Source organism: Mytilus edulis, chromosome 4, assembly GCF_963676685.1.
Source record: "Mytilus edulis chromosome 4, xbMytEdul2.2, whole genome shotgun sequence".
NCBI lineage: Eukaryota > Metazoa > Mollusca > Bivalvia > Mytilida > Mytilidae > Mytilus > Mytilus edulis.
The window spans coordinates 95,718,414-95,862,592 of NC_092347.1; the positions used below are offsets into that span (position 1 = coordinate 95,718,414).

The 144,179-nt window shown below is 33.0% G+C and overlaps 6 protein-coding genes and 1 long non-coding RNA gene across 7 annotated transcripts; 5 read left to right on the top strand and 2 right to left on the bottom strand.

The window, feature by feature from the left end:
• Window positions 1-3,718: 3,718 nt before the first annotated feature.
• Window positions 3,719-38,695, top strand: LOC139521167 (uncharacterized). The gene is made up of 4 exons (XR_011664024.1): window positions 3,719-3,789; window positions 33,674-33,755; window positions 35,491-35,538; window positions 38,675-38,695. It is a non-coding gene; the product is annotated as an uncharacterized lncRNA (long non-coding RNA).
• A 3,831-nt stretch (window positions 38,696-42,526) lies between these two features.
• LOC139521618 (uncharacterized) lies at window positions 42,527-71,937 on the top strand. Its single transcript, XM_071315096.1, has 10 exons — window positions 42,527-42,599; window positions 44,692-44,709; window positions 47,603-47,629; window positions 52,081-52,098; window positions 53,765-53,848; window positions 54,382-54,465; window positions 54,933-55,040; window positions 65,466-65,555; window positions 67,064-67,100; window positions 70,602-71,937. The coding sequence occupies exons 1-10, from the start codon at window positions 42,527-42,529 to the stop codon at window positions 70,729-70,731; spliced, it is 669 nt and encodes a 222-aa protein (XP_071171197.1). The 3' UTR covers window positions 70,732-71,937.
• A 2,643-nt stretch (window positions 71,938-74,580) lies between these two features.
• On the bottom strand, window positions 74,581-106,667 carry LOC139521125 (uncharacterized). The gene is made up of 14 exons (XM_071314429.1): window positions 106,342-106,667; window positions 105,820-105,948; window positions 104,316-104,414; window positions 103,165-103,281; window positions 102,336-102,553; window positions 94,933-95,194; window positions 91,469-91,564; window positions 84,923-85,111; window positions 82,595-82,780; window positions 81,976-82,155; window positions 81,541-81,729; window positions 80,054-80,233; window positions 78,746-78,922; window positions 74,581-77,330 (listed from the first exon to the last, which is right to left on the bottom strand). Exons 1-14 carry the CDS (start codon window positions 106,646-106,648, stop codon window positions 77,005-77,007), a joined length of 2,655 nt encoding a protein of 884 aa, XP_071170530.1. The 5' UTR covers window positions 106,649-106,667; the 3' UTR covers window positions 74,581-77,004.
• Window positions 106,668-108,279: 1,612 nt separating this feature from the next.
• Window positions 108,280-110,439, top strand: LOC139521619 (uncharacterized). Its single transcript, XM_071315097.1, has 2 exons — window positions 108,280-108,861; window positions 109,537-110,439. The coding sequence occupies exons 1-2, from the start codon at window positions 108,280-108,282 to the stop codon at window positions 110,437-110,439; spliced, it is 1,485 nt and encodes a 494-aa protein (XP_071171198.1).
• A 166-nt stretch (window positions 110,440-110,605) lies between these two features.
• Window positions 110,606-112,015, top strand: LOC139521620 (uncharacterized). Its single transcript, XM_071315098.1, has one exon. The coding sequence runs from the start codon at window positions 110,606-110,608 to the stop codon at window positions 112,013-112,015; it is 1,410 nt and encodes a 469-aa protein (XP_071171199.1).
• Window positions 112,016-112,150: 135 nt separating this feature from the next.
• On the top strand, window positions 112,151-112,918 carry LOC139521621 (uncharacterized). The gene has a single exon (XM_071315099.1). The coding sequence runs from the start codon at window positions 112,151-112,153 to the stop codon at window positions 112,916-112,918; it is 768 nt and encodes a 255-aa protein (XP_071171200.1).
• A 17,377-nt stretch (window positions 112,919-130,295) lies between these two features.
• LOC139521126 (P-selectin-like) lies at window positions 130,296-136,642 on the bottom strand. Its single transcript, XM_071314430.1, has 7 exons — window positions 136,557-136,642; window positions 135,811-135,996; window positions 135,145-135,324; window positions 134,713-134,901; window positions 133,643-133,822; window positions 132,089-132,265; window positions 130,296-130,710 (listed from the first exon to the last, which is right to left on the bottom strand). The coding sequence occupies exons 2-7, from the start codon at window positions 135,878-135,880 to the stop codon at window positions 130,376-130,378; spliced, it is 1,131 nt and encodes a 376-aa protein (XP_071170531.1). The 5' UTR covers window positions 135,881-135,996; window positions 136,557-136,642; the 3' UTR covers window positions 130,296-130,375.
• Between the last annotated feature and the right edge of the window lie 7,537 nt (window positions 136,643-144,179).

Sequence of the window (144,179 nt, forward strand, 5' to 3'; positions counted from 1 at the left end):
AAAGTTTTGATTTTTCTACCCTGTATACCACATTACCTCACATTCTCATTAACAAAAAATTCACACACCTAATTAAATGGGCATTCAAAAAATCAGAATGTGAATATATATGTTCAAACTCTTTTAGGTCATTTTTTAGTAGCAATAAACAAAAAAACTATGTTAATTGGACATGCTTTGATACTATATATGCCCTTGAATTTTTACTAGATAACATTTTTGTTCGCTTTGGGGATTCCGTATATCGTCAGATTATCGGAATTCCAATGGGGACTAACTGTGCACCACTTATTGCGGACCTGTTTTTGTATTGTTATGAGTTACAATTTATGACAAAAATAAGCAAAGACCCATCGAAACAACATCTGATAAACAAATTTAATAATACTTTTAGATATTTGGATGATATTTTGGCTCTCAATAATGACGACTTCAGTATGTATATTAATGAAATTTATCCTGTTGAACTTACTTTAAATAAAGCTAATACTAACAATGACCACTGCCCTATTCTCGATCTTGATATCTATATCACTAATGGAAAGCTGAATACTAAAATTTATGATAAAAGGGATGATTTTTCATTTCCTATCGTTAATTATCCGTTTTTAGATGGTGACGTTCCCTTGTCACCATCTTACGGTGTTTATATATCTCAACTTGTACGATTCGCTCGTGTATGTAACAATGTTTTAGATTTTAACGAGAGAAATTTATGTATTACTGAAAAATTATTACACCAGGGTTTTCGATATCACAAACTAGTCAAAACATTTACTAAATTTTATCATCGGTATAAAGACATCATTCGTAAATATAGCTCAACATGCAGACTTCTAATACGTTCAGGTATTTCACATCCAATTTTTTATGGTAATATTCTTTATAAAGCACAAAGGTGTCAGTATTCACCTCAGAAACTTACAAAACCTTTGAATAGACTTATTAAGAAGGGATATAGTTACGATACTGTTGTCAAGTCATTAAAGATTGCATATTTTGGCGTTAATATTGAGTCACTGATAAGGTCTTTGCATCGGAACTAAACACATTTATTCTAAAAACAGTTGTTGGCATGACACGGGTTATGTTCTTCTCATATATGTTATGATGGTATGATACTAAACCCCTAACGGGAAGGATTGTGCCTGATGTTCATATGATGAAATCATAATCTTTCAGTCAGTTTAATTGAAGTCTGGAGCTGGCATGTCAGTTAACTGCTAGTAGTCTGTTGTTATTTATGTATTATTGTCATTTTGTTTATTTTCTTTGGTTACATCTTCTGACATCAGACTCGGATTTCTCTTTAACTGAATTGTAATGTGCGTATTGTTATGCGTTTACTTTACTACATTGGTTAGAGGTATAGGGGGAGGGTTGAGATCTCACAAACATGTTTAACCCCGCCGCATTTTTGCGCCTGTCCCAAGTCAGGAGCCTCTGGCCTTTGTTAGTCTTGTATTATTTTAATTTTAGTTTCTTGTGTACAATTTGGAAATTAGTATGGCGTTCATTATCACTGGACTAGTATATATTTGTTTAGGGGCCAGCTGAAGGACGCCTCCGGGTACGGGAATTTCTCGCTACATTGAAGACCTGTTGGTGACCCTCTGCTGTTGTTTTTTATTTGGTCGGGTTGTTGTCTCTTTGACACATTCCCTATTTCCATTCTCAATTTTATTTTGTTACCAGTTTTTATATGATGATGAGCATGTCAATGATAACTCAAGCCAACAAAGCCAACACAGAAGTCCTACTGGGCTGGTGATACTCTCGGGGAATTAAACCTACACAAGCAGTGTTGACACAATGTTGACTGCTGTACACCCATTTTTTATTTTTTTATTTTTACATTATCAGACTGGTGGTTTTGTTCTCGGATCGTTGTCAATATAATGGAGTTTGATGCGACTGTCATATAAGTGAGAGGTTTAGCTAGCTATCAAACCAGGTTCAATATCCTCAATTTTCTAAATAAGTAAATGTCTGTACCAAGTCAGAAATATGACAATTGTTATTGATTTTGTCATTTGATTAGGGACTTTTCGTTTTGAATTTTCCTCGGAAATGAGTATTTTTTATTTTACTATTTTATATATATATATATATATTTTTAATCTGAAAATAGAATATACGATATGATTACCAATGAGATATGTTTTTACACACGAGTCCTAATCTGACAAAATTAAAAAGTATAGGTCACTGTTCGTGAAGATCTTTTTTGGGACAAATCATCTGCACACATGGCCATTATATTGATGAACAGTGCATGTGTAATCTCCAGATGACTTTAAAACGAAATAAAGCAATAAAAGCTCATCAACCTACCAGTTTGTGGGGTTTTTTTTACAGCTGAGGCCTTTTATGGATAAACATAGTTATTGTAAATAAAGGCAACATTAGTATACCGCTGTTCAAAACTCATAAATCGATAGAGAAAAAATAATCTTAATTTGACTATGAGATTGAAAAACAGCTTTAAGAGTGCAGTTCCCTTTATTCCCCATATTTTTTTGGGTTTTTTTCCCATTTTATCCAATAATTTAATAGTTCTTTTTTCAATATATTATACCAATGTAAACAATTACATTTTCTACAAGAGTTTAAACAAAAGTGTAGGGGAATATACCAGAGGCACATTTAAACTCATAGATCGAAAATAACATGACAACGCCTTAGTAAATGAAAAACTCAAAGAGATAAATAGTATATATTTATATATATGTTACATTGTAATTATGAACTTTCGACGAGGTCAATACGTTACATATGGACCTCTTCAGAATATATTGACGGGGACGAAGTCCGAGTGGCACTATAATCTATTTTCTTTTTCTTCCTAAAATAATATCTTTATTGTACTTTTCTTTGCTGTTTTGACAAATTACTCGATCTACGTACAGCAGTTTGCCGAGTATTTCTGGAATTAGTCAAGTGAAAACCAGGGAATTTATTCAGTGAATTCATATCTATAGGTAGTTTGTTAGTTTTACAATTCATAGTTGTTACATACATCTGAGATATACATTTTGTAAAAATATATTGTTTCATGATTACGGAAAGTGTACAGTTTTGTCCGGTTCTGTTTCTAAAGATTAAAACTTTGTGATTATTGACCTTAACCTTTTTGTTGGTTGATCAGTTGTTCTGATTGATTTATGCGTTTTATTGATTCTCACGAACAACTTTTAAAAACTTTAATAAACTCTATAATCTAACATGTACATACATACATAACGTATTGACTGAGTGAAAGTCATAACTTTATATTCTGCATTTGTTAATAATATTAGGAAAAGGGCGTTCAAAATTCTTTCCGTGTATTTAAATTGTATTTTGCCAGAACCATTTCGTGCTGTTTAAAATATCAATATTCTTTGAAAAGCTGTTTGTTGAAAAACAGATTTTTGGCTTGCGTTATCTGTCTTGCATTTTTACAGTCTGATTTTACATTAAAATTTTGATAACTTCAATATACTAAAAATACAAATTAGGTTTCGGATGCATAAAATATCCTTTAAAACACGTGATCGTAATATTTAATGAAAACAGGAGATTGCTACATCATATATAATATAATATATATTAGAGTTTAGATCTGTATATATTTGACCTAGATAATTACATCTGTACTATTTTCATTGTTTATCAAAGCACTTAAACGATCCTAACTGTTAAACCACATTTCCGTATGTTATCTCACTTCAATCTTTAATTTACAATCGATAATTACAACTTCATCCTATGTCAGTAATCGTTCAGCATTGCACGTTTGGAGCAAAAGTGAGTCTTTGTTTTATATAATCTAATTCAATTATATATTACTCATGAATCAATTAAATGTCTTAAACTTATTGAACAATATTTTCCCTTTGCATAGTTTTAATGAATCTTTGAACCAAGAGTTTCAAATGGTAAAGTTAGAATCACTCTTTCGAAAATATTTAGGACACAATCACGAGTTGGTTGACGTTATGTTAAATTTATAAATATACATAATTGATTTAGTAAGATTAACTATTTTCCTTTGTCATGTTAAAATTAATGCACTTAACAGACGTAACTTCTCTTGAACTGAATTCTAATGTGCGTATTGTTATGCGTTTACTTTTCTACATTAGCTAGAGGTAAAGGGTAGGGTTGAGATCTCATAAACATGTTTAACCCCGCGGCATTTTTGTGCCTTTCCCAAGTCAGGAGTCTCTGGACTTTGCTATTCTTGTATTATTTTTAATTTTAGTTTCTTGTATATAATTTGGAGTTTGGTATGGCGTTCATTATCACTGAAGTAGTACATATATTTGTTTAGGGGCCAGCTGAAGGACGCCTCTGGATGCGGGAATTTCTCTCTGCATTGAAGACCTATTGGTGACCTGCTCTATGGTCTGGTTGTTGTCTATTTGACACATTCCCCATTTCAATTCTCAATTTTATGTTAAAGCAAAGTATGTTGTTGGTTTACTCGGAAGAAACTTCCTTCCAGCTTTTACATCTGTCCTCAGGCTTTAGTCTAACACAAATAATAACAACACCATACACTATTTATTCATTATCAAACCATACACATTTGGAACAAACTTTAGATTTTGTTTACCTTCACAGATGACGACAGATATGTTTCAATCATCGTCAACACAATTTAGTTCTTCTTTTCATCGAATGTGACCTACCGAATTAGATTTATCACCACATCTGTATTTACAGGAGCAAGACAGCAGGTGCATAAAAAAGATAAGTTTAACAATCTAAAGCTTCAAAGTTCATCCCCTATTCTGAGTGGGGTTTGTATTTCTCAGTCATTAGTTTATTATGTTGTTGGTAATGAATCATTCTTTGTCTTGAAGTCGTATTTTGTTTTTTTTTACCATGGCCTTGTCAGTGTGTTTCGATTTTTTCGATTAAATATTTGTTTGGTATCTGTGGCTATTTTTTATAATACAATATTTAAACATTGCAATCAATAAGTGTTTATGCATATCATTTAATAGAGTGAAACATTTTGTCGAGAATTTAATTTTACTATAGCTAGCCCTAACGAAACAAAACAAACAAACAAACAAACAAACAATTAAATAAAGTGGAATACAAATTCATTGACTTACATTCATATACGATTAAAATGATATTAAACGATTATAACTATTATTAATGCATCCTAGTTATTCTATTCATGTAATGTTAAACGCTAAGTCGATAGTTGCTTTAATCTTTATTGACGCAAAAACATAACTCTCGGCAGAAGTAAAAAACTGAAATAAACAAAAATGACAATTTTACTACAAGAACAAGAAAAATTGCATGACTAGTTAACAATCAAAATAATGCTGTTACTGACATAATGTAAGAATAGTACAATATACAGTTCATAGTTTTGTATGTTCGTAAAATGTTCTTTCTGTGCTCCTGAATATGCATGTAATGTATTTATAAACATAAAAATACTGATTTGTCGAGTATGTGTAATTCACATATTATGGCTTAAAAGGTGCACCATACATTTCAATAATGACTAAAGAAATTAATGCTCATCTGATTAAGTCTTTCTCATACACAAATGTCACATATATACTTTAAAAAAAATTTGAAAAATAATTAAATCTAAAGCTTAAGGTGGTGCAAATTGCGTTCCATACTTATAAAAATTTGAACGTAGCTCTGAGCTATTTATACTTTCAAATATAATAACACGCCATAATCTTTATAACTGTTCATTTATGACGGATTGTACCTTTTTCAATGTAAAAACTCTAAATCAAAATGTATAATACCTTTGTTACATGTACTCCAACATCGCAGTCTGCTTGTTTACATTTGTAATTTCTCATTTCTACAGATTTATACCACTTAAAATAGATATAAACCTTTCAATATACAAATAATATAACACTACATAGTCAGTTAAAATAAACTTACTATGTGGGGGATCTAAATCTGTCTACAAAATTTATCCATGAAAAATTAGCCACATGCTTTCTGACTTTTCTGTACTGATAAACTTCACCACGAGGAGTTAATCAAGGGAAGTAATTTTACTTCACTTTCAAAATATTGTTCAAGAACTGCTCAAAGAGAGATAACTCTAACCTAAAAAACGGTTTCATTACATTCCCCGTCTGATTTTAACAAGAAAAATCACTTATCTAATTAATAAAAATAGTGATATTAATACTGACTCAAAAATTCTGAATCTGATAATGATAATCTCAAGTAAAGTGTTACAGAAAACCTTCATATTGTTTCTTCACTAAGTCTCTAAACCAAAAATTTTACAATTCTTTGTACCCCTATATATACAAAGTCTCTATAATAGTTCACATTGTCAGTTGGTAAACAATAGTTAAGGCGACAACAAATACACTAGTTCTTTGATTGGACGGGTGTATGTACAAGAGTTATTGTTCTTTGTGATACGGACGGACACTTTTAGGATTCTTTCATCTTCGCTTGGAAATGTTTCTAAAATCTTACCGACAGACCACTGATTTCGTACTAAGTCATTGTTCTTTAGGAGCACAATATGGCCTTGTTTCAAATTATTTCTCTCCTCACACCATTTTGTTCTGGATTGTTGATTTTGTAAATACTGTTGTTTCCATTTTGTCCACTGTGATCGATACATTTCCCGCATATCAATATGATCAAAGCACTCATAATTTGTGTTCGTTTTCTGAGTAATAAGAGATGATGGGAATAAAATGGTTGGAGCCTCCGGATCTGTTGACACCGCAACAATAGGTCTGGCATTGACGATTGCACAGACTTCTGACATTCATGTACATAACACTTCATGTGTTAGTCTATTTACATTGCAAAGCATTGGGTCCAGTATTCTTCTGGTGACTCCTATCATACGCTCCCAACTTCCTGCCATATGTGATGAATGTGGTGCATTAAACTTCCAACTAGTTCCATTATCCAATAAGAATTTTTGCACTAATTTATCTTCTACGTTTATGATGTTCATGTTTAACTCTTTGGTAGCTCCAATAAAAGTTGTTCCTCTGTCTGACCTGAACTCTTTAACTTGTCCTCTTAGCGCTATAAACTTCCTAAGTGCATTAATAAATGATGATGACGTAAGCTCTTCAACTACTTCAATGTGAATTCCACGTGATGCAAGACACGAAAACATGATGGCCCAACGTTTGGAGTTTACCTGTCCTCCTCTAGTACGTCGGGTGGAGATTGACCAGGGGCCAAAGTTGTCCACCCCTACATAAGTGAACGGTGGACATGGGATTATACGGTCCACAGGTAGATCTGACATTATCTGGTGTTCAGTTTTACCTCTCAATTTCTTGCAAACAACACAGTTATGAAGTATCGAAAAAATTAGGCGCTTGCCTCCAGTGATCTAATATCCAGCACTGCGCACAGTTCCCTCTGTTATATGACGTCCTTGGTGGTGCGTTTTCTCATGATAATGCCTTACTAAAAGTGTTGAAATATGATGTTTCTCGGATACAATAATAGGAGTTTGTTCACTGACTGAAAGATTTCCACGATTTAGTCTACCATCAACTCTCAGTAAACCATCATCATCTAACATAGGTGAAAGAGATAGTATGCTGCTATCTTTTGGTAGGGACTGTTTGTTTTTCAGACATATCACTTCCTTCGGATACAGTTCTTTCTGAACTTCTTTAAGAATAAACTTCTCTGTAAACTTATATAACTCAACAGGTGAACGGTCAATAACTGAATTGTTTTCATGATGGTATTTTATATAAAGGAGTAGGTTCAGTAAGACCCCTTTTTGGCCCCAAAATGTAGCAGTTTTACAAAATTGTTAAAATGTAAACCTTTAGTTATTTATTGGACAGTAGAATGCTTCTGCTACATAAATATGGGCTGTTTTTGACAATACAGTCCACATATATCCGGTACTAGCACCATTAAGTCATGCTAAATTACTGAAATCCTCATAATTCTAGCATTTTGGTTAAATTTTAGACGGTTTTCGTGTAAAACGAAAGTGGCCGCATTCGTGTTCATCCTTAATATTGAAATGAAAGTTGTATTTTATGATAATACATAACATATATAAAGGTTGAGGATGAACACGGATGCGGCCACTTTCATTTTTACCAAAAACCTTCTGAAAAGTGACATTTTTCGGCATATTAGGTAGATTTTTCTTATTTGAGCTTGAATCGGATCGTTTTTAATGACTTAATCTGTTAAAATCTTTCACATTAACTTATTAATTCAAATAAAATAGACACTTAAGTGTTTAAAAAGTGGTCAAAATCTTTCGTCAGATGAACCTGAAATTTGAGGCCAAAATCGGTCCTTACCGGACCTACTCCTTTGTCGTAGTTTCGATATTGCACAAACTAATCTTTTCCAGGATGAAAATCTACTGAAGCGTTCAGTTCCAAGTTGCTGACTAACCATAGTTTTACATGCCTTAACAACTGGTCGTACTTCCTTATCTTGTTCCAGTTGAATAAGCACATATTCTGACTGTTCTACTTGTAAGTCAGATTCGTCGCATGATACTGAGGGTGGTCCCTTTAACCATAGGCTTTTTTCCAAATTGTTGGCCGTTGTAGGCCTTGTTGCTTGGTCAGCAGGATTATTATGAGTTCGTACATGACTCCATTGAATTACTTCTGATGATTTCCTGATTTTATCCACTCGGTTACTGACATAAGTGTAAAAGCGACGAGTTTCATTGTTTAAATAGCCAAGAACTACCATGCTGTCTGTGTAAAATCTTGTTTTATCAACGGTTATATCTAAATGTTCTACAAGGAAGTTTGTAACTTCTACAGCTAGGACGGCAGCACATAACTCCAACCTTGGGATAGTATGACCATGAGATGGCGCAATTTTGGACTTTCCCTTGTGAATCATATATTTTGAGATAAGCAACCGTGCCAATGGCTTCCTTGGAGGCATCTGAATACATGTGTAATTCCTTCGTAACAGCATCTTTAAGTGGAAACGTTGAAAACCTCCTAGGTATTTCTAAACTTTCAAGATCTTTCAACAATACCTTCCATTTTTCCAATTCAGAAAGTAGATCTTCTGACATTAATTCGTCCCAGCCAATGTTTTTGGTTAATGCATTGTGAAGAAGAATTTGTCCATATTAAAGTACAGGTGCTACGAATCCTAAGGGATCAAATATGCTGTTAATGGTAGAAAGCATTTCCCTCTTTGTAAAAGGTTTCTGTTCGTTGCTAACTTGAAATGTAAAAGTGTCCCTTTCGGTATTCCAACTTAGGCCTAGACTTCTCTGTAAATTTTGAACCTCTGAATCAAATTCTATGTTGGCAGTATTGTTAGATCCAATGTCATCTTTTGGAAATTGAGCAAGAACACTTTTGCTATTTGAATTTATCTTGTGTAATCGAAGATTTCCATTGAGTTTCAAAGTTTCCTGTGCGTCTTTAATCAATTTCACAGCGGAGTCCTCGTCCGGCATTGATAAAAGCCCATCGTCCACATAAAAATTATCTTGTATAAATTTGCATACGTCACTGCATGATTCATCATGTTCCTCTTTATCACAAGCTGACTTTCTTAAGCCTAAAGTTGCAACCGCAGGTGATGGTGAATTGCCAAATACATGAACCTTTATTCTATATTCAATTAACTCATTGTTTGGGTTGTTATCCTTGTGCCATATAAATCGCAAGTAGTCACAATGACTTTCATGTACGAGAAAGTTAAAGAACATTTGCTCAATGTCAGCTGTGATAGCAACCTTTTCCTTTCTGAATCTGATTAAAACTCCTAACAAGCTATTGGTTAAATCTGGTCCGGTTATTAGCACATTGTTCAATGAGAGTCCCTTGAATTTTGCAGATGAATCAAATACAACTCTTATTTTTTCAGGTTTTTTGGGATGGTAAACTCCAAATATAGGTAGATACCAGCATTCAATTCCTCGCATCAGTTGTTGAGCGACTTCTGCGTGCCCTTTTTGGAATATTGTGTCCATAAACGCAATGAAATGTTCTTGTTTTCTGGGATTGTGACGTAGATTTGCCTCTAACTTCTTAGCCCTATCATAAGCCTGTTGGAAGTTCTTTTGTAGCGGTGGTCGGTTGTTTTTGAATGTAAGTGGAGCACTCCAATTACCGCTGTTTGTCTTGATAAATCCTGATTCCATTATTTTCTGAAATTGTCTATCTTCTATAGATGGACCAACCTTATCATCATCTCTAGTTCTAGCAAATACATCTGTCCCAAAGTTTGTCGTATGTCCTTCACATTCTATAAAGTCTATAGAATTCTGTTCCTTGACTGTTATGTCACTAGTGCACGGTTTGCAAATTGATGTTCTTCCGTTTTGTAAAACAAACGTCTTGTTCACATTTACTTTATCAGGTACATGGACCTTGCCGAGACACGTCTTACCAATCACAACCAAACCTAACGCTAATTTCTGTGCATAAGGTGTACGCTGTGGACCAGTTCTTTGATCATACACATGGTGTGCCTCACCCAAGTCTCTTCCTATAAGTAAAAGTATCTGAGCGTCTGAATCTAATGTCGGAATCATACAACTAATTGATCGAAGATGATCGAAGATGATCATGAAAGAATGCCACAATTGGTATTTCTTCTCTTACATTAGGTATGTCATTGCACTCTATTAACGGTGGAAGGTCCAAACTCATACTCCCATCAAACGATTCTACTGTGAAATCACAAGCCATACGTCCGGAGACTGCCATGCTTCCAGCACATGAAGAAAGTGTGTACTCTATTTTCTGACTGTTAATGTTGAAAAGTTCAAAGAACTGAGATGGAGCCAAAGTTCTATTACTCTGATCGTCCAGAATTGCATATACTCTAATGGCTTTCTCAGGATGACCATTAGGGTATACCTTTAACAGTTTTAGCGCAGGAACGTCCTTTGAAAACTGTCACTGTCACCACAGATCTGCGTACATGCAGTAGTAACCTTATTAGCTTGTTTGCCATCTGACTGATTCTGTTCCCCGCCATGCCCAGTAGTAGGATTTGGTCCTCTCGCAATATGAAGAGCATCTGGATGACCTTTTGATTGACACTGTTTGAATGGTTGATTTTCATTGCAGTTTCTTGCTAAGTGTTTCCCATTGCAACATTTAAAGCATATACCATTTTGCATAATAATTGTTTTTCTTTCATCAATAGGTTTCCGTCTAAACTGCTTACATTCGTTTAATGAATGGTTTGATTGTTCATGAAGTAGACAGCCAAATTTAGTTTCTCTATTCCATGTATTTCCACTTTTCTGAGCCACTTCAGTCTTCTTTGTAGACACACTGTTATAGTTCCTTGGCCTGTTGTATTGACCTTGTTTTTTGTCATTATTTCCTGTTGGGTTCTTGTCATAGTTGAAACTTGGATCATTAAGTCTTGTACTCATTTCTTGTATAAAGTTAACAAATACTTTGAATTGTGGATATACAACATGTTTCTCCAACTTGTACCAGCACGGTCTGTCCATTTTGTCTGTAGAAAATGTGGTAGGTTGCTTACAATTGGGTTCACCCCAGAAGAGGAATCAAAGTAACCTAGCAATGCGCTGTATTTTGGGTCATCTTTTACGGAGTCTATTTCTGCTAAAAGATCGCCAAGTTCATACAAGCGTTTATTGTCAGTGTTGTTCATTTTTCCAAACTTGAGAATCTTATCCTTTAAAGTTGACTCGATTAGTTCAGGAGAACCATATCTTTCGTTTAATCTATTCCAGATTCTTTCTAAGCCTTTCTTAGGATCATGTGTGTTAGATTCTCTCAATCTAATAGCTTGTTTGCTAGATTCTTGTCCTAACCAACGAATTAGGAGATCCATTTCTTCAGACGGAGTTACTTGAAGGTCATGCATAATGCTACGGAAACTGGCTTTCCATATAAGATAATTCCCTGGTTTATCGGTGAATAATGTTAATCGAGAAAGTAAAAGCTCCTTCTTCATAAAAAGTCTAGCAAATTCTGTAGCTGCATTCAGATTAACATTGTTGTTATAGTCTATTGCGGCATCACGCCTAGTTTCAGTATTACTTACAGGACAAGAGAATGATTGAGGACTAATTTCTTGTTGTAAGACTGGATTAGTAGTTACTTGCAAAGCACTAGAAATGTTTGAACTATCTATTAATGTTTCTTGAGCTATACCAGTTTCTCCTGTTTCAAGTACTTCTTGCTTTTCACTTGATTTACTAACTGTAACCATGGTGTTACGGCCAGAAATCGCCTTTTAATTGAAGCCAACAAAAGACACAAATCAATAAGAAAATTTAACAATATTTATTATACAAAAGTTTGCAAGAAGTATTACACACATATTACTGTCAACTTAACTGTCAAAATATGAGTCCAATCTTTTATCTTTATCTGTATCCGGATATCTTTCGGAATCTAATCTGAATATTATGGTCACAATCCAGTATGATGTTGTTTGTAGAATAAAAGTGTCAATCCAAAGACTATGAATATTGTGGTCTATCGATGTATAAGTCCAAATCCAAGAGTAAGTCCTAGAGTGAGTTTAACTTTAGTGTCTGTATATATATATATATTTGTCATGGAAGATTCTAGAACAGTCTATGATGGAACAACCTGGAAAGTTACAACAGAAGTTTCTAGTAAAATGTAGAAGTTTATATAATGCATCTTTTATTAGGATCATTCTGGAAAGTTCCAATCATTCTGTAGTTGTTCCAGAGATTTCTAAAGTGCACAATTCTAAAATTATTCTGTAAACAACTAGCAGGCCACACAATACAAATCAGGCCAACATAAATAAATACAATAATTACAATATCATAACACCTCCCACATTTAAAGAAGTTTTAGTGTAACAAAAACTTATCATGAATAAAATGAACAAAAATACATATTATATACAAAGTGTTTTAATAAGCTCTAGATAAAGCATCTGCAATTACATTATCTTTACCCTTAATATGTTTTACAATTACATCATATTCCTGTAACAATAAACTCCACATAGTCAACCTCTGATTCTTGTTTCTCATTTTATGTATGAAGGTGAGAGGATTATGATCAGTACAAACAAGAATAGGATATACAGTGGGATTCAAATATACATCAAAATGTCGAAGTGCTGACAACATTGCAAAACACTCTTTTTCAATAGTTGAATAATTTTTCTGATGTTTATCTAATTTCTTTGAAAAATATGATATAGGTTTCTCAACATTATCATCTGTCTCTTGATATAAAACAGCTCCAATTCCTACATCGCTTGCATCAACGGCAAGTTTAAATTGTTTTTCAAAGTCTGGAGTAATCAGAACTGGACTATTAATTAAAAGTGATTTGCTATTTTCAAAAGCGTTTTGACAATTTTCACTCCAGATAAATTTAGAATCTTTTCGTAAAAGATGAGTCAATGGTTGAACCACAGTAGCAAAAGACAGATGTGCAAGTTTTGAGTCTAAATTTGACAAAATTTCTGAATTTTTCAATCTTACCGTCTCTTCCATAGTTTTAGAACTAAAAGGTGATTCAATTACATCTGGTTTGTCATGATTGTTCTCAAATTTAACCATGCCTAAAGTGGCAACTGGTTTACTCTCACATTCATTAGCACGGTCAAAGTATGGTTTTAACATATTAATATGACACACTCTATTTTGTTTGCGCCGACCTGGAGTTTTTACAATATAATTCAAATAATTGATTTTACTCTCTATTGTACGAGCTCTCTGTGTCAATGGAACTTGCCAATAACCTTTCAAAAAATCAAATTTGCTCACAAATTTTGCTTGACCAATGTTGTCAATACAATCGTCTATCCTTGGAATCGGATAGGAATCAGATTTTGAGACTGAATTTACTTTTCTGAAATCAGTCACGAAACGAAAGGTTTTATCTGGTTTTGGCACAAGGAGACAAGGAGAGCTCCATTCACTGCTACTCGGCTCAATAATATCATTGTCAAGCATATATTTAATTTCTTTTCTCATAGCTTCAAGTTTGAGTGGATTAAGTAGGTAAGGATGTTGCTTAATTGGAGAAGAATCTCCTACATCAACATCATGACAAACAGCAGTGGTTTTGTTTGGCACATCTGGAAAAAGATTTTTAAAAGAAAATACCAAAGTTTTTATTTTTTCTCTACGATCAAAAGACAGATGTGCAAGTTTTGAGTCTAAATTTGACAAAATTTCTGAATTTTTCAATCTTACCGTCTCTTCCATAGTTTTAGAACTAAAAGGTGGTTCAATTACATCTGGTTTGTCATGATTGTTCTCAAATTTAACCATGCCTAAAGTGGCAACTGGTTTACTCTCACATTCATTAGCACGGTCAAAGTATGGTTTTAACATATTAATATGACACACTCTATTTTGTTTGCGCCGACCTGGAGTTTTTACAATATAATTCAAATAATTGATTTTACTCTCTATTGTATAAGGACCACAATATTTAGCCTGTAAAGGATGTCCAGGGACTGGCAAAAATACAAGTACCCTATCACCAGGCTCAAAAACTCTGTCCCTGGCATCTTTATCATACCATATTTTCATCTTGTTTTGTACATTTTTAAAGTTTTTCTGAGCAATTTGACAAGCAGTATACAATTTTTCTTTAAATCTAGATACATAGTCTAAAAGATTCAAGTCAGTATGTTCAGTAAGCCACTTTTCCTTAATCAATTTTAACGGTCCCCTAACAGTATGGCCAAATACCAACTCAAAGGGACTAAAACCAAGGGATTCTTGAACAGCCTCTCGGACTGCAAAAAGTAGAAAGTGAACTCCATCATCCCAGTCTCTGTCAAATTGAAGACAAAAAGTTCTTATCATGTTCTTGAATGTTTGATGAAAACGTTCTAAGGCACCTTGAGATTCTGGATGGTACTCACTTGATCTATACTGAGCAATCCCTAACTGGTGCACGACTTGCTGAAATAAACCTGACACGAAATTTGATCCCTGGTCGGACTGTATAGACTGAGGAAGTCCTACTAATGTGAAAAATTTGATAAGTGCTTTGACAATAGTAGGTGTCTTGATATTTCTTAGCGGAATAGCCTCAGGAAAGCGAGTGGATGTACACATAATTGTCAATAAATACGCATTTCCAGTTTTGGTCTTTGGTAAAGGTCCAACGCAGTCAATTAGAACTCTGCTGAAAGGTTCGTCAAAGGCTGGAATAGGCAGAAGTGGTGCTGGTGGTATTTTCTGGTTAGGCTTACCAACAACCTGGCATATATGACAGCGTTTGCAGTATTCTGCAACATCATTTCTAAGTCTTGGCCAGTAGAAATGCTGCAAGATCTTAAGGCAAGTCTTTCTTATACCTAAGTGTCCAGCCAAGGGGTGTCATGGGCAAGACCAATAATTTCTTGCCTATAAACTTTAGGCACCACCACTTGGTATACCACTCTCCATTCCTCTTCTGGGGTAGCATCAGGAGGCCTCCACTTCCTCATTAAAATGCCGTCCTGATGGAAATAGCATTCAGCCACTTTGTCTGCTTCCTTCTGTGGTTGAGCCCTCTTGCAGAGCTGAAGAACCTCAGGGTCTTTATTTTGTTCTTCCAAAAGGTTCTTTCTGTTTAGTGAATGGCTGTTTACGTCTGGCCATGGCATAATTACATTCTTGTTAACATTAGGTGGTCTTATTATGGCCTTTTCTGAGCTACCAGGACCTTCAATGTCGGCTAGGAAAGTGTCAGAAAGGTCCATGTAATCAAACTGGTTTTCTTGCAAATCCTCATCTTGTTGTTTTCTAGCCATCGCCCTAGTTACATCACAAGCTGGATACAATTCGGCTTCATCTTCAGGTAATTTAAAATCCACCACTGGTTCACTGGTAACAATTGGTTCCTAGCAATAACGTCACACCCTCAATGGGGAGATTAGGACGAACACCCACAATAACTGGTCCAGTTATCAAATCTGACTTCAGATAAATACGATGGAGAGGAACATCTATACAACCTAACTCTACACCTTGTAACAAAACGGAGGCACCAACAGAAGTCTTCTCGGACAAAGGCAACACACCTTCTAACAATAAAGACTGAGAAGCTCCAGTGTCCCGTAAAATCTTAATAGGCTGAAAAGTGGTATCATCAACAATAGAAATAAACCCATCAGACATAAAAGGTTTATATTCCTCCATGTAATCACAAAAACTGGACTTAAAAGCCTGACTCGCAGGACATTCCAACGTACTGGTAATATAAGGTGTCGTACAAGCACTGGACTTCGGCTTATTATCTCGTTCATTCTTCTTCTGGAGTCTAAAACAATCAGCCATCAGGTGACCATTTTTCTTACAATAAGCACAATTCAGTATCTCAAAAGTATCAAATTTTGGACTAGACATATTATAACTGGAGTGACTCTTATTCTGTGCAACAGGCTTACTATCAGTACGCTCAGTGCTTTGATTTTTGTAATTTCCACTTGAAATATTAACATTTTGACCCTTGAAACTTCTTTTATGTGAAAGGGTATAATTATCTGAAATTACAGCTGCATCATGTATTGTCCCAACAGTTTTGTCGTCTAAATGTGTTTTTAAGTCTAAATGAACACATTGTTTGAACTCTTCTAATAACATCAATTGTCTTAGGTTATCAAAATTGTTATCTGTTTTCTTTGAAGTAAGCCATTTATCAAATAGATCTTCTTTTTCCCGATCAAATTCCACATAGGTTTGTGAATCAAACTTTTTATAAGATCTAAATTTCTGTCTTTATGCTTCTGGTACTAGCTCATAAGCTTTCAAAACTTCCTGTTTCACCGTGTAATAATCGGAACTTTTTTCTGGTGGAAGTGCGGAGTATATTTCAGCGGCCTTACCCTCAAAAACACTTTGTAGCATTGTAGTCCAATATGGCTTTGGCCAATTCAAATTATGAGCAATTTTCTCAAACTGTGGAAAATATTTATCGACTGTTTTTTCACAAAATCTGGGAACCAAACGTATATTTTTTGCTTCATCAAAACATTCTGATTTCGACTGGACTTTAGTGTTGCTTTCTTCTGTGACCATTTCAATTTTCAATTTTTCCATCTCTAGCCTTTCTCTCATTTCAAGTTCTTTTAATTTTAATTCATCTTCTTTTATTTTCTCCCTCTTCTTCATTTCCAGTTCTTTTAATTTAAATTCATCTTCTTTTCTTTCATTTCCAGTTCTGCTTGTTTTAATTTAAATTCATGTTCTAATTCAAGCTGTTTTAATTTAAAGGCATCTACATTTTCGACCTTAAGTTCAAGAGCCTCTTCACCTAAAATTTCTGCGTCAACTAATTTGTCTATAACCAAATTTTCAATAATTTGTTTTCTCATAGATACTGTAAAATTTAATTTCAGATGTTTAGCAAGCAACACTAATTCCTCTTTCTTTAAATTATCAAACCCCTCCAGGTCTGGCGTTTTCAAAAATTTACCGGCATCAAATGTCATTTTGTAGAATTTTGTTGGCTAGTTACAATAAACATACTGAATAAATTTTGAATAAGATATTTTCAGTATCCCGGACGAGCCCCCAATTTCTGTTACGGCCAGAAATCGCCTAAATTGTAGCCAACAAAAGACACAAATCAATTAGAAAATTTAACAATATTTATTATACAAAAGTTTTCAAGAAGTATTACACAAATATTACTGTCAACTTAACTGTCAAAATATGAGTCCAATCTTTTATCTTTATCTGTATCCGGATATCTTTCGGAATCCAATCTGAATATTATGGTCACAATCCAGTATGATGTTGTTTGTAGAATAAAAGTGTCAATCCAAAGGCTATGAATATCAATGGCTATCGATGTATAAGTCCAAATCCAAGAGTAAGTCCTAGAGTGAGTTTAACATTAGTGTCTGTATATATATATATTTGTCATGGAAGATTCTAGAACAGTCTATGATGGAACATCCTGGAAAGTTACAACAGAAGTTTCTAGTAAAATGTATTAGTTTATATAATGCATCTTTTATTAGGATCATTCTGGAAAGTTCCAATCATTCTGTAATTGTTCCAGAGATTTCTAAAGTGCACAATTCTAAAATTATTCTGTAAACAACTATCAGGCCACACAATACAAATCAGGCCAACATAAATAAATACAATAATTACAATATCATAATAATGGCAACATTAATATTGTTTTCGACTGAATACTTGGTTGTATTTTCGACCAGCTCAGGCTCTTGTGGATGATTGTTCTCTAAGAAATTGTTTTTCTCTTTAGTGATCAATTCATTAGTGCTGTTTTCTTTTTCTTTTTCGATAACAGTTTCAATCTTTTGTGCACTTGAAGATAGTGATGATTGTTGAATAATGTATTGTTTCGTTCGATGTAGTTTTTCTGATGCTAGTTTTACACTTGACCTACTACTTGTAGATCCGGTTTCTGAATTGAACTCCTCATCAATTACCTGTTTGTGCCTCCATCGCGTCCCGTTAAGCCGCTAAAAGATTAATGTCGATTTCTAAATTCTTCTGTTGTCTAGCATGCCTCATCGCTGTTATGCACTCTTCTTCCTCAATCTTGGATTTTTCTAATTGTAGTTTTGCTTCCTGTTCTGCAAACTCTAATCGGCATTTAGCTGCTTCAGACTTCATACTTTGTCTGAGATATGAACTTTGTCTGCTACCATGGCTGCTGTTGCTTGCATACGATCTATGCGATCGACTTGAATTGTGTTGAGAGGATGTTATTTTATCCCTCTGTGCAGGTTCCTTCTGACTACCAGTACATTTTGATAGTGTTTCATCAATAATACTATTGCATATTGTACCTTCTCAGATAATATTTTTGAGACTAATTTGTGAGCTGATATTTCCTGAATGCTTTTTCGACACCTTGACCGGTCTACATATTCCAAGAATTCTCTGGATATTGTTTGATAGTTTTTGTTATTCTGTTCCAAATCATTTTTTAGTCTTATTGTACTTTCTGTAGGTACCTTGTTATCTTCTTGATTTACAAATGAGTGAATTTGTTCATCAATCGTTAAACTAACTCTTCGTAACTTTTTCGTGTAGTCATAAACTTTTAATTCGTATTGTTCTTTACCCTGTATTGTTTACTGTCGTACACGAGGGTTTTCTCATTGTTCCTTTTCTGAGACCCATTTGTCGTCCTGATTTTCTTGATCCATGGTCGCAGATTTTGTACTGTAATGTTAAACGCTAAGTCGATAGTTGCTTTAATCTTTATTGACGCAAAACATAACTCTCGGAAGAGGTAAAAAATTGAAATAAACAAAAATGACAATTTTACTACAAGAACAAGAAAAATTGCATGACTAGTAAAACAATCAAAATAATGCTGTTACTGACATAAGGTAAGAATAGTACAATAAACAGTTGTTTATTGTCATAGTTTTGTGTGTTCATAAAATGTTCTTTCTGTGTTCCTGAATATGCATATAATGTATTTATAAACATAAAAATACTGATTTGTCGAGTATGTGTAATTCACATATTATGGCTTAAAAGGTGCACCATACATTTCAATAATGACTAGAAAATTAATGCTCATCTGATTAAGTCTTTCTCATACACAAATGTCACATATATATTTCAAAATAACTTTGAAAAATAATTAAATCTAAAGCTTAAGGTGGTGCAAATTGCGTTCCATACTTATAAAAATTTGAACGTAGCTCTGAGCTATTTATACTTTCAAATATAATAACACGCCATAATCTTTATAACTGTTCATTTATGACGGATTGTACCTTTTTCAATGTAAAAACTCTAAATCATAATGTATAAAATCTTTGTTACATGTACTCCAACATCGCACGTAAAAATACACTGAGTCTGCTTGTTTACATTTGTAATTTCTCATTTCTACAGATTTATACCACTTTAAATAGAAATAAACCTTTCAATATACAAACAATATAACACTACATAGTCAGTTAAAATAAACTTACTCTGTGGGGGATCTAAATCTGCCTACAAAATTTGTCCATGAAAAATTAGCCACATGCTTTCTGACTTTTCTGTACTGATAAACTTTACCACGAGGAGTTAATCAAGGGAAGTAATTTTACTTTCACTTTCAAAATATTGTTCAAGTACTGCTTAAAGAGAAATAACTCTAAACTAAAAAATGGTTCCATTACAATTCATACATGTACTCATAATAAAAAGATATATATATAGTGACATAAATTTGTATTTTTCTGTTATTTTCTCTCCGGACAATATCTGAAAATCATATAAAAAATAGTATTTTAACTCCTATTATCATAAATAAAGGCAACAGTAGTATACCGCTGTTCAAACTCATAAATCCATGGACAAAAAACAAAATCGGGGTAACAAACTAAAACTGAGGAAAACGTATTAAATATAAGAGGAGAACAACGACACAACACTACGATGTAACACACACAGACACGGACCAAGCAACAAATATATCAAAACCAAATACGTGAATTTGGGATAGACAAGTACCGTGACACGTCTTATCGCAATGTGAATTTACACTCAAAAATAAGAGAAGACAAACAACTCAACGTTAAAATGTAACACACACAGAAACGAACTATAATATAACAATGGCCATATTTCTGACTTGGTACAGGACATTTTTAAAAGGAAAAAATGGTGGGTTGAACCTGGTTTTGTGGCATGCCAAACCTCCCTCTTTTCTAGCCATGTGAAATATAACATTAAAATGACAACTCAACACCACAGGACTACAATATAAATAAATTGGAGAACACAATCGACAAAGAAACACACAAACAACAGCCAACAAAAGGCAACAAGTTCAAAATTTTAATACGCCAGAACACAATATCTACAAGTGACGCCCAGATACAAAAGTTTGAAAGCCGAAACAAGCACAAAGTCGAACAGCATTGAGGACCAAAAGATAAAAAAAAAGGTTGTGTCAAAAACGGCCAGGGTTTTCTGTTAGTTACCAGAACATCTCTATTATTTAGAATAATTTATACTTTTGCAAACAGTAAATTTATAAAATTATAAACAAAAGATGTACATGATAAGACTGAAGTTTTAACTAATTACAGGAAACAACTGAAATACATTACATAACCAGACATTTGTAACACAAAATGTAGACAAATCCGAATAGGTTTAAACCTGAACGCCAAGTGACGTCATATTTGAAATTGTTAAAAATGACCAAAAAAAATGACGTCATTTGAATTTGTAAAACAGATCATCAAAATATGAACAATGACGTCACATTTGAATGAATAAGATAGAATTAGGATTGATTTAAGATTATATTTAAACTAAATACTGATATTGCATTTAATAACAATGCACATTTTAATACTTATTAATAGCAAACTAAGGTAGCAATTAACTATATTATAAAGCTATGTCCGGTTTGTTTTGAATCTAATTTCAAACGTAAAATATCGTACTGATTACGTTGAACAAAATAAAATCTAATGAATGAATGCGGTGATAAATTTGTTTTAAACAATAACACATAAATATAATAGAAAAGACGTCAACACATTTGACAAAATCCGATGAGAATAACAAATATAACATTAAACATTTAAACTAAATACATGAATTTAGGATAGACAAGTACCGTAACACGTCTTATAGTAATGCGAATTCACATTCAGCAAAACAGTCACAATCGGGAATAAGTCACGTTCGGTAATTAAAAGATAAGACGACATAATGACAAACCACAATCTACCATGTGGTAAAAATGTCCTTAGCTAGTTTGGTGAAAGACACATCGTATGGATCCACCAATTCGTGATGGTGTCCATAAAATTTACGAAGTGTCAGTTTTAATCTGTCCTCCTCAAAACTTTGTTGGAGCAGTTTCTGCGTAAGGAGCACACTCCTGTTTATGAAGTCCGTATAGTGTGAACAAGCACGAGCATAACGTATCAATTGTGATATGTAAACACCATACGAAGGGGCAGAGGGTATGTTACTGCTGAGAAATGGGAAATTGATAATTGGGAAGTTGAAATCGTCCCGTTTATCATAGATTTTCGTGTGAAGTCGTCCATCTACGTCAATATTGAGGAAAAGATCAAGGTATGAAGCAGTCCTTCTAGTATCAGTAGTATCCTTAATGTCAAGTTCACTGGGATATATGAGATGTAGGTATTGGCTGAAATATGGGTTATTCAATGATAGAACATCATCAATATATCGGAAAGTAAAATTAAAGAATTTTGCAAGGTGCTTTTTCTTTTTGTCTTTTAGAAGGTTCTGAATGAATTCTGCTTCATACGAGTACAAAAACAAATCAGCCAGCAGGGGTGCACAATTAGTACCTATTGGAATACCGACTGTCTGTTGAAATATAAATCATCAAAACTCAACAAATATATTGTCGATCAAAAAGTCCAGCATGTAGATAATATCATCTTCAATATATTTTCTGGAAGATTCAGTCTGATTCTTCACAAAATATGTGAAGAATTAGACTGTGAAAATATGTGTAACACATATTTTCTGAAAGATTCAGTCTGATTCTTCACAAAATATGTGAAGAATCAGACTGTACAAAATATGTGTAACACATATTTAATTCTTACATATATAGATATATACATATATACGTATATATACATATACACATGGAAAAAAGTATTGCAACACCTTGATTTTTTAAAATTTGAAAAATCAGCCTCTTTTGTTTTATGGAATATAATAAAATATGCGTATAATATTATTGAAACATAGTTCACGATAACATTGGCATTGAAACGAACAAAAAATGTTTTAAAAAAAATGATTTATATAACCACAATTTCAATAACAAAATGAAGTGTTTTTTGTACAAAAAAACCGCATTTGACAAGTTTCACTGTAGTCGAACTTTACAATGTCAGACATTTCAAAATTAATCTTCAGATGACTGTTCACATCATGGTTGATCGTTATACGCCAAAGAATTAGTACTTTGTGCGCAGCCTTCATTTAAACGGATAACCGCATCTTAACGTCTTCTGATTCCTGCCATAAATCGACTAATTTGTTGCTAAGGTAGCAGCAACCATTTCTGATGAAGGGAATTGTTTATTTCATGTTGTGTTTGAACTGGGGTGTTCTCTCGCTCACTTTCCGCCCAATAGTGTCCCATATAAGCTCAATATGGTTCAAAGCCGGGCTACGATCGGGCCAAGGAAGATGAACCAAATTCCATTTGAACATTTGATCTTCCTCCACGATGCTAATTTCCAACATTGGCGAGCTGTGCACTACATTGGATACGGAAAACTGTAAGTCTGCTCGTTAGCAAAGGTCTCCGAAATGGTATTATCGCACGGTAACCAGTAGCGATGAGTTGATCTTGAACAGTTCTTGTTAAAAGGCTCTTGTATGGCCACCACTCTCATTTTAGGATTGTCTTGTATGCAATGGGTTTCCTTCTGACCAACCTTCGTTATGCTTGATTTTCTCTAGCATATGGTATAGGGGGTCTTCATTATCTCGGAAGGTCTTTTACAGCGTTTATTCCCTGATTTTTATTCTCAAAACGACTTCAGTGGAATGGTGATGACCAACAATGCGTGCAGTTGTTACAGCGACATCCCTGCTTCTCTTATGCTGATAATCTGCCATCTTGCTGCATTTAAGAGTTGTCAAGGACCAATTATAAGGTGTCAATCATATAATTTCAAAAATTGGGTTATTTAAAGTGCTGAAAACAATGAGGATCAAAACATCTTTTTTGCTGTTTACGGGTACAGTAGCTGCATGTGCAGATAAAAACTTATCGAGTCGATATGTATTGATTAAACTCAGGTGATACTTAAATAATGTTTAACTAGTTCTATTTTACCAAATTATATCACAAAAAAATAATGAGTGTTTTTTTTAATTCAATTTCAATTTGGTGTTGCAAAAAAAAAATCCAAAAAAGTTAAAAAGGCCAAATAAAATACGAAGTTGAAGAGCAATGAGGACCAAAATTCCTAAAAGTTTTGACAAATCCAGCTAAGGTAATATATGTCTGACGTAGAAAAGCCTTAGCATTTCAAAAATTCTAAATGTTGTAAACAGTTGAATGACTGAATGAGAATTGGCAATGCTAAAGACTTTCTGACTGTAATTTGTCCATTTCATTAGAGGATTATGCCAGACAAGTAGCAAGAATATGAAAAAGAAGACGCACATTTTGGAACAATATTTGTTTCTAAAGCTGTTTGTACTATCGAGAAAACAAGCCCACCTCGTTTCGATGCCTTTTATAGCCGACTATGCGGTATGGACTTTGCTCAATGTTGAACGACGTACGATGACCTGTAAATGTTAATTATTGTGCCATTTGGTCTCTTGTGGAGAGTTGTCTCATTGACAATCATACCACATCTTCTATTATAAAACATGTGTAAATATTTTTTTGTTCAAAGTTAAAAAAGTTTATATATATACTGACAGACATTAAAACACAAGACATATTTTTTTTCATCAAATCAGGACTAATAGTAATTTCATTGCTAATCATGCTTCATGTACTCCTTTTTGAATAGAAAAATCAATTCCTAAAGTTCTTCAAACAATCAAACATCGTGAGACCTTGACGTCGCACGAATATCCTGACTCGAATGTAAGGCTCATACATGATTTGTTTTTAAATTCTTCGTAAAAATTGAAATAATTTGACCTTAGCCGTATTTGGCACAACTTTTTGGAATTGTGGATCCTCAATGCTGAATATCAATAATGTGGTCATTTTCATAAATTTCCTGTTTACAATACTTTGAATTTTCCAAAAAACTAAGTATTTTCTTATCCCAGGCATAGATTACCTTAGCCGTATATGGCACAACTTTTATGAATTTTGGATCCTCAATGCTCTTCAACTTTGTACTAGTTTGGCTTTATAAATATTTTGATATGAGCGTCACTGATGAGTCTTATGAAGACGAAACGCGCGTCTGGCGTACTAAATTATAATCCTGGTACCTTTGATAACTATTTACACCACTGGGTCGATGCCACTGCTGGTGGACGTTTCGTCCCCGAGGGTATCACCAGCCCAGTAGTCAACACTTCGGTGTTGACATGAATATCAATAATGTGGTCATTTTCATAAATTTCCTGTTTAAAATACTTTGAATTTTTCAAAAAACTAAGTATTTTCTTATCCCAGGCATAGATTACCTTAGCCGTATTTGGCACAACTTTTTGGAATATTGGATCCTCAATGCTCTTCAACTTTGTACTAGTTTGGCTTTATAAATATTTTGATATGAGCGTCACTGATGAGTCTTACTAGAGAATTCTCGATATCTGACTTTACTAACGTCATACATAAAGTATACTTAGGAAATCACAATTAAGACTATATTTGAGATTGAATTGTCTCCCTTTTTAAAAAAAAAAAAAAAAAAAACATATCAAAAAGCATTCAGCTATTATTTCGCCATTATCTTCATATTTTTCTTAATCTAATTAGGATATTTGAATTAAGACAACATTGTTGTACATAAGGAAAACGTTTATTTTCAGTTAGGGAATCATGAATACATTGGACTGTTACCAAAATTAAAACAATCTTAATTGATACTGTACGTGAAGGTCTTTTTGTTTATAAGAAACAAACCGATCAAAAACCAGATACAGCCCAATGCCATTAATGGATAGTTTTATGCTTTATGGTCTGGTGTGGTCTTTTTGGAATGTTTTCGTCTTTCATTTTTTTCATACTTCTTCATCCCGGGCTTTAATATCTCAGATCGTTAATCTATGTCCTAGCTTAGACTATTTCTTACGAGTTATTTAGTGTGAATTGTTGCAACTGTCTTTTTAAATTGATTTTTACCGACTGCTGTTGCATCACTTTCTAAACTTAGGAGAGCATTTTGAGTCGGTAAACATGTTTGTCCACCGCCATAATTTATGCTCGGTCATATGCTACTCAGTGCTTGACTTTGTTGCTGTTTATAATATTTGTGTTTGGTTCGCACATGTTTGCTTTCTCGTTTTAATTCCCTTGCCTTTCTCTTTCCAAAATAAAGATTTTGTCAGTGCATAATTAATCGATCTTTAAGCGTGCATGCACGTCTTCAACTTGAAAAAGAAGTTTCGATATTTTAGTATTTATAGTGATTCTGGTAACTTAAAATTATTGACCATTTAACCTTAAGAAAAATAATCGTAATTAATGGAAGCAAAGGAAGGTATAAAGAGCTGATATCCAGTTTAGGATTCAATAACTGGAGACACTGCTATACATCTGTTGTACTTTGTTTAAATTTGCCAAGGGTTAATTATTAAGTCAAAGCACATTATCATTAAACTATTATAATTGAAATAAAAAATCTCAAAATACAAATATCATCTCACTTTGTTGACCGTCAATCTACGATTTTCAAACCAAAATAGGTTGTATATCTAATTTAAAGTTGTGTTTAACGTACAGTTATCATAACTAGTATTTTGAAGGTTTTTTTTTCTCCGGAAAAAAACCTTCAGATATACTTTATAGTCAAGTTAGAATCAACATATGTGTGAAATTATAAAAAATCAAAAGATATTAAATGTTTATGGTTGATACAAAACTTCACGCCAACATATAAATGTGTCGTATATCTTGTATCAAGATAGTTCTTGTTTGTTTATTGTCGTCAGTACATAATTAAGGCAATCTGAAATTGAGCCCTGGGTCTGGACTAAAGCTAAAAAACGAAGGCCATACAGTAACCAATAGTTGCTTAAAATCAACATTATTTCCCCTGATAGTTAGCTATCTGATTGTTAATACTGTTAGATATCGACGATTCATCTTTCGTGGTTGAACAAAGGATTTTAAAAAAATTTTATTTTTGTTGGCTTCATATATATACTTCATCAAATTGTCTGTACGAATTAAAATGCCACTCCGCACCAATTATTTAAACACATAAAAAGATTGTTCGTTCCTTCTATGATGTTAGCATTAGAAAGAAAAATAACGGAACATCTCAGTTGCTATCTCCTTGCCATATTCTACCAAACATCTCTTTAAACGAGTATCCACAGTAAGGTTGAACATATAAATAACGAAGGTATTTTTTGGGAAGAATTTCTTGCAAATACGTTTATGAAATATCGAATGAAACAAGTGTGGACACAGACTAGCGTGGACAGTATCCAGCATATAAGAGAATTACTCGGTCAAACCAGACATAAGACCCAAACAAATTCGAACTTGATCTGGATTTTATCATGGACATTTGCCAGCCAGACGATACCACCAGATAGACCACCAGAAAGACAGATAAACAGACAGATCAGACCACCAGAAAGACAGATATACAGACAAATAGGACCACCGACAAGACCATCAGACAGACAGGCTGACAGGCAAGATCCCCAAACAGTCAGACAAACAAGACCACAAGACAGACACACAAAAAAGACCACCAGACAGACACACAAACAAGACTACCAAACAGGCACAGACAGACAAGACAATCAGACAGACAGCAAGCCAGACAAGACAAGACAACCACACAGACAGAAAGCCAGACCAGACCACCAGATAGACAGAAAAGACCATCATAAAGACGGACAGACAGACAGACATACCAGATAAACAGACAGACAGACAAGAACACCAGATAAACAGACAGACAGACAAGAACACCAGACAGACAGACATACAAGACAACTAGACTAGACTACCAAACAGACAGACAGACAAGACCAACACACAGGTATACAGAGAAGACCACCAAACAGACAAGACAAACAAGACCACCAGACAGACAGACAAAAAAGACTACAAGACAGACAAACAAATATAATAAAGTCTCCTACAGTACAGCTCCACTTCACAGGTCAGGGACTTATATATCTAGTTAACACTGATGATTAACGATCTATATCAATCAACAAAATGTTTTATAGCTAATTAGGCACAAGTCCCATACAAATCAATTTAGTTTAATTACCAATTAAACTTAACCAAACTTAAACTAAATCAGCATATCTTTGCGTCTTGGCTTTAAAAGCCATATATGAATATGTAACATAACGTTGCTATGAAATAAAGAGAAGAGCAAATATATTTGCGGGTTTCTACAATGTACATGAAATACTGTTGAGACCGAATATCTACAGATAAGCCTTTTTCAAATGATTTTTACTGTTCGTTCTTATGTTGTACCATAAAACCACTGTTCCAGGTTAGGGGAGGGTTGGGATTCCGCCACATTACGTACATATGTGCCTGCCCCAAGTCTAGAGCCTGTAATTCAGTGGTTGTCGTTTGGTGCCGTGTTACATATTTGTTGGCAATCACACCTCATCTTTTTTTTTTTTTATTATTTTAAACGAGAAAAAATTATCAAACATACCAACAAACGACAAGCACTGTTCCTGACTTAAAGTCCTGACTTAGGACAGGTGCATATAATGTATGCTGCGGGTTTGGACGTTTTAACAGGCGCCAACCTTCATCCTAAAACTGATACAGCAGTATAACATTACAATTGAAAAGACGCACTATAAAATATTAATTGAAAATGGCTTTACTCTTAGACTATAAAAAAATGAATGTAATATGAAATCGTGTACCAGTGTTTGACTGAAATTTCTGCAAATTTACTTTCATATAGTTGTAATGGCTCTTGCTCTTTCTGCATGAAAGAGAATAAACTTTCAGAAAGCAAAAAAAAACTAATAATTTTGAAACCATCAGCTACATTTTCTTTTATTTGTTTTGACTCCTTATAACTATAAAATCTTGATTTATTTCCTTGCAAAAACTTCTAAGCTTGTTCGATTTCATGTAGTATGTGCTGCAACGCATTTAAAAAGATTGGAATTGATGACAGGGGACTCTACAAAGATCCTTTAGTAATCTAAATAAATGTTCATCGGTTGACAAATGACATTGCACATTAACGGAACAACTGTAAAAATACAAATTTCGTCTTCACCGAAAACTTAAATAATCAATTTGGAAAAAAATGTATAACAGATGTCAACTTAAATTAAAAGATACTGATAAATTTCATTTTATCAATAAAAATCGTATTTTTTTAGCTTACTGTCAAAAAAAAATATATATCTGTAAAAACAATCACCGACTTAACATCTTACGTATGCAGTCAGTGATAAAGTTCGTAATACATAAGTTTTCACCTTTTTAACGGTCTAAAAATGATTTTGGGAAAAGAAAGACAATCCAAATTTATAATTTTCACTTTCATACGTACAATGTATGTTACAATGACGCTTGAAAGGTATAAATAACATGAAGTTGACGCTTCATACGTACAAATACCATTGTTAAGTTACATTTAATGTATAAAGTAGATACTTATGTCGCTTGTGTTGTTTTCTCTATGAAGACAAAACGCACGTCTGGCGTACTAAATTATAATCCTGGTACCTTTGATAACTATTTACACCACTGGGTCGATGCCACTGCTGGTGAACGTTTCGTCTCCGAGGTTATCACCAGCCCAGTAGTCAACACTTCGGTGTTGACATGAATATCAATAATGTGGTCATTTTCATAAATTTCCTGTTTACAATACTTTGAATTTTTTTTAAAACTAAGTATTTTCTTATCCCAGGCATAGATTACCTTAGCCGTATTTGGCACAACTTTTTGGAATTTTGGATCCTCAATGCTCTTCAACTTTGTACTAGTTTGGCTTTATAAATATTTTGATATGAGCGTCACTGATGAGTCTAATGAAGACGAAACGTGCGTCTCGCGTACTTAATTATAATCCTGGTACCTTTGATAACTATTGACATAATTTAATATAGCTTTTTATGAAGTACAATATCGGATGAGCGATTTTAATCTGTATTTCCTCAGCAAACAACATCAGCAACAGCGAATTCTAAAATCAAAATCATATGTCCGACTCACCGGAAAATTACCCTGAATGTAGAGACATCCTTATCACAAACAACGGAATAGAAAATTAATTGAGAAACCTTAACCCACACAAAGCCACTGGACCGGATAACATCAGACCAATTATACTCAATGGACTTGTCAGCGAAATCGCTCCCAAACTTACCATCATATTCAATATTTCAATAGAGACAGGCAAATTTCCAGATGACGAGAGGACAGCAACAGTCACTTCAGCATAAAAAAGGGTCAAACGTATATTCCGGCAAATTACAGACCAATATCTCTTTCATGTTTTTGCTGCAAGATCATCGAACATATTGTTACCAGCTACATTATGAAACAGGAAAACAAGTAAAGGAAACAGTGGTATACCGATATTCGAAATTCATAAATCGATTGAGAAAAAAAATCCGGGTTACAAACTTAAACTGAGGGAAATGCATCAAATATGAAAGGAAGACTACGACATAACAGACACACAACATAAAAATGCAACATACACAGAAACGAACTATAATATAACAATGGCCATTTTCCTGACTCGGTACAGGATATTTTTAGAAACAAAAATGGTGGCTTGAACTTGGTTTTATGGCAAACCAAACCTCCCCTTTAATGGCAATGTTAAATATAATATTAAAATGACAACATTATCTGACAGGACTATAAAACAAATAGATTGGAGAAAATATAGGACAATGAAACACATGAATAATAGCTAACAAAAGGTATGGCTTTTAAAATTTCATACGCCAGACGTGCGTTTCGTCCACACAAGACTAACCAGTAACGGTCAGATGAATAAAGTTCGAAAGCCAAATCAAGTTAAAAGTTGAATAGCACTGAAGACGTAAAGTTCCAAAAAGTATAACAACATCCTTTATCCACATCCTTTATCCACTACAAAAAATTGAAAAACAACACATTGAATAATTTCTTGCGTTCGAAGCGCTATTCTAGATTTACCTTCATCAGGAACGCTCAAAGCCTAGCATTTGAAATCAGAAGATTTATACGTACCGAAACCACTGAAGAGATATCTGTCAAAAATACCTAAAATAAATCGCCAAATTGATCTAAACTCAACTTTGGCTTGGGGATTTGAAACCTAGTTTCTTGATAATTTCAATATCTATAAACAGCCACATTTAGTAAAGTTTGTTAAATTATGGCAGTACCAAAGTACTAACTACTGAGCTGATGATACACCGTCTACAACATAGATTTCGAAGTAAAAGATCATGCGAGACGCAACTCTTAGAATGCATTGATGACCTATCAAAGTGCCTTAAACTCGGAAAACAGTCTGATCTACTGTTACTAGACTTTTCAAAGGCATTTGCTAAGATATCCCATAGCCTACGCCTACCAACCTCAATCACTACGGAATCAGGAGAAAGACCAAGAGCTGGATAGAAGCGTTCCTGAAAATAGAATCCAAGTAGTAGTAGTAGTAAATCTGAAATAACATGGTAATACTTATATATTGCCTAAATGTAAAAAAAAAGATTTTTAATAATTCGAATCAGCTCGGATAACACATTTTTCTCAATCTTAGCCAAACAAAAAGAAGTCGTTTAATTCCTGCAAAATATTGCTTAAATATTTTTTGGATTATAAATCTTAAAAATCGCATACTTTTGTCAAATTTGCATTCATTTTATGTGAATAAGTCAAAAGTGTGCTGTTCCAATGATAATTGTACTCGAATTTATAAGGAAAAACAGTAATATTCAGTATTGAACGAGTACCCAAAGGGACGAATTGACATATCATAATTATATATTAATTTCTCTCCCCAGACTACAAAATGCCCTGTCATCAATATTTGACGCAATGAAAATTCAAGTGCAATCTTTGTGCTAAATAAGATTATCTATAAGCATAAGTTGGTACTAGGATTGATGTTCAGATCATATCTTCTTGAAAAGAGGGACGAAAGATACAAAATGGACAGTCAAACTCATGATAATATCTAGAATAGAGCCCTTTATGAAATGAAAAAAGACACAAAGTTAAGTATCAATGGATGAGGATTAAAACCATATAAGTTCATGTTTGAATCCATTTCCTTAGATCGGATTTCTTAAATACTTTTTTTTTTCTAAATGATGCCACAAGACACTTCGGTCAGTATAGTCGTTCCAGAACTCATAATGGTCAGTACATTGATGTTTTTTTTTAAATTTGAAAGCATTTCATGTATGAATAGTAATTCTCTACCTTTTCATCTCTTGCTTATTGCTCCTTAGAAAAAGTAGTTCCTTAATTAAGTGATTGGAGGTGTCTGCAGTTTAAAGTTTATTGGATATGTTTGCCTCATTCTCACAGCCAAACGTAAACAATAAAGGCAACAGTAGTATACCGCTGTTCAAAACTCATAAATACATGGACAAATAATAAAAAAGGGGTAAAAAACTAAAACTGAGGGAAACAACATAAATGCTTGATCACTGTTTAAATTACTACTTTTTTTAAACGCACAAATGACTTTCAATACATGTGTAAGAGTTGTCTCCCATACATATGGTCTGCCCCCTTAAACATTTAAAAGGAGTGTTATCGTGGTAAACATAAGCAACGTTTAGATGTAATTGTGTTTTTAAAAAAATCTTTATTTTCAGTATTGAATGCGTGTTTTATTTGCGATATGCTCAAAGTTTTCTAGATACATTTTTTTCAAAAGGAATGCCGTTTTACAGGATAAAATATAAACTATCATTGCTATTGCAGGAATGTAATATATGTACTCTGTACGTTTGTTCGTACCTTTCGTCGAAATGTAAGAAAGCTATAATGTGATTGTTTACATTACGTGTTCTGAAAGTAGAGATTTTTAATAAATGATATACGTACGTAACTCGACCTAGAGACCTAATCGGACTGGTTATGGCCAACCATGGAATTTGATTAAATATTTTTTTCTAGATAAAACAAAGTATCCCTAGAATTTAACAATCACATACTAGAATTTTTGTCCGTATTAATTTATTCTCTCATGACAAACAAAAATAGCAGTCTAGCATTATATTTATCACGTGGTTTTCTAGCTTCTCGCTTATTTTCACTGACATAAAATAGGCCGATGTATGGTCAGATAAGTTAGTTACGCCAAGTAATGTCATTTTATTTGAAATCTCTAGCTAGGGTAGACTTACTTTTCTGTTATATTTCTATTATAAATTAGAAAATACGTTGAACCACAAACGTCGAAATTATTTAATCGCGTAGTGGAATTAAACATTTGTGGATTCTTATCAATTCTATAAAACTTTTGGACTATTTTAAATCTCAGTCTATTTCTGAAATTAATTATAACATACTTTTATTTTTTTTAACCCTGTAAGCCAACATTGCCCATGTAAAATTTCAAAATTGTTTTGTATAAACATTGAACGACAAAATATCTTTCCTATGTGACGTATAAATTTTCTGACGTCAGAGATGCGAAGCAATAAATGTGTTTTTAATGTTTATAATTTGATAGATGTTTTTGTGTTCTTCTTTTAAATTGTTTCTTTTAAAATTGTAACACGACAATGACTGCTGTGCCCATATTTTGACTTGACTATTGTTATTTATTATATTTATTTAGTTAACGAATCGTTGTAAATATAACGGAATTTGATGAGACTGTCGTACAAAGTGAGAGGTTGAGCGCTATAAAACCAGGTTTAATCCACCATTTTCTACATTTGAAAATGCCTGTAGAGAGCCAGGAATATGACGGTTGTTGTCTATTCCTTTTTTTATGTGTTTTATTATTTGATTTTTCAAAGTGATTAGGGACTTTCCGATTTGATTTTCCTCTGAGTTCAGTATTTTTGTGATTTTAGTTTTTTTCTAATTGCATGGAAATCTATAATGTTAATGAAAAATGTCCACTATTATAGATATTGTACAACATGAGAGTCACTTGGCTGGATCTGTATTGGAAACTACTGCTCATAATTACTTTGACTAAAAGCAGCACATGTGAGTACAACTTATTTTGTTAAATATAACATTAAAATGACAACATAATAATACAGGACTACAATACAAATACATAGCAGAACGTATTACACATGAATAATAGATAACAAAAGGCATCAGGTTTAAAATTCATTACGTCAAAAACGCGCCTCGTCCAAACAAGACTAACCAGTGACGCCCAGATATAAAAGTTCGAAAGTCAAAAAAAAAGGGGGGACAAAGTTGTACAGCTCTGAGGATCAAAAGTTGAAAAAGGTTGTGCCAAATACGGCTAGGGTTAAACTTGTGTAGAAGTTATCCTTCAAAGTCAAGATATAGCAAGGTTCATTGAATCTTTTACACATTTATTAAAATATTGCTTCCATTTGAGAACTAAGGAAAAATTGGCAGGACCAAGTGATTTCGGTGTATTACCTTATGTCCGAATTACTGTAAATATCGTAGTACTTTTTTTCTATATTTTGTCTGTCCCTCACGTTTTTCATACCAAATAACTCTGAACAACAACTTAATTGAACTTTAATTTGCACTTTAAGTTAATGCGGTTAAGATATCGGTATTCATCCAAAGCACATTGCACAAACGACATATGGAAATCGGTCTAAAAATAGAATATTTTTTTTTCCGAAATGGTCACGTGGTTTTACCTCATCAAGGAACGGTATAACCACATCAAAGAATGACAGGACCACATCAAATACTGAAACAAACACATCGTGTAGTGTAAAATCGTCAAATTTTGAAACATCATTTCGTAATGTTGAAGCCATATAAAGAATTGAAAAATCATCATAACGAAATAACAAAACCACGTCATGCAATGAAACAACTACATAATGTTTGGTCACATACACATCAAGTTATATTAAAACCACATTGCCTAATGACACAACCACATCAAATAATGGTGAAACCACATCGAGTAATTTAGGTGTCATACCACCAATTACTCCCTCAAATTTAGAACGTATGTGAAAGTAGGCCTACTCGGACAAAAAAAAGTGCATTTGATGTCATTGTTCACCTAAACTAACTAACAAATTTGCAGAAATGAAAGTTTTGTTGAAAGAGAAATATATTAAGACCATTTTGAGCCAAAATTTACCTGTCTATGAGTTTGCATTAAAAATTGAGGATTAATGCGCTCCATAGTATACTAATTTAAGATTTCCAGAAAACCAGGGGTTATTTTTAGTGGTACCTCCTTTCGGAAGCTCTCTGCTTTCTTATATGATTTTGAATGTATGTTGAAAATTGGCATGCAGAAAGGTGACACCTGTACAATTCAGGATATACCTAGTTTCTATGAAGTTAAACTTAAGGTAAAATATTTAGAAAGCTGTGAAAATTGCAATATTTGGTTGAACAGATAGGGACTTTTAATTGGTGGTATGACACCTGGCAAAACCATATTAAGTTATGACAAAACTATATCAAGTCAATACGAAACCATATCATGTAATATCGAAATATCATTACGTAATGTCGAAACCATATTATGTAAAGACACGCTATCATCAAGTTAGTGTAAAACAACATAACGTAATATAACAGTTCCACATTAGACAGCTGCGGCGTTCCATAGAAGTCCCAAGAACTCTTTTATAATATGGTATTTAAAACATACCAATTTCTAAGCGTTGTGAAAACAAATGTAAGCTCTTTGTAAACAGTGGATCAAGTTAAGAAAATAAAAAATATCATCAATAACAATATCTCTTTTTTTCTATTCTAGTTGGTATTTGTCCAGATCCAATGTGTAAAGGTGAACAAGGATTACGAGGTATAATGGCAAGTGATGTATGATCACGTACTACGTCGTTTAGTTTCGCAAATCGAAGACAAAAAATAACATCAAAGAAAATTACTGTATGATATAATTTTATACAAAAGAAAAATTACAAAAGATGATTCATTGAAACTGAGAGTCAAATTTTTGGAATGACAAACAATCATTGTTTCATCTTTTTTTCTGTCAATGTTAACTGGTTAAGAAGTTTAGTGGAAATCTTTAGAAAAAAATATGGGAAGTTTGTCAACATTGATAAACGAACATAAACCAAAATCAGAAATGAAAATCTTTTTGGGTATAACATATGTAGATATTTATTTCAGCTAGATGCGGTCCTCCTTCACTAGGGGAAAATGTGATCTCCGTAACTGCAGTTACGTATATCCAAAGATTGCTGCAGATATTCTGGTCAATATTTCTTTTGCTAATTCTGTATTACTTCTGTATAATTCTTCGGTATTTCGTGTCTTTTTTTTTTTAAAGTATTACTAAGTTTGAAACTGATATGCAAAGCTTATTTTCATAGTTCAACCGCTAAATGGAGAAATCGTCATTTAAAAAAATCGCGAGGGTATGGGTAACTGTATAGACTGATATCCGTAACTGCAATAAATGATTATAGAAGGATATCCGTAACTGTTGAGTTGCTTTGTTTCTGCTTCATTCATTATCCTCGATTTAATGGTTATGATCATTTTTTTTTGGAAACAAAACTGTCATAAATTCGTCAAAATATATAAAATCATCGGTATAAAAATATATGACCACTATGTTATAACAATATTAGATCAAATCCACTGATTATGACGTCACTATCCAGTATACCCTCAATTTCAAAAGGCAGTCCAAATTCCTTCGACCATCAGCCCGGATGGCCTCCATTACGAGACCAACCTATTGTATTTATTGTTTAGTTGTTCTCGTCCTGAACATACATGAAATATTTGCCACTGGACGTTTAGCAACATGGCAACAATCAATCAATCACATCTTTATTTAGTGTACAAGTATTATCCCACGTTCACTCTGTTTGTGAAAAAAATGTTTTTATTTGTACCCACCTGATGAGTTAAGCCTTTTCAACTGATTTCAAGCCTGCTCTTATGTTGTATTGTTACACCACTGTGCATGTTAGAGAGAGTTGGACGCCAGCTTACATGTTTCACATCGCCACATTATGTATTTGCCTAGGCCTGATACAAATCAAGAGCCTGCAATTCAGTGATTGTCGTTTATTGCTGTGTTTTATATTTGTTTTCCGTTATATTTTTAGCGTACCTAAATGAGGCCATTAGTTAACTTGTTTGAATTGTGTTACACTGGCTCGATGCCACTGCTGGTGGAGATTTATTTCCCCGAGGGTACCACAAGCCCAGTAGTCAGCAACACTTTTTGGAATTTTGGATCTCAATGCTCTTCAACTTCGAACTTTATTTTGGCATTTTTAACTTTTTTGGATTCGAGAGTCACTGATGAGTCTTTTGTAGACGAAACGCTCGTCTGGCTATATATAAAATTTAGTCCTGGTATCTATGATGAGTTTGTTTACATTTGTCTTTTCGGCCCTTTAATAGCAGACTATGTGGTACGGGCATTGATAACTGTTAAAGGCCATACGGTGGCTATTAATGGTAATGTCTGTGTCAGTTGGTCTCTTGTCTTATTAACACTTGTATCTCATCTTTTTATTATGAATATGTTCAGGACAAGAAAAAGTTAAAAAAAAAATAAAAGAGATACAGTAGGTTAGTCTTGCATTAAGGGCCGTCCTGGAGGAATCGAAAAAATTTGGACTCCACGGGAATGGCAGATTGGATCGGGTCAGAAATTTGGCTTTGCCATCTATTGACCCCTCAAAGAATCTTTACACGAGGCATCTGGTTTAACGTCCTCGTTCTGACCAGACGCCCCACTTTTGATATGGTGTAACGGGAGGTAGACCAATGGAGACCATTTTTCCAATCCTCAGTCACTCTAGATTTTTGGAGTCTTGAAATGTAGTGTTTATGTACCTGTTATTTATCATCTGATGTACTTGGTATTTTGCTATTTTGTTTTGTCTTTGTATATTGTTAACCTTTTCTCTATGTTACTGTTTGATTCTTTTTTGGAGGTGGCTCAGTATTCATATATACCGCAAATGTGTTTCTGTGCTATAGTAATTTTGTACTCTTGCCTTCAAATTTGGCTTTGTTCATATGCCATTTTGTGTTTGTTTAAATGGTTTTAAATTTAGTTTAATAGTGGTTAAGTTTTTAAAATAATTTTGACTGTGATACATTGTACCCAAAATTTTGATATCTTGACCTATCATGTCTGTTTGCTTTGTTAAAAAAATGTTGTTATGAAATAAAATTCTATGACTCTCATATAAGTGAGATGCTTAGCTAGCTATATACAACCAAATTTAATCTACCATTTTCTACACAAGGAAATTCTTGTATTAAATCAAGAATATGGCAGTTGTTAGCAATTCGTTAGCGTGTTTGAGATTTAGATTTTTCATTTGCTGAAATGCAAATGACTGTCCGCTCTTAATTTTACTTATATTTCATCCGTATAAAAAATGTTAATGGAATGTTAATGTAATTAGTATTTCAATGGATCGAAATGAACTGATATTAAAATCAGGATTTCTTAATAAACAAAGAACAGATACAATGACGGCTTTTTCAAGTGATTACATAGTGTGTGATGAATACATATTATGTGATGGGTTTATTTACAACCACTGGGTCGATGCCACTGCTGGTGGAGTTTTAATTCCCCGATGGTTTCACCAGTCCAGTATTTAGCATGTGTGTACTCACATGAATTATCATTGATATAGTCATAGTTATAAATGAACTGTTAACATTTTTGAAATTTTGAAAAACTAAGGCTTTTCTACCTCAGGAATAGATTACTTTAGCTGTATTTGGCAAAAGTTTTAGGAATTTTGGTCCTCAATGCTCTTCAACTTCGTACATTATTTGGCCTTTTTATCTTTTTGGATTCGAACGTCATTGATGAGTCTTTTGTAGACGAAACGCTCTTCTGGCGTAAATACAAAATTGAATCCTGGTATCTATGATGAGTTTATATAGTTAATATATGATTACTCATGAGTTTTCTTCTATTTTTCCAGGACCAAAAGGAGACCAAGGTAAGAACGACGATATAATAAATAAATCGTACTTTTGATAACTATTTATGTAATAGTTGCAAGTCACTCTTGATAATTTCATAATCGTATGAGTACATCAAATTAAAGGTTTGGTCAATTTTGTACCTGACCGACCGTAACAAATTTCAGGAAGTTTGTAAACCTGTGAAAAATAACTATGTACTGGTGTGCTATTGATTAAGTGTATCAAATATAATCAATAAATAAGAAGACATCATGCAGGATAAACAATCAATGAACCATAACAATAGACTCTTTTTGTCAATTTTTACCACTTTTTTTATCAAAATCCGCAAATTGCACATATTTCATTTGGATTAAAGAATTAAAAAAAACGCCAATTTTTCTCGTGTTCTTTGGTTCCCCTAAATCGCGAGTTTTACACACGATAAAAGAACCCGCTTATTGGTAAACACCGAAGAAAGATTACAAAAAATAAATCATTTAAACCAAGAGTCGCTTTTGTAATGAAAGATAATCATCTTTTCATGTACATAATAAAAGAGGTTTAGCGGGAATTTTTAGAGAAAATATGACAATTTGTCTACTTTAAGAATCGGACCAAAATAAGAAATGAGAATCCTTTTGTGTATCATTTAGAGAGATATTAAATTCACAGCTACATACGGTCCTCCTTGTTACGAACTGGTTCATTTGGAAAAACCGAAACAATGCAAAATATCAAAAGAAAAAGATAAAAACAAATGACTTTGAGTATGGTAAACTATGAAATAGAAGATTTGTTTAAACGAGTAGTTTCGATAAGACCCTAAAATGGCTCTCTTTTTTACCTCAAACAAATTTTAAATTAGGATTAATTGATCTATATCACAATGAATCATAGCTAATACATTGACTAGATAGGAAATATGCCTAATTGTTGAAAATTTACGTTCATGCGTTCTACTGATGACGTCACAAAAAGTCATCATTTTGATTTTCCACGAAAATCATTAAAAATTTGTAAATTTTGCATTGATTATTGGACAGGAAACATAGAGCGCATACGTGGGCAAAACTTTTTTTTAACACAATGTTTGTAATGACATTTTTCATGTTTAACTTGAATATTTAGTTGGTAAACGTCAGCACTTTATCTTTTCTGGTCCCTAATTTGGTTGAAATCTGGCCAATTTTGTCAATTTTCGTCAAAATCTCTTATTTTGACCTATTTTGGATGTAGTAATCAACGCTTTAGAATAAAAACTTTGATGCATATAGGTCAATTTTAATTTCTAACATGTCTTTAAGCCAAATTAAAACATATTATATCTTTCCATTTTATAATCCGGGCCAAATATGGCCCTTTCCGAACTTACTCCTTTTAAACGAAAAAAAGAACTTCAATATTTTCAAATAATAATTTTAAGACTTCTAAGAACAGTTCTGATTCATACTTTTTACACTTTTAATAACCTAAGACATTTATTTTATTTCAAAGATGATTGAATTTTTGAATGTCAAATCGGTTTACCTCAAGGCGAGGTTTTGTCGCCTATATTCTTCTTCTGTATGTGAATGACTGTGAAATGTCCTTTTTTATCTATGGATGTATTCCGCTTGAGATACGAGATTTAAGTCTTTTTCTTCTAATGTATGCGGAAGATATGGCGCTATTTTATTTGATAAAATATATTCCTATTGTGTACCGAAGAGCTGTTTTAAAAATAAGACTTTCTTCTCATTCATTAGCGGTTGAAACTGGACGCTACCAAAGCATTGAGTTGTCACGTCGTAAATGTACAATTTGCCGTCGGTGTATTGATGACGAAATATAAGGAACTGAGAGTAAAATTCATAAAGAAATATTACTGGTCTAGACCAAGTGTGTTTGAATTTAATGAACGTTTAAGTGTAAAGAACATAACACAGTTAACCAATTAAGGAAAATACATTTTTACTGCAATCAGAGACAATATCACATGAACATTCTGTCTGTTTACTTGTTTACTATGACAACTCAAACGAGAAAACTCACGGCCTTGTTTATATAAAAAATGAACGAAAAAAAATATATAATACATAAACAAACGACAACCGCTGAATTACAGGCTCCTGACTTTAGACAGGCACATACATTCATAATGTGGCGGGTTAATCTGTTTTAATTTCTTGTAATGTTTATGCCAGTAACAAATTTTTTACAATGAAAAGTAAAATGACAAAATTACTGAACTCCAAGTGAAATTCAAAACGAAAAGTCCTTTTTGAAATTGCAAAATCAAAAGTCTAAAAAACATTAAAGTTTCATATTCTTTACTTGGTACAGACATTCAAGAAAGGGTGAAATACAATTAATTAAAACAAACGGCATACAATTGAAGCCCATAGTTGATGATTAAAGATATCCAGAAGCATGTTATTTGTTTTCCAAATCATAATAGCCAGTTTTAGTAGTATTTACGTTTTACAAAGTCTACTATGAGAATAATCCAGGTACGGGCAACTTTGCCATCTAACAGCCGGCTACCAATGCCAATTGGCGAAAGATCACTCGACTGAAATGTTAAAGTAATTAGTATAACAATGGATCGAAATGAACTGATATTAAAATCAGGATTGCTTATTAGCTTTTATGAGAAAAAAATACACATACAATGAAGACTTGATCAAGTGATTGCATATGATGTAATTAATACATATATAGATAAAATATGACTTTTCATAATAAGAGTTTTCTTCTTACTTACATTTCTAAAGGTCGGGATGGTTTTCCAGGATTAAAAGGTAAGTACAGCAATATAATAATCACATTTTCAATAGAACAACATCACAGTTTTTCAGGGTATTGTTCCTACAGTTTATACGGTATGTGATGACGTTGTTTAAAACTATAATAGCCACATTTTTAACTGGAAAATAATTTTTATGTGATGATTTTTTCGTCTAAAGCATACAATTGCGTTGTTGTTTGTATTTGACGATGGAATCGAATAGATAAAATACCATTTCCACAATTGTCTATTCCACAGTTGCCAACAACACCAACATGTATAGAGTTTATATTGTAAGAGATCGTCTCAAGAATAGTACTTATATTTTTTCAATATTATTAGTAGTTTAACGGCTTAAAAATGTTTTGCTATTTTTTGTAATACGAATACAAGGCATGATTGAGAATAAGACAGCGGGTGTAAGCAATTATATGTACCTGTATGCCATTTACAGTAACCACAACGATGGGATATTTATCATTTGTTGATATAAAAAATCACATTTATTTTAGACAGGCACATACATTCATAATGTGGCGGGTTAATCTGTTTTATTTTTGTAATGTTTATGCCAGTAACAAATTTTTTACGATGAAAAGTAAAATGACAAAATTACTGAACTCCAAGTGAAATTCAAAACGAAAAGTCCTTTTTGAAATTGCAAAATCAAAAGTCTAAACACATTAAAGGTTCATATTCTTTAATTGGTACAGACATTCAAGAAAGTGTGAAATATAATCAATTAAAACAAACGGCATACAATTGAAGCCCACAGTTGAGGATTAAAGATATCAAAAAGCATGTTATTTGTTTTCCAAATCATAATAGCCAGTTTTAGTAGTATTTACGTTTTACAAAGTCTACTATGAGGATAATCCAGGTAAGGGCAACTTTGCCATCTAACAGCCGGCTAACAATGCCAATTGGCGAAAGATCAACTCGACTGAAATGTTAAAGTAACTAGTATAACAATGGATCGAAATGAACTGATATTAAAATCAGGATTGCTTATTAGCTTTTATGAGAAAAAAATACACATACAATGAAGACTTGATCAAGTGATTGCATATGATGTAATTAATACATATATAGATAACATATGACTTTTCATAATAAGAGTTTTCTTCTTACTTACAATTTTAAAGGTCGGTATGGTCATGACGGATTACCAGGTAAGTACAGTAATATAATAATCACATTTTCAATAGAACAACATCACAGTTTTTCTAGGGGATTGTTCCTACAGTTTATACGGTATGTGATGACGTTGTTTAAAACTATAATAGCCACATTTTTAACTGGAAAATAATTTTTATGTGATGATTTTTTCGTCTAAAGCATACAATTGAGTTGTTGTTTATATTTGACGATGAAATCGAATAGATAAAATACAATTTCCACAATTGTCTATTCCACAGTTGCCAACAACACCAACATGTATAGAGTTTATAATGTAAGAGATCGTCACAAAAATAGTACTAATTTTTTTCAATATTATTAGTAGTTTAACGGCTTAAAAATGTTTTGCTATTTTTTGTAATACGAATACAAGGCATGATTGAGAATAAGACAGTGGGTGTAAGCAATTATATGTACCTGTATGCCATTTACAGTAACCACAACGATGGGATATTTATCATTTGTTGATATAAAAAATCACATTTATTTTTTAATTGAGTATGAAGAAAAGAAAAGGAGTCTTCATTATTTCGCTCATCTTTATCTTAATAAGAATTTACGTTTAAAGTAATATCTACTAGGGGATATATATTTGACCAATCAAATAAATGTAATGCAAACAGGAAAACAAAACAACTTTATTGGAACTTATTGCATAATATAAAATATACGGACAAAAGATTTTAAAAAGACGAATCATTCAAACGCATAGTGTGTGTCACTTTTGTAATGAAACACAATCATTGTCTCATCTATTTTGTTGCATTGATGAAAGAAGTTTAGCAGGAATTATGTTAGGAAAATATGGAAATGTGTCTAAATTGATAATTGAACATTTACCAAAATCAGAAATGATTATCCTTTTATGTCAAATATTCAGATATAAATTTCAGCTACATAATGTCTTCCTTGTAACAAAATGTGTTTTTTGGAAACACGGAACTATCGCAAATATAAAAAAAAAAACAAAGATGATAATTTTGAGTAGGTTAAAACAGGAAATAAAATCGTTGTTAATATTTTTAAACGAAACACACACAAAGAAGACTTTTGTCTTATATCTTATGATTGATGCATAAAGTAGATAACTATATATTTTTGATTGGTCCGATTATTGAAATGATCATGTCAATATTGTATAATCATATATATCTTAATCAATACTCCCTATGTAATGATCCTGTTCAGGTGTGTATGTATGTATACGAAATTAAGCCAAAAAAGAATGATTTCAACAGGTCCATATTCAAAGACAACATGGACTCATCATATTATGAAATGATTCCTTTTTAACAAAACAATATCAGAAAACAACGTGTTATAAATGTAATGCGCCCGAGGCGTTTTTCTAGATTAACCTTAATAAGGAACGCTCAAACCCGAATATTTAAGAGCTAATGATATATATGAATCGAACCAGTCGAAAAGTATGGGATAAAAGAAGGACAAATAAAATGGCATAATCCAGGTAAGGGCAACTTTGCCCTCTTATAACTGGTTACCAATGCCAATTGGCAAAAGATCACTCGACTGGAATGTTAATGTAATTAGTATTTCAATGGATCGAAATGAACTGATATTAAAATCAGGATTTCTTAATAAACAAAGAACAGATACAATGACGGTTTTTCAAGTGATTACATAGTGTGTGATGAATACATATTATGTGATGGGTTTATTTACAACCACTGGGTCGATGCCACTGCTGGTGGAGTTTTAATTCCCCGATGGTTTCACCAGTCCAGTATTTAGCATGTGTGTACTCACATGAATTATCATTGATATAGTCATATTTATAAATGAACTGTTAACATTTTTGAAATTTTGAAAAACTAAGGCTTTTCTACCTCAGGAATAGATTACTTTAGCTGTATTTGGCAAAAGTTTTAGGAATTTTGGTCCTCAATGCTCTTCAACTTCGTACATTATTTGGCCTTTTTTATCTTTTTGGATTCGAACGTCATTGATGAGTCTTTTGTAGACGAAACGCTCTTTTGGCGTAAATACAAAATTGAATCCTGGTATCTATGATGAGTTTATATAGTTAATATATGATTACTCATGAGTTTTCTTCTATTTTTCCAGGACCAAAAGGAGACCACGGTAAGAACGACGATATAATAAATAAATCGTACTTTTGATAACTATTTATGTAATAGCTGCAAGTCACTCATGATAATTTCATAATCGTATGAGTACATCAAATTAAAGGTTTGGTCAATTTTGTACCTGACCGACCGTAACAAATTTCAGGAAGTTTGTAAACCTGTGAAAAATAACTATGTACTGGTGTGCTATTGATTAAGTGTATCAAATATAATCAATAAATAAGAAGACATCATGCAGGATAAACAATCAATGAACCATAACAATAGACTCTTTTTGTCAATATTTACCACTTTTTTTTCAAAATCCGCAAATTGCACATATTTCATTTGGATTAAAGAATAAAAAAAAACGCCAATTTTTCTCGTGTTCTTTGGTTCCCCTAAATCGCGAGTTTTACACACGCTAAAAGAACCCGCTTAACGGTAAACACTGAAGAAAGATTACAAAAAATAAGTCATTTAAACCAAGTGTCGCTTTTGTAATGAAATATAATCATCTTTTTATGTACATAATAAAAGAGGTTTAGCGGGAATTTTTAGAGAAAATATGACAATTTGTCTACTTTAAGAATCGGACCAAAATGAGAAATGAGAATCCTTTTGTGTATCATTTAGAGAGATATTAAATTCACAGCTACATACGGTCCTCCTTGAAACGAACTGGTTCATTTGGAAAAACCGAAACATTGCAAAATATCAAAAGAAAAAGATAAAAACAAATGACTTTGAGTATGGTAAACTATGAAATAAAAGTTTTGTTTAAAGGAGTAGTTTCGATAAGACCCTAAAATGGCTCTCTTTTTTACCTCAAATTTTAAATTAGGATTTATTGATCTATAGCACAATGAATCATAGCTAATACATTGACTAGATAGGAAATATGCCTAATTGTTGAAAATTTACGTTCCTGCGTTCTACTGATGACGTCACAAACATTTTGATTTTCCACGAAAATCATTGAAAATTGGTAAATTTTGCATTGATTATTGGACATGAAACATAGAGCGCATACGTGGACACAAATTTTGTTTTAACACAATGTTAGTAATGACATTTTTCATGTTTAACTTGAATATTTATTTGGTAAACGCCAGCCCTCTATCTTTTCTGGTCCCTAATTTGGTTCAAATCTGGCCAATTTTGTCAATTTTCGACAAAATCTCTTATTTTGACCTATTTTGGATGTAGTAATCAACGCTTTAGAATAAAAACTGTGATGCATATAGGTCAATTTTACTTTCTAACATATCTTTAAGCCAAATTAAAACATATTATATCTTTCAATTTTATAATCCGGGCCAAATATGGCCCTTTCCGAACTTACTCCTTTTAAACGAAAAAAAGAACTGCAATATTTTCACATAATAATTTTAAGACTTCTAAGAACAGTTCTGATTCATACTTTTTACACTTTTAATAACCTAAGACATTTATTTCATTTCAAAGATGATTGAATTTTTGAATGTCAAATCGGTTTACCTCAAGGCGAGGTTTTGTCGACTATATTCTTCTTCTGTATGTGAATGACTGTGAAATGTCCTTTTTTTTATGGATGTATTCCACTTGAGATGCGAGATTTAAGTCTTTTTCTTCTAATGTATGCGGAAGATATGGCGCTATTTTATTTGATAAATAAAGGCAACAGTAGTATACCGCTGTTCAAAACTCATAAATCCATGGACAAAAAACAAAATCGGGGTAACAAACCAAAACCGAGCGAAACGCATTAAATATAAGAGGAGAACAACGACACAACACCGAAACGCAACACACACAGAAACAGACCAATCATCAGACAAAACACGATAATATGATAAAATATATTCCTATTGTGTACCGAAGAGCTGTTTTAAAAATAAGACTTTCTTCTCATTCATTAGCGGTTGAAACTGGACGCTACCAAAGCATTGAGTTGTCACGTCGTAAATGTACAATTTGCCGTCGGTGTATTGATGACGAAATATAAGGAACTGAGAGTAAAATTCATAAAGAAATATTACTGGTCTAGACCAAGTGTGTTTGAATTTAATGAACGTTTAAGTGTAAAGAACATAACACAGTTAACCAATTAAGGAAAATACATTTTTACTGCAATCAGAGACAATATCACATGAACATTCTGTCTGTTTACTTGTTTACTATGACAACTCAAACGAGAAAACTCACGGCCTTGTTTATATAAAAAATGAACGAAAAAAAATATATAATACATAAACAAACGACAACCGCTGAATTACAGGCTCCTGACTTTAGACAGGCACATACATTCATAATGTGGCGGGTTAATCTGTTTTAATTTCTTGTAATGTTTATGCCAGTAACAAATTTTTTACAATGAAAAGTAAAATGACAAAATTACTGAACTCCAAGTGAAATTCAAAACGAAAAGTCCTTTTTGAAATTGCAAAATCAAAAGTCTAAAAAACATTAAAGTTTCATATTCTTTACTTGGTACAGACATTCAAGAAAGGGTGAAATACAATTAATTAAAACAAACGGCATACAATTGAAGCCCATAGTTGATGATTAAAGATATCAAAAAGCATGTTATTTGTTTTCCAAATCATAATAGCCAGTTTTAGTAGTATTTACGTTTTACAAAGTCTACTATGAGAATAATCCAGGTACGGGCAACTTTGCCATCTAACAGCCGGCTACCAATGCCAATTGGCGAAAGATCACTCGACTGAAATGTTAAAGTAATTAGTATAACAATGGATCGAAATGAACTGATATTAAAATCAGGATTGCTTATTAGCTTTTATGAGAAAAAAATACACATACAATGAAGACTTGATCAAGTGATTGCATATGATGTAATTAATACATATATAGATAAAATATGACTTTTCATAATAAGAGTTTTCTTCTTACTTACATTTCTAAAGGTCGGGATGGTTTTCCAGGATTAAAAGGTAAGTACAGCAATATAATAATCACATTTTCAATAGAACAACATCACAGTTTTTCAGGGTATTGTTCCTACAGTTTATACGGTATGTGATGACGTTGTTTAAAACTATAATAGCCACATTTTTAACTGGAAAATAATTTTTATGTGATGATTTTTTCGTCTAAAGCATACAATTGCGTTGTTGTTTGTATTTGACGATGGAATCGAATTGATAAAATACCATTTCCACAATTGTCTATTCCACAGTTGCCAACAACACCAACATGTATAGAGTTTATATTGTAAGAGATCGTCTCAAGAATAGTACTTATATTTTTTCAATATTATTAGTAGTTTAACGGCTTAAAAATGTTTTGCTATTTTTTGTAATACGAATACAAGGCATGATTGAGAATAAGACAGTGGGTGTAAGCAATTATATGTACCTGTATGCCATTTACAGTAACCACAACGATGGGATATTTATCATTTGTTGATATAAAAAATCACATTTATTTTTTAATTGAGTATGAAGAAAAGAAAAGGAGTCTTCATTATTTCGCTCATCTTTATCTTAATAAGTATTTACGTTTAAAGAAGTATCTACTAGGGGATATATATGTGACCAATCAAAAGTAAGGCAAAACAAAACAACTTTATTGGAACTTATTGCATAATATAAAATATACGGACAAAAGATCTAAAAAGACGAATCATTCAAACTCATAGTGTGTGTCACTTTTGTAATGAAACACAATCATTGTCTCATCTATTTTGTTGCATTGATGAAAGACGTTTAGCAGGAATTATTTTAGGAAAATATGGAAATGTGTCTAAATTGATAATTGAACATTTACCAAAATCAGAAATGATTATCCTTTTATGTCAAATATTCAGATATAAATTTCAGCTACAAAATGTCTTCCTTGTAACAAAATGTGTTTTTTGGAAACACGGAACTATCGCAAATATAAAAAAAACAAAGATGATGATTTTGGGTAGGTTAAAACAGGAAATAAAATCATTGTTAATATTTTTAAACGAAACACACACAAAGAAGACTTTTCTCGTGGGACTTTGTCTGATGCTTTGTCCGTTTCTGTGTGTGTTACATTTTAGTGTTGTGTCGTAGTTCTCCTCTTATATTTAATGTGTTTCCCTTGGTTTTAGTTTGCTACCCCGATTTTGTTTTTTGTCCATGTATTTATGAGTTTTGAACAGCGGTATACTACTGTTGCCTTTATTTGTCTTATGTCTTATGATTGATGCATAAAGTAGATAACTATATTTTTTTGATTGGTTCGGTTATTGAAGTGATCATGTCAATATAGTATAATAATATATATCTTAATCAATACTCCCTATGTAATGATCCTGTTCAGGTGTGTATGTATGTATACGAAATTGAGGCAAAAAAGAATGATTTCAACAGGTCCATATTCAAAGAAAACATTGACTCATCATATTATAATTCCTTTTTAACAAAACAATACCAGAAAACAACGTGTTATAAATGTAATGCGTCCGATGCGTTTTTCTAGATTAACCTTAATAAGGAACGCTCAAACCCGAATATTTAAAAGCTAATGATATATATGAATCGAACCAGTCGAAGAGTATGGGATAAAAGAAGGACATATAAAATGGCATAATCCATATAAGGACACATTTGCCCTCTTATAACTGGTTACCAATGCCAATTGGCAAAAGATCACTCGACTGGAATGTTAATGTCAACCTAGGCAATATCCTTCATCATAAATTAGTGCAATCGAAAATACCTCCTTATTTCAAAGACCAGTCTGTACCAATAATTTCTTATACCTATACCAAACCTATTGCAACTAAAATTTTCAATTACAAACGCGTTTTGCAGGATCTCGATATTGACGACTTCAAGTCTAAACCTCCTGATTGCACTTGTGCTAGTTCCAAATTCACATATAATCCTGCTGGCCACGTTATTACCGGTGACCTTAACATTGTTAATAACACTTCTCTACGAAATGTGTTATCGAAAGGTCCCAAATATCGTGAGCCTAAATCCATCAATTGGAAATATAACTTTAAAATTTTGATGGATTCAGTCGAGGATTATGCCAGGCAATGGGCTAAGCGCGAGAAGGAAGACGTAGACACTCTTTCCGAATGGATTTAGGCAGTGAGGTCGTTGATACAAATCAGAATTAAGAAACTGAATGGGTCCATCATTGCCCATGCTACGTCAATCTTTAAAGACCCAAATGTTGCAAAACACCTATCCGACCTCCACGACAAATATGTTGTTGTCCCCGCAGGTAAAGCCCCAAATAACATCGTTTTTGTGTGTAAAAGTCACTACATCAACTGCTTGATAAACGAATTAGGTATTGACAATTCACTTGGAAACTCAACATATACCCTCACGACACTTACCAAAGAGGAAATCCTGGATAATCATAGGTCTGTTCTATGTTCCTTTGGAATTTCAACCAAAGATGAAGAACTGGATCTTCCATCACTGTATTGGATACCTAAACTACATAAGTGTCCTTACAAACAACGGTATATTGCTGGGTCTTCCAAGTGCTCCACGAAACCTCTTTCTAAATTATTAACATCTATTGTATCAGCAATCAAAGACGGGCTTCAAAGTTATTGTGAAACTGCCTATTCTAGAGGTGGCGTGAATCAGATGTGGATACTTAAAAATTCAAAAGATCTTTTAGAGTACATACAATCTAACTCTCTTTCATCTTGTAACAGTATTAAAACATTTGACTTTTCTACTCTGTACACAAGTATTCCACATTCCAAACTAAAAGACAAATTGAAAGAGTTGGTATTACTTTGCTTCATAAAAAAGAATGGCCAACGTAGATACAAGTATCTTGTCTTAGGGAGGGATAAATCCTACTTTGTAAAGAATCACTCTGATTCAAACAAAAAATTCTCTGAAACTGATATTATCAAGATGCTTGATTTCTTGATTGACAACATATTTGTTAAGTTCGGAGGACGTGTTTTTCAACAGACTGTCGGCATTCCAATGGGAACAAACTGTGCCCCTCTACTCGCCGACTTGTTTCTTTATTATTATGAGGCTGACTTCATGCAGGAACTTCTTAGGAAGAAAGATAAGAAGTCAGCAATATCCTTTAACTCTACTTTCCGCTATATAGATGATGTTCTTTCACTAAACAATTCAAAATTTGGTGACTTTGTGGAACGCATCTATCCAATCGAACTAGAGACAAAGGATACTACAGATACAGTTAAGTCGGCTTCATATCTTGACTTACATCTAGAAATTGACAATGAGGGTCGGTTGAAAACAAAACTTTACGACAAAAGAGATGATTTCAGCTTTCCAATTGTGAACTTTCCATTTCTAAGTAGCAACATTCCAGCAGCACCTGCATACGGGGTATATATCTCCCAATTGATACGATATTCCCGTGCTTGCATTTCTTATCATGATTTTCTTGATAGAGGTTTACTGCTCACAAGGAAGCTATTAAACCAAGAATTCCAAATGGTGAAGTTGAAATCATCCCTTCGTAAATTTTACGGACGCCATCACGAGTTGGTTGACCGTTATGGAGTAACCGTTTCACAAATGATATCAGATATGTTCCTTACGTCGTAACTACAATCCCCTTCCCTTTCATGAATATGACCTACCGAATTAGACTATTTACCGGATTTGTAATCACATAAGCAACACGACGGGTGCCACATGTGGAGCAGGATCTGCTTACCCTTCCGGAGCACCTGAGATCACCCCTAGTTTTTGGTGGGGTTCGTGTTGTTTATTCTTTAGTTTTCTATGTTGTGTCGTGTGTACTATTGTTTTTCTGTTTGTCTTTTTCATTTTTAGCCATGGCGTTGTCAGTTTGTTTTAGATTTATGAGTTTGACTGTCCCTTTGGTATCTTTCGTCCCTCTTTTAATGTAATTAGTATAACAATGGATCGAAATGAACTGATATTAAAATCAGGATTTCTTAATAAACAAAGAACAGATACAATGAAGGCTTTTTCAAGTGATTACATAGTGTGTGATGAATACATATTATGTGATGGGTTTATTTACAACCACTGGGTCGATGCCACTGCTGGTGGAGTTTTAATTCCCCGATGGTTTCACCAGCCCAGAAGTTAGCATTTGTGTGCTCACATGAATTATCATTGGTATTGTCATATTTATAAATGAACTGTTAACATTTTTGAAATTTTGAAAAACACAGGCTTTCTACCTTAGGAATAGATTACTTTAACTGTATTTGGCAAAAGTTTTAGGAATTTTGGTCCTCAATGCTCTTCAACTTCGTACATTATTTGGCCTTTTTAACTTTTTGGATTCGAGCGTCATTGATGAGTCTTTTGTAGACGAATCGCTCCTCTGGCGTAAATACAAAATTGAATCCTGGTATATATGATGAGTTTATATAGTTAATATATGATTAATCATGAGTTTTCTTCTATTTTTCCAGGACGAAAAGGAGACCAAGGTAAGAACGGCGATATAATAAATAAATCGTACTTTTGATAACTATTTATGTAATAGTTGCAAGTCACTCATAATAAATAACTGGTGTGCTATTGATTAAGTTTATCAAATATAATCAATAAATAAGAAGACATCATGCAGGAAAAACAATCAATTAACCATAACAATAGACTCTTTTTTGTCAATTTTTACCACTTTTTTTTCAAAATCCGCAAATTGCACATATTTTATTTGGATTAAAGAATAAAAAAAAACGCCAATTTTTCTCGTGTTCTTTGTTGCCCCTAAATCGCGAGTGTTACACACGCTAAAAGAACCCGCTTAACGGTAAACACCGAAGAAAAATTACAAAAAATGAATCATTTAAACCAAGTGTCACTTTTGTAATGAAATATAATCATCTTTTTATGTACATAATAAAAGAGGTTTAGCGGGAATTTTTAGAGAAAATATGAGAATTTGTCTACTTTAAGAATCGGACCAAAATAAAAAATGAGAATCCTTTTGTGTATCATATAGAGAGATATTAAATTCACAGCTACATACGGTCCTCATTGTTACGAACTGGGTTATTTGGAAAAACCGAAACATTGCAAAATATCAAAAGAAAAAGATAAAAAAAAAAAGGACTTTGAGTATGGTAAACTATGAAATGTAAGTTTTGTTTAAAGAAGTAGGTTCGATAAGACCCTAAAATGGCTCTGTTTTTACCTCAAATTTTAAATTAGGATTTATTGATCTATATCACGATGAATCATAGCTAATACATTGACAAGATAGGAAATAAGCCTATTTGTTGAAAATTTACGTTCCTGCGTTCTACTGATGACGTCACAAACAGTCCTCATTTTGATTTTCTACGAAAATCATTGAAAAGTGGTAAATTTTGCATTGATTATTGGACAGGAAACATAAGGCGCATACGTCGACAAAATTTTTTTTTAACACAATGTTTGTAATGACATTTTTCATGTTTAACTTGAATATTTAGTTGGTAAACGCCAGCGCTCTATCTTTTCTGGTCCTAAATTTGGTTGTGATCTGGCCAATTTTGTCAATTTTCGTCAAAATCTCTTATTTTGACCTATTTTAGATGTAGTAATCAACGCTTTAGAATAAAAAACTTTGATGCATATAGGTCAATATTACTTTCTAACATGTCTTTAAGCCAAATTAAAACATATTGTATCTTTCAATTTTATAATCCGGGCCTTCTCTTTTATCATTGATGCCTTGTGTAGATAACTTCATTTCTTTTATTGGTGGAGTAAGTGAAAAGACTTATTGAATATTGTATAATCATTTATATCGTAATCAATACTTCCTATGTTGTTTGCTTCATCAGTTGTGTATATATAAACTACATCCATTGAGTATGTCTTAAAAGTATTACTGGACCAACCGGTACAAATTATAAGCAAAACGATTCTCACTATACTCTAAATTTTCAAAATTAGTCCAAAAACGACTAGCACGTGCCACAAAAGCATTCGACCGGAATGTAGTAGTAAAAAGAGTTGCAAACGATCGAAATGAACTGATATTAAAAGCTATATTGCAAATTTGAAAGTACTATATATTATTGTTCAATTGATTACATTTAATTTTATGTATGACTTAAAAGATAAAATATGAAGTTTATAATTATTAATTTCTCGTTTGTGAAGGTCTTCCTGGAAGTGATGGCCTACCCGGAGGTCCTTCTGGTCCTAAAGGTGACGCTGGTGAAAAAGGAGGGACAGGAAATCCAGGTAATAATGACTCAGAAATGAGCATCTTAAATTCATAATCACAGTTTTGTGGGATACATTTTACGGTTTTTATATTTGGCTATATGAGTAAATGATGAAAAAATTTAGCGGGAACTTTTGGAGAAAATATAAGAATTTGTCTACATTGAGAATCAGACCAAAATCAGAAATGAGAATTTTTTTGTGTATCATATATAGAGATAATGAATACACAGATAATGTGCTTGATCAGTTGTGTATATATTAACTACATCCATTAAGTATGTCTAAAAAATATAAAGCAAATAGTTACTCACTATACTTCTAAAATTAGTCTTAAAACACTTGCCAAAATAGAATGTAGTAGTAAAAACTGTAGCAAACGATCGAACTGAACTGATATTAAAAGCTACATTGCTAAATATACAAGAACTTTGATGTGAAAAAATACAGATACTATATATCATTGTTCAATTGATTACCTTTGATCTTATGTATGACTATAAAGATGAAATATGATAATTTATAATAAAAGTATTTTCTCGTTTGTGAAGGTCTTCCTGGAAGTAATGGCCTACCCGGAGGTTCTTCTGGTCCTAAGGGTGACGCTGGTGAAAAAGGAGGGACAGGAAATCCAGGTAATAAGGACTCATCATCATTAAAATCGTATTAATAATTGATATTTCAATATTAAATTTACTACACCTTTTGGGATATATATGAAAGTTTTTAACAACCTTGACTGGCTATACAGCCCTTGTACAGTCGGTGATTTTTGGGATACTCATGGTGTCATTGAGTAATGCCGTGAACAGCAACTCGACGCTACTTCGTTTTGATGTTGCCGAATAGCAACAATAAAATCAACGGTACCAATTTTGTTGCACCAGATGCGCATTTCGACAATACATGTCTCTTCAGTGATGCTCGTGGCCAAAATATTTGAAATCCAACTGCGTTTGAATAATGATGTTGTTTTTTAAATTCGATAAAATATCTCAAATTGGTTGAAATTAAATTTATATTGATACTTTATTGAAGACTTGACATTTAATCGATTTTTTTTGTGTGATGCTTATCTATTTTGTATAAATACATTTTACAGGATTACCAGGAATGCCAGGTTTATCTGCTCCAATACCGTCTGGGTGTAAGTGTAATGGGTTAACTACAATTACAACAGAACATGAATCAGTTGTTTTAACAAAGTATGGTAAGCATAGTTTTGTTAGTTAAGAAATAATTCCTTCATGTCATGTTCTATGTTTATTTTAGAATAGTAGGCATTATATTTGTCGATATTTTACAATGAGCGTTCTGAAAAGACAAATACAGTATTTGCATAGGTCGAACCGTACTAACATGCCTTGAAAATGTTTGGCTGTTCTCGTTTCCAAGCGCGGGAAGGTCGTATCAATTGGGAGGTATATACTCCGTATTGCTTAAATATATATACTTCATTATAATAAGAATGAAAATAACGAGAATATAAACAGTAAATTTGTGCGCATGTGTCAAACATATGTTGTGTTATTTAGAACACGACTTTGTTTACAAGTGTAATATGAACGTTTTTTTCAGAATTCAACTTAGATATTTGGTAAAAAGATAATCATGAAACTAAGGTTTCAATTCCTCAGGAAAAGATGAACGATGATGTATTTTGCTATTATTTTTATATTAATGTATTAGGAATGTTGCAGTTTATACTGTCTTTAAAACACAATATGCATATCAAAAACAAGAACTAATGATATCTTTGTTTTCTATAGCTATAATAAGAATTTTTGGTGCGGCATTTGACTCATACGAATAGAAGAATAGGTCAGCAAGATAATGTTCATAATTCGATCATAGATTGTTTTTCTTTTTTATATAAACACGTCCTCCGAACGTAACATATATGTTGTCAATAAAAAAAAATCAAGTATCTTCATATTGTACGTATAAGGGAGAATGGATTTGTTTGAACCCATATTGACGTTTTGAAATGTAAATGTATTCCTTCATAAAAAACATTGCATCTACGTTGGCCATTCTTTTTCGTAAAAACTGAATAAGTCTAATTCTTCCAATTTGTTTTTAAGTTTGGAAGGAGGGATACTTTTGAAAGGTGTAGAAATATTCAATGATTTTATACTATTCGCAAAAGGAAATATGGTATCTTCCTTTGCATATCTTAGAACTGTTTATGATTTACACCATCCCTTTCACTTAAAGTTCGTTTTAGAACAACTCCAGGCATCTATTTCCGATTAAATTGATTTTAATGCACAATTAGTAACAGAGACTTTTTATGTTTATAATAAAATTGAGAATGGAAATGGGGAATGTGCCAAAGAGACAACAACCCGACCATAGAGCAGACAACAGCAGAAGGTCACAAACAGGTCTTCAATGCAACGAGAAATTCTCGCACCCGGAGGCGTCCTTCAGCTGGCCCCTAAACAAATATATACTAGTTCAGTGATAATGAACACCATACTAAACTCCAAATTGTACACAAGAAACTAAAAGTTAAAATAATACAAGACTAACAAAGGCCAGAGGCTCCTGACTTGGGACAGGCGCAAAAATGCGGCGGGGTTAAACATGTTTGTGAGATCTCAACCCTCTCCCTATACCTCTAGCCAATGCAGAAAAGTAAACGCATAACAATACGCACATTACAATTCAGTTCAAGAGAAGTCTGAGTCTGATGTCAGAAGATGTAACCAAAGAAAATAAACAAAATGACAGTAATACATAAATAACATCAGACTACTAGCAGTCAACTGACATGCCAGCTCCGGACTTGAATTAAACTGATTGACAAATTACGTCTTCATCATATAAATATCAGGCACAATCCTCCCCGTGAAGGGTTTAGTATCATACCATCATAACATATATGAGAAGAACATAACCCGTGTCTAAGAATGATGTCCTTATACCGATGATAAAATTTAGTAAATGTTTTGACTAGTTTGTGATATCGGAAACCCTGGTGTAATAATTTTTCAGTAATACATAAATTTCTCTCGTTAAAATCTACAACATTGTTACATACACGAGCGAATCGTACAAGTTGCGATACATAAACACCGTAAGATGGTGACAAGGGAACGTCACCATCCAAAATTGAAAATGGATAATTAACGATAGGAAATGAGAAATCATCTCTTTTATCATAAATTTTAGTATTAAGCTTTCCGTTAATGATATATATATATATCAAGATCGAGGAAAGGACAGTGGTCATTGTTAGTATTAGCTTTATTTAAAGTAAGTTAACAGGATAAATTTCTTTAGTATACATACTGAAGTCGTCATTATGTAATAGTAAAAGTTCAATTATAAGTTAATATTGATATTAAAAGACCTCCGAACAAACAGGGGTGTTCAGATCCCCGAGCCTATCTAAATGAAGCAAAAACACCTGAAATAAAGTTCTCTTCAGAAGCTGCTGTCATAACTACAGACAAGATTTAAATGACAGTTGGAACGTTTTGACGGTTGTATATGTAATTGATACTAAGCTATAGTTGAAAATTTCATTCACCAGAAGATCTCAACATTATTCCAGAATATCTCAACCGATACCAGAAAATCTCAACATGACATACTTTATAGCATATTTCGCTTAATGCAATTATATAAGTAAAGAAAAAGAACAAACTATAATTTTATGTTTATAAGGTTTAAGAAAAATACGTGAGTATATCAATGATATCGCTGTCATTTTGTCAATAGCTGAATGCACTGCCACATTTACCTGCTGGAGAAAAGTCATTCCGATGTCATTTCAAATCATATTGGTCCATGTTATACACGAGAGAAACCCTAATTCAATTATCTATGGCATGACATTCGCCTATTTTATAAAAAACGCATTGATTTTCAGTAAATTGACGAAAAGTCGACCTACCCTATGTTTATTTTGGATAATTTGAACCAGAAAAGCTCAACAGGAAGTGCCAGAATACTTTTTTCCGTCTCAACCATTTGGTTGAGATTAGATGGTTTACCAGGCGTGATTAAGATACATGCGAATGCAAAATAATTAGTTTTGTCTTTTCAGTCCAATTAATTAATAGATCTTGCTTAATTTGTGTGTTTTTTAAATAAGAACTATGCATGCAAACTTTAATGAATAAAACCGTATTAAACTAGGTTTCACTGTCCCGATCAAAACGTGTTGGGTGAGATATACATTATATGAAAACAAACACTTTAATTTAGTCGTCCGTTGTTCCCTTTTCATGTCTAAATGAAGCAAAAACACCTGAAAAAAAACTTTTATCTTTCTTAGTTTTATCCTTGCCTGACAAAAAAAATTCACATGTTATAAATCGTATTTCAACATTAGATAAGAACAATAGTAGAAAAATATTTAAAACTTTTGAATAAGCTGTCAATTATGTGATAAACTGAAGAGAATTCTGTGAAACTGTATTGTATATTGTACTTTAGTTTTTGGTATGATATTCTGTACTACCGATCACTACCGCTCTCCTTGTTGGGCTCGTGTCGGGGTGTTCGCTTCGAGAGCGGGATGTCATTAAATTTGTTCGAATCCCGAACGACCAAACAAAGACGTTAATTAAATTGGTATTCTATTTCAACGCTTAAAACGTGGCATCATAGAGTAAGAGCACAGACTGGCCGGTTCAAAGTCGGAAATGTGTCCGGGTCGGTTCACTTTTCTTCCTGCGAACTAATATCTTGTGAACTTACACGATAAAAAAAACCGACTCAGCTTGTCAGTCTAGTAAAAAACGGGGTTAATACTCTTATTATATTTACACGTAATCGTCCTGAATATTAATTTTATTCGCCGCTGGTCGTCATCCATTATCATTACTTTATTTTACCGTTTTATTATACAGTGAAGTGTTTTTCTTTTACTGGTATATATTACAACTTCTTAAATTTTCACCAATCAAAATTAAAAAATGGCAGGTGAAATTTTTCAAACACTTGTGATTGTTGGGATAATTATCTTTGACGGTAAATAATATTCAATCAAATGTGCATTTTCGGATTTATAATATTTGACGGAAAATGATAATGAATTAACTCCGTATAACTATTTTTTAGTCATAGGTCGGTTTTGAGCTTACTATTCAGTATACAGAATTTTATATAAAAAGAAGACCGAATGTTGACTCTAAATATTTTTATTTATCTGTGTCTTTGGGTTGCTGTCGCACTAATATATACCTTTATCTCCTTTTATTCAAAACAAAGATTCGCTTGGGTATAGAACTATTGACATCTCTAGACCTCTCCCCAGTCAGGATCCTACTTCGTCAGAATTATCTCCCCATTACGCCAGTTCATTTTCACAATCGTAGAAATGGAAGCCATTGTAGGGATGACGCGCTACAAATTTTGCTCTTGGAAACCGATAAATTTATCCACATTGCACCATTATGATCCTTATATGTCAGTTGTATTTTGAAAGACAAATGTATAAACTAGCTAATGAGCATTTAAATGATATTGTCTGCATTGATTCAACTTAAAACTATTGTCTGATCGGTTGTCGGGTGGAATTTTCGAAAATTCATAAACATTTAAAAAAAAATTCGAATTAAAAATTTCGTGGAAGGGCAGACTTAGATTTTTCACACACAAGAAATTAAAATTTTTCAAAGATATGCATTTTCATCATGCAACTTGAAAGACTGTCGTCAAGTACTTTTAGTAAAAACAATAGCTATTCGAACACACCTTCTCTGTTTTTGTGACTCATTAGATAAGTATTTTACTTGACCCATATATTTCATCTTTTAGTACTGTGATTTTTTAGTGTTATAAAGTCAATCTGTAGCTTTGATATATAAAAATGATAGAATCTGAAGCGAGACTATGTATGAAATATTCGTACTTTGTACGATATCAAGACAAAAAAACCATCTCAAACACACCCTAATATAACAAGATGCACTCGATTTTCTCTTTTCGATACAATTGTTACCCATTTTTTGGAATTTTATTTTGAGTCACATAATGAAAGGGCAGACACGAAAATTTCTGAACTAATAGATTGAAATGTTTTCCGTCCGTGGTAAATTTTTCAAAAACATCGGAGGTTATGCATTTTCTTCATCCAACTTGAAAGATACCCATGTCGTCGACTTGAAATCTAATTGTTCTGCTTAACTATGTACTAGATAAATTGAAAACTTATGCAAAGGGTGTTTTTAAAATAAAACACCTCGTAATTGAGAAGAAAATTGTAATTTTGTTTGTTTCTATTAACTTTTAAACATTTTGTCACTATAGTAAACAATACAGTACACATTTATCGCCTTCTCTAACAAAGAGCTTCGATTCTTTTGTTCTATTTCAACCGGGTTTCCGAATGTCCCGTCCCACAGTATACCCTTGCTAAATGTGTGCGTTCGTTTGGCTTATTGGTTATATAAAAACGCAGCTTTGTCCGATCAAAATATAACAGGAATGCATATCAGATGTCTTTACATTAAAAAAAAGATTAGAGGGAAAGACGATCTACGCACGAGTTGATTGATTGAAATATGTAAACAACAAGACAGGTCAGCTTAATCGTTTTAAGTAAGTCGCATGGCTGAACGCTCGAAATAAGTTGAAACATTTTTATATATTGTCAACCTTTTTTTTATCATTTTTTTTTTTTTTTTGGCTTTTATGACAACTATTATATACCAGTCTGAGATATAAATAAACTTAAAACAGCAAATTTTGTCACCTAGACGAGACAGCCGTTATTGTACGCTTCAATATATGAGTTATTGCCACTAAATGAAGATTGTTTTTCTGTTCTAGTCCCTCCCCTATTAGTTTTGCTGGAAATTATAGAATGTAACCCCTAATGCGTACTATGAAAACGTTTTGTTTTTTTTTAATATTGAAAAAAAAAGATTAAATTCAAAGAGAAAAATAATGGAAGAAATGCTAAGATTTACGCATAAAAATTCAAATGTAAATAAAAATGAAATATATAAAAATTGGAAAACTTTTTGAGACTATAATCAAGGACAAATGATTATAAGTCACTAAATGAGGCTTATTAATTCATTGCTCCTTTGTGTCCAGTGGCAAATATGTCATGCATTTTCACGACTAGATTCAAAGTCGATCAATTTGAAGCAAGATACCGCCTGATTATTGATCAGGATATTTAAGCAACCAAAAGCATTTTGAATCAAACAAATTCTTAAAAATTGTAAATTAAGGTGTTTTACTGCGTGTTTTTTCCCCCTTCTCAATCCTATTTCAGACCCCATGATTTTAAGAGGGTGTATCTAATTAGTCATGCTCCATTAAATTTAAGTAAATTGAACCTCAACTTAAAGACCTACCTCGGGTAAATAAGTTCGAGGTACAATAAGTAGACAATAGAAATCCTTTGTGAAATAAGATCGTCCCAGGTATCTTAGAAAATAAATTTGCGTTGAATAACAATGAAAAATGCACGAGCAGGTTTGTAATGAGAGCTAAAATATCATCCAAATATCTTAAAGTATTATTAAATTTGTGTATCAGATGTTGTTTCGATGGGTCTTTGCTGATTTTTGTCATAAATTGTAACTCATAGCAATACAAATTAAAACAGGTTCGCAATAAGTGGTGCATAGTTAGTCCCCATAGGAATTCCGATAACCTGACGATATACGGCATCTCCAAAGCGAACAAAAATGTTATCTAGTAAAAATTCAAGGGCAGATATAGTATCAAATACTTTTGTAAGTTTGGTAGCTTATATATTGAAACCAATCGAAACTATTATAATTATTTAGGATTTCCAATGTGATAAGTTTACTCGGATATATATTGATATTCCTTATGAATTGTCAATACCTTAATTTATTTGTCAAGCAGTTTACGCGATGTAAAACTATGTTCATTGGTTCCTATATCTATCTATCTATAGACACATTTTTACTTCTTCGAAAAAGAGGGACGAAAGATACCAAAGGGAAGTCAAACTCATAAATTTAAAACACACTGACAACGCCATGGTTAAAAATGAAAAAGACAACCAAACAACAGCACACACGACACAACATAGAAAACTAAAGAATAAACAACATGAACCCAACCAAAAAACTAGGGGTGATCTCAGGTGCTCCGGAAGGGTAAGCAGATCCTGCTCCACATGTGGCACCCGTCGTGTTTGCTTATGTGATAACAAATCCGGTAAATAGTCTAATTCGGTAGGTCACATTCATGAAAGGGAAGGGGATTGTAGTTACAACGTAAGGAACAAATCCGAAATCAATTGTGAAACGGTTATTCCATAACGGTCAACCAACTCGTGATGGCGTCCGTAAAATTTACGAAGGGATGATTTCAACTTCACCATTTGGAACTCTTGGTTTAATAGCTTCCTTGTGAGCAGCAACCCTCTATCAAGAAAATCATGATAGGAAATGCAAGCACGGGCATATCGTATCAATTGGGAGATATATACCCCGTATGCAGGTGCTGCTGGAATGTTGCTACTTAGAAATGGAAAGTTCACAATTGGAAAGCTGAAATCATCTCTTTCGTCGTAAAGTTTTGTTTTCAACCGACCCTCATTGTCAATTTCTAGATGTAAGTCAAGATATGAGGCCGACTTAACTGTATCTGTAGTATCCTTTATCTGTAGCTCGATTGGATAGATGCGTTCCACATAATAAAGCTGTTATTTAGCTGCATTTTGGATTCGTCAGTATGATATGTCTAATTCTGTCATGGGTGTATACCAGAATAGATTCTTCAGTATTACAAGTACACACCCGTGATATTGCGGGTCCGTGACTGAATTAAAGTATATAACTATGCCTAAGCCTTATTTTAGTAATTGGTATTGTCATCTGATAAAGTCATGTCGATTATAAGATACACAGTTTTCTCTGCTTTCAAATCTTTCTGTTTGAACCCGTCGACCTGGAACTTATCCATTATTGGAAATATTAATTATTTGGAAAACAAAAGGTCCAGGCTTTCCAGGAATGGGGTATTTGTTAATCAACAGCATTGTCCTAAATAAGTTATCTTAGAAAGTCTTGCTGATTGCTGAATAAAGCTACAATAGGGAACAATTTGACAATGATTGAATTGAGTAGTGTCAGTCCTTTGATTATGACCCGTGTATATAGCAAAATCCTAAATACACCGTTTGTTGGTGCGCCTGTCAAATGCGGAACGTACAGATAAGGTAATAGCTAACAGGTGACTATATACTATTGGTATCGGTATCGGATTATACCCGGAACTTGTTAATTATTGGCAATATTAATTATGTGGAAAACAAAAGGGTCTGAAGTGGTGTAATTTTTAATCTACACCATTGTCCTATATTAGTTATATATAGAGTTGAATTCTTTGATTTGTCGTTTTTACCCGATGACGGCTGACAAATTGGACCTCTTTATTTTAGTATTATAGATAACATGTTCTGTCATGGTTGTAAAATGGAATAGATTTTTCGGCATAATAAAATTATTCCTGTCATGGATGTAAAACAGAATAAATTCTACAGTTATTTCATGTGTGTACAAATGAAAAGATTCTTCAGTTCTTTCATTGGTGTAAAACAGAAAAGATTCTTCTGTATAATGAACATGTTCCTATTCATAGTTTAAGATATAATTGAATATTCAGTATGACAGACGTGTTCCTAGCTCGGGTGTAAACAAGATTAGATTATTCTGTATGGTGTACAATAGATTACATTATTCAGTATGATACAGTCAGATACCCGGTTGAAATAGAACAAAAGAATCGAAGCTCTTTGTTAGAGAAGGCGATAAATGTGTACTGTATTGTTTACTATAGTGACAAAATGTTTAAAAGTTAATAGAAACAAACAAAATTACAATTTTCTTCTCAATTACGAGGTGTTTTATTTTAAAAACACCCTTTGCATAAGTTTTCAATTTATCTAGTACATAGTTAAGCAGAACAATTAGATTTTAAGTCGACGACAAGGGTATCTTTCAAGTTGGATGAAGAAAATGCATAACCTCCGATGTTTTTGAAAAATTTACCACGGACGGAAAACATTTCAATCTATTAGTTAAAATATTTTCGTGTCTGCCCTTCCATTATGTGACTCAAGAAAAAATTCCCAAAAATAGGTAACAATTGTATCGAAAAGAGAAAATCGTGTGCACCTTTTTATGTTAGGGTGTGTTTGAGTTGTTTTTTTTTGTCTTGATATCGTACAAAGTAAGAATATTTCTTACATCGTCTAGCTTCAGATTCTTTCATTTTTATATATCAAAGCTACAGATTGACTTTATAACACAAAAAAATCACAGTACTAAAAGATGAAATATATGGGTCAAGTAAAATACTTATCTAATGAGTCACAAAAACAGAGAAGGTGTGTTCGAATAGCTATTTTTTTTACTAAAAGTACTTGACGACAGTCTTTCAAGTTGGATGATGAAAATGCATATCTTTGAAAAATTTAACTTTTTTGTGTGTGAAAACTACGGTTTATAGTCTTTATACAATAAAAAAATCTAGTCTGCCCTTCCACGAAATTTTTAATTCAAATTTTTTTAAATGTTTATGAATTTTCGAAAATTCCACCTGACAACCGATCAGACAATAGTTTTAAGTTGAATCAATGCAGACAATATCATTTACTGATGCTCATTAGCTAGTTTATACATTTGTCTTTCAAAATACAACTGACATATAAGGATCGTAATGGCGCAATGTGGATAAATTTATCGGTTTCCAAGAGCAAAATTTGTAGCGCGTCATCCCTACAATGGCTTCCATTTCTACGATTGTGAAAATGAACTGGCGTAATGGGGAGATAATTCTGACGAAGTAGGGTCCTGACTGGATAGAAGTATTCCTAGCTTGGGGGTAAACAAGATAAGATTATTCACTATGGTGTACAATAGAATACATTCTTCAGTATGATAAAAGTGTTCCTAGGTTGGGTGTAAACAAAAATACGTTCTTCAGTATAATACACAATAGAATACATTATTCAGTATGATACAAGTGTTACTATTCTGGGTGTAAACAAGAATAGATTATTCAGTAATGTGTATAATAGAATACATTATTTAGTGTGCGTGCTAATAGTGTGTCTATCCCGAGTGTAAATAAACATAGATTATTTACTATGATAAAAGTGTTCCTATCCTGACAGTAAACCAGATTAGATTACTGGCACTGTTAACCAACTTATTTTTGCAGATACTTTATTTCGCGTTTAGCCTTCCCTTTCGCGGCTATTTATTTTCGGAATTATTAATTTGATTGATGTAGATAAAAAGAAAGATCCTAGTTTTATATATTCGGGATGATTTTAATTCGCGTTATAATTGTATTGATAAATCGCGAAAAATAAATCGCTCGCGAACTTTAGAACTGTATGCACGGTCTCATATCTGACTTGGTTCATCCTAGTAGCTACTTTAACAACCAATTTTACTGTTTACTATAGTTTGATTATATTGTTAAACACGTGTAAGTAACAGAGACAGATATATCTTTAGTTAGTAAATGTGATAATGATTGAAATCAGGCAGCCAAAGTTTAGCAAGCATACATCATACTAGTAAATTTATTATATCTCGTTGTGTTTTCAGACGGTCAATGTATAATTCTCGAATAAACTTACTTTTGATATTCATACAAGTAATTGTTGTTTCAGATCAGTCAATTGTGCCGATAATAATAATTGGAATTATACTGTTTGTCACAGACTTGGTGGTGATTGGTTTGTTTATTATTGTAAAAAAAGGTAATCTTTGAATACTCCTATTGAAGTAAACTTTTAACAAAATGTGACTCATAACGACTTTATCCACAGAGCAATGTGACGGGTTTAAATGTCTGTTGGATATTCTTATCTTTGGTAGCTGGTTTGTCCTGCTTGATATTGCTGAATATTTGGTTCGAGTATCGCTATTCGTTTATTTGGTATCATATTATGAGTCACATTTTTTCACGGGCTCAAAGAAAATTAAGTACTTAAGGATAGTTACATGTAGTCACAAATTAACAATCAACCAACGGTAAACTTAAATCGTCAGTGGGGAACAAGAAAGGGGATCTGAACAAAAGAATAGGAAAATATAAAAAAGATATTCTAAATTCATAAGTCGAAGAGAAACCGACAACATGATGTCAAAAAAAGGAAAAACGAAGGAAGAACAAACAAAAGTTTACAAACATGTAAAAAAAGATAACTAAAGGCTTAGCAACATAAATCCAACAAAAACTGGGGTCATTTTATGTGCTCTGGTCAGGTAAGCAGATCTTGCTCAACATATGACAGTCGTGATATTCCTTATGATAAGAATAAATGATGTGATGTCACATTCGAGGGAACCAGGAAGGTTTGGAACATATCCGTGATCATCTATGAAACTGGTTTAAAAAAAAACGTCAACAATATTTAAAATTACTTGATCGTTGTTTATTAAAACATACCCTGTGTAAAAAACTAAATTTTAAGTAAGTCCATCGTTCGTGATCATTACGCCATCAAAAGTATAAGACAAGAAAAAGAGAGTAAAAACATAGTTCAGGCAAATATCGTACAGTTCACAAATGAACTCATCGTAGAAACAAAAAGTAAAATCGTGTATGGCAGAACTGCGTTCCGTCTACAAAAGACTCATTGGTGACGCTAGATTCAAAATACTTTAAAAAGGTCAAAAACAGTACAAAATTGAAAAGCATGGAGTACAAAATTCAGAAAGTTTTGTCAAATATAGCTTATGTAATCTATTTGTTAGGTTGGTAATCCTTTGTATTATGATCATATCAATGATAATGTATGTCAACAGAGAAATGCTGATTACTAGCCTGTTGATATCTTTCGGGATTAAACGTCAACCAGCTGTGGCATCGATCATAACTTTTAGTATCATATAAGGACAAACAATAAAATTATTTAAAACCACATATGTTTTAATAATTGGCCTTTTGTAAGGAATAAAGATTAAATCATTCTTTAAGAATCAAACATTGTCGTAAGAAATCTGTCGATGTAAATAGGGACAGAGGCAATTTACAAAACTCTACTCACTCATTTGGTTTTCGAACAGTATTGCGTTATATACATTTTATTCTTTGTTCCCCATTTATCAGCACACTAAACAAGGAACAGATATTTTATTTCTTAAAAGATTGTACCTTTATGATGAAAGAAATTCATGATCGTCTAGGTATAATCTTTAAGGTGATATCTTAACTTGATAATTGATGGTTTTTTTTGTAAATATGCTTTTGTATATTTTTCAGACGCAAAGTCCATTCAGCCTGCGAGTTTAGAGGCTAGGTTAGTTTTTTTTAAAGATCTCAAGACTTTGTGATTTGTTTACAACTAACTTAAGACATGCAAATCATGCACATGTTTATAATGCTTTAGAGTTAATCGACGTCTCAATTACGCTCTGTTCGAACTGCCATAAATAAGCTATGTTTGTAGTTATTGGCATTTGCATTGTGTTACTATCATGAGTTTATCCGGGAAAAAACAAAACATTTAGAATAACCAGGGTAACGTAAGGAGTATTTGAACTCGTCTTCACATTTTAAGTTTAATTGACATTTGTAAAGCTCATGTTGATTCTCATTTGTCATGCATTGATATATTTCTGGAATATTCATCATTTGATCTATCAAGTAAACTTTTGCATTCATACAACCAATTGTCCAAATTCTCTTATAAATCTGTTGTCTGTTAATGGTAACCAATCATTACACGGGAAATCAAGAGCATTTGTGTTAAACAAGAACAGCTATACTAGTTTTCTTCAGATTTGTAGTTCTATGATAGCATAACACCAGTATGTTTGTGACCAAGTGGTCAAGGGGTCCTTACTTATTCAATTAGCCCCATATTTAACTGAATTATGGTTAGTTTTAGTGTTTTCTTTACATTGATAAGACATTTGTTTAGACAAAGAATGTGATTATGAAGTATTTTAGAAAGATTAGATGTGTTATTCATTTTCTATACAAATGCCATGATTTGTTTTCATTATCTGAACCTGTAAAGCAAAAGAAGAGTAATTAATTAGGTATGGGACTTAATTTAAAAAGTAAAATCACAAAAATACTGAATTTAATGCATACTTTCAGTTAAGTCGGCCTCATATCTTGACTTACATCTAGAAATTGACAATAAGGGTCGGTTAAAACAAAACTTTACGACAAAAGAGATGATTTCAGCTTTCCAATTGTGAACTTTCCATTTCTGAGTAGCAACATTCCAGCACCACCTGCATACGAGGTATTTATCTCCCAAGTTGATACGATATTCCCGTGCTTGCATTTCCTATCATGATTTTCTTGATAGAGGGTTGCTGCTCACAAGGAAGCTGTTAAACCAAGAGTTCCAAATGGTGAAGTTGAAATCATCCCTTCGTTAATTTTACGGACGCCATCACGAGTTGGTTGACCGTTATGGAATAACCGTTTCACAAGTAATATCGGATATGTTCCGGACGTCGTAACTACAATCCCCTTCCCTTTCATGAATGTGACCTATCGAAATAAGACTTTTTTGCCGGATTTGTTATCACATAAGCAACACGACGGGTGCCACATGTGGAGCAGGATCTGCTTACCCTTCCGGAGCTCCTGAGATCACCCCGATTTTTTTTTTGGGGGGGGGGGGGGTCGTGTTGTTTATTCTTTAGTTTTCTACGTTGTGTCATGTGTGCTGTTTTTTGTTTGTCTTTTTCATTTTTAACCATGACGTATCTGTAGTATCCTTTATCTCTAGCTAGATGGGATAGATGCGTTCCACATAGTAACCAAATTTTGAATTATTTAGTGAAAGAACATCATCTATATAGCGGAAAGTAGAGTTTAAGGATATTGCTTACATCTTTCTTCCTAAGAAGTTCCTGCCTAAAGTCAGCCTCATGATAATAAAGAAACAAGTCGGCAAGTAGAGGGGCACAGTTTGTTCCCATTGGAATGCCGACTGTTAACTGTGTATTAAGACTTTTGGGCAGTGTTAGGAAGTGTTGAAAATTCGAAAAAGAATATAACTATCCCTACAGACTTGTACATACTAAAATGTGAACGAACTGTTCAATAATTCATCAAAAGGATAATTAGCTGACCAAAGTCTTATAAATAATTGCTTGAAAACTTTGTCAAGTTCCTGTCTCTTCGGTAAAACAATAAATCTGATCTCATCATGTCGTTAACGTAGTCAATGGTATTATACAACTTTATGGTGGTGGAGGGTTGTACAAATTAACTCAGTTGTGTCACTGATCTAAACTTCTTAATTGCGCTAATGTACACCAAAGAGCAACACACAAAGTGTAATAAAAAATTTCAAGATTGTTTTATAAATCTATCTTTCATTGCTAATGGGCTTGCTCATATGCCTTTTGATGTGTTCTTTGTTACGTATGACGTACTTATACATCCCGTCGTTGTGTTATTGTGACATTGTAAACATTTTGCATTCTTGTCTTTCATTCTTGCTTATGTGCTTTGTGTTTTTGTTTGTCTTTGTTGCACATTTTTTTATTCCTGTAGTGATTAAGATTATAGCACAATGTTGACCTTATTTTTGACATTTGTACCTATTATGTTTGTTTGTTTTGTTCAAACATCAGTATCAATATAACAAAATTTTATGCGACTATCATACAAGTAAAAGGTTAAGTAAGCTATAAAATCAAGTTTAATCTACCATTTCCTATATCAGAAAATTCCCATACAAAGCCAAAAATATGACAGTTATTATCCATTCGTTTGATGTGTTTGAACTTTTGATTTTGCCATTTGATTACTGACTTTCCGTTTTGAATTTTCCTCGTAGTTCTTAATTTTGTTATTTTACTTTTTATTCCGTTATGTTATGATATCAAAGAACATTTTCCAAGCGATGTTGTAGCTAGCAACATACATTGGAACTGCTTACCTTTCCAGAGCATCCGATTTCAAATACGTTTAGGTTGAATTTCTCCGTATAAACGTTTCTTTGTAATGTTTATTTTGTTCCTTACTTATGTTTAGTCATTACTTTTTTATAATTTACTAATGATTTTTAATTGCTCCCTTGCTATGTTCACTCCCTTGCTATGTTCACTTATGTTCACTCCCTTGTTATGTTCACTTATATTCACTCCCTTGTTATGTTCACTCCCTTGCTATGTTCACTCCCTTGTTATGTTCACTCCCTTGCTATGTTCACTCCCTTGTTATGTTCACTCCCTTGCTATGTTCACTCCTTTGCTATGTTCACTCCCTTGTTATGTTCACTCCCTTGTTATGTTCACTCCCTTGTTATGTTCACTCCTTTGCTATGTTCACTCCCTTGTTATGTTCACTCCCTTGTTTTGTTTACTGCCTTGCTATGTTCACTCCCTTGTTATGTTCATTCCCTTGCTATGTTCACTCCCTTGTTATGTTCACTCCCTTGCTATGTTCACTCCCTTGCTATGTTCACTCCCTTGCTATGTTCACTCCCTTGTTATGTTCACTCCCTTGTTATGTTTACTGCCTTGTTATGTTCACTCCCTTGTTATGTTCACTCCTTTGTTATGTTCACCCCCTTGTTATGTTCACTCCCTTGTTATGTTCACTCCCTTGTTATGTTCACTCCCTAGTTATGTTCACTCCCTTGTTATGTTCACTACCTTGTTATGTTCATTCCCTTGCTATGTTTGTTATGTTCACTCCCTTGCTATGTTTGATATGTTCACTCCCTTGCTATGTTCACTCCCTTGTTATGTTCACTCCCTTTCGGCATTTGAATTGAACAATTAATGAAACAATACCAGTATGAATTTTATAATCTCTGTTATAGATACCAATCTGTACCGCCCCGAGATCAAGCAGAAACTGACGAACGCTACAGGCAACTTGATCATGCTGCAGAATCTCAAGATCCGAATCATTATATGGAAGTGATTGATTCAAACGATGTTGCCCATTGATATTATGTCTTTTGGCATGTTTTGTTTTAATGAGTTAATGTAGAAATTTGGTACATGAAATTGCAATATGCTTAGGCTACATTCCATTCTTATACTTAAAAAAGACTGGAGTTTATCTCTGGTATTTGATACGATTGTTATTGGTCGTTTTTTGTTTATATCTGTGTAATGTATAGTATATCAATGTTATTTTCTTTTTGTCGCTTAGCATTTGTCATGCTGTTGTGTTTTTTTTTTATTATCTCCAATCTATCAACCATAGACCAGATGACATATTATCTGAAAGTACCTGTATTTATGGGTACAAATTTGCAGGGTTTTTGCAATTAACATGTTCGTATGCTCGTAGGTATGAAAATTCGAAGTTTTGAATTTTCCGAAAAAAGTCGAATTACGAATTTGAAGACTATGGAAACGACTAGTATCATATGTTGCTTTATGATTAGTTGTCGGACATTGCAAAATAGGTGTTTATTCCACTCACTTGTTCATTCTTCATTTCTAACAAAATTCGTAAAATAGTTTTGATAAAATAAACGAATTTGGAAGTAAGACTCGGACTTCTTTTAAACTGATTTAAACTGTGCGTATTGCTGTGTTTTTGTCTTTTTTCTTCATTGGCTAAAGGTATAGGGAGAGGGTTGAGATGAAAAAAAAATGTTTAAACCCGCCGCATTTTTGCGCTTGTCTCAAGTCGGGATCATCGGCCTATTGTTAGGCTTGTGTGATTTTTAATTTTAGTTTCGTTTATATATTTCGGAGTTGAGTATGACGTCCATTATCACTGAACTAGTACACATTTTTGTTTATGGGTGACCTTGATAACACCTCCGGGTGTGGGATTTTCTCACTGTATTGAAGAACCCTAGGTGGCCCTCGGCTGTTTTCCGCATTTGATCGGGTTATTGTCTCTTTGACCCATTTCCATTTCTATAATTTTATGAGGTATCTATATACATACACATTGTGACATTAGAAGGAAAAATGCAAATTGAACATTTTAATTGTTGCACACATGAAATCATAAGTTTTGATACTTATTAAGTTTTGATCAAATATCAACAGAATTACGATCATGACGATATCAAAGGTATCAATAAGGTATTAAACATATATATATAATAACTTAATGAAAGCTGTAACATATGTGAAAATGCTGCTTATGTAAATTAATTGTTATAAAATTAAACGCAAGCTAAATTGAAATCCTTTTGTTTTTTCGAGTTAAAATTATGAAAACTATGACAATAAATAATTTAGTATCGCATATATTACCCCTGAAGATCAAATGGGTAAACTGCGGTCTGATGTTGCACAATAATGTGTATTAAAGATGTTAGATTATATTACCGTATCCATGTTATCAAATATGCTTGGGGATCACTTGATATCCAGAACTGGAGAACAGTTGTAATATGTTGTTAAACACTTAAAATCGTGGATGGAATCATCCATGAAAACCATAAAAATTGGTACGCCACGAATAAAACTACTTTCATAGTATGTTTGCAAATGTAGATCCACTTATAGTGCTACCTAGGCTTATTCACCCATTTCGTAAATCCACACATTATGGTCCTGTTTACTAACTACTTGCTTTCATGTCAGCATTCGTTCATTGATCCTGTATAAAATTAAAAATAATAAACACCAGGTTTGTTGATGTCTTAGATAAAAGAAAACCAGGATGCGTGCCCGGAAATATATTCAGGGAAGCATTTAATTTGACCTCATGTCACAGTTGATCTACAAATTGTAGTATCAGAATGTAGATAACTTCATTTCACATTCTCATACCGGTGACCTATAGTTGATAATGGTCTCTTGTGTCTCGGGTACGGCTTTGACTATTGTCTAGTTATAAATAACTAATTCTAAAGAGGTTTAATATGGCATTTAATTTAAAACTTATACATCATACGCTGTACCTTATTTCTTTTCGACTAACAAAGAATATAAGGGGAAGTGTAACAGTCGCAGTCATTCGTCTTAAAAAAAAGAGCCACACATATCAAAGGTACATTCAAACTTATGAAAATAACGATGTCTCAGTTAAAACCGTATATGATATCAGGTTCATCCAAAGGATAGGCAGTTCATGCTCCACCAGTATCTTATAAGTGATCGTTTACAACAATTATAATCGTTGATATCTAGAGAAAAGTCTTTGTTACAAGGGTCGAATTTTTACAGAATGATTAAAAGGTGCCAACTGTCTAAAACGACCCGAGTTTTGTGTCTAGCTTTCACTATTATGTAACAAAAATACACAGATACAAAAACAATTAAAAAATTGGACGCAAATATGACCAAAGAAAACAAAATCGACAATTCGTGCAGATAGCCACTGTCGTCAGATAACTTCTTATACGAAAATGGTAGGTATACACCATGGAGGTTATATGAGCCTCCCTGGTATAACCGAAAGAGTAAAACGAACAGCAGGTATTATCAATAAAATTGAAAAAGATATACATCTAGTGGCGATAATCATTTGTCGGCTTTTAGTTGGATTGTTGAGTACAAACTTATATAAAAAAGAAGATGTGGTATGATTGCCAATGAGACAACTATCCATAAAAGACCTAAATGACACAGACATTAACAATTATAGGTCATCGTACAGCCTTTAACAATGAGCAAAGCCCATACCGCATAGTCAGCTATAAAAGGACCAAATAATACAATGTAAAACAATTCAAACGAGAAAACTAACGGCCTTATTTATGTAATAAATAATGTGGCGTGTTACAACGTCTTATATTGTGGTTTACCATCTACGTCGTCAGTTTTTCGAAATGCCGATTGTGACTTATTCCGAATATGATTGTTTTGCTGATATCTAATTCGCATCGATGTTAGACGCTTCTCGGTGTATAAAAATCAATATTTATGCATTTAATTATGATGTTTCATTTGTAATTCTGGTTGGATATTGGTTCATGTCTTATCCTTTGTGGTTTTCATTCTATTTTTTTTTCTATATGTATATATAATAAAGAAAAAGTTAATTAATCATTTGTTCATTAATATAATATATTTAGTTTAGAGCAACTTTATTCACAGGATTTATTTGTTTTACACAGTATGATTTAGAAGAAAAACTGACATGGTTAGAAATACAAATAATTTACCACCTTGATTAACACAATTCCCTATTAATATTCTTGTAATTATAAAAAAAAACATGAAATGATACCATTACAAACTTCGTCTGAATTTTTTATTCTACTTTTAGGAATTTAGCTGTGATGTCACATTTTGTGGTGTTGATACATTCATGATTCTATTGTGATTTAATTGTTTACTGTCGTAAATTAATCGTTGTTATTCTGTGTTTTACTTGTTGAAATTTACAATTATAATATGTATTTATGTATTCTCTGTGCTGAGTGTGCTTGCATATTATTTGTACTGCATTCATGTCACTTAATATTGTCATGTTAGTGGTATTTTTTTAAATTTACATATAGGCGGAAGTTTGGCTAGCCATAATACCAGGTTCAACCCACCAGCTTTTTTCTGCAAATGTTCTGTTCCATGTCAGTTGTTATGAAATATTCTGTGTCTATGTATATTGACCTTTGTGGCGTTTCAGTGTTTCTGATGATCAACTTTTTCCTTTTATAGTTGGTGAGTTTGCATCAGGTTTGGTTTGTGACCTGAGTCCGTTTCAGTTAAATGGATTTATGACTACTGGACAGCGGTATATTACTATTGCTTGTTCTTTACAATTATACAGTAAAACATATAATATTTTACTAATATTTCGATACAAGTTATTTTTTGGTCATCATGCGTAAAAATATATGCTATCGAAAAAGAAACAAAAAAGTTTGTATGTGATAACTATTTTTAATGAATCAAGCAGCTTAAACAAACTCGTTGAGGCATACTACAACATTTCTAGAAGCTCTGACCAGTATTTCCCTTTTTTCTTTCGGAACAAGTTATGAAAGTTTTATGCCGTATATCTGAATATTAGTACAACCTTACGACACAAAAATCACCTCAATAATTGTAGTTTTTGACAGTTGTATAGTTCTATATTTACATCGTAGAAATAAAATAAAAAGTAAAAAGCCATTTGCAAAAAAACATTATACAAGAATGAAAAAAACACAAAACATTACATTGTTAATAGAATATGTTTCAGTTAGCACTAAGTAAATTATATACCCACGGACTTTAGAAAAGCAACACACATTTTGGTGATTTTTTATATCAAATCCTGATTGATTTTTATAGAATAACTACTAGTATTCATGCTTATCATACTTCTTAGTGTTTAGATAAGATCAATGCCTAATTGAATTATATGACAACTATAACTTTAAAACAACCTTACTGTTTTAGTGGCCAGATAATCGCTCTTATAAGCCTGGTACCTTAGATAACTTCATGCCATCTTCTTTATGTATTTATTAACTATCGATAGCACATGGGTTTGTTGTTGTATTGGCAACATGAGTTCACGTTTACAATATAACAAAGTTAAGAGTTTAAAGTTCGTTGTATGATAGCACGGACTAGTCATTCGCGGTAAAAGTTTACTTTGAAAATACATTTTTTCATTGACTGACCATTCGAAGCTCAGTCTTAGTGCAGTGAAGGTGGCTTAATTTTAAGCTATGTCGGATGTTGATACGGACAAAACCGCAACTGATGCACATCCTAGAGGTGAGGCACAGCCCACTGCTCCCAGTTCTGATATACATGTATCAGATGCTTTTCATTTGTTCCCTGATTACCTCGATTATAAACTTGTAGATTTAAAACTGATTTGGCTTCCGAGTAAGACAATTTGTCACGTAAATTTAAAAAAGAAGTCGGAAATTAATTCAAGAAAGAAGGGAACAGTATGCAATATCATTTCAATGATGAAATTCTGACCGGGCTCCATAAAATTCATAAGAAGGGCCCCTCTTTAGATTCTCCCACTAACAGTATTGTGTCTGAGCTTATAACTAAAGTTAAAGCTAGGAATAAGTCGATAAGGATCGCCGACAGCTATGCAGGGGGCTGGACTACAGTGCGCGAATATGAGTCGAATACCATCGCTGATAACTATGACGATTAAAAGAAGATTAGACAAGCCGAAATTCGTGCAGTAAAGTCAATTAAAGATAGGACCTAACCTTGCCCTTCTCCGTACAACATTAGCAACAGAACTACCCAAAGTGCTAGACCAGCTGAAACTGTACCAAACTCTGCTTATTCTCAGTCTTACAGTCGTTATTCTCAACCTCCACAGCCCTTTCGTGCAGGCTACGGTCGGCGTGAGCCGGCCCATTATGACATGTGTTACCAGTATAAACAGTTTGGACATTGAAGCAAGAACTGCCCACTTAACAGGGTCCAGACATTTCAACACAACGCTCAAGGATTATGTCATTAACACTATAAAAGGCGGTTACATAATATCTATTTTTTAAACGCATAACCAGATGCACTGTAAGAACAACAAATCTGCATTTATGAGTGAGAAATTTGTTGATGAAGCTATTTCTGAATTAGTAAATACTAGGTGTGCTAAATGCTAAATTAGTCCCTATTAAGTCTTTCGTCGTGAATCCTTTGGGAGTAGCGCTAAATTCATTTTCAAAGCCTAGGTTAATATAAGATCTCAGTATTGTGAATCAAATTGTCAGGAAAGACAAGTTCAAGTTTGAAGCCTTAAAAATTGCAATACAATATTTTGCGAATGATTACTCACTATATCAGTTTGATTTAAAATCGGGTATCATCATTTTGATATTTGTTCCCAACAGCACACCTTTTTATGGTTTTCATGGAAACAACAGTTTTCCTGCTTCACTGTCTTACCTTTTGCTACATCAACAGCTCCTTTAATTTTTTCAAAATGTCTACGTGAAATAATTAAATACTGGAGAAGAAATTCTGTAACGATAGTTTTATATCTGGACGACGGTTTTGAACTTTGCTGCACTCGTCTAGGCAAGCTGTTTCCCATAGATATGTGTTTGAGGTTTTGTTCAGAAATACTTTATTTGCGTTTGAGGCCACGAATAAGAAAAAAAGTGTTATTTGTGATATCTCAAATGCATTTAAGATTTGTAATTACTTAAGTTTGTTATAACTTTTCATATACAGTACATTTGCCTCCTATATTTAATGATTCAGAGAAATGGTTTAAATTTATTATTTCGAACAAGAAACTGTGTATTATAGCTTAATATCAAATACATATCAAGCGAGGTACGTGTTCCTTATTGTTTATTGACTTGTCGATATTTTAACTCTCTGATCATATTACTTCCGTGTGACGAATACTTTGTGTACTATTTTAGGTCTCTTTGCCATGGCGACCCTCTTAGAAACCTTTTCAGGTAGTGTTAACAGATATTTCAACTTCGAACTCAACTTAATGATATCTAATGAACAAATAAAAGTCACCACTGCAATTATAACAAACAGCCCACATGCTCCAATGGCAATATGAGATCGTTTGTCGTAGTAAACACTTTTCTTTGATCGTTTATATCTAGAAAGCGATGTAACATCGATAGCCAGACTAGCTAAATCGTAGCTATAGTTTTTACTTCCTATGCCTGTGGTTTGGAAAACTTGGTACACATCTACAATTGAAATGAATTTTGTTTAAGTATTCGCTTACATAATACATTTAGGAGATAAAATGCTACTGATTTCAAATATGGATAATCAAAGAATGTTCATAAACATATGAAGTGAAGAATAGTTGAAATCAAAAACGCGCCAAAAAAAAACAATTGGTATTGAGGTATGGAAAACTGATTAAACTTTTAAGACTGTTAAGTATAAATGATTAAAAATAAGATAGGAATACTGCCAAAAGATTTCATGCGCTGAAACATTTCCTTTATTTAAATATTTTAAAACAATGTTCATGAACAAATACAAAAATGGGTTTATTACTGAGATTAAAGATATTCTAGTCTATACCGTCAATATATACACATTTCTATTGTTAATTGATGACTTAAAAAATGTAAAATCAAATACAGAATCTGCATTGCTTCTAGATTGATGGACACAATATAAATGAAAATTACACAAATGAAATTGAAATCTTTAATAATTATGGTATTCAATATTTTATTCAGTCCAGAGTTATCAATTTATAAAACTAGTTAATGACAGGGCGCATTGCATCTGTGCCAATTTTTAATAAATTCAATCTTTCCTTTGCGCCACAAGGTTATATTTCCTTTAAAAAATTATATACTACTTTCGCGCCATTTTATATGTAACCAAGGAAAAATAAAATAATTTCATAGTAAGACGATATAAATCTTCGATCATCCATGTAAGGGTACAGTTTAAATATAATTTCATGTTTGTGTTGAGTGTTAATATTCTTATTGTCGTTTTTTCTGCTATTAATATGTTGCTCTTCAAAAGTGGGACGAATGATACCAGAGGGACAGTCAAACTCATATATCGAAAATAAACTGACAACACCATGGCTTACAATGAAAAAGACAAACAGACAAACAATAGTGCACATGACACAACATAGAAAACTAAAGAATAAGCAAAACGAACCCAACCTAAAAATAAGGGTGATCGCAGGTGCTCCGGACTGGGAAAGCAGATCCTGCTCAACATGTGGCACCCGTCGTGTTGCTCATGTTATAAAAATTGAGTCTTTTCCCTGTTGGAAAATCAACCTCATTTACACTGATTTGGATGTATTCAAAACACTTCATTATGAAGTCCACCACTTAATTAATCTTAAATCTAAATGTGTTTGATGTTCACATAGTTCTAAATATATTTATTTTCAGTGACAATGGCATATGCTTTACAGGTTGCATAGTTTATTAGAACTATCTAAAATAATATAATTCAAATGTATTACTTCTCTTTCCGTTTTTTCTTTCTTCATATTTTTATAACTAGCCAATAACAAAACTAAAATTGGTGTATTTTTTTCAGACTTAAAATTGCATTTAAAATGGGTTTTTTTCAGAATTAAAATTGCATTTAAAATGTATTTTACGTGTAGTACCTTGACATACTGGTTCAGTCCCGACCCAGGTACCAGATAGTCCACACATGCGTACAATGTTCCCTGACATGACAGCAGCACCCACATCGCACACTGCTACAGCTTCTGCACCATACACCTTACCAGTGGTTTTAATTACACCTTTAGTTATGTTATTGGGTGCTGGACATTCTATATCTATAAAACAACTGATATTTGTGATATGATTTCGAAACCAAGGGAAATCTTGTTAAAATTACGACGTTAACTGTTTATAAATATCTCAACACAATAAATTAATTAATTAATTGTCTTCCCTGAAATCGAGGTAAGGTATAATAATGCAACTGTATTTGCATGTGGTGTTAATTTCAAAAGTATATAAAAAAAATCAAATGTATCCAATAGGTATCAAAGGTACCAGGATTATAATTTAGTATGCCTACATAAGACTCGTCAGAGACGCTCAGATCAAAATAGTTATAAAGCCAAACAAGTACAAAGTTGAATAGCATTGAGGAACCAAAATTTCAAAATGATTTGCCAAATACGATTCAGTTAATTTATTTCTGGGATAAGAAAATCCTTAGTTTTTCGAAAAATTCAAGGTTTTGTAACAGGAAATTTATAAAAATTACCATATAATTGATATTCATGTCAACACCGAAGTGCTGACTACTGGGCTGGTGATATCCTCGGGGAAGAAACGTCTACCAGCAGTGGCATCGACCAAGTGGTGTAAATAGTTATCAAAGGTACCAGGATTATAATTTAGTATTTTTTGCTTTTTTTAACAGAATTTTTAACGGCATGAAAAATATCACCGTAATGCAATCTCAAATGCCACAAAATAAGGCTTTTGTAATACCTCCTTCTAAATTTGTTTTAAAGATTTTCATACCTTCTGCGATTGTTTTTACCTTTTGTATCATGATTTTAATTTGACAACTGTATAACTTTAGTTCCCTCGACCTCATATTTTACGTCTTAATTGCTTATAAATTTACAAAATTATTTTGAAGAAAGTACAACTTTTAAAGAAATCTTGACAAAGAAGTAAAATTAAGTTTCTAATAATATCTGTGTAATCTTCTAACCTTGTGAAATGAGTAAGTAGTTATTGATCAATAATTTAATTTTGGATGTTACGTGTCTTCTGTTTGGCTGACGTCGTTTTATTTATCAGCCCATATACATAATTTTGTCATTTGATCGTGACGTCATCAACGTTTTTTTTTTCATAAGTTACTCCGGTTTAAGAATTAAATTATAAGGAAAAATATTACAGTCATTCCTTAATTGGTTAAGAAATAATCGTAGAATAAACACCTTTGCAATGTGGTTGACCACCGGTCCATGTACCGTTAGCCTGGCACTCTCTCATAAGGTCACCACTCTCCAACATGTAGCCCACTTGACACTGGTAAGTAACTACGTCCCTATATTCATATATTATATCAGGTATAGACTGTACATAGGTGCCATGTACTGGATGTGAACATTGAACAGCTGTAAACAAAAACTCATCAATAAATATTCACATCAAAAGTAATTTTTCTTGTTTGTTTTTTTACATTTTCTTGTGTTCACTTCTTTTGTTTTGGTAAAACACATCCTCGTATAATACACGTGTCCCTCAGTTTAAGTTTGTAACCCGGATTTGTTTTTTCTCTACCGATTTGTGTATTTTGAACAGCGGTATAATACTGTTGCCTTTATAGTGTTTGGTTTAATCATTGAAAATACATGCATCTGATCCAAAGTCAATTGTCTTATTTCCAAATAATTAAATTTTGGATATAACTCGTCTTTTGATTGGCTGATAGTGTTTTTATTCTAATTTTGTCATGTGGCCGTGTAATTTTCTTAGTTTTTGAAAGAAGACAGGTATCAATTTAAAATGTATGAAAATCAGATTCATTTCCCGTCAAATTTCAAGTGCTTTATATCTCAAAAACAAGGACACGGATCTTTCATTTCTTTTTACTTCATTTGTATACTATCAATTTATAACTATCAGTTAAGTCGGCCTCATTTCTTCACTTACATCTAGAAATTGACAATGAGGGTCGATTGAAAACAAAACTTTACGACAAAATTGATGATTTCAGCTTTCAGATTGTGAACTTTCCATTTCTAAGTAGCAGCATTCCAGCGGCACCTGCATACGGTGTATATATTTCCCAATTGATACGATATTCCCGTGCTTGCATTTCCTATCATGATTTTCTTGATAGAGGGTTGTTGCTCACAAGGACGCTATTAAATCAAGAGTTCCAAATTGTGAAGTTGAAATCATATCTTCGTAAATTTTACGGACGCCATCAGGAGTTGGGTGACAGTTATGGAATAACCGTTTCACAAATGATATCGGATATGTTCCTTACGTCGTAACTACAATCCCCTTCCCTTTCATAAATGTGACCTGCCGAATTAGACTATTTACCGGATTTGTTATTTCATAAGCAACACGACGGGTACCCCATGTGGAGCAGGATCTGCTTACCCTTCCGGAGCACCTGAGATCCCCACTAGTTTTTGGTGGGGTTCGTTTTGTTTATTCTCTAGTTTTCTATGTTGTGTCATGTGTACGATTGTTTGTCTGTTTGTCCTTTTCATTTTTAGCCATGGCGTTGTCAGTTTATTTTTTATTTATGAGTTTGACTGTCCCTCTGGTATCTTTCGTCCCTCTTTTATAACAGTCCTTTAAAAAGTTTGTTATTTTGAAACATAGTACCGACCAACCTTAAAAAAAAACTGTAAAATATATATTTGTTTTCCTATTCCGTTTACTTCGCCGTAATAGTAAAACTTACGTTGACAGTCTAGAGGAGAATCAGACCAGGTTTTATCATCCATGCATGTAATAGTATTAACGAATGATTGCGGATCGGTATTGCTTACAAATCCTTCCTCGCAAGTGTATGTAGCAACAGAGTTATAAAATGTAGATGTATATGTCAGCGTAGAGTTGGATCCATTTACTGGAATGTCACAAAACTTCACTGCAAAGAAAATTGATTCATTGGAGAAAAGAGATATAATGAACGTTCAGTGTAATTTTATAAAAACATTGAAAATAATCAAACATTTAGATAAACGGAACAGTGTTCTATTGTAGATGTTATCTTCACAAATTTAAATGGTTATTAGAGCAATATGATTCTAAGGATCGAGAAAAGTAATTGTAAAAAAATATATTTCAAGCTTAAGGGCTCCATAATTGTTAAGGTTTTACTTCAACAGTATACCTGCACAAGACACATTAGTACCAGTCCAAACACCATTCATCTGGCAAAACCTACTGGCACTTCCTGTCATATTCTCGTGTCCTAGTGCGCATGTGTAATTAGCCCAGATACCAACAACGTTACCACCAGTTGGATTAATCCTTTCTATACCTCCGTTGCTTGTCGGATGACCACATGAGACTACAATTTAAACAATTCTAGTTTACTTACAGTGATACGTAAAGCTATTGATGATTAATTTATTACAAATAACAACAAAGAAATATACGGCCTTGTGCAACTCCAAACTTTATCTAATAATTAGCTAACAATGATTAATAACAATAGTTACAAAAGAAAGTTGATAAAGCTCTTTTGTGTCGAGGTCAAGGAATTGTTATTTTCAGTTAGGACTAGTCGAAAAATTATTATAGTTGCAAATCGCAGATTGATATAAACATCATATGCCGTCCGTGTTGTATTTTCCTTTTTTTCTTTTTTCTTTTTATTTGGGTTGATGTTTCAAACACGTAAACCCTAAATCATTTTTAATCTATTTTCTTATTTAAAAAAAAAATCATTACGCAGATCAAAAAGTAATGTTAAATATGTTCTTGTGTTTTTAAGTATTTTTACTCACCATTGCAGAATGGTGCTATTCCACTCCAGTTACCGTTAGCCTCACACTCTCTTTTTACATCGCCATTCATAATGTCGTAGCCAGGATCACAACCATAAATGACTTCACCCTCAAACTTCAGAGATGATATTGTCTTAATATAACTTTTGGAACCTGGTTCTACGTCAGGGGTCGAACAGGAAATTCCTGTCACAAAGAAAGGTATTCTTTCTCATTTTTAATGGACGATGATTCTGTATTGATTTTTTTTTCAAAATGTAACCATTATTGCCTACTGTTTCAGTTACGTCATTATTAATACATATAGGACAGGTACAATTTCGAAACGACATAAAATACCTCTATAAACCTCTGCACGTTTTCAAAAGATAAAAAAAATAATAGTTTTCTACAAATGTGTACATGTACTACAAACAAGAAATTTTGATACCACTATATACGGTAAGGTGTGGTGTGTTACTTATTTTGTAAAAAGTGAAACCACAAAAATACTGAACTCCGAGGAAAATTCAAAAAGGAAAGTCCCTAATCAAATGTCAAAATCAAAAGTTCAAACACATCAAACGAATGGATAACAACTGTCACATTCCTGACTTGGTTTAGGCATTTTCTTATATAGAAAATGGTGGACTGAACCTGGTTTTATAGCTAGCTAAAATGTAAAATCACAAAAATACTGAACTCCGAGGAAAATTCAAAAAGGAAAGTCAATAATCACATGGCAAAATTAAATAACAAAATTTATCAAAAATGAATAGACAAGAACTGTCATATTTTGACTTGGTACCGGCATTTTCAATGTAGAAAATAGTGGATTAAACTAGGTTCTATAGCGCTAACCCTCTCACTTTAATGACAGTCTCATCAAATTCCGTTATATTTACATTGATGCGTTAAATAAACAGACACAATAAATACAATAGTCAAAATATGGGTACATCAGTCATCATCGTATAACAATTTTAATAGGAACAATTTAACAGAACACAAAAACATCTACTATCTACGAACACATTCATTGATTTGAGTGTCTGACGTCAGAAAATTGTATACGTCACATAAATTAGTCGTTCAATGTGCATACAAACGATTTTAAAATTTACATAGGCAATGTTAGCATACAGGGTTAAAAAATCAAAAGTATGTAAGAATAAATTTCAGAAATAGACCGAGATTTAAACTAGTCCAAAAGTTATATATAGAATTTATAAGAATCCACAAATAGTTAATTCCACTACGCGATTGAATGATTTTGACGTTTGTGGTTCAACGTATATAGTAATTCATATTAGAAATATATCATATAATAGAACAATATCATACTGACGGGATCAAAGTCACATTATAAGAACAAAAGAAAAAAAAAAGTCGCATATACAAAACAAATCACCAAAAAATGAAAGCGAATACAAACACATTGACGAGATGTATACACCTCTCAATTGTATGACAGTCGCATCAAATTCCATTAAATTGTCAACGATGCGTGAACAAAACAAACAGACACAATAGGTAAAAATGTCTAAAATAGAGGTACAGCAGTCAACATTTTGTTATCATCTTAATCACTATAAAAACAACAAATGTAACGAAGCATAAATCAAATTTAACATCCTCATTTTGCTTTTATTATACGATTTTATTTATCTATAAAGGATGGAGGGTTTTAAGTACTGGTGTAAAATTGCGCGTTTGAAATTCGCACAGGTAGACATAAAATAATGTTGTCGTTCAAAGTATTACGGGATACATAAATACAGAGTGACGTCAAATAGATATAACAAAAAACAGACTTAGCAGTAAAAGTAATAATAAATAAAATAAAATAATTGTGTGGTTCAAAGTATGACGGGATACATAAGTACAGAGTCACGTCAAATGTATATCACAAAACAGACTTAACAGTAAAAGTAGTATTAATAAATAAAATAATTTTGTCATTCAAAGTATGACAAGATACATAAGTAAAAGTAATATTAATAAATAAAATAATTTTGTTGTTCAAAGTCTGATGGAATACATAAGTACAGGGTCACGTAAAATGAATATCTCAAAAATCAGACTTTTTTTTAAAGGATAGTATACAAAAATTAACTCACTTCAAAGAACAGAAACTATTTGCTGACACATCCAAAGAAAAATTTGTAAACTCCACTTGTCCATTTACAAGTAACCCGAATCAGTATTTTTTCAATGGTGACCAAACAATCGTCAAATACTTAAAAAAAATCATTGAAATTTAACAGGTTTCTTTATTGACGCAATTGAAAAAAAGGATTGATAATTTTTACAATCAATTAAAACTGAAAAAAGTGACATCCAACTTACGGTCACACTCCAATGGTTCTTCACTCCATGTTTTGTTAAGTGTGCATGTTCTTACAGTACTACCATTGACAGGTTCGTATCCATCAATACAAGAAAACTGTACAGTAGAGTTGAAGGCAAAGGTCATAGCATCTGAACTAGGTAGAACTAAGTTTGCGTTAAAATCAGTTGATGCATTACATACTATGGCTGTAAAAAAAAACAACAGTTGTGTCTAGTTATTATTTTTGCAAAGTATAAATCAAAATACAGTATCAACTTTGACTATTTGAGAAAAAGACGGCGATGTAAAATGATAATGACCTTAACATTGTTAATAACACTTCTCTACGAAATGTGTTATCGAAAGGACCGAACGATCGTGAGCCTAAATCCATCAATCGGAAATACCACTTTAAAATGTTGATGGATTCAGTCGGGGATTATGCCAGGCAATGGGCTAAGCGCTAAAAGGCAGACGTAGACACTCTTTCCGAATGGATTAAGGCAGTGAGGTCGTTGATACAAATCAGAATTAACAAACTCAATGGGTCCATCAATGCCCATGCTACGTCAATCTTTAAAGACCCAAATGTTGCAAAAGACCTATCCGACCTCCATGACAAATATGTTGTTGTTCCCGCAGATAAAGCCCCTAATAACATCGTTTTTGTGTGTAAAATTCATTACATTAACTGCTTGATAAACGAATTAGGTATTGACAATTCACTTGGAAACTCAACATATACCCTCACGACACTTACCAAAGAGGAAATCCTGGATAATTATAAGTCTGTTCTGTGTTCCTTTGGAATTTCAACCAAAGATGAAGAACTGGATCTTCCATCACTGTATTGGATACCTAAACTACATAAGTGTCCGTACAAACAACGGTATATTGCTGGGTCTTCCAAGTGCTCCACGAAAACTCTTTCTAAATTATTAACATCTATTTTATCAGCAATCAAAGACGGGCTTCAAAATTATTGTGAAACTGCCTATTCTAGAGGTGGCGTGAATCAGATGTGGATACTTAAAAATTCCAAAGATCTTTTAGAGTACATACAATCTAACTCTCTTTCATCTTGTAACAGTATTAAAACATTTGACTTTTCTACTCTTTACACAAGTATTCCACATTCCAAACTAAAAGACAAATTGAAAGAGTTGGTATTACTTTGCTTCATAAAAAAGAATGGCCAACGTAGATACAAGTATCTTGTCTTAGGGAGGGATAAATCCTACTTTGTAAAGAATCACTCGGATTCAAACAAAAAATTCTCTGAAACTGATATTATCAAGATGCTTGATTTCTTGATTGACAACATATTTGTTACGTTCGGAGGACGTGTTTTTCAACAGACTGTCGGCATTCCAATGGGAACAAACTGTGCCTCTCTACTTGCCGACTTGTTTCTTTATTATTATGAGGCTGACTTCATGCAGGAACTTCTTAGGAAGAAAGATAAGAAGTTAGCAATATCCTTTAACTCTACTTTCCGCTATATAGATGATGTTCTTTCACTAAACAATTCAAAATTTGGTGACTTTGTGGAACGCATCTATCCCATCGAACTAGACATAAAGAATACTACAGATACAGTTAAGTCTGCTTCATATCTTGACTTACATCTAGATATTGACAATGAGGGTCGGTTGAAAACAAAACTTTACGACAAAAGAGATGATTTCAGCTTTCCAATTGTGAACTTTCCATTTCTAAGTAGCAACATTCCAGCAGCACCTGCATACGGGGTATATATCTCCCAATTGATACGATATTCCCGTGCTTGCATTTCCTATCATGATTTTCTTGATAGAGGGTTGCTGCTCACAAGGAAACTATTAAACCAAGAGTTCCAAATGGTGAAGTTGAAATCATCCCTTCGTAAATTTTACGGACGCCATCACGAGTTGCACGGTGGGTATGGTTGTCCTGCGAGAGAAAGTTCTGTGCTGGTGATTCGGTCCTGACGGGTGCTGGTGATCAATGAAAAAATGTAAACAAAGACGAAAATGATGATTTTTGACGTTTTCACTCATAAAAAATGGAAGAAAACAGTTGAGATTTTTCAATTTTGTTTCTTATGAGTTCATATATAAACCATTAAAAAGTTGACCCTCTAAACTGTTTCAGTAAGCGTAACACAAAAATGCTCATTTTCAGAAAATCTAGAACTGAAAAAATAAAACAAAAATGCTCATAGAGTCCGCTTTCTATACCGCAATCCAGAAAAAAACTGCAATTTATTAAAATTTATCATTTTCTCAATTTATTCATGTCCTGATACTGTGCTGGTGGGTCCTGTCATTGTGCTGGTGGGTCCTGATACAGTGCTGGTGATTATGGATAAGAAGTTGGTCATATTTGAAACAAATGTTACAAAATCAATAAAATTGGGCAGATAATTGTAATCAATAGGATCTATGACGCTTATTTTAGCTCTTGTGCATCCATTTGGCTGTTTAATATGTGTTTTCAAATGATCGTAACTTGTATTACACAATTACATAAAAGGGCAACATCTTTCGTCCAGTATCAGATAACAATATATAGTATCTAAAATAAGAATAGTTTTATTAAGATATTAAATGCCCCTAACATTGATGCTTCAACAATGATCAAAGCCCATGCCGCATAGACATGTTTGTTAGCGCTCCGCATACCCCTCCCCACTTCCACCCAACCAACCCTCCTCATTTCCTCCTTCATTGTTACAGTGGTGTACCAACACAACAATTTATCAGATAAAATAATAACACAAAGACACACATTATTGAACAACCAATGCTCGCAGGTACTGAAAGCTAGTTCAAAGCCGCATTTTCAACTAATAGATAAACCATGTTCTCATATACCAAAATCCCAATCGTGTCGATTAAAAAAGTCTCAAAACTTAAGTTCACATTTTGATGTTTGATGAAGCAGAACTTTAAAAGTGTGCAGTGAATCTTGTGCTCACAACAGTTATTGTCATAATTATGTTTACATAAGACTTATAAAGGAATTAAGAAGGTACCAAGAAATAATTAACAGTTCAATTTAATGATCATGAATGGAAGGAAATGGTACGGAAGATTACATAGGACAAAAAGAAATTGATAGTATTTTTTGTCGAAAGACTTAAACGCTTATTTGCATTATATAGTACAGCTCTTCTATAAAAGCATGCAAACAAAAACTTTGATTGACTTGTTTGCTTGGATGTTTTCAGACAATAGGTAGGCGGAGTTTCAATAAATACTGGGATTTGATTGGACAAATACTAACTGAATGGAATTGAAGTTAATGTTTATTGTCCAAACAAATTCTAGTATATAGTAAACAGACTACTTACCTGTCGTTTAAAAACATCCAAACAATCATAGCAAGCAATCTGATCAATGGTTTGCTTTGCATATATTTATAGAAGAGCTGTAAATTCTAAAAAAAAAAATTCTTGTTGTCGTAGATGGTTGAATCCTCAACAAAATCTCAATAACTTTGTTGGATCGAATAAAGGTTTTAAATCAAATTTTCGTGGACTTTTTAGCTTCCACCCTGACGAGGCATGTTAGCTGTTCGTATGCTGTTGCACCTGACGCACGGAGACTTCCACATTTCCATCTTCTTTTCTGAAATATTTTACCCAGCTCATACTTGACAGGATTGTTATCCTAGTTAAAAATTCCACAATACTATATAATCCATTTTATGTGTCAATTTGTTCGAAAAAAAGTCGAAAAGAAGAGAGTTTTTTTAATGTCATCATTATCTGTCGCTTTCTAGATCTATGCTTAGCATTTATTTCAGATGACATGGACTCCTCACCCTGGTGACCCTGCTGCCTTTCATAACTTTATCCGTATACATATATTAATAGATAAACAAAAGGCTGCAACTGGTATTTTTGTATTTAAAATGATTCGTTGTAACGAGAATATTTGTGGTGAATGGAAACTGTGGGGTCAAAATCTTAAATTGCTTATAAATGTTGCTGGACCCAGTTTCGTTATTTGATCTGAATTTTCTGAAATGTGCAAGGTAGATAGACATCAGACTTTTGATTTTTTTCACTCGGTAAGTTTTGCCCTAATTGCTTGAACTTTTGCAATATTAAAACCGATTTCAATGAGTGTGTAGACAAAGGGAATATCTTTGGTTATCTTGCTTGCTGAACAGAAAAGTCATTGTTAGGTTATGTAAACTACCCTACTTTAAGAGTAGACTAGTCCGACAAATGACACATCTTTCTGTCTGTAGGACCAGGCTACTTCGAAAGGAGGGTAGTATACCTTACCTTACAATGACTTCACGGTTTAGCTAACAAGCAAGCTAACCAAAGATATTACCTTTGCCTACATACTCAATGGAATCGGCTGTAACTAAAAACTCGAATACATTTTAACAGACAGTGGTCATGTTTGTTGATGAATATTTTCCTAGGTTAATCATTTGGTAACATTTGGTCAAGTAATTTCAGAAAAGATCTTTTGACACCAAGACAATACATGAACCTCACACGACCCCTCGACACAGGTGAGCTTATATGTGATCTTAAATAGCGATTCGGGTTGATAACCAGTTGACATTAAGCCAGTTTTTTGTGTGTGTAGATTTGTATTGTTTTATAAAAAAGAAGATGTGGTATGATTGCAAATGAGACAACTATCCACAAAAGACCATAATGACACATACATTAACAACTATAGGTCACCGTACGGCCTTCAACAATGAGCAAAGCCCATACCGCATAGTCAGCTATAAAAGGCCCCGATAAGACACTGTAAACCAATTCAAACGAGAAAACTAACGGCCTTATTTATGTAAAAAAAAAAAAATCTTTATGTTTGCTCTCCATTTTTATGCAAAACTCTTTACATTTTTATTTTATGGGTTATTGTTGAAGGTCGTACGATGACGTATGGTTGTTAACACATACTTCATTTGGTTTCTTATGGAAATTTGTTCATTGACAACAAACATACACATCATCTACTTTATATAAGTATTGTAAAAATTACAACGTATTTTGGTGCTCTTGCCAAATGATCGTAATCCCGAAAATCGTAAACATATTTTCTTATCTTAAAAGGGGGCAAGAAGGGTTCCATTACCAGGCCAATAAATAAGATTACAGTGAATTTAAAAAAAAAAATAAAAAAATAGGGGTATTTTTTCTCTCATGATAATCACAGTAAACAGATTCACAACAATGTCAATTTCAAGAAAGCAGACAACAGTTAATTAGTCAATAACAGTACAGCATCAATGATCTTGAATATATGCCACGTTTAACTAAAATATAAAGGCACAGAACCAGGACATAGGAGCACAGAACCAGGACCATTTTTCTTATCACTAGCACAGCGTCAGGACAATTCCGTTTAACGAACTTGCACGACTTTTGCAATATAATATTGTTGTAATATACTTTGCATGGTACTTATGACGCATCAGAGAAAAATTAAGCAACAAAACAGTCGTTTTATTGCCGTTCTGATACAATGTAAACAAACCCACCAGCACAGAATCAGGACCCACCAGCACCTGACAGGACCAAATCACCAGCACAGAACGTTCTCTCGCAGGACAACCATACCCACCGTGAGTTGGTTGACCGTTATGGAATAACCGTTTCACAAATGATATCGGATAGGTTCCTTACGTCGTAACTACAATCCTCTTCCCTTTCATGAATGTGACCTACCGAATTAGACTATTTACCGGATTTGTAATCACATAAGCAACACGACGGATGCCACATGTGGAGCAGGATCTGCTTACCCTTCCGGAGCACCTGAGATCACCCCTAGTTTTTGGTGGGGTTCGTGTTGTTTATTCTTTAGTTTTCTATGTTGTGTCATGTTTACTATTGTTTTTCTGTTTGTCATTTTCATTTTTAGCCATGGCGTTGTCAGTTTGTTTTAGGTTTATGAGTTTGACTGTCCCTTTGGTATCTTTCGTCCCTCTCTTTTACAACTATAAGTTGTGCTTCGAAAAGTCAAATTAAATGCGAAGACAAAAATAATTGTCAAATTCAGAAGGAAACGAATTAAAGCATGTACATTTATTTTTATTTTCATTTTAGTTTCACAAAAATAACCTGTATCTTATTGTACATGTAAAACACGTGGTTCCCTGATTTAAAGGTGACAAAACACGACCATTTATTATTTCATAGTTTCACAACAAAACTAACCAAGTAAAATGAAATTATTTGACAATGATACGATAGGGATACGTTAAAACTGATAAAATTGTGCATAGAAGACTCAGTGTTATGTGTTATGCATGTATTGGTTCAAGAATTTAATTTATATTAGTGTTCGCCAGTCACTCGTTTCATATGACCTTTATTTATGATTCAAATTTTCTATCAACCCTATGTAAATGATTCCAATTATAAGATCCATTTCAAAACGGTCGTCTTGTTTTCCACTTAAAACATGAATAACCAACTATAAAACGTATTGTTTATCCTTTTTGTTTTTAATTTAGATGAATTTAAATGATAAAATGCATGCAGCGAAGTCACGGTAAATGATTTCATCGTTAACTAACATTAGAAACACTAGAATACGTACGACTATCACAAAACTGGTCTTCAAAACCGCTGCTACCACAATCACACGTGGGTCCTACTCTTGTTGCTGAGCAACCCTTGCCTTCACATACATCCTCTAAAAAGCAGTTATAATTGTATTTTTTGTAGAAGGAAACTACAGATCTCCAAAAAGTATATTTACTAATTATAGTGGCGCTTTCTTTTAAATAGCAGCTGTGATAACGAAGTACTTGTTATGATCAGTTAGAAGAGCATTGAATGAATGAATGAAGTTTTATTGCAAAAGCATAGCCATGCTATGGAAAAATCAACAACATATATTACATAACATAAAACAATTATAGATAGCAGAGAACATTAGTATAATACAATGACATATAAAGTATGTACGAAACTATATTAGATTGAATATTCCATGCAGCTCTTACGTTGTTTCGCTCTGTCAGGGGTCAAGAAAGTTGTTGTCAGCGCTGAAATGTAACACAGAGCTCCTGCGTTCGAGTCCCGTATAAGCCAAGGTGATATTCTGATAAGAATCATACTTTCCGCTTAAAGATAACGTCTAACTAAAAATACCACTGTGGTTATAGAGTGTTTCTAATAGGTGTTTGTGTTGAGAGAGTCATAATGGTGTCTAGATTCTTTGTGTCGGAAAAAGAAAAAATCACAAAAAAAAAGAACTCCGAGAAAAATTTTAAACAGAAAGTTCCTAATCAAATGGCAAAATCAAAAGCTCAAACACACCAAATGAATGAACGACAAATTTCATATTCCTGACTTCGTACGGGCATTTTCTTATGTACAAAATGATGGTTTAAACCTGGTTTTAAAACAAGCTAAACCTCTCACGTGTATAACAGTATATCAAATTCAACAATATGTGAACAAAAAAACATGCATAATAGGTAAAAATGTCAAAAATAGGGGTCCAGGCTTTTGGGAGAAGAGTGTAAATGTGTGAATGTGATAGTTATAGTATTAGTCAGTCATAAGCGACTAAGCTAAGAAAGTACTTTTTTTTAGCTCATTCGGTTATAGCACTGACAGGTAACACATATTCCCGGGGGAGGGGCATATAATTTTCTAATAAGATTCATGCTCTCTAGTTATTATAAAAAAAAAGAAGATGTGGTATGATTGCCAATTAAACAACTCTGCACGAAAGACCAAATGACACAGAAAATTGACAACTATAGGTAACCGTCTTCAACAATGAGTAAAGCCCATTCCGCATAGTCAGCTATAAAAAGCGCCTTAGGGATAAATGTAAAACAATTCAAACGAGAAAACTAAAGACCTAATTTATGTACAAAAAACGAACGAAAAAAATATATAACACATATAGCATGAAGAAAAAACAGGGCCTCACTATTTAAATTCGGCCTTTTAAGACAATTATCATCTTCCTTCACTAATAAATTTGGAGGGGGGACAATATTATTTTAGTAATAGAAATGTTAATGTTGAAACACGTTTGTTACGTCTACAAAGGTTACTGGATTGTGAATTTATATTTGCTGCACCAATGTAAAATGCTGGGCATTATCAATGATATTTTCCTAATAACTTATAACCCAGGGGTTACCTCAATTATGTGACAACAGTCCAATATTATTGTTTATGATCCATTCTGTAGGCCTGTGTATCAAGAAATGTTCAGGCTGTAAAAACTTAAATAGCAAAAATATCAAACATGGGACGCGTTATTTTGATTATATATCCAAGTGAAACGTAACGTTCCTTGTTTCATTGATTTTCTTTTAAAAGCTAAAACACAAATGTAGAGTTTATGGCGAATCAAGCCAGAACTTTTACAGAAAATCCACATATTTTTTTTAAAACACAGATAACATGTTTGTCCATGTATCATTGATTTTTATTTACATAAAGTCCTTAAAACCTTTACAATCCTAAACAAATACCAGTGCTGAGACACTAAGTCGAGCCTGCACTAAAAGTTGTGTTTGCATAAGACGCTGTTTGTGCTTGTATTATCTAATATCATTGTTTAACAACTTGCTTCAGGAAAATCAGCCCTAGCACTGTATGCAACGAATCAGTATCAAGTATCTAAATGGTATCCAAATGTAAAATATAAGAGAACAAGTTGAAAGGCTGTGCAGTTTTATAAATTACCATATTGTTAGAACAAGAAAAGGCTACATAATACTCTAATCAACTTGAGAGTTTATAGATTTAAACTGCATGCACAGGTGTTGCTGGAATATTGCTACATATGGTCCGAGAACACAATTATTTCGTAGTGCATTTCTTTAAAAAAAAATCCCAACTGCGCTTTCTCAAAGAAACTTTTACAGTGTTGTACTACTTTTGGGACAAATTATAGAAAAATTATAGAAAACTTCATCGGCTCTAACTCAAAATATGGACAATTTTATAATTTTTATTCCGCAATGCCCATCAACTTTGTACTTTATTTGGACTTTCAAACCTTTTTCATTCGCGAGTCAATGACGGGGAAACGCAGGTCAGTCGTACACAACTTTACGTTCCTGGTATCTATAAGCAGTGTAAACAATATATATGAGATATGCAATTTAAAGTTTCTTTAATTCATTCACCTGCTAAGACTACAAAAAGCATAGAAATTAAAACGATAACATAATGAGGTTGAAATAACCGATATTAAAGGGTTAATTGGTGTTGTTTTATATTTGACTAGCTGTTTTCACGAAAAATATATCAGCAACTGATATGTCAGTAACTGCTAGTACATAAACATGATAAAGGTCTTTGTCAATTTCTGTATCATAGTCAATTAGCTTAGTTTTATTTTCTGTTACCTATTGGACCCGGACTTCTTTTAAACTTAAATTTTACTGTGCGTATTCTAAATTGGATAGAGAAATAGGGGGTCGAGATCTCATAAAACATGTATTAACTCCGCCGCATGTATGCGCTTGAACTTTTTGTCTTAGGTAAGTGATAATATGGGGACGAAGTCCCCTATTACAGTAGAAAATTCAATAAAAAAAAAAAAAAATCGGGAAAATTTCCCGAATTTTGGTTTTTTTGATAACTATTTCATTGTACTAATGAACTCAAAATCGTTCAATTTTTTTTTTGTCGCGTTTTTTAAATACCGGATCTGCGCAGAACACATAACTCTACTTCCTTCTTCCGGTCTTGTTGTCGTGAGACTTTGATTAGTCTAGTAAAATATCCGAACTCAAGGAACACATAACCAATATTTCATTTTTAATCATTCTTTGTCTTTGGTATGAATAAACGTTACCTGATGCATTGCGTTTCTTTGTTTACATTGAACATGACGTCATAACTTAAATAACGTCACAAGTAAAATCCCTAACAACAGAACCAAAATCGGAAACGTTACGGTATTTGCGTTTCTTTTTTATCAAATATTTAAGTTACAAAAAAAAAAAATTAAACAAACACAAAAATAATTCATACAGACTTCGTCCCCATTTACAGGTAATGCCTGCCTCATATTAAACTGACCTTCAAAGTTGGAATCTATTCCAAGTGCATATATTTTAGCCTGCGTGCTGCATTCTCTGTGAGCCCCATTTCCCCATGCCCCGCCTACGGCAAACAAACATCCTTTTCCATCATCAGGAGGTCGCCACAAATAGATTGTGTCAGATGAAAAGCCAAACATTAATCCTCCATAGAAAGAGGAATCATTAAAACCATTTATCATTCCTGGTACAAAAAAGGAATACCCGTAATTTCCGTCCACGACTTCTTCTTCTGGTTGAACCTAAAAAAAAAGAACAATGACCATGCACATTACTAAAATAACAGTTATGTGACTGTTTGTAATTAATCGAAACATACTGCAAGTTGAAATCGTTATCTTTGAAGACAAAACTTTCAAAATACCATCGTGTTGCCATCTCTTATTTACTCACATTTCCATGAACGATGACGTCGGAGGAGATGAGATATGGTAACTTACTATATTTAATAAATAACCTCATAAAATAAAAAGATTCATTGCTGTTTTATTTTACTTATTATTATCATCATCACTTTGTGTCCGACAACTTTATCGGTCGTTGTAATCTTTTCTTTAAAATACCTCTTCTCAGTGTGTGTTGTATTGTTTTCCGGCACACAACGTGTATTGCCGTCATGGCTTAAAACAGAACATGGACGAGAAATTAAGGTTGCAATAATATTCCCTGATGTCTTTAAATCAACAACTTTGATATGAGCAAAAATTATCAAAATAATAATAACGTCTTGTTTTGCTTTATAGCCCTCAAATTACAATATTTACGTTACAGATAATTTTCTTTAAGAATGCTACATGTGTTAGGTATGACAGTAAGAGTAAGGGGAAATAGAAGTCAATAAAGATGTTCCAGTATTATAAAGTAACATATGACTAAATAAAGGCAACAGTAGTATACCGCTTTTCGAAAGTAATAAATCGATTGAGGAAAAATAAATCCGGGTTCACCTAAAAGTAAGGGAAAAACATCAAATATAAGACGAAAACAACAAAACAACAGAAACACTAAAGTGCAACAAGATACCAAACAACAATGCAACACACACAGAAACGAACTAATTCATTTTTTGACATAAATAAGGCCGTTAATTTTCTCGTTTGAATTGTTTTACACTGTAATTTCGGTGCCTTTTATAGCTTACTATGCGGTATGGGCTTTGCTGATTGTTGATGAGTCTTTTGTGGACGAAACGCGCGTCTGGCGTAAATATAAAATTTAATCATGGTATCCATGATGAGTTTATTTGCAACCACTGGGTCGATGCCACTGCTGGTGGAGTTTTAATTCCTCGAGGGTATCACCAGCCCAAAAGTCAGCACTTCTGTGCTGACATGAATTATCATTGATATGGTCATAATTATAAATTTACTGTTTACAAAACGTTTGAATTTTTGAAAAAAACTAAGGCTTTTCTACCTCAAGAATAGATTACCTTAGCTTTATTTGGAAAAACTTTTAAGAATTTTGGTTCTCAATGCTCTTCAACTTTATTTGGCCTTTTAACTTTTTTGGGTTCGAGCATCACTGATGAGTCTTTTGTAGACGAAACGCGCGTCTGGCGTAAATATAAAATTTAATCCTGGTATCAATGATGAGTTTATTTGAAGGCCGTATGGTGACCTAAAATTGTTAATTTCTGTGTCATTTTGGTCACTTGTTGAGAGTTGTATCACTGGCAAGCATACCACATCTTTTTTTTTATATAAGAAAACAACTGTTATTTTCCTGCAAATTGTCAATTGACTTCCTTGTGAATTTGTTTACCTTCAATTACAAGGTTTGTCTATCGAAATTGTCGATTCACTTCTTAAAGGAGAAAATGTCCTACAATGAAGATTTTACTCTGAATACTCCTATATTCCAAATGATAAAAGATAGACAAATAGAAACTGTAAGATGTAGCAATAAAAAGTTATCAAAGGTACCAGGATTATAATTTTTACGCCAGACGCGCGTTTCGTTTACATAAGGCAAGACATAATATAATCTACATAATTGATAGAGGATTGCTGCTCACAAGGAAGCTATAAAACCAAGAGTTCCAAATGTTGAAGTTGAAGTCATCCCTTCGTAAATTTCACGGACACCATCAAGAGTTGGTTGATCGATATGGAATAACCGTTTCACATATGATATCGGATATGTTCCTTCTCTCGTAATTACAATCCCCTTCCTTTTTCACGAAAGTGACCTACCGAGTTTTTACCGGATTTGTCATAAAAGAGGGACGAAAGATACCAAATGGACAGTCAAACTCGTAAATCTAAAACAAACTGACAACGCCATGGCTAAAAATGAAAAAGACAAACAGAAAAACAATAGTACACATGACACAACATAGAAAACTAAAAAATAAACAACACGAACCCCACCAAAAACTAGGGGTGATCTCGGGTGCTCCGGAAGGGTAAGCAGATCCTGCTCCACATGTGGCACCCGTCATGTTGCTTATGTGATTACAAATCCGGTAAATAGTCTAATTCGGTAGGTCACATTCATGAAAGGGAAGGGGACTGTAGTTACGACGTTAGGAACATATCCGATATCATTTGTGAAACGGTTATTCCATAACGGTCAACCAACTCATGATGGCGTCCGTAAAATTTACGAAGGGATGATTTCAACTTCACCATTTGGAACTCTTGGTTTAATAGCTTCCTTGTTAGCAGTAACCCTCTATCAAGAAAATCATGATAGGAAATGCAAGCACGGGAATATCGTATCAATTGGGAGATATATACCCCGTATGCAGGTGCTGCTGGAATGTTGCTACTCATAACATAAGCACCACGACGGGTGCCACATGTAGAGCAGGGTCTTTTTTACTTTCCGGAGCACCTGAGATAACCTGAGATAACCCCAAGTTTTTGGTGGGGTTCTTGTTGCTTAGTCTAAGTTTTCTATGTTGTGTCTTCTGTACTATTATTTGTCAGTTTGTCTTTTTATTTTTTAGTCAGTTTATTTTCATTCTATGAGTTTGACCGTCCCTCTGGTATCTTTCGCCCCTCTCTTCTACAAATAAGAAAAATTTTAAAAATTGTAAATTAACTCTTCATAGCACTTTTTGTCCTTTAACAAACAAATTCCCATTATTTAACCTATAATTTTGAAACCTTTAATCAAAATAGGGAAATATTAAAATATCAAAAATGGCAAAAAACAGATTAAAAACAGAACTGAATCTGATAAAGACATTTATGTAGAGAGGCAAAAAGGCAGGTATTTAAATGTTTGCTTCATTTACAAATGCAAAAGTTGCTTTTCATACAGCTTTGAATAATATATTCCAGCTTTGACAATTTTTAGTATCATTAAAAATTTTCACTTATTATCTCCATTTCTCCACAAAATTAATTTCATTTACCTGTGTATATTATTCTATTTGGTGGCATTTTGGCCAAGTTTACATCGTTATTTGATGTATATGATTGACTTTCTGTATTTACATTGTCTCATAGATCAAATTTATGCATTCAGTGTATTGACTTGTTTGTTTGCATATGTCTTTTGATTGAGTTAAGCCATTTCAGTTGATAATTTATAGCTAGTCGGACGAATAGTACTAGGACTATTTGACTGGCAAATACAGTGCGCATGTCACTTCATGTGTACGTGTGTGTGCGGGTAATATTATCTACCTAAGCCCCAGGGGAGGGGCGAATATTATATATAGGAACATTTAAAAAGCATGTTTTACCAATCTTAAATTGTTAGTCCACAATCTTGTTACTTGTAGTTGAAATTGTAAGTTTAAAATGTAAAAAAATATTTCCAGTCTTACATGATTTGTGACCATTTGGTCCGAGACCACAATTATTTCGTAGTGCATTTCTTTTAGAACATAAATGAAAATTAAAAAAAAATCCCACCTAGCTGCGCTTTCTCAAAGAAACTTTTACAGTGTGTTGTATTACTTTTTATATCAAAATTATAGAAAACTTCATCGTCTCTAACTCAAAATATGGACAATTTTTTGTTTAGGGCGTCTTGAAATCTTTTGACAGCTTCCGAAGTGCTAATATTTAACCTTTTTCAGCTGGACCAAATCACTACTTTGCTTTAAAATTCTAGACCCAAATTTCACCCCTACTTGCAATTTGAGGCATTAAACATGGAGAAATAAATTTGGAAGGGGTATAAAGATTAATGGCAAGTAACCCACTGTCAACACTATGGACTTTCTTTGACAATTGTGGTGCCGGACTATTTTATACTCATATGGCAAGCTAAATGTAAACCTTAAAGTTTCTTCCCATTTTTAATTACAGTCATTAAATATATCGTCGCTGGGCTTCCAAAAGTTCGTGTATGACTTTTTTGACTAAAACAACTTTTTGACACAAATGATCTTGGCGGGAAGAAATCTTTGATATTCAGATATAGCATACAGTTAGACCAATCAAAATATAAGATATTACAAAATTGCCAATGTCAGTTGATAATAAAATTTGCTTCAAAAATGTTGTATGTAAACTTGAAAATTGTTGTATAATGGCTTTGGGAATCAAATACATTTCTTTATTTCTGGGAAAATAAATTAGGTTTTGGGGTAATCTAGAAATGTAAAAGCTTTTATTTCACCGCCATTTACAAAAATGTTCAAGTTCACATACATTTCGACCAAATTTTCAAAGCCTGTATGTGAGATATTTTTTTCTTGAAAAATTAGTAATTTAAAACATTTTGGAAGCCCAGCGACGATATATAGAACTATTCAAAACTTCAAAACATTTTATTGAGGAATATATTATACTCATATAAACCCACCTTCATCAGACAATCTCTGCTTTAAGGCACAAGCTCATGTAAATTTGACTTAAAAATAAATGTCATAAATCTGATATATACGGTTGGGTGTTCATTTTCTTTTAAACATGGTATATTAAAGAAGAGCGTTTGAAAGGCATTTTTACGGCATTAAACTGTTATAGCCCCAACCTTAATAGTTGAAATTGTGTCATTTAAACATCAAAAATTAAACACCTAAATTTTATTTATACAAAGTGCCTTACTGTTTATAATAAACCGTGATTCTAATGCCATGATACTTAGTCAGCTATCTTTAAATACCCTAGTCTTGCCACATTTTATTTACAAACTATATCTCACATACCTCTTTTGTAAGCCCCTTTTATGCGGCCTCTTACAAAAAGCGTGTCATTTGGCCCATCCATTTTTTTGGACTACATGCAAGATTCATTTTCAGAATATAATAAAATGTCATTAACTAGAACATGCTTTTGTAAAGTCATTTCTCCACTACTCTTGCTTTAATATTCTTTTCTGTCATTTATTCAGCAAAAACTAGTCGAATTTGGGAGAAAAAATTTAGTTCTCCGCTCAATGACCATTAATGTCCTTTTCTTGTGATTTAAATTAATATTTTAGTCCCTTTTATAAAACAATATCTTCGTTTTAAGTTCATGTTATTGTATTCGTGTCCCAAATTATAATAACTATGTGATCGGATTGCATGCGGCCTCCTGGTGCTGCTGAAGATACTAGTAGCTTCCATCCGCACATCATGTGGCATTGGCATTTCAATGACCGGACAAATAGTCCTAGCACTATTCGATTTTAGCCACGAGTCCGTGTTGAGGACGTACTTTGACCTTTAATGGTTTACTTTTACAACTTGGATGAAGAGTTGTCTTATTGGCCCTCAAAAAACTTCTTATATCTATTCAATGTTGTTTTCCTTACATCAAGGGACACACTTTTCATTAAAAGTAACCCATAGTTGTCAATCTATGTGACTTTGGTCTCGTGTGAAGAGTTGTCGCATTGTAAATCGATTTATGACTTTTAAACAGCGGTATACTACTGTTGCCTTTGTTTAAATCATAGAATTATTATTTGATCTTATTTGACAAAGAAGATTTTGCATACCTTTACATCAATTTCATTTTTATTACACTTATGTTTAGTTTCAGGATTTCCCTCTGATCTCTCTCTCATTTTCTTTTTTTTTTTTGAAATCCATATTTTCATATTTTTATCAAAGAATAATAGTATTTTTTAATGTGCATTAGATACTTTAACGCATTTGAATAAAACTATTCATTCAAATTTAATTCTCGATATTCAAAGCTCAACAGTGAATTTTCACCTTAAAAATAACAAACACAATCTTGGTTAAATCCATAACATTTGATGATATTCAAGTTTATGATCAACTAAAACTTGTAACTTTATAAGTTTGTAAGATGCATGGATGGATATTACTAGTTGAACTACATGTATGCATCAAGGAACAAGTCGATTGGACGGAAGAACGGTTGATTCCCATGGGAATGCCAAGTGATTTTGAAAACCAAATCTACTAAACGTAAACATAAATTTAATTCAAGGAACAGTAAATGGGCTATGTCGTAGATTTTTCTTAAATTTTGTATACAACCTTGGCTCGTGGAACTACAAGTGAAAATTGAAAAATTAATTCATTTATATATTTTATTATTTAAAATATTGAAGATTGATTTCTTTTAATATGGGTGAATATTTGTATAGAAAATCCTTCTAAAAGTTGTCTTAAAATCGCGTTGACGGTGACCCTATCTTATATTGCACCATTATAACGGAAATCTATGAATCAACAACACATTTTATTTTTATTAATCCATGGAGTAAATATCAGAAATGTGGTGATTCTAAGACAAATTGCAAAAGGTCTTTCGCCAATTTTATGTGCTTTGTATATAAATGTTCACCCATTTTGTAAGAATTCAACAGTAATATTTCAAATGATAAATAAGATAAATGCATTATTTTTTTTTCGATTTGCAGTTGAAGTTCATTGAGCCAGAGTTGTATGCCAATTTTTTCTGTAATCTGTGACATTGCTGATTTACTGTTCCTTGACATTATTAAGCATCATGCCAGTTTCAAGGGACTGTCCGTTTTGAATTACCCTAGGGGTTCTGTATTTGTGTTATTTTACTTTGTCATATTTGTTACATATTGGTTGAATCACTTTTGTTACATTATCCTTTTCTTAAGCAAGAAATCCACCTTAGTTATTTCATGAATGCTCGTTTAAAGGAGAGAGCAGTCAAATATTTTAAACCATACCTCCACTCTCTGCTCTATAGTTAATAATACATTGCTTATGTCATCTACCTTTTTCATCGATTTATTTCATTGATAGAAACAAATTGGCGAGGCAGTTGCCTCATAGCCTCAAGGGAATATATGCCTCTTAATATCATTCATTATTAGATCATTGAATAATATGAATGTATGCATCTAATGTGTCAATAAAACCTTAAAGTGACTACCTCGGTATTACTTACAGTTAAATAATTGATTATACCATCCCTACCCGGAGAACTTGATGGTAGAACCTTGTATAAACCTCCATTTGACTACCTCGGTATTACTTACTGTTAAATAATTGATTATACCATCACTTCCCGGAGCAGTTGATGGTAGAATCTTGTATAAATCTGTTGTTCCTGAACCCTTTAGAAGTTCTGTTCCATATGCGAATGGATTCTGTGTAAGATCACTAAACTTGAAAGCAAATATCTGGGCAACAACACTTGAATCATTATAAACGTTTCCAGTAATTCCCCATCCTTCAACTGCAGAAAATGGTGCACCTGCAAAAGTGTTTTTTCAAATGGTACAAATATAAGGAGAAAAGACAATTTAGTACGTGAATTTAGATAAAATCGTTCTATCTATAATAAATAGGCCATACTATAACTTTGAAGAAAAAGAACAATGAGAGTGTTCCTTCCCTTTTGCGACACCAGTTGTCTGATGGTTTAAAAAAGTTAAGAGTTGAACACGACTTCGAATTTTTCGATATAGTGATGTAGTCATTCAGTATGTGACCTTGCTCATGAACATTTAAATGTTAATGTGACCTTGCACACGAACATTTCAATGTGAGTGTGACCTTGCACACACGAACATTTCAATGTGACTGTGAACTTGCACACGAACATTTCAACCTATATGTTTGATACTATCGCTGGTGGTAAATCATAATAACGTCAGTTACAAAAGTATCAATAATATCCACCTCTAGAATAGACAGCTAGACAGCCAGAGTAATTGCTATAAAACCAAGAATTAACAGGTTTGTCTAATTACCGTTTGCATTGCTGGTACCTGTATAAAACCAAGAATTAACAGGTTTGTCTAATTACCGTTTACATTGCTGGTACCTGTATAAAACCAAGAATTAACAGGTTTGTCTAATTACCGTTTGCATTGCTGGTACCTGTCCCCTTCTTTGGCGACCAAAACCTAATTTGTTTGTTGTCATAAGCAAACATTATTCCTCCAAATGGTTGATCAGATGTCAATACCGATGCTGATCCTGAAAAAAGATGTTGGTTGTTTTTTTTTAAATTGCATTAACTTAAAAGATATATGTTAAACTGTACTTTTATATAATCTTAAAGTATTTTTAGATATATCGTTGGCTTTGACTTTTGTTTTGATCAATTTGCATGAATCATGTGACACGTCATCCAATTACAAACAAAACTATCATATATTGATATTCATTTGTTGTTGTTTTTTTTATTCATAAAAAGTTATTGTTGAATGTTAAATAATAAAAACTTATATTAAATGTTGTATCTTAATCAATGACTCTTGACAAATACCTATGCAGCAATACTAACATGAATTCAATAGAAAGATCTTTGACACTGACAAGAAACCAAATATATACAAAAAACTACAAACCCAAGCCCCTTCACGAAATGCGAAAGTTGAAAGAAGGAAAACAAAAACTTTATCTTTTATAAAATGATGAGGAATTGATATACGATCCGAGTAAACTCATCAATCGTTTAAATAAATTTATTCTAAAAGGTTTCCAAATCCACACTGTTCTTTAAATATTGTTTTATTGGTATAAACATTGATTTTGGAATCAGTAAATTATACCAATTAATAATTAAAAAACTACTTATTATTGTATATACATATGCAAATTACTGGTACTGAAATATGTCGATACAATATCTGGAATTGCACCAAGTCATGTTTACTCTGACGGTTATTGTCTTTACACTAAATCCATTTGAGTTCGGATATGTACTGACTGATATTTTAGACTTAGATACACTGGTAGCCTACAAACATTGTTAACCTCGCCTCATTGTATGTGTATCTGTTCAAAGTCAGGAGCCAGCAGTTCAGTGATTGTCGTTAGTTCATGTCTGTCACATTTGTTTTTCGTAACTTGCCTCTTTAGATATTTCAGGTAAACCATGATACCTGTTCAATTGAAAAATTACAATACTAAATCATCGAAAATTATAAAAATCAGTATTCCTGTTCAAAATCCTGGTCGGACAAATTTTCCCTCCTAAATTAGTAAAATACTACAAATAATCGTACCATCTGCATGAGTGATGTATCCATTTTGTAACTGTACATGCACAATAAGTAAGTTGATTTTACTGAGAGTATGAGGCACTGTTCCAAATGTGTTTATTTCTGAAATGTAGATAATTATGTGTAAGATGAAAGCATATGGCTCATAATGATTTTAATAATTTGTTGAATTTGGAGGTTTGGTCTTCCAACAGACTATTCGAATCCCAATGGGTACCAATTGCGCTCCTCTACTTGCAGATTTGTTTTTGTATTTCTATGAAGCAGAATTTATCCAAGGGCTTGAACAGAAAGGAGAAAAGAAATAAGCCCAGTCTTTTAATTTCATCTTTCGGTATATTGATGATGTACTTTCTCTTAATAATAATAGATTCAGTGATCACTTACATTTTATATATCCAAATGAACTTGAAATTATAGATACTTCCGACACAGATAAATCTGCTTCATATTTCGACCTTTTTCTCGAAATGACTACTGATAGTAGGTTAAATACCAAAATTTATGACAAACGCGATGATTTTAATTTTCCTATAGTCAACTTTCCATTTCTGTGTAGCAACATCCCAGCGGCACCAACATATGGAGTATATGTGTCTCAATTGATACGTTACTCTAGAGCTAGCTCAAAGTACGTTGATTGTTTTAAACGAGGAATAGTGCTTTCTTAAAAGTTGCTAAGACAGGGCTATGAATCAATCAAATTAAGGTCATCACTCAAGAAATTTTACGGTCGCCATCATGAGCTGATTGGCCATTATGACAAAAGTGTGTCAGAAATCATATCTGATATTCTTCCTCAGTCATTATAAACCTTCCATTACCGAACTGAACAGGAATAAACACGATGGGTGCCGTATACGGTGAAGGAAATGCTTACTCTTCCGGAACGCCTGATTTCACTCCCGGTTTTTAGTGGAGTTCGTGTTGTTTCTTTTTTTATTATTTATAACTGTTGATGTAAATGTCCTTTGGTTTTGTTAGTCTTTGCTTACTCCTTGGTTTTGATTGTTATTATCTTTCGAGGATCGCAGACGTCATCAAATCGGTTACATTGATTTTAAGAGTATTCGTAAAGAAAAACGAAAATGATGTTAACTTCCATAATTTGCTGCAGGGGCAATTCAATTCTAGGCAAATGAAAATATTCACTTTTTTATTCTCATTCAAATTCGGATAGATGGCAGTAATTTAGCGTCAAAAAAAAGAAGTTTATTGGATTGTAGAATTTGAAAACCCATGTCAAACGTCACCAGTGTCTGGGCAGACAGTTGATAACCAGGATAATATCAAAGAACGACTCGTCCTTTTTCAAAAAAGGGTTCATAGGAATGTATACCAACTGCACTATTCCTGACTTGTTACACTTCCCTTTCTAACGTAGAAAATGGTGGATTAAACCTTGCTTTATAGCTAGCTAAACCTCTCACTTGTATATCCATAGTTCCTTGACATATACCCACGTATCCTTTTATTTAAACCTACTGCATGAATTAACAATACTTACCGTTGTTTATCACGATACGGGTCAAAAAAGATGGTTTTCCAAATGTGCACATTTTCCAGGCCCGAATACGAATATGACCAGTCTTGAATGTTCTTGGAAATTCCGGAGGCCCTATATGGTCGGCACCGCCTACAGGAAAACTCAATGATAAAACTTGTTTTCAATGAACTGATGATTATAACAATATATTTATACAAATTACAATAACTAGTATGATAAATACTCGCTATGCTAATGGTCTATTTGAGTGTATATTGAATACAAAGTCTTAAATCAGGCAAAATAAATAAAGTAAATAAAGTTTAGCTGTCACTGATAAAAGATGCCATGTTACTATTTTTAACATAACACATCCTCGACAAACATTACAAGTCGGGGATTGTATCTTTTAAGTGCACGGCTAACAATTTTTTAACTATAGACCGCACAATACAAAATATGACAACCATCTTTGCCTATAATTTGAAAAGTTCGGACCTAGTCCATGAGAAAGATTAAAAGGTCACTGAAATTAAAATATACCTAGGTATACAACATAACCATTACATGTTGCACAATTGCTCGGACCAGGAGCAATTATTTTGACATTAGTCTCGTCGAACATGTACACGATACCACCATATTCATTGTTGTTACTTCCGGACTGTGCAGAATTCAGAGCATTGAAGTAAAAATATGTATTATTAAATTCCACTCGTACTTGGACATCAACTTTCATTGGTAATTCATTCAAATCATGTGATACTGTGAATTCAACTTCATCTGCTTTTCCATTAGCTGTAACAGCTCTCCAGGGGCTAATGAATGGTGGGGCAATCCCCAAAACCATTCGAACTGAAAAAAAAGGAAAAAATAATAAAAGTTACATGTCTAATATCGACAACTTCAAATGGACTTCGACACACACAAAAAGATAACACTGACACAGAAAAAATAACAGTTTAAGCCAATATAAACTGAACGGATGTTATTGAAAGCTTCGAGAATAAATTAAAAAAAAACCAGGCAAATAAACGTGTCAAAATCCTGTTGCAAAAATGGTCAAACGTCCAATGCAACATTCTGCTCTACTAACTGTCCATTCCGTAGACACCATCATGATAAACAATGTATCCATTACCCTAGTCAATATCATGTACCACTATACGTTCATTATCTTAGTCAATATCATGTTGACCAATATATTCAGAAACGTCGCACGCTACTGGTGTTATTTTGGTGAAATCGTGGACAAGACACATTCATGTCATTAATTTATTAACATTAAAATTGATATTCTAAAGTGTTATATATCATTTTAAAGCTTTTAAATTCTACTTTCCGAATAATGCAATTTTGTATATGTAATAGACTATTTTCATTACGTAAAAATCAATAAAACCTTCATTTTTGAATATTATTTCCTTGTCCCGCGTTACACTTTAAGTTTTGGGAAATTCTGAATATCTTAAAAAACATAAATAAAATTCCACCAAACGATATAAATGTTTTGTCTAGAACAAGCAAGTCATAAATGGTCGATGATGTCATGTTGGTTTCTTTCTTCGAAAAGACTGAATTTTGAAAAAGGGATAGATATGACACAAATAATGTGTCCCATGCACATAAAATTGCCGTAATTTTTTCTAAATTGTCCCCAAATAAAGGGAAAACAGAGCAATCACCATGTCGTATGTGAATAATTCTTATACTAGTATTTTGTACAAAGCTCACCCTTTCACCTGATGCAATTATGAGGTATTTTGAAAATAATTTTTTTTATTCGAGTTGAATAACAATGTCCGACATTTTGTCCCCTTCAGACCCAATTGACATAGGGTTACGTTTTTCTGTTTTTGCATGATATTCTTTATACAGTGCTTTTTTCGCTACATAAAAAAAAGTATAGGGGATAAAAGTACAAAAAAATCTCTCTATTTTAATATTGATTTCCAATAAATTTAATCTAAATTACGAGATATCAGATAAAACTCTAATGTCCGATACAATGTCCCCACATACAATTTTGACGTTATGTAACATGTATACAAATGATACGTCTAATTGTTATCATTGCATTTTTCACGGACGATTCGGAATACGGCAATTTTTTGGTTGATTGTGAAGAAAACTTTTAATGTTTTAGGTAAAATCTCTATCAATTCATCGGACGGGCAAGAATTCCTCACGGAACTGAAGTGTTTTCCAGACTTTATTATGATCGACACTCCCATCTGCTACAATACAAATTAATAGAAAGAAAAACAGCTATTGTTCCCGCTGATTCCCATATGTTCCGGACTGTGTTCATTAGACGTTCGCGGTACCGCTATGTTTGTATTGTAACGTCACGCTACTTATGACGTTGAGATTTATGTGCAAGATGAGTTTAGAATCATTACAAGTAGAAACAGCTAGTATTTCTTATTGTGCCTAACAAGTCTGATAATACCACTCTAAGATAATGGTGCCGTGACCAGGATGAGTTCCAAACTACGTTCGATACGTGCAGGACACAGAAATGTTATTTCCCGACTTTTGAAGAAATTTGAGGACATACGAGACGACGGAGATGAGTCCGTGAACACTGAAGAGTTAACTAAAATTGTGAACAATCTGTTGAAGAAACAAGAGACACTACAAAAACTAAATCAGGAAATTCTGGAAAATCTTGATGAAGGAGAAGTAGAAGCCGAGATCGTCGATTCAGATGAGTATGCTTACACATTAGATGGAAAAATAACGCAAATACAAAAGCTCATTCTTGTCAATACATCCGAACTAAATACAAATGCAAAAGATTTCGTTAGTTATAGCGGCCCTTCTCATTCCGCCCCTGCTCAGCCTGCTCATGATCAACAAAGTTATGCTCAGTCCGCTCATGATCAACAAAGTTATGCTCAACCCGTTCATGATCAACAAAGTTATGCTCAACCCGGGAGATACACTAAACAGAATACATGTAATTCAAACTTCCGTGAACCGGAAACTCAGTTTTCACGTAGTAACACTAGAATAAATGAGTACAACAAGTTGCCCAAATTGAATCTTCCTACCTTGATGGTAATATTATGCAGTGGCAGTCATTTTGGGATTCATACGAGACATCCGTTCACGAAAATACTACTCTTGGAAATGTTCAGAAATTTAATTATTTGAAGTCACTACTCCATGATGAGGCATTGAAAACCGTCACAGGGTTTGCGCTTACACATGCAAATTATGAGAAAGCTATTTCTTTACTGCAAGAAATATATGAGTAATCGCATGTAATAAGACAGAAGTATATGCAAGCACTAGTTGATATACCAGCCCCTAAATACACAATATCTAGCATGAAAAACTACTACGATGGAATTGAGATACACATTAGAGGTTTGGAGTCATTAGGTCAAAGTGAAGACACATACGGAGCGTTTTTAGTGCCCATTATTATGAACAAACTACCCGATGAAATCCGCAGAAATCTTGCCAGACAATATAGATCTACAGATTTACAACTGAATGAGTTACGTCGTGGAATTTTTTATGAACTTTATATTATGGATGCAGGCAAAACTTCAGAACAGTTAGAACCCCTACAGCTACCGCCGCCTTTCTGACAAATACAAATTCCAGTAATCGAAATAGAAGTAAAAAGAATACAAACGCAAGTAACACTAAACCCAAGCCACACTGTGCGTACTGTAAGGAGCCACACTAATCTGTTAATTGCACTAAAGTATCTGATTACAATAGCCGAATATCAATCGTGAAAAAGACCGCTTATGCTTTAACTTTCTAGGACACCATAACTTATCCGCATGTAAATCTACAAAAACTTGCAACAAGTGTCACAAACGTCATCACACCAGCATTTGCAAAGACAATGTTAAAACTAATGAAGACAACAAACCAACAGGGGATGTAAGCGTAGGCACAATTCAACACAACGCGGAGGAACCAGACATTGTTTTACACTCACAATCGCCAGATCGTGTACTTTTGAAGACAGCAATTAACCCAGTAAGTGCAGAACATGAAATACTTGATGCAAAAATATTGTTTGATGAAGGCGCACAGCGGTCATTTATCACAGAGGAATTAGCCGAGAAATTAAAACTCAAGCATACTGGAACTGAAAGCGTTAACCTATCCGGATTTGGAGACAATGCAAATAGTACTAAAATTCGCCACTTGAGAACAGGATTGGTATATCTCATAACTACAGATGGTAAACTGCCGATTCGAGTCTTGATCGTTCCAGAGATCGCAGCACCGATGAGAACCTATGTACGCCAAGCAGCAAAACTTACATATTTGTTAGGAATCAAATTAGCTCACCCAGTAACAGCAGATGAAAACTTTGAAATTTCTATTCTAATTGGAGCTGATTACTTCTGGTCAATTGTTCAGAATGATATTATCCGAGGCGAAGGACCGACAGCTGTTCAATCAAAAATCGGATACTTGTTGTCTGGAACGCTACATTCACACAACTCTGACACAGATGGATACAAGAGAGCTTCAATGATGAACGTGATGATCGCAACAAACACCGATGAGTACGACTTGGAGAAATTTTGGAAAATAGAGTCATTGGCTACCGAGAAAATTGACACCACAAAGTTAGAAGAACAGATAGACATTCAAAAGACTTGAAGAGAAACAAATTCGTTACCATGACAACAGATATTTTGTAACGTTACCATGGAAAGAGGATCACCCTACGTTACCGACAAATAAAGCCATTGCACAACGAAGGACAGAAAATGTAGTACGAAGACTTAGCAAAGAACCCAAACTACTTGAAAAATATGGAGAAATAATGGCAGAGCAGGAGAAAAGGGGCTTCATAGAAAGAGTGGATACTACTAATGAGACCGATGAAACTAGCAAAATACACTATATTCCGCATCATGCTGTGAGAAAAGATTCAACTACAACACCAATCAGGGTCGTATACGACTGCAGTTGTAAAGCAACACCAGAATCGCCTAGTCTTAATGATTGTTTGATGACTACTCCACCCAATTTAAATGACTTAGTCGGCATTCTTTTAAGATTTCGTTTACACCAATTTGCCGTTACTACTGATATAGAGAAGGCGTTCTTGAACGGTGGATTAGAGACACAGGGTAGAGATGTCACACGTTCCTTTTGGTTCGATACACCAACAGACCCATCAACTCCACTATCAACTTACCGATTTAAGTCTGTATTATTTGGAGCCACTTCATCGCCATTCATACTGAATTCCGTTCTACAAAAACACTTGAGAGAGAACCGTTGTGAATATACTGACACTTTAATGTATGTTGATAATATACTGTCGAGTTTTCCTACAGAGAGTGCATTACTGAAATATTTTGATACAGCAAGAGACTTATTCACTAGAGCAGGATTTAACTTGCGCTCATGGGCTTCAAATTCTCAACTTTTGCGAGACCGCGCAAATTCACACAACGTATTAGACAAAGATGAATTCATAAAAGTGTTTGGATTGAGATGGAACACTTGTAACGACACACTTACTTTCGCCAAATCGGAATACATCGATATTGAAGATACACGTCTGACAAAACGAGAGATTTTAAGACAATCGTCGAAAATCTATGATCCACTAGGACTTATTGGTCCAGTTACTGTGCGTAGTAAGATTCTTATGCAGACTTTGTGGGAGAAAGGATTAAATTGGGATGAACCTCTTACATCTGAAATTACAACAGAATGGAAGTGTGTACTACAAGATATTAATGAATGTTCACATTTGGAGATTAATAGACCGTATTTCAAAGAAAAATCAGACAATGTAGAATTACATGTTTTTACGGATGCAAGCTTGAAAGCCTATGGAGCATGCGCATATTTAGTCAGCGGAAAAGAAACCGTACTTATCATGTCAAAGAATCGAGTGGCACCTCTTAAACAGTTAACAATCCCGAAGTTAGAACTCAGTGCAGCTTTGATAGGCGCAAGACTCGTCAAGCATTTGAAATTGTACTTGGATGTTTCAAGCGTCACATTATGGAGTAACCGTCAGATAACTTTGTGTTGGCTTACTACTGAGAAACAATTACCCGTTTTCGTTAGTAATCGAGTGAAGGAAATTAACGAAATTACTCAAGAATACCAATGGAAGTACTGTCCGACAGATTCAAATCCGGCAGATATGCTATTGAGAGGAGTAACTGCAACGAAATTCTTAGAATTGGATCTTTGGATGAAAGGACCTTAATGGCTCACTGACAAATCAAACTGGCCACAGTGGAAGAATAAAGAATCACACATTCTTAGCACTACAATTGAGCAAGGACAATCAACGAGTGAACCGCAACAGAAAATCAGATCTTATGAAGGAATAAGTAAAATTATGGATATAGAACGCTACAGCTCATACCAAAACCTTTTGCGTATAACAGCATACATGTACAGATTCATAAACAACTGTAGAAATAATGACAAACTAACAGGAAATCTTAGTGTCAATGAAATTCAGACTGCTTCGACTTCATGGATCCGAGATTCGCAACTGCGTAAATACCCGGATGTTATTGAGAGTTTAAACAACAAATCAGAGAAAAATGCGCTAGTGAAGCAACTTAGATTGTACATGGACAAATTGAACATTATCCGTTGTGGCGGGAGAATTAACAATGCACCTATTGATGAATCAGCTAAATTTCCAGTACTAATACCGAACAAAGACAGACTTTGTAAATTAATTGTTATGGATGCACACGCAAGGAATTTTCACTCTGGATTAGAAAGTACAGTGACATTTATTCGCCAGTCTTACTGGTTTCCGTCGATTCGACAATGTGTGAAATCAATACTCCGTAATTGCGTTACTTGCCGTAAAATTACAGGAAGACCCTATCTTACACCCGACCCACCACCACTGCCGTCCGACAGACTTAATGATTCACCACCGTTTACCGTAACCGGTGTCGACTTCACAGGAGCATTGAATGTGAGAACAAAAAGCAACAGTATTAGTAAAGCATATATTTGTCTATTCACCTGCGCTAACACTAGAGCTGTGCATTTGGAAATCGTTGAAGACCTTACAGAACAAACATTCATTCTAGCGTTTAGGAGATTCTCCACGCAAATCGCTACCAAAAATCATGATGTCTGACAATTGTACAACATATACCGCAACAGCGAAGGAAATTGAAATACTTACAAAATCTACTACTATTCAGGAACAACTCAACATATATGGAACTCAGTGGAAATTTATTCCGAAGCGTGCACCATGGTATGGTGGTTGGTAGGAGCGATTGATCGGCTTGACTAAGAATTGCATAAAGAAAGTGTTAGGACGAGCACTAGTTACTTTTAGAGTGCTAGAGACAATTGTGACCGAGATAGAGGCTATATTGAATGATCGTCCGTTAACCCACGTATCAACGGACCTTAACGATGATGAACCGCTTACACCGTCTCATCTTCTCTATGGGAGACGGATTAAAACTTTACCGTATTCAGGAACAATTAATTTCAACAGTGAGGAGAACGTACAAAACTTAACACTTTACACAGCAAATAGACAATCTAGTGTTCAAAAACGCATTATTCACGACTTCTGGAACAGATGGAGACGAGAATATCCCACTTCACTTAGGGAACAACATAGAAACACCGGAAATAACACCCAAATCATTAAAGTGGGCGAAATTGTACAGATTCATGATGATGCCCCAAGGACAGTGTGGAATATAGCGATTATCGTTAAGTTAGTTTATGGGAGAGATGAACTTTGTAGGTCTGCCATTTTACGCACTAAAAATGGTACGACATCTAGACCGATAAGTAAGCTATATCCACTTGAACTCTTATCAACAGATAGTCCGTTTGATTCTAGTGGCAATACTATTACTTCAACTAGAAAAGCTAAAACTGATGCCAAGGAGAAAATCAAAAGTTGGATTCAACCGTTCCGTAAAACATAAAGACTGTTTAAGTGTAAATAGTTAAAGTTTTATTTCATTTGAGAGACAATAGTTATTTCATTTTAAGAATTTTTCTTTATTTATTGCTTAAATTATCATACGCGGGCCCCCAGGATGTTCAGGACTGTGTTCATTAGACGTTCGCGGTACCGCTATGTTTGTATTGTAACGTCACGCTACTTATGACGTTGAGATTTATGTGCAAGATGAGTTTAGAATCATTACAAGTAGAAACAGCTAGTATTTCTTATGGTGCCTAACAAGTCTGATAATACCACTCTAAGATATTGTATATATTTGTGCAGAACTCAATGACACTTCCATGCTTAATACATGTATATCGTAGTCCATTCGCCTCAACATTCTGGATTGTATAAATGAGTTCATTTGCAGTGCGTAGTTTATTTAAACGGAATATATGATTGCTTTTGTTATGAAATGTTTTATTATTCAAATGATTCAATTCCATTTCGTGTTAATTCTTAATTTGTTAATAAAAAGCTTAGTATCTATTATCTAAGAAAAGCATGAATCTAAATTTTAAGGTATTTCACTCATAAAATCCGTCAAAAGTTATTTTATAAGTTAATGTTTTTATTTTGGCCAACGTCTTCAAGCGTGTAACGTTGGGTGACACCAGTATCGTGCGACGTTTCTCATTTTAGTCATGGATATTCCACTATATGTTTATTTCATTTTCCTAGTCAATAACATTTTCCACTATACGTTCATTATCCTAGTCAATAACATTTTCCACTATACGTTCATTATCCTAGTCAATAACATTTTCCACTATACGTTCATTATCCTAGTCAATATCATGTACCACTATACGTTCATTCTCCTAGTCAATATCATGTTTCACTATACGTTCATTGTCCTAGTTAATATCATGTTCCACTATATGTTTATTATTCTAGTCAAAATCATGTTCCCTTATATGTTAATAATCCTAGTCAATATCATGTTCCTCTATACATTTATTATCCTAGTCAATATCATGTTCCTCTATACTTTTATTATCCTAGTCAATATCGTGTTCCTCTATTTATCCATTTATCCATTGTCCTAGTCAATATCATATTTCACTATTGGCCTAGCCACAATCAGATATGCATTTTGTGTTTCACATGAAGTCAAAAATGAGTATCACCTCTGGGAAAAACTCTTTTGATATTTTGGTTCAAAAAAGGTTTAAATTGTGAAAAATTGCCATCGTTAGGCTAACACTGAAAGCATTTATATAATTACATGCAGTTTTTGAAAGAAATATTTAATATTTTTATTAAATAAATGGTGTTTAAAAACTGTATAATTTTCTTTAATGGTTGCCTTCAAGACATGGTCACCAGTGACAGATTTTTGGTCAATGACAAAGACAACAAAATGTGTTTAGAACTATTGAATATCAAACATTTTAATTGAAAAAAAAATAACAAGAACATGTTTGACTCACAGTTATTTCAAACAACAGTAGCTTTCTTTGATCATTTATCTTATCTGATAAAACTGTATCTAAAATTATCTATAAATAACAAAACTTCCAAAAGAACCCTTTCTTTTGGTGTATAGAACATTAAAATAACTTGATGCATATTCTTACAATAAACACTCAAACTTAGCAATACAATTTATATGTTTTGTCTACGGACAAGACATTGTATTATATTTAATGAAATGCATTATTTAAACCTAATTTTGATATAGCTGAAAGTGTTATCTTGAAGAAAAAAAAACATACATTTTATCAGGTTTATCGATCAAATGATGCTTAACTTCGAGGAAAATGGAAACAAATACATTTTGATAATGTCTACGGACAAGACATTTTATTGATATTCAATTAAATGCTTTCAAAGATGATTGTTAAAGTAAAGATTAAAAGTTACTAATTAAGTTTTAAGCGGTGTTTTTTTAATTTTGGAAAATATAAAAATGTACCCATAATTCTTTACATATCTCAATAATTTATTGATTAAGCCAAAATGAAGACACATTCTTTTAACTGAAATCCATATATCTGACTGTTTTAAACAATCAAACTATAATATTAAAACTCAATTTTGACATAGTTGAATGTGTTCTCTTGAAAAAATAACATACATTTTACCTATCAAATTAGGCTGAACTCAAGAAATTGGATACAAATATATTGTGGTAATGTCTACTGATAAGACAATTTCAGTTTTTAAAAAAATCTGTTAGAATTAATTGTGACTATATTTATGTTGAAAATACTGAGTTTTAATTTGAATAGATAACTTTCATCACCTTTAAATAAGATTTAAGTTCCATAGCAGACAAATAATTGAATTTAATACTTGTTATGTACAAGTGTCTTGTCCGTAGACACACTATATATACAGGCTACCTTGTATAACAGTCGAATCAAACTATATTACATTGACAACAATGTGTTAACAAAACAAAAAGACATAATAGGAAAAATCTCAACACTGTATTTTTATCTTAATAGCTATAGATTCAAACTAAATGTACCATAGTACGATAAGACAATAACAGGATGTACAAGTACATAGTAACGACATAGGTAACAAAGAAATACAAAAAGGCATATAGACAAAATGAAAGACAAGAATACAAGAATTTACCATACTACAATAACACAATGACGGGATGTTTAAGTACAGAGTAACGACATAGGTAGCAAAGAAACACAAAAAGGCACACAGACAAAATGAAAAACAAGAACACAAGAATTTACCATACTACAATAACACAATGACGGGATGTTTAAGTACATAGTAACGACATAGATAACAAAGAAGCACAAAAAGGCATATAGACAAAATGAAAGACAAGAATACAAGAATTTACCATAGAACAATAACTCAATGACGGGATGTTTAAGAACAGACTAACGACATAGGTAACAAAGATGATAAACAACGTCAGTACCAAGAATCTATACTTTAAGATCATCGTGTATTATTTGTGAAGTTGATAACGATATTTATGAACAAGTCTTGGTACCTTCCGATAAAATGTTTTTTAGAAAAAGGACGAGACTTTCTTTGACCTACCCCTGAATTTAAAACGTGAAATTAAATGATCTGGCTTCTTTAATCTTCTTGTTTTTTACAAGTGCCTGAAGGAATTCCGACTCATATGAAAATAGAAAGAGGTCGGCAAGGAGAGGCGCACAGTTCATTCCCTTAGGAATGCCGACAATTTGTTGAAAAAGTCTACCTTCAAATTCAACAAATATGTTGACAGTAAGACACTCCGGCATATTGATCTAATAATTCAAACCAATTATCATAATATAATATGCATTTCAAAAAATAAAATGCCTTTTTGGAAAAAGGGAAAATATTTTTTTCAATGTCTTTTTTACATCTTCGGCCTCTTTTTATACTATAAAAACATATATTCTCTTTTTCGTATTCTTTTTCGGCTTTTTTAGCTATGAAAGATTCTTGGTTCTTATAGATGATATGATTTACTTCTCTGAATAAGAGACAACTGTAAAAAGGTTAAGGTCAATCAACAAAGTGCATGTCCTCGTCTGGCGTACAACAACGTTAATAAATAAAAACAGTTATTATGAATCGATGATTTCAAGGTCGTTAATTCAAAAACTTCATAATATCTAACATGCTATACATTTCGGCTTCAGTTTGTTTACTATAACTTTTATTATTTGCTTTTTAGTTTTAAGTTTATTATATATCATACTGAACGGAATCTATTATCTGATGCTACTCTATAAACAAAAATTACAGCCTTATTTAACTTGTGTAGATTGGCTAATTGATGTTTGTCTTACGTCGCCTTAGAACAAACTATATAGCAGCCATAACTTATTTGTATATGACAGACAAAGTATTTCATTATGCTCAACTAAGAATACATGGTAAAAGAAAATAGATCACAGACTCAAATGGCTGGTTTGCGCAGAATGTATCCGACACAATGGAGAATGATTTATACTAAAAATTGAAATATTTGAAAAATTATATGTAAAGATACTAAAACAATTCCTTAATAGCAGGTGTACAACTTGAACATATGTGGCAATCATCCTGTGAATTGTTAGGGATCTGGGTTAAAAACTATAGGAGTTGATTAGACAAAATGTGTAATCTCTTATAAATTTTGCTGGTAATGACTTATTTCTGGAAAAAAAAATGAGAAATAAATTTCCAAGGCAATTCCAAGATAGAAGTTGCATTTCGGGGTTCTGTGTTGAACACTCGGAGGAGTTAATTACACAAAAATAGTCTTCTTACTCTTTTAAATTTACAAATCACATTAGTTTTATATAGAAAGCTGCTGAATTTTATCGGATTTTAAGCAAAATAAAAGCAGGTACAAATACCGTTACTTTATTGAAATTAATTTCACCTTAATAACCTGTTTCCAAACTAGGACGTTCATTGACAGTATGGATAGTGAATAAGCCATCTCTGACTATGAAAGGAAGATTATTTTGTCATTAGAGTGTTTAAATCACAAATGAGCGTCTTATACATGTGGATAACCCATACATAGAGTGAGAAAAACAAACATCCTTATTTATTACTGATTATCGAATAATCGTACTTATTACGTATTAATATTATTTATCTTTTACTCATTTCAACAAAAACAATCAATAAAACATTTTAACCGTTATCTGGATTTTTTAAACACTCTTAATAAATATATATGTACAATTTACAATATAGAATAACATTTTAAAATACATATAGAACTAGAGAACTAGAGAATGGAACATGCACGAAGGAGCCGGGCGTCGGTTATAAGGTGCGAGACCACAATTATTTCGTAGTGCATTTCTTTTAGAACATAAATGAAAATAGAAAAAATCCCACCTGCGCTTTCTTAAAGAAACTTTTACAGTGAGTTGTACTACTTTTGGGACAAATTATATCAAAACTATAGAAAACTTCATCGTCTCTAACTCAAAATATGGACAATTTTATGTTTAGGGCGTCTTGAAATCTTTTGACAGCTTCCAAAGTGCTAATTTTAAACCGTTTTCAGCTGGACCAAATCACTACTTTCCTTTAAAATTCTGGACCCAAATTTTTTTACAGTGTAATTTCATCCCCTACTTGCAATTTGAGGCATTAAACATGGAGAAATAAATTTGGAAGGGGTATAAAAATTAATGGCAAGTAACCCACTGTCAACACTAGGGACTATATTTGTGAACAACGAAAATCAAGGGACGACAATGGTGGTCTCGGACCATAAGACTACCTCCAATCTCACAATCACCCTCCCCAAGTATAATATCGTGAGTATCTTAAGGGAAATAAATAAATTTATAATTTGTTTATTTTTCTATTTATTATGTTGTACCAGCCAGTTTTGGTGTACTATATTAACAGTATCTTACTACCTTGATAAAAGATAATAAATATTCAGAACTTGAAATAAAGATTGTTTTCCAAGGAAAATTATTTGCTACACAGTGTATTCAATGATTACACAACTTGAATCAACTTTTCTGAACTTATAAAACGTGATTTCCTATTTTCTTAGATTATAACATGTCTCATGTTAAATTGTTCTAGATATTATTTGTATTTGCACTCGTATCTAATTACTCCTCGCTAAATTGTTTGCATGGTAATGGTATACAACTCAATATTCAAAAGATGACAAACTACCGTGTGAAAATCTATCAAAAAAAATACTGAAAGACTAGGAAAGTTAAAAAATAAAGAGGAGTCTATAAAAGCTGACAAAATCAAACGCTGGACCATATCAACCATTGAAACGAACATAGTACTGACTATGGTATTGGTATAGACAAATTCTTAAGAAAATGAAGGTAAAACCTGGTTGTATTGTCATTGAAATCTCCTACATGTATGACAGTTAATTGTTTATAGTTCCGTTATTATATTGACAAACGTAGTTGAGGAATCAAAACAGATATAACAGGTTATTGTGATAATAAATGGGATCCAGTAGGAAAAACTGTAAACTTACCACACAGACATACAAACAGATATAACAGGTTATTGTGATAATAAATGGGATCCAGCAGGAAAAACTGTAAACATACCACACAGACATACCAACACAACTTAGTTCATTTATATGTTTTGAAGTTTAGTATGACATGACGTCCATTGTCATTAAACTAGTACACTTTATTAATTGGCCATCTAAGGCCCACCTCCGGGTGCGATATTTTCTCGCTGCGTTGAAGACCCATTGGTGGCCTTCAAACACAAAATACAGAAAGTGAAAACTTGCTTATACAACGCCCAACGAAACGGGAACAACCACTAGTTATGTTAACAAAATTCAACCCATCTATACAAAAACTAAAAATATAATAATGAAACACTGCAACCTTATTTTTACAAAACCCTGAATGTGTTAACATATTTAATCATCAGCCTATTATAGCTTATAATAAACTCATCATAGATACCAGGATAAAAAAAATTATATTTACGCCAGACGCGCGTTTCGTCTACAAAAGACTCATCAGTGACGCTCGAATCAAAAAATGTTTGAAATGCCAAATAAAGTACGAAGTTGAAGAGCATTGAGGACCAAAATTCCTAAACGTTTTGCCAAATACAGCTAAGGTAATCTATTCCTTAGGTAGTAAAGCCTTAGTTTTTCAAAAATTCAAAGTTTTTTTTTAAAAGTTAAGACATAATAATTTACAAAAATTATAATCAAAGCATTAGCAGGTATAATCCGATCGACTTTTCACAACACAATATGATACTGAGTTCGCAATTAAATCAATAATCAACTACTATTTTACCTTAAGACAAGTTAACCGGTGTATGGTCCAATATAAATAAAGGCAACAGTAGTATACCGCTGTTCAAACTCATAAATCCATGGACAAAAAACAAAATCGGGGTAACAAACTAAAACTGAGGGAAACGCATTAAATATAAGAGGAGAACAACGACACAACACTACAATGTAACACACATAGAAACGGACCAAGCATCATACAAAATCCCACGAGAAAAACAAATATAACATCTTCATATATGCCAATATAACATACGAAATAAAACAAAAAAGCTTAAATGTACAACTAATTGAGCCGACCATTGATGAAGCCGGACTCAGGGATCTTCCCCAAATACGGCAGAAACACCGGGCCTACCATTTATGCTCATGGGTGAGCTCGGATGCGTTTATTAAAATAAAAGTAAGCAAAAGTTGTCAGTTTCATTTCTACGTGTGTGACTTTCAACGCTGAATAATTTGACATACTTTATTTACCGACTGTTTTATATCTAGTATTCCCTTACAATTTATCATGAAAGTCAATGAACTTAATGAAAGCAGAGTACGCGAAAAGTGTCAGTCCTCAGGATTTTAACATTTTGCATAGGACTGACACAATTTTAGCATTTTTTAATAGAATTAATAGTGAGGACCAGTAGATTTTCTTCAAGGACCACCAGGGAATAAAAGATTTCGCAAACTCTGTGAAAGAACCAGATAAAATACGTCGATTAATTAAACAGCTAGTCTCCACAAACTCTTCTCTTGTACTTCCTGATCCCATAAAAAGAACGTACACTGTACACACTTGTCTGTACAGAGTACTATCTTTTTACCCAGAAGTAAAACAACAAGATAGTACTATGTACCAACTTTCTGTACAGAGTACTATCTTTTAATCCGGAAGTAAAACAACAAGAAAGTACTATGTACAAACTTTCTGTACAGTACTATACAAAGTTCAAATAGTATTTTTGTCGGCTTACTTCGGCCATCGTACTACAGTTTTGAACCAGTATTGTTACTTTTCATTTTAATTAGACGACAAGTTACCAAACCAACTGTATGATATTTAAAGCTAAAATAACATTTTAAAGAGTGTTTTGCGCTTAATATTTATTTTGAAGTTATATGTGTCAACCCCCACATTTTCAGTTGACATTCCTTATCAACAAATAACTTGATTTATATTATAGTTTATATGTTTTATGGTGATCACAACAACCCTTACGACCACTTGGCAAAATACCAGAAGCAAATGAAAGAGTTAAGGACCTTTCGAAACCCAAGAGAAATTTCCAAAACGAACGCATCAGGTAAATCTTAAAGACGAGCATGTCAGGAAGTCTATAATATGTCAGATATATAGCTAATGACATGCCACAATACATACGATACTGCAAAAAAAAAGCACAGTAAAGATAACAGAGCATTAGATTTTCTTATACATAAAAAATGCACTTGATATAACAAATTAATTCACAGAAAACTTAAGATTGAGCAGAACAAGCACAATCAACACTGCCAGTGAACTCATGAGCTCTGGAAGTGCCAGTAGTTATAACTTAACACTCTTGTGACATCCGACTTAGAAACATAGAGTAGGAGACTTGGGATTAAATCCTGTTCTATGAGCACATGCAGTAAAGCTTAAATTGTTGTATAATGCTTTGCACGGCATTAATTATGCTAAAAATAGTAACCAAAATAGAATAAATAGTGCATAACCTAAAGGCAGGTCCTGGGCTGACATCCTGCCATCCTACAAACTGGGTTCCTATCCCATTTTATAAGCGATTTGAGGATGCGGACAACAATAGGTCTCAACTATGTCTACTTTCATGAATATAAAACTATAAATACTGATTGACCGGTTTAACGCATACTACTTACCACAGCTGTAATTACTACTGGCAATGTAACGCTTTTTCTGAATTATTGAAACTCTGTGTCAAATTAAAAAAATATTAATCATCAAAAAAACATTCTTACAGAAAGAATATTTATTAAATCATTTTTTTTTTCAGACCTCTGTTTTACTACAGTATTGGACGAGCATCCTTCATTACAGAAGCCAAACATAAAGTTAAGGAGGCTAGCGAGAGAGTCAAAGAACTGGCGAGTCAAAACCTACACATGACCAAGGGAATCGGTATAGGTACAATCATCAAATCTAATATAATTAAGAATTTAACTTAGTCATACTTAATTTCATACTGAACAAGTCTTGTTGATTTATAATATGACATTTACATCTCAAATGACCTTTGCACCACAGTGCTATCAACGACTATCAGCTGACATAAAAAATATACTTGGTGAGAATTTTATACAGCGATAATAATGTTAATTAAATTATGTGGTGTATACTTCAATAAGATGACATCTAAACGACACAAATAACGACGGGCTATAAAATTTATCATATTTTATACCTTCCAGAGATTAAACATGGGAAACAATTAAACAGAGTGCACTGTTAAATCTTCGCTATCACCACCAGATTCTTCAAATAACTTCAAAGCAAGAATTAAGCTGTCAAGTTGACAAAAACCCGTGTTTTAAAACATTTTTAAGATTCTTAAACTAGCCTGGATTTTTACCAAACTTGAACAGAAGCTTCTGACAATCAAACGATAGTATCGAGAGGAATAATTTTATTGATTTTTTTCATCATTTTTTATGAGTGTGTGATTAACAGCAAAAGTAGGCGAGACATTGGGTTCTGCGGGACCCTTACACATTTTTTATCGTAGTGTCTCTCCATTGAAATCATTTTCATGATAATGGTCATAGGTCTTTGGCTTATCTCTTTCGTTTATGAAGGAATTTAATATGGAAAACCACATGATTTGTTTCAATTTATTCTAAGTTATATAGAATTTGCATATTAAATCCTGTCATATGTTATGAACATTTGTCTTACCTATAAAGTACCGTACGCGTATGATGACCACAAGTTATCTTGTTCTGTTGGAAAGGAGCTGTCACCTGAAGATTACACAACAACTCATTGGATTCAAACTGACATTCTTATTTTTTTATTATTTTTTTCAGTCCTTCGTTTAAATACAGCTGTGGCCGTCCATCAGCGATATCACCGGATTTGAGAGCCGTGAAGATCAAGAAAGCTTCCATCAGAATGTAAGAACTTTAAGACCGAAGGCTTTACATCGAGATTTTAAGCTCACAGGTATATTAAATGTTACTAGTCCTAAGTATATACATATTTATATACTTTACGACAACTCTGCAAAACGTGTCTTCATTCAACTAGTCAGAGACCACGGATATTTCGTAGTGCATTTCTTTTAGACAATAAATGAAAATTAAAAAAAAAAATCCCACCTGCGCTTTCTGAATAATTTTTTTACAGGGCGTTTTGGGACAAATTATATCAATATTATAGAAAACTTCCTCGGCTTTAACTCAAAATATTGACAATTTTATATTAAGGGGTCTTGAAAAACAGCTTCCGAAAGGCTAATTTTAAACCTAGTTTAGCTGGACCAAATCACTACTTGACTTTCAAATTCATGACCAAATTTGGAAGGGGTATAAAAAAAAATGGCAAGTAACACACTGTCCACACTAGGGACTATATTGGTGCAAAGGACGGTAACTTTGTAATCGGACCAACTGTCGTGGCAACAGCTATAGGGGGCATTCAATATTTTCAAATTTATGTATAGTTGCATAACATTTTCTTATGAGTTGTCAGTCCATGGTCTTGATATCAAACCTCGAGCCGATATCGACCGAGGGCTGATTATACAGATCGGCACAAAACAATTATTATCAAATCGCGCCCGCGAGTCCGTTACCATAGTAACAAAAACATCGTATTATTTTTTTTTCAATATATAGTTTCTCACACGATCGTGCTATTCTCTTCATAATTTAGACTAAACATTTCGTTATGGTCTTAGAATATTTTGATAAAGTTATTAATGTTATTGCAACTCTTCTGTGCAAACCATGTAGTAATAAAAACTGTCACATTAACCAAGATTAGATATCATTTAAATGACCAAGTACTGACAACGTCACATATGAATAAAATGCATTATGGAACCAAATGGTAAAATAAAATAAAGTTGTAAAACACTGTACATATATAAGATATCAGCTTATAAAAAATTTGTTTTACAAAAATATCAATATATATTTATTCATATTTAAGTTGTGTCACTTGCAAGTTTAAATTACATCTTTTTCTTAGCTGGGTTGGAATTCTTGCTTTAAAGACATTAATGAATAATTCAGGAAAACTTCATATTTTATTTAAAACAGAGCATCGAAAACCCGGGCCCACTAAAGGGTAGTGATAAACGTAGTGAATCTGAAAGGATTTTGACACCAGTATTGTTTTGAAAAACTCAGTCATATTATAAGCTTAAAAGCCAAAAGCATGTTGAACTGGCATTGTATATTCTTTCGGAGTGACGGAGACATATCTGTTAAAACACTTCCACAAAACACAACAACAATTTTAGTTCAGTAACTTTGTTTATGATTTGTCTTTTCTTAAACTTACTTTTTATTCTCCGAACTTTTTTATTTTGTAAAACAAAGTTCGATAAATTATATTTATCAGTGAGTATCTCTCGTGTTAGGTGTTGAGATTTTAATTGTGATCAGCCTAGTTTAAAATGATGAAATGATATTTATATTCTCCTCTTCAAAGCTACTATTGTCTAAACGAAAAAAATAGGATATATCTTAGGGGAAGTTACAACGGAGAACTTATATAGAGCCTCATTATCGAAAGGGGAAACACACGTAATGAGTCTGCAATATTGTCCAGAAATACCCTAAACAGAACACCGAGAATACCAGACACATATAGAGAGCCAAAGAAAGGAGATGAACATTTAAAGTTTAGAGTTTTATGTAAAATGATTCAAATCTATATTTTCTAATGAATCTGCATAAATTCCGGTGTATTTCACCAATTAATGTTTGGTTAAGGTCAAGGTACAGAGTATATCGCTCGTTGAATGTAAATTTGAAAAAAATGCATGTATCTCGTTTATTTTCGGAAATATCACTGAATTCATTCCTTCAAACTCGATGCACTTAAGTATGATTGGTCAATATTTAAATTAAAAAAACATAAAGGTTGAATGCCTTTTAGTTTTGCATTTTGTCTTCTCCCGTTCCATCATTTATTAAACCCCTTGATAAAGTGGGGCATCTGATCGATCGGCTGTGTTGAATCTATAAATACACAGCCATGTTAAAAACAACCTTGAAGCAACTATAAGGGTCTGTAGACAGCATATTTTCTTGTAACTGGCGAAAAAAGACCCACCTGAGAGTTGTTGCAATTGATCTTAAACGCACTCGAAGAATTTAAATTATCAATCGAACGTGGTTGCGTACTTATCCTCCAAGCAGTCAAAATGAACGATACTACGTATTTATATATAAATATACATCCTGCGTAACCAAAGCAGAACCTCCGCTTGAGCATAGGGTTTATAGACGGAGGGCCGGGAGAAGTCCACGATTTACCCTTCTAACCATTGATATTGCATAATCTTGATATACTATATACAAAATATTCTACTGTCATTAGACGGCGGATATTTGCTGAGTTCAGTGTCATATGCATACATTGAAAAAGATTGGAGCAATTTTCCGAAAGTGACAAGCGAAAAACACATTTTATAATCTAATATTCACGAAGTTAGTAAGTGTCCTCTTTCCTTTTTTTTTATTAAAAAAAACTCCCTTGACTCCGGTTTCTCGATCTTCTCCTTGGTTCCTACGCCCCTGGTATTTATAAACGCTTCCATTATTTTATTAACTGTTAAATCATAAGAACAATAAAATAAGAATAATAATGAAAAATTTAAAACAGAAGATAGGAAGATTTAGATATGTGTTTGGGTTTTTTCGTCTATACTTGGTGGTAGATATGACATGGATGTCAGAGCAAGAACATGTTCGTGTGAACAGTGTATGTTCTCGCCCCACACGCTGCTTCGGATTTTTAGCATGTTAGTTCACAAGCTGGTAGTCAAGAGGAAGCCATGTCATAAGCTACTATTACACAGACACATGGTATTGACCATGAGTCAACCACATGTCATTAAATGCTCTTTCTCTTAAATGACAAGTTTTAAGCGGCATCAGCAAACCAAATCTCAAGTCTTTTGTTTAACCTGACCATGGCACAATTGTAAAGATAATATATACAAGTCTTATTTTTCTAACTACAGCTATAGACAAGCTTTTTAGAAAAGGGATTAAAATAAAAGATTTATATGAAGATTTGACTGATGAGGAAAATAAACCTTTATAGCTTTATAGTGAATTATAAATGGTCATTTGATCTTTTATTTAAAGACATCGAATTTTGAATTCGAAACAGCTCAATGGCAGGATAAATCTAAGTGTAAATATTTTACAGGACAAAAAAGTTCAGAAATTCCATGTTATAAAAGTTATTGTCATCACGCTATATACAGGAAGTAAGTATTAATACAATTGTTTGATTTTAACTGTTGATTTGTTTGGGTTTTTTAAATCTACAATATGATAAGTTGTTGCGATACTATTTGTTATTATTTCTATACACAGTATAAGTTAATAGTTCTTTTTTGAAACTGTTTTCCAAAAAATGACATTTCAACTAAGTTCAATGTTATTTATTGTACGAATAATTTTTTTTAAATAAATTTCATTTCATTGGCATTTTGATTAAAGTGTAATGGTAGCGTAGAATGTTGGTTCTTTATTCCAATACTTTCTCCAAATCAAACTGTTTTGTATACGATATGTTTGAAGTTTGAAGATTTTTCATGAACCAGAAATGTTTTATTACAAAAATTTCATTAAAATAGTTTTAAAGGGGAAAGGAATGACTATTCTTTATTTCTTTTAATATAAATTATATTAATGCATAAATTTTATATATTTTCATTGCAAACTTACCCAGAAAGAAAACCACCAACAGCCACATATTCTCTCATCGGCGCTTATGTCATAACTTTTCTGATAATTGATTAATCTCAATCGTTGATTTACGTTCTTACGTTTGCCTATGTCAATGTTTAGAGTATGTATGTAATATCTATTCTCAGATGTTTAAATAATAGTTGTGACGTACCATTTGGTCGAAACAGTATGTATAGTACAAACGACGGACGCTGGTTTTTCGATTTCAAGTTATTTAAGAAGGTGTAACTATATATGTTTGAATATGTCTAATAAAGATATGCAGCAGTGACAAAATTGGCCCAAAGTACCTAAAATTTAAAAGAAAAACATTTTTTGATTGATTTAATTTTGTTCTTTTGTTAGAAAAGTGGAGCACGTGGATTTCCCTTGTTGCGTTTACAATGTACAGGAGAAAAAAGGCATTCCTGCTTTTTTGGGGTGTTTTTATTATCATTATTATAATCTATTACAAAAGCAGTTTTTCACAGATCTTTGGTAGAAGGTTTTTGTTTTGTGTTGTTTTATATTTATTTTCGTCTCAAAGGCATTGTTATTTCACAAGCCAAAATACACATTTTAAAGTGATTGTTCATATGACGTCCGCTGGAAGTAAAACAAATAAGAATCAATCAATTATAAGACGTCTTTGGGTATTTTTATATTTTTCGGTTGAAAATATAGTAAAAGAGATCAAATTTCTTTTTCGGTCATACCAAGGAGGTTTTATGAGAAATTTATCGGGAACAACGTGAAAATTACTTTCTGTTGACGGCAATGAGACGGATATTCGTTTCATTTCAATTGGTAATAAGTTTATGTTAACATGAAAAATATCATTAAAATATTTCTAACATGTCAATAATTGTATATCCGGTCAGTTAATGACACCTTGGGTGTTTCTGTTCTTACTCGGGTATGTAATTAGGTCAAAATCTCCCTCTGTGACAGAGTCTATCTCAACTAATTAACACCACTTAACATTTTATGTGTAATTATCGTCTTTCGTCCTCTCTCCTTTCATATAACCTCCTTGGTCATACAAACCCTAAAACAGATTGGAACTTACTGACGATGTATCAGTGTCTAAACTAACTAACAACATGTTTACTACGTCTTAGATTGTGGTTTACCATCTACGTCGTCAGGTTTTCGAAATGCCGAACGTGACATATTCCCGAATATGATTGTTTTGCTGATATTAAATTATCATTGATGTTAGACGCTTCTCGGTATATAAAAATCAATATTTATGCATCTAATTATGATGTTTCATTTGTAATTCTGGTTGAATATTGTTTAATGTCTTATCGTTTGTGGTTTTAATTCTATTTTTTATTTTCTATATGTATGTAGAGAAAAATATAATTAATCACCTTGTTCATTTATATGATTTTTAGTTTAAAGCAACTTTATTCACAGGATTTATTTGTTTTACACAGTATGATTTAGAAGAAAAACTGACATGGTAAGAAATACAAATAATTTAACACCTTGATTAACACAATTCCCTATTACTATTCTTGTAATTATTAGAAAATACTTGAAATTTGAGGACAAAATCGGCCCTTACCGGACCTACTGCTTTCAAGACGGTTTGACCAGTATTTCCCTTTTTACTTGCGGAACAAGATATGCAAAGTTTTGTGCCGTATATCTGTATATTAGAGTAACCGTACAACACAAAAACTACCTCAATGATTGTAGTTCTTTCACAGTTTTATACTTCTAAATTTACATCACAGAAATAAAATAAAAATCCATCGGCACAAAACATTATTCAAGAATGAAAAAAACCCACAAAACATCACATTGGTAATAGAATATGTTTCAGTTAGCACTTAGTAAATTATATATTGACGGACTTTAGAAAAGCAACACACATTTTGGTGATTTGTTATATAAAATCATGATTGATCCTCATAGAATAACTGCTAGTATTTATGCTTACCATACTTCTTAATGCTTAGAAAAGATCAATACATAATTGAATTATGTGACAACTATAACTTTGAAACAACCTTACTGTGTGCAAGCCTGGTACCTTCGATAACTATTATCATGTCATCTTATTTGTGTTATTTGTGATATCTCAAATGCATTTTAGATTTGTAATTACTTAAGTTTGTTTTAACTTTTCATATACAGTACATTTGCCTCCTATATTTATAAATTGAGAGAAATGGTTTAAAATTATTATTTCGAACAAGAAACTGTGTATAGCTTAATATCAAATACATATCAAGCGAGTTACGTGTTCGTTATTGTTTAGGCGGCAGGTACCAGTTTTTGGTGTACCAGAACATGTGTCCCACGCAGAAATTTTGTTATAGTTAAGTATTGAGGTATATAATTGCATCATGTGGACTGAAAAAATAAATGAATGTAAATTCTAGGCTATTGTACTACACAAGTAAGTAGTTGCATACACAGGTTGGGGATTTCCTTCACATATAGGTCCAATCAGATGTCAAAACTGTGGTCTCCTCACTTGACGGCATCCAATCAAAGTAGGAAAAAAAATCAGTTTTATGTAAACAAAAATATCTTGAAAATTATTAAAATAGAATAGGTTCGGACAAGGCTCTAATTCACTGAATATCCTTTATCTCTTGAATTTTGCCTAAAATTTTTGTCGGCTTTTAGCAGGATTCTGCAGGTGAGGATTAGATTGGTATCAGAGCATCACATTTTTTGCCTTATTTGCAATACATTTATAAATTTTAAAATCTCCATGCTGGACAGACACCCAAATTTTAAGGTTTTCTATATATTTATATAAGCACGCACACATCTTAGTTCCTTGAAACCATACATTTTATTTGTATATAAGCTTGAATGAATTTTTAAGAAAATAAAATCATAAATCCATGAAATTCTAAAGATTTATTGTAAAATAACTGGTTTCTGCCACCTTACTGACTTATAGATATTTTAACTCTCTGATTATATTACTTCCGTGTGACAAATACTTTGTGTACTATTTTAGGTCTCTTTGCCATAGAGACCCTCTTAGAAACCTTTTCAGGTAGTGTTAGCAGATATTTCAACTGTGAACTCAACTTTATGAGATCTAATGAACAAATAAAAGTCACCACTGCAATTATAACGAATAGCCCACATGCTCCTATGGCAATATGAGATCGTTTGTCGTAGTAAACACTTTTCTTTGATCGTTTATATCTAGAAAGCGATGTCACATCGATAGCCAGATTAACTAAATCGTAGCTATAGTTGGTACTTCCAATGCCTGTGGTGTTTACCGTTAGGAAAACTTGATACACATCTACAATTGAAATGAATTTTGTTTAAGTGTTCGCTTACAAAATACATTTAGGAGATAAAATGCTACTGATTTCAAATATTGATATTGTTAAAGAATGTTCATACAAATATGAAGTGAAGAATAGTTGAAAAACAAAAAAGCGCCAAAAAATAAAACAATTGGTATTTAGGTATGGAAAACTGATTAAACTTTTAAGACAGTTAAGTATAAATTATTTAAAATAAGATAGGAATACTGTCAAAAGATTTCATGCGCTGAAACATTTCCTTTGTTGAAATATTAAAAAAACAATTGTTCATGAACAAATACGAAAATGGGTGTATTACTGAGATTAAAGATATTCTAGTCTATACCGTCAAAAGGTAAACATAATTGTACCTTTCTATTGTTAATGGATGACTTAAGAAATGTAAAATCGAATAAAAAATCTGCATTGATTCTAGATTGATGGACACAATATAAATGAAAATTACACAAATGAAATTTTTAATATGGTATTCAATATTTTATTTTTAGTCCAGAGTTTTCAATTTATTAACTAGTTAATGGCAGGGCGCATTGCATCTGTACCAATTTTTACTAAATCCAATCTTTCCTTTGCGCCGCAAGGTTATATTTCCTTTAAAAAATTATATACTATTTATTCGCGACATTTCATAGGTAACCAAGGAAAAATAAAATTATTACATAGTAAGACTATATAAATCTTCGATGATCCATGCAAGGGTAAAGTTTAAATATAATTTCATGTTTGTGTTGAGTGTTGATGGTCTTATTGTCGTTGTTTCTGCCATTAATTGGTCTGTCACACTTCAAAAGAGGGACGAAAGATACCATAACTCATGAATCGAAAATAAACTGACAACGCCATGAATTAATTTGAGAAAGACAAACAGACAAACAATAGTGCACATGACAAAACATAGAAAACTAAAGAATAAGCAACACGAACCCCACCAAAAATTATGGTTGATCTTAGATGCTCCGAAAGGGTAAGCAGATCCTGCTCAACATGTGGCACCCGTCGTGTTGCTCAAAAATAAAACTTGCGCCTTTTCCCTGTTGGTAAATCCTTCTCATTTACACTGATTTGGGTGTATTCAAAACACTTTATTATGAAGTCCACCACTTAATTAATCTTAAATCTAAATGTGTTTGATGTTCACATAATTCTAAATATACTTATATACAGTGTCAATGGCATATGCTTTACAGGTTGCATAGTTTATTAGAACTATCTAAAATAATATGATTCAAATGTATTACTTCTCTTTCTTGTTTTTTTTCATATTTTTATGACTAGCCAATAACAAAACTAAAATTGATGTATTTTTTTCAGAATTAAAATTGCATTTAAAATGTATTTTACGTGTAGTACCTTGACATACTGGTTCTGTCCCGACCCAGGTACCAGATAATCCACACATGCGTACAATGTTTCCTGACATGACAGCAGCACCAAAATCACACACTGCTACAGCTTCTGCACCATACACCTTACCAGTGGTTATAATTACACCTTTAGTTATGTTATTGGGTGCCGGACATTCTATATCTATAAAACAACTTATATTTATAATATGATTTCAAATAACCAAGGGAAATATTGTTTAAACTACGACGTTTACTGTTTATAAATATCTCAACACAATAACTTAATTAATTCATTTTCTTCCCTGAAATTGAAGTAAGGTGTAATAATGCAACTGTATGTGTATGTGGTGTTAATTTCAAAAGTATAAAAAAAAAAGATTTCAAAGGTACCAGGATTATAATTAAGTACGCCAGACGCGTGTTTCGTCTACATAAGACTCATCAGTGACGCTCAGATCAAAATAGTTATAAAGCCAAACAAGTACAAAGTTGAATAGCATTGAGGACGAAAAATTCCAAAAACGTTGTGCCAAATACGACTAAGGTAATCTATTTCTGGATAAGAAAATCCTTACTTTTTCGAAAATTCAAAGTTTTGTAACAGGAAATTTATAAAAATGACCATATAATTGATATTCATGTCAACACCGAAGTGCTGACTTCTGGACTGGTGATACCCCAAACATTTGCTCAAAGGCTCAATAAAGGCAACAGTAGTATACAGCTGTTCCAAACTCATAAAGCTGTAGAGATAAAACAAATCAGGGTTACAAACTAAAACCGAGGGAAACACATCAACTGTAAGAGGGAAACTTCCTTTATTTACAAGTAATGCGAAACTGATAAAACGAAATTTCCCTTCTAAAACTTCAAAATAAGCATCATTTTAATATCGTGTCACTGATATGTCCATATGAATAAATGTCTAACCGAAAATTGTTATAAAGAAGGCTTTTACAACAAAATTAGTTAAAATTCATCTTACTTAAGAAAGTATTTTTTTATAATGCCTTTGTTCATAAAATGATGATGTATTCAGATTATATCAACTCACTCATTCATCACAACTAACATAATATTTTGGTGGGGTTCGTGTTAATTTAATTTTCTATGTTGTGTTTTGTGTACTATTGTTTATCTGTTGATAGTTTTTTTTTCGACTGAAGATTTGAATATCCCTTTGGTATTTTTCGCTTTTTTTAACAGAATTTTTAATGGCATGAAACATATCACCGTTATGCAATCTCAAAGGCCACAAAATAATGCTTTTGTAATAGCTCCTTCTCAATTTTTTAACACAGTATATAGCGGTTGGATTGCTTTAACTATTGATTTTCATACCTTCTGTGACAACTGTATAACTTTAGTTCCCTCGACCTCATATTATGCGTCTTAATTGCTTATAAATTTATAAAATTATTTTGTAGAAAGACATTTAAAGAAATCTTGACAAAGTAGTAAATTACATTTCTAATAATATCTGCGTAATCCTCTGGCATTGTCGAATGAGTAGGTAGTTATTTATTCATTGGTTAAGAAATAATCGTAGAATACACACCTTTGCAATGTGGTTGATCACCTGTCCATGTACCGTTAGCCTGGCACTCTCTTATAAGGTCACCACTCCCCAACATGTAGCCCACAACACACTGGTAAGTAACTACGTCCCTATATTCATATATTATATCAGGTATAGACTGTACATAGGTGCCATGTACTGGATTTGAACATTGAACAGCTGCAAAGAAAAATCAATCAATAAATATTCACATCAAAAGTAATTTTTCTTGGGTTTTTTTTACATATTCTTGTGTTCGCTTCTTTTTTTTTGGGAGGGGGGGGGGGTAAAACACATCCTCGTTTTTGTTTTAATTATTTAAAATACATGCATCTGATCCAAAGTCAATTGTCTTATTTCAAAATAATTTAATTTAGGATATAACTCGTCTTTTGTTTGGCTGACAGTGTTTTTATTCTTATTTTGTCATGTGGCCGTGTAATTTTTCCTAGTTTTTGAAAGAAAAAAGGTATTAATTTCAAATTGTATTTCCCGTCAAATTTCAAGTGCTTTATATCTCAAAAGTAAGGACACGGACCTTTCATTTCCTTCTGCTTTTTTGTCCTTTTATTTGTACACTATCAATTTATAATTACATAAGGTGTATGTTTCATTATAATACGTTATTCTGATGGCTAAATGCACATCATGTGTTGTTCCTTAAGCAATTGCATTATACAATAAAACTTATCATTCATGATAACACGAGGTCCCACAATAAAGTGCACAGGTGAATTTAATACAAAATTGATAAAATTCGTGTTTTCATGATCCTAGCTTAAAAATGTAATTATAATTATTCAATGCTTCTTTTTGTAACTTCATAGGGTTGTAAAAGCGTTGACCGTGCGCACATTTTTAGAATGAAGCGCTTCCACGCTTCATACAAAATTTTCTTCGGTCAACAATTTTACGCCCCAATGAAGTTACAAAAAGAAGCATTCAATTCTTAAATAGCAGTCTTTTAAAAAGTTTGTTATTTTGAAACATAGTAGCGACCATTCTTGAAAAATAAAGCTGCATAATATTTATTTGTTTTCCTATTTCGTTTACTTTGCCGTAATACTTACGTTGACAGTCTAGAGCAGAATCAGACCAGGTTTTATCATCCATACATTTAGCAGTTTTAACGAATGATTTCGGATTGATATTGCTCACAAATCCTTCCTCGCAAGTGTATGTAGCAACAGAGTTATAAAATGTAGATGTATATGTCAGCGTAGAGTTGGACCCATTTACTGGAATGTCACAATATTTCGCTGCAAAGAAAATTGATTCATTGGAGAAAAGAGATATAATGAACGTACAGTGTAATTTTATAAAAAAAATTGAAAATAATCAAACATTTATATAAATGGAACAGTGTTCTATTGTAGACTATGTGTAAATTATTGTAAAGGGTTATTACAGCAATATGATTCATAGGGTCAAGATTGGAATTGTAAAGCATTTTTCTAGCCTAAGGGCTCCATAATTATTACGATTTTACTTTAACAGTATACCTGCACAAGACACAGGAGTACCAGTCCAAACACCATTCATCTGGCAAAACCTACTGGCACTTCCTGTCATATTCTCGTGTCCTGTTGCGCATGTGTAATTAGCCCAGATACCAACAACGTTACCACCAAGTGATGTTATCCTTTCTACACCACCGTTGTTAGTCGGTTGACCACATGAGACTGAAATTTAAACAATTTTAGTTTATTTACATTGATATGCAAGGCTATTGAAAAGATGATCAATTTATTAAAAATAACGACAAAGAAATATAGGTCCTTGTGCAACTCCAAGTTTTCTCTTATAAATGGCAAACCATGATTGAAAACAATAGTAACAAAAGAAAGTTAGTAAAAAGTAAAATCACAAAAATACTGAACTCCGAGTAGGCTCATTTCTGTCGAGGTCATGTAAATGATTATTTCGGTTAGCATTATGCATGATCAGTTAGAACCAGTCGTATATTTATTATATAGATTCGAACTGCAGATTGATATAAATATCGTATGCCGTCGGTGTTGGTTTTTTTTCTTTTTAATTGGCTTGTTATTTTAAAGACGTAATCCCCTAATCATTCTAAATCTATATTTTTAGTAGAACAAAATCATTAGACAGATCAAAACGCAATGTTAAATATGTTCCTTGTGTTTTTAATTATTCTTACTCACCATTGCAGAATGGTGCGATTCCACTCCAGTTACCGTTAGCCTCACACTCTCTTTTCCCATCGCCATTCATAATGCCGTAGCCAGGATCACAACCATAAATGACTTCACCCTCAAACTTCAGAGAGGATATTGTCTTAATATAGCTTTTGGAACCTGGTTCTACGTCAGGGGTCGAACAGGAAATTCCTGTTACAAAACAATTATTATAATTTCTGAAGTATGAAAAACGACGAGCCTTTATTGATTATTTAGAATTTCACCAATATTGCATATTCTCTATGTCCAGTGATTTTCAAAACATATAGGATGATTACAATCTCGAAAATAAAATAAAAAAAAACATCTCCATTTTCATCACCAAAATAAAAATGTCTTTATATACTCTGCATTAATTTCAAGATTATGCAGAGAAAAAAATGGTTTTCTACATATTTGTAGAAAATCAAGAAATTGTGAAACTACTGTATATGCGTAGGTATAGAGCGTTATCTTTTTTCTCTTAAGAATAGTAAAACAAAATGGACCTCGAAGACCAAAACTATTTACTGACATATCCAAAGAAAAATTTGTGAACTCCACTTTTCCATTTACCCGAAGCAGTAAAACGTGTTAATGCTATGGTAAACAAACTATCCTCAAATGCTTACAAATCATTGAGGTTTCTTTATCGACGCAATTAGTTTTGAAAAAAAAAGATTAATACTTTTAAAACCACCTGAAACTGAGATAAGTGACGTTAAACTTACGGTCACACTCCAATGGTTCTTCACTCCATGTTTTGTTAAGTGTGCATGTTCTTACAGTACTTCCATTGACAGGTTCGTATCCATCAATACAAAATCACAATCAAAATACTGTACAGTAGAGTTGAAAACAAAAGTCATAGCAGCTGAACTAGGTCGAACTAATGTTGCGTTAAAATCATTTGGTGCATCACATACTATGGCTGTGGAAAAAAAGTTGTGTCTAGTTATTATTTTTGCAAGGTACAAATCAAAATACAGTATCAACTTTGACAATTTGAGGAAAAGACGTCGATGTAAAATGATAATGATCAAATACAACTATAAGTTGTGCTTCGAAAAGTCAAATTAAATGCGAAGACAAATTCGTTTGAAAAATAATTGTCAAATTCAGAAGGAAACGAATTATAGCATGAATAATTTATTTGTATCTTCATTTTAGTTTCACAAAAATAACCTGTATCTTATTGTACATATAAAACACGTGGTTCCCTGATTTAAAGGTGACAAAACACGACCATTTATTATTTCACAGTTTCACAACAAAACTAACCAAGTAAAATGAAATTATTTGACGATGATACGATAGGGATACGTTAAAACTGATAAAATTGTGCATAGAAGACTCAGTGTTATGTGTTATGCATGCATTGGTTCAAGAATTTAATTTATATTATTGTTCGCCAGTCATTCGTTTCATATGACCTTTATTTATGATTCAAATTTTCTATCAACCCTATGTAAATGATTCCAATTATAAGATCCGTTTCAAAACGGTCGTCTTGTTTTCACTTTAAACATGAATAACCAACTATAAAACATATCGTTTATCATTTTTTTAATTTAGATGAATTTAAATGATAAAATGCATGCAGCGAAGTCAAGGTAAATGATTTCACCGTTAACTAACATTAGAAATACCAGAATACGTACGACTATCACAAAACTGTCCTTCAAAACCGCTGCTACCACAATCACACATGGGTCCTACTCTTGTTGCTGAGCAACCCTTGCCGTCACATACATCCTCTAAAAAGCAGTTATAATTGTATTTTTGGTAGAAGAAAACTACAGATCTCCAAAAAGTATATTTACTAATTATAGTGGCGCTTTCCTTTAAATATCAGCTGTGCTAACGAAGTACTCGTTATGATCAGTAAGTAGAGCATTGAATGGATGAATGAATAAAGTTTTATTTCAAAAGCATAGACATGCTATAGAAAAATCAACAACATATATTACATAATATAAAACATGTATAGATAGCAGAGAACATTAGTATAATACAATGACATATAAAGTATATACGAAACTTTATTATATTGAATATTCCATGCAGCTCCTACGTTGTCTCGCTCTGTCAGGGGTCAAGAAAGTTGTTCCCAGCACTGAATTGTAACACAGAGCTCCTGCGTTCGACTCAAGGAGAAGACAAGGTGATATTCTGATAAGAATCATACTTCCGCTTAAAGATAACGTCCAACTTAAAATACCACAGTGGTTATAGCGTGTTTCTTAGAGGTGTTTGTGTTGAGAGGGTGATAATGGTGTCTAGATTCTTTGGTTCGGAAAAAGAAAAAATCACAAAAAAACTGAACTCCGAGAAAAATTCTAAACAGAAAGTTCCTAATCAAATGGCAAAATCAAAAGCTCAAACACACCAAACGAATGGACGACAAATTTCATATTCCTGACTTGGTATGGGCATTTTCTTATGTAGAAAATGATGGATTAAACCTGGTTTTAACAATATGTGAACGAAAAAAAACATATCAGTTTAATTGAAGTCTGGAGCTGGCATGTCAGTTAACTGCTAGTAGTCTGTTGTTATTTATGTATTATTGTCATTTTGTTTATTTTCTTTGGTTACATCTTCTGACATCAGACTCGGACTTCTCTTGAACTGAATTTTAATGTGCGTATTGTTATGCATTTACTTTTTCTACATTGGCTAGAGGTATAGGGGGAGGGTTGAGATCTCATAAACATTTTTGCGCCTGTCCCAAGTCAGGAGCCTCTGGCCTTTGTTCGTCTTGAATTATTTTTAATTTAAGTTTCTTGTGTACAATTTGGAGTTTAGTATGGCGTTCATTATCACTGAACAAGTATACATTTGTTTAGGGGCCAGCTGAAGGACGCCTCCGGGTGCGGAAATATCTCGCTACATTGAAGATCTGTTGGTGACCTTCTGCTGTTGTCTTTTATATGGTCGGGTTCTTGTCTCTTTGACACATTCCCCGTTTCCATTCTCAATTTTATAATAGGTAAAAATGTCAAAAATAGTGGGTACAGGCGTCTGGGAGAATAGAGTGTGAATGGATTGTTTGTTTTGAGTAGTAGATAGTTATAGTATTAATCAGTCATAAGCGGCTAAGCTAAGAAAGTACTTATTTAGAGTCAATATAAATAAAAAGGAAGATGTGGTCAATTAAACAACTCTGCACGAGAGACCAAATGACACAGAAATTGACAAATATAGATAACCGTCTTCAACAATGAGCAAAGCCCATACCGCATAGTCAGCAATAAAAAGCGCCTAAATGATAAATGTTAAACAATTCAAACGAGAAAACTAATGACCTAATTTATGTACAAAAACGAACGAAAAAAATATATAACACATATAGTATGAAGAAAAAAGAGGGCCTCACTATTTAAATTCGGCCTTTTAAGACAATTAGCATCTTCCTTCACTAATAAATTTGGGGAAAACAATATTATTTTAGTAATACAAATGTTAATGTTGAAACACGTTTGTTACGTCTATAAAGGTTGCTGGATTGTGACTTTTTATAATGTCTCTTAATTTCGGTTTTTGATTCCTTGATAATGTACTCATTGTTTTATCTTTTTCATTCATAAATTTCGAACACGAAAATTCAATTCCGTCTTACGAGGGGTCTTTAATAGAGAAATCATGTCTGGCATCTTTCATGTGTTTTTACGGTTCTTATTAAAAGATGTTGGGTATTGACTATCTCCAAGAAGAACACAACCTTCTGTGAAATGTTGTGTACCATCACTTCATATTTGCTGCATCAATGTAAAATGCTGGTCATTATCAATGATCTTTTCCTAATAACTTATAACCCAGGGGTTACCTCAATTATATGACAACAATCCAATATTATTCTTTATGATCCTTTCTGTAGGCCTGTGTATCAAGAAATGTTAATGCTGTAAAAACTTAAATAGCAAAAATATCAAACATGAGACGAGTTATTTTGTTTATATACCAAAGTGAATGGTAACGAATAGGTAACGAATAGGGAGATAGGGAATAGGTAACGAATAGGTAACAAATAGGTAACGAATAGGGAATAGGGAATAGGTAACGAATAGGTAACGAATAGGGAATAGGGAAGAGGTAACGAATAGATAATAGGGAATACGTAACCAACTTTTCGTTCATCCAAAGTGAAACGTAACGTTCCTTTTTTCATTTATTGTCTTTTAAAAGCTAAAACAAAAATGGAGAGTTAATGGCGAATCAAGCCAGAACTTTTACAGAAAATCCACATATTTTTTAAAACACAGATATCTCGCATGTTTGTCCATGTATCAGTGCTTTTTATTTACATAAAGTCCTTAAAACCTTTACAACCCTAAACAAATACCAGTGCTGAGACACTAAGTCAAGCCTGCACTAAAAGATGTGTTTGCATAAGTCGGTGTTTGTGTTTGTATTATCTAATATTATTGTTTAACAACTTGCTTCAGGAAAATCAGCCCTAGCACTGTATGCAACGAATCAGTATCAAGTATCCAAATGGTATCCAAATGTAAAATATAAGTGAACAAGGTGAAAGGCTGTGGAGTTTTATAAATTACCATATTGTTAGAACAAGAAAAGGCTAAATAATACTCAAATCAACTTGAGAGTATATAGATTTAAACTCCATGCACAAGTGTTGCTGGAATATTGCTACATATGGTCCGAGAACACAATTATTTCTTTTAGAACATAAATGAAAATAGAAAAAATCCCACCTGCGCTTTCTCAAAGAAACTTTTACAGTGTTGTACTACTTTTTGGGACACATTATATAAAAAATTATAGAAAACTTCATCGGCTCTAACTCAAAATATGGCCAATTTTTATGTTTAGGGCGGCTTGAAATCATTTGACAGCTTCCGAAGTGCTAATTTTAAACCTTTTTCAGCTGGACCAAATCACTACTTTCCTTTACAATTCTGGACCCAAATTTTTTTACAGTGTAATTTCACCCCCCCCCCCCCTACTTGCAATTTGAGGCATTAAACATGGAGAACTAAATCTTGAAAGGGTATAAAAATTAATGGCAAGTAACCCACTGTCAACAGTAGGGACTAGAACACCGAAAATCAAGGGACGACAATTGTGGTCTCGGACCTAGTTTAGGCACGGGACGTTTCAAACTCATTATAGAAGCTTCTCATTATTAATGAGGGTACATTGAAAAGGAAAATTAAATTGCAACAAAAAACTAGAGATGTGATCTTTTCCTTTGGGCCCAGTTGTCAACTACTGTGCTTCTGTGCTGACATGAAGTATCATTTGTAATTCAACTATTTACAAAACTTCGAATGTGTGGAAATATTAAGTATGTTCTACCCTAACAAGAGATTAAAGTAGTTACAGTAGACAAAACCTCTCATAATTTTTATTCCGCAATGCCCATCAACTTTGTACTTTATTTGGACTTTTAAACCTTTTTGATTCGCGAGTCAATGACGGGGAAACGCAGGTCAGTCGTACACAACTTTATATTCCTGGTATCTATAAGCAGTGTAAACAATATATATGAGATATGCAATTTAAAGTTTCTTTAATTCATTCACCTGCTAAGACTACAAAAAGCATAGAAATTAAAACGATAACATAATGAGGTTGAAATAACCGATATAAAAGGGTTAATTGGTGTTGTTTTATATTTGACTAGCTGTTTTCATGAAAAATACGTCAGCAACTGATATGTCAGTAACTGCTAGTACATAAACATGATAAAGGTCTTTGCCAATTTCTGTATCATAGTCATTTAGCTTAGTTTTATTTTCTATTACCTATTGGACCCGGACTTCTTTTAAACTTAAATTTTACTGCGCGTATTCTACAGTTATTGGATAGAGAAATAGGGGGTCGAGATCTCATAAAACATGTATTAACTCCGCCGCATGTATGCGCCTGAACTTTTTGTCTTAGGTAAGTGATAATATGGGGACGAAGTCCCCTATTACAGTAATAAATTCAATAAAAAAAAAATCGGGAAAATTTCCCGAATTTTGGTACTTTTGATAACTATTTCATTGTACTAATGAACTCAAAATCGTTCAATTTATTTATTTTTTTGTCGCGTTTTTTAATTTCCAGATCTGCGCAGAACACATAACTCTACTTCCTTCTTCCGGTCTTGTTGTCGTGAGACCTCGATTAGTCTAGTAAAATATCCGAACTCAAGGAACACAATACCAATATTTCATTTTTAATCATTCTTTGTCTTTGGTATGAATAAACGTTATCTGATGTATTGCGTTTCTTTGTTTACATTGAACATGACGTCATACCTTAAATAATGTCACAAGGTAAATCCCTAACAATAGAACCAAAATCGGAAACGTTACGGTATTTCCCTTTCTTTTTTAACAAATATTTAAGTTACAAAAAAAATAATTTGAACAAACAAAAAAATAATTCATACAGACTTCGTCCCCATTTACAGGTAATGCCTGCCTCATATTAAACTGACCTTCAAAGTTGGAATCTATTCCAAGTGCATATATTTTAGCCTGCGTGCTGCATTCACTGTGAGCCCCATTTCCCCATGCTCCGCCTACGGCAAACAAACATCCTTTTCCATCATCAGGAGGTCGCCACAAATAGATTGTGTCAGATGAAAAGCCAAACATTAATCCTCCATAGAAAGAGGAATCATTAAAACCATTTATCATTCCTGGTACAAAAAAGGAATACCCGTAATTTCCGTCCACGACTTCTTCTTCTGGTTTAATCTAAAAAGAACAATGACCATGCACATTACTATAATAACAGTTATGTGACTGTTTGTAATTAATCGAAACATACTGCAAGTTGAAATCGTTATCTTTGAAGACAAAACTTTGAAAATACCATCGTGTTGCCATCTCTTATTTACTCACATTTCCATGAAAGATGACCTCGGAGGAGATGAGATATGGTAACTTACCATATTTAATAAATAACCTCATAAAATAAAAAGATTCATTGCTATATTATTTTACTTATTATTATCATCATCACTTTGTATCAGACAACTTTATCGGTCGTCGTAATCTTTTCTTTAAAATACCTCTTCTCAGTGTGTGTTGTATTGTTTTCCGGCACACAACGTGTATTGCCGCCATGGCTTAAAACAGAACATGGACGAGAAATTAAGGTTTTAATAATATTCCCTTATGTCTTGAAATCAACAACTTTGATATGAGCAAAAATTATCAAAATAATAATAACGTCTTGTTTTGCTTTATAGCCCTCAAATTACAATATTTACGTTACAGATAATTTTCTTTACGAATGCTACATGTGTTAGGTATGACAGTAAGAGTAAGGGGAAATATAAGTCAATAAAGATGTTCCAGTATTATAAAGAAACATTATGACTAAATAAAGGCAACAGTAGTATACCGCTGTTCGAAAGTAATAAATCGATTGAGGAAATATAAATCCGGGTTCACCTAAAAGTAAGGGAAAAACATCAAATATAAGACAAAAACAACGAAACAACAGAAACACTAAAGTGCAACAAAAAACCAAACAACAATGCAACACACACAGAAACGAACTAATTAATATTTTTACATAAATAAGGCCGTTAAATTTTTCGTTTGCATTGTTTTACATTGTAATTTCGGTGCCTTTTATAGCTTACTATGCGGAATGGGCTTTGCTGATTGTTGATGAGTCTTTTGTAGACGAAACGCGCGTCTGGCGTAAATATAAAATTTAATCATGGTATCCATGATGAGTTTATTTGCAACGACTGGGTCGATGCCACTGCTGGTGGAGTTTTAATTCCTCGAGGGTATCACCAGCCCAAAAGTCAGCACTTCTGTGCTGACATGAATTATCATTGATATGGTCATATTTATAAAATTACTGTTTAAAAAACGTTTGAAATTTTGAAAAAACTAAGGCTTTTCTACCTCAAAAATAGATGACCTTAGCTTTATTTGGAAAAACTTTTAGGAATTTTGGTTCTCAATGCTCTTCAACTTCGTACTTTATTTGGCCTTTTAACTTTTTGGGGTTCGAGCATCACTGATAAGTCTTTTGTAGACGAAACGCGCGTCTGGCGTAAATATAAAATTTAATCCTGGTATCCATGATGAGTTTTTTTGAAGGCCGTATGGTGACCTAAAATTGTTAATTTCTGTGTCATTTTGGTCACTTGTATCACTGGCAAGCATACCACATCTTTTTTTTTTTATATATAAGAAAACAACTGTTATTTTCCTGCAAATTGTCAATTGACTTCCTTGTGAATTTGTTTACCTTCAATTACAAGGTTTGTCTATCGAAATTGTCGATTCACTTCTTAAAGGAGAAAATGTCCTACAATGATGATTTTACTCTGAGTACTCCTATATTCCAAATGATAATGGATAGACAAA

What these genes read in the sequence shown, in the direction of transcription:
- LOC139521618 (XM_071315096.1), top strand. Translation starts at nt 42,527, where the DNA reads ATGACTTTTCATAATAAGAGTTTTCTTCTTACTTACAATTTTAAAGGT. An exon ending in AGGAGGGACAGGAAATCCAG is followed by an intron (nt 53,849 to 54,381) that starts GTAATAATGACT and finishes TCGTTTGTGAAG; the next exon opens with GTCTTCCTGGAAGTAATGGC. An exon ending in AGTTGTTTTAACAAAGTATG is followed by an intron (nt 55,041 to 65,465) that starts GTAAGCATAGTT and finishes TTGTTGTTTCAG; the next exon opens with ATCAGTCAATTGTGCCGATA.
- LOC139521125 (XM_071314429.1), bottom strand. Translation starts at nt 106,648, where the DNA reads ATGGTTTTGGGGATTGCCCCACCATTCATTAGCCCCTGGAGAGCTGTT. An exon ending in GTATAATCAATTATTTAACA is followed by an intron (nt 95,195 to 102,335) that starts GTAAGTAATACC and finishes CTTTTTTTTTAG; the next exon opens with GTTCAACCAGAAGAAGAAGT. An exon ending in TTCTCCTCTAGACTGTCAAC is followed by an intron (nt 80,234 to 81,540) that starts GTAAGTTTTACT and finishes TTTTGTTTACAG; the next exon opens with CTGTTCAATGTTCACATCCA.
- LOC139521619 (XM_071315097.1), top strand. Translation starts at nt 108,280, where the DNA reads ATGAGTTCCAAACTACGTTCGATACGTGCAGGACACAGAAATGTTATT. An exon ending in TGAATCTTCCTACCTTGATG is followed by an intron (nt 108,862 to 109,536) that starts GTAATATTATGC and finishes TGATTACAATAG; the next exon opens with CCGAATATCAATCGTGAAAA.
- LOC139521620 (XM_071315098.1), top strand. Translation starts at nt 110,606, where the DNA reads ATGGCAGAGCAGGAGAAAAGGGGCTTCATAGAAAGAGTGGATACTACT.
- LOC139521621 (XM_071315099.1), top strand. Translation starts at nt 112,151, where the DNA reads ATGGATATAGAACGCTACAGCTCATACCAAAACCTTTTGCGTATAACA.
- LOC139521126 (XM_071314430.1), bottom strand. Translation starts at nt 135,880, where the DNA reads ATGAATGGCGATGGGAAAAGAGAGTGTGAGGCTAACGGTAACTGGAGT. An exon ending in TTCTGCTCTAGACTGTCAAC is followed by an intron (nt 133,823 to 134,712) that starts GTAAGTATTACG and finishes TTTTCTTTGCAG; the next exon opens with CTGTTCAATGTTCAAATCCA. An exon ending in TGATCAACCACATTGCAAAG is followed by an intron (nt 132,266 to 133,642) that starts GTGTGTATTCTA and finishes GTTGTTTTATAG; the next exon opens with ATATAGAATGTCCGGCACCC.